Source organism: Platichthys flesus, chromosome 2 (genome assembly GCF_949316205.1).
Source record: "Platichthys flesus chromosome 2, fPlaFle2.1, whole genome shotgun sequence".
Classification (NCBI taxonomy): Eukaryota; Metazoa; Chordata; class Actinopteri; order Pleuronectiformes; family Pleuronectidae; genus Platichthys; species Platichthys flesus.
This window is the reverse complement of record NC_084946.1, coordinates 6,065,457-6,209,635: the sequence shown is the minus strand read 5'-3', so window position 1 is coordinate 6,209,635 and position 144,179 is coordinate 6,065,457. Positions and strand designations below refer to the sequence as shown.

General features: G+C 41.6%; 1 protein-coding gene across 1 annotated transcript; it reads right to left on the bottom strand.

Annotated features, from left to right (window-relative positions):
• Nucleotides 1-63,751: 63,751 nt before the first annotated feature.
• cntn3b (contactin 3b) lies at nucleotides 63,752-119,575 on the bottom strand. Its single transcript, XM_062395025.1, has 23 exons — nucleotides 119,179-119,575; nucleotides 112,497-112,632; nucleotides 109,474-109,609; nucleotides 97,350-97,525; nucleotides 92,902-93,000; nucleotides 89,855-90,058; nucleotides 86,728-86,830; nucleotides 86,214-86,398; nucleotides 85,653-85,789; nucleotides 83,665-83,794; nucleotides 82,844-82,994; nucleotides 79,328-79,455; nucleotides 77,760-77,935; nucleotides 74,488-74,605; nucleotides 73,492-73,650; nucleotides 73,212-73,361; nucleotides 71,915-71,985; nucleotides 71,282-71,516; nucleotides 70,750-70,859; nucleotides 69,258-69,444; nucleotides 68,151-68,263; nucleotides 67,889-68,054; nucleotides 63,752-67,347 (listed from the first exon to the last, which is right to left on the bottom strand). The coding sequence occupies exons 2-23, from the start codon at nucleotides 112,549-112,551 to the stop codon at nucleotides 67,256-67,258; spliced, it is 3,081 nt and encodes a 1,026-aa protein (XP_062251009.1). The 5' UTR covers nucleotides 112,552-112,632; nucleotides 119,179-119,575; the 3' UTR covers nucleotides 63,752-67,255.
• Nucleotides 119,576-144,179: the final 24,604 nt, after the last annotated feature.

Below are 144,179 nucleotides of genomic sequence, written 5' to 3'. Positions count from 1 at the left end.
CTTTCAATGCACATCACCCCAGTTCACCCTGTCCAAGCAAGGAACTATTAATGTGATTGGCCGACCCATCTCGCAGGCAGAGAAATATTGGAAAAATAATTCTTACATCTCTCAATCTTTATATATAAGCCACATGCAGTGATGCATTCTGTTCGTCATAAAGATTGGCAGAAGGGCCATCAAGTCACTTTCCTAATGTGGATCCTAATGCCCTTGAAGTCAAGGGAAAATTTTAAACACACTGTCATTCGGATTATTTATACTCGTATTACTAACATTCTAATTATGGGAAAGCGTTACTCCTCCTTCACTGATAATCAGACGCATTGAGAAACATGCAACATAAGTTGGGTTAGCAATGGTCATAATGGTTTGGGTTTCTGTTGAGGCCTCAGACTACAGCTACACCACTACTACTATTTCAATATCTGTCCATGTGAGCGTTTTTGCCCCGTATCAATTTTAATCCCCGTCCATACTAACACGCCTGAAAAGGCACATCAGGTGACCACTCACACACACTGGGCCTGCACGGTGTACACAGGAAATATTTGGTTGAATCGTCTAAGATTGTGTCTAATAGCTTGTCTCTTATACATGCAGTTGTATTATTGTAAAATACAGATCTTATCCAACATCTGTTAACAAAGACAACAGGGTCAGCAACAATTGTAATTGATTATCCATGTATCCGTTGTACACTGTTAGCTGAGGCTAATGCTGGTTGTTTTCTTACAGAAGGGTGTCATGTGATAGGAGCCTGACGAATAAGCGAAGGCTACATCATCGAAAAGACCCAAAGAGCAAGTGGTAGTGAGCGTCTTAGTTTATATATATTAATTGAAAAATAAATCAAATGTCCAAACATCTCCATTTCTGCTAATTCAGTGAAAAACAGAGCCCCAAAGTTTTCGTGTGCAGCAGCCATATCTGTTCATGCATTAAACCATTGTAGTTTGGATGTAGCCTCCCACAAAATAATTATTGGGCTCTGTGTATCACTCAGAGATCATGGCTAGAACAACAACAATTGATTGACAATGGTGCCAAGAGGATATCTGAGGGCCAATTTGCTGAAGAAAGATCTGGCGTCTGAGCAGCTGATCCCCTCAGATAAGAGCACAAATCTCATTTTCAGCTCCTTACCAAGAAATGTACCAGCCGGCCATGCAGGCTTTGTGTTTTTTCTCACACGCTCATCCTAAGGCTGGTGTGGGGAGCCATCCCCGTTCAGTTTACAACAAACAGGTTTATTGGCTAAGACAATCTAAAATCCATAGTTAGTTATGGAGAAATACGAGACAGATGAAATCCAATGTGTGCAGAGTTGTGTTTACACTCTGCCCGCTTCTCAGGGGGAGGAGAACTGAAAAAAGTTGTTTTGCAGATAGTCCAATAAATCAGGTATATTCTAGTTATCCACTGAGTTGTAAAACATCTCTTTTATGCATCTGCACATTTAGGAAAAAAAATTTTGCAGGCTGCAAATTTTAACGCATTCTCAATTTCTCTGTCATATTAAAGTAAATGAAAAAAACATAAATCCTGTAACAGCGGGATGGAATAAACTTTATTTAGCATACATCTATATCAAATCACACTGGAAACGGCTGTAGTTTTAACCTCTGCTGCAATTTTAACACACTCGCTAAAGCAGCCATGTCCTGTGATTTGATTTGTTTTGCCATGGAAAGTAACAACTTAAATAGGAGCTACTCAGTTGTATCAGCTTGAACCTCTATATTTAAAGTAGACATGCTGTAATTTGGCCAAACTGTCAAAGTTCACATCCAATTATTTTTTTTAAAGATGGTTCCTGTCATTTTAAGTAGTTCTCATCAGACTGATGTTTGTCCTTAAATAAGGGCTGAGACGTCATGAATGACAGCTGAGAATTACCCAGGATTGGTCGAGCATGTGTATCAATGGGACTTCACGAATGAGGCATCATTTCATCACTACTGTGCAGACTAATCCAAATGATGTCCTTGAAGAGATATGGCAGCCTTTGCATCTTGGATATTTTCTGGATTGTGTGAGGACGTGGGGATGCATCTTTCATCTTTCTATACAAGGTGCAGGATGTAGCCATGTGTTCAAACATACTAAGGATACGAATGAAAATACAAATCTACAAATGTCTCTTTCAAAAGGTTGATGTTTTACCCAAATCCTCTTCTCCTCAGTTTCTTCTTCTTCTTCTTCTAATCTCTTTGAAGAGACACAGGCATTTAGTTTGATTTTGGTTTGACTGTTGAAATGTGCTTCAAATACAAATTAGTGAGAGTCTGGTTTAAAAAAATTCCATGAACCCTTTTAATATTTCTTTCTGACATGAATACTCACAACTGACACTAATAGAAAGCTAATCTGTAAACAGAACTTCTCTGGTATCAACAAATCAAACCAACAAATGATCTACAATTTCACCCAGTAGGGTACATACATCCCAAATCAAAGTCAAATACATGTAAATACCTAGATCCAAATTTGGCTCTGCACCAAATTGCACACACTCCTAAAGATGTATGAATTATTTATCTGAGACTTCAACGAAAATGTTGAAAACACCATATCTTACAATGTTAAAGATAGTAAAAAATGAATTTTCTGGATCTAACCTTTGACCTGGATCTGCATGCGTCACGTGACATGCTTCCCTCCTTCACAAAATTCCATGGAAGTCGGTTTAGGAGCTTTTGCTATACAAACAACAACAAAAAAACGTAACCTCGTTAGCTTAAGTTTGCGCTCATGAACAGAATAACAAGTGATCATTTTAAAAAATCTGAAACATTATCCTTTAAGAGACCAAAAAACATCACACATTAATGCTGAATTGGCACAAGGTTGGAATAATGGGGAGAACAGGATTATATTTGTTTTCTTATTGAATTTGTGATTTTTCATGCATCATTCAAGGATATTAGCCCTTGTGGTAATTGTAGTCACTTCAGATAAATAGCTTGAATTAACTTCTTTTGTTTTGTTCTGTTTTTGTAGCAGTAAGTGAAACAAAAGACACAGTGTGTGTATCAAATATAAAATGAGCTGAATGGGTTGTATTAGTGTATTAGTGACTAGTGGCAGAAAAATTGGACTATGGGCAGGAAATCAGACTGGATGGTCTCTGGTTCGACTCCATGGAGTTACAATAAAAACATACCTGGATGGACAGCCCCTGGATCTGTTCAAAAGTCCAAGAGAACTCTCCCTACCCCACTGTCTAAGTGCCCCTGAGCAGGGCACCTTACTCCCCCAACACCTGCTCACCGGGCGCCCTGCATGGCTGCCCACTGCTCTGTGTGTCCTCCTGTGTTCACCAGATGGGTCAAAAGCAGAGGAAAAATTTCCCCCCATTTGCATGTTGTGTGTCTGTGCATGTGTGTGGGACCAATAAATGTATCTTATCTGTATCTTATCTTATCTAATACTGGATCTTATTTTGATGTGACGGCTAGTGGCGGCATATTTGCAGCCATTCTGCGACATTTGTTGGTCTGTTTATGGTTCTTTTCATCTCACTGGGAGACATTTACAGTATCCGATATCTCAGACTGGGAATTACAAGTCTGACGTGCACAGTTTTTCCCACTAGGCTGCTTGTAATTATGGCTTAAACAATATTGTGCATACGTGGCATAAACGTCACAGTTCTTGTTTGTAGCATTAGAATGCAGTAGAAGAGGGTGGAGTTACGATGGCTTTAAGTGTCCGTTCTACAGCTCTGGCATATTTTCATTGGAGCTGTAGCTTTTTCTGTGCTAATCATTTGATCATTTAAAACTTTGTCGACATCACAAAGGTTTCAGCAGCAAGCTGTGAGTGTTGTAGTTGCTGCCAGAGAACGTCGGCTCTCAATTCAAGTCAACTGCAGATAAATAGTCTGCCAAAATGCCAACTTTTTACAGCCACACATCTTTTAAGCCTACAGCTGGTGAGTATAAGACATATTCAAAAAGATAAAATCTCCTGTAAGGCAGCGTGCTTTCATCCCAGGATAGATTCTCCAACATTAGCCGTGTTCTGGCTCCATAAACATGTTTACACCTCCAGTGAGAGACCTACAGTGGATGATGTGTGCTGTCCCCTTGCTAGTTTTCCATCTTTGAAGTGCCATGCTGCATCCCCAGCACGCCCGAGAGAATACGGTGCTGAGACTGACAAAAAAGGGGGAGAAAACAAACGAGTTGTACTAAACGTTTGTACCCTGAGTGTCCCCACTGCATATGTAGATCAGGAAACAAAAACAAGACTTATCGATGGGAAACTGTGGAGCCTTGACCACCCAGAAACCCTGCTGGTGCCACCAGACGATACTGATTCACCAATGCTCTTTGAAATCACACACACACACTCTTGCAGGGAATGGCTGCACTTCCCCCTTTATGTTCCGTCTCAGATTGCTTTTAACACACTCCTGCCATCCTATCGGTCTCCTTTCTTCTTAACCCCTGGCAGTATTCGGGGCTGACTGCGAGATGAGCACAGAGGCTCAATGGAATAAGACTGAGAATTTGCATGAGGATGAGTGGGTGTGTTTGGCTACGTTCACTGCAGCGCCTCCCCCTCAGTTCTGAATCGCTGCTTGTATCTGATGTTCTTGGATCAGTGTTCCAGTCTATTCTAGGATGCATCTGATACAACTACAAGCTGACAGTAGCATCAAAAAGAGGACATGAAAAAATTGGCATGTATATAGTATACAGCACTTATACATGTACCTCTATATTCTTGTGGTGGCTACTGTCAACCTTGGACTCACCTGAGACATCCACCCAGATACCATTTTCTCTGGTGTATGTTATGGCCATTTTCTCTGGTGTATGTTTGTGTATGTGTGTGTGGTCAAGGTATTACTAATGTTGTGGGGACCTTAATCAGTTTACACACTGTCAAATTATGGGGATTTCTCGTTCTTATGAAGATGAAAGCAAGTTCCATAATGTAAATTATTCAAGTGTTTTTTAGGTTATGTTAAGGTTTAGCTAAAGGTTAGATTGAGGTTGAGGTTAAGGTAAAGGTAAGGTTGAAGTAAGGGTAGGGTTAGGGTTAGGGTTAGGGTTAGGATTAGGATTAGGATTGGGTTACGGTTAGGTTAACTTTGAGGTTAGTTTAAGGGTTAGGCAAGTAGTAACTATTAGTATAAGAAAATTAACATTCTCTGAAGTCATGGTGAAGATATACGTGTGTGTGTGTGTGTTTGTGTGTTTGTGTCTTTTTTCAAGGCTCAACCATGCCCCAGAAAATGATTTGTTGCCACATTTTATACAGATCAGAACTGCTCATTATTTTCAGGATTTATTTTTCCACATACATAAATCAGAGGATTTATTGGGAAGATTATATTAAAATGTTGAGTGTGGAAAAACAGATTAATAAAATAAACAAATAATACAAAACCCAAGCTGAAAAAAGGAATATTTTAAACATCATTTGGAGGGTTCGCACTGCCTTTGCAAGTTTGCCCAAATTTCTTATTCACTTAATATTAATGGAAGAATATTCAGAGGGGTGTTCAGACCTTGTTTACTTGTTTTCTAAGGAGATCATTAGCCAGGTTTACATCCCTGAAATTCAAGAAAATTGCAAAAAGGAGATGCAAATGAAGGCTTTTTAGACTGGTGCAGAAGAGGGCACGCTGAAACAATTTAATTAAAAGAGCATGAGTCAAGTCACAAATGGTCAAAAGGACAAAACATTGAAAACCTAATGGGAATATGCCATCGATGTTTGATTTATGTGTTCATGTGAGGAAGGTTACAACCCTTCCATTGCTCCAGACAGATGTGATGTTTAGCCAACATATTAAGTACTCTTACCCTGATTCTAACCAGGTTTTTCATGCACAAATTGAAAACATGCATAAAGACAGATGTATAAAAATGTTTAGAGTAATACATTTATAAAATTCTCCTAAACTCAATATAAACACTTGAAAAAAGTCTCAGTGTTGGGTTCATTCACCCCCAGTAGAAACCATTAGATCAGTGTCATATGTCAGGTAAATAATCTAAATAGAGGATGCTTTTTATTGCGGTGTGAAAACGCAGTGGCATGCCAACATGTGCAGGCATGTGTGGTGCAACCACTTCAGTAACAGAATGTGACTACCCTTTAGTTTACGCACGATGAAGTCCAAGCACATAAATGTAGGGCAGAGCTCATAACCCTTTGACAAGCTGAGTTAGTGCACATCAAACCAGCTGTGCCTTGGCTCAGATATTGAGAAAATGTGAGGCGGCAGCTCCTCCCCCTATCTTTTTAAAGTGCCCGAATTATGAAAGAGAAAAAAAAAAACGGTCCTAGCGGGCCTGGTCTCATAAAGCGTGATTGAAACCTTATCGATCTTTGGGTTACTTGAATTCAGATATCAAATATCCTGAGCAGAGAGGGCTCCAGCGATGCCGAGCACAGAGCCTGAGATGCTGGATTCCTTCCTGCTCTTGTCACAGCATCCTTCTGCGCCCGAGGCCTCCTATCGCCACGCACTGTGGTGCCGGCAGTTAGTGCGACAGCTGGTCTCCGTGCTTGCCTCCACTCTCTGTCCCAGAATACCCAGTGACTATGTTCTTTCATCAAGTCCTGTGAGCCAATCCAGGCTTTCATCTCCTGACATCTGACAGCTGATGCGCCTCTACAGATGCTAATTTAAATCATTCATATAGCTCTGCACCGCTGAAGATTCATGACGATCGTGGAAGGACTGACATGTCTTTTTCCACTTTTTTGGGGGCCAGTGGTAGAGTTTATGGATTGGCCCTTACCTAGTTCATTAGTAAGACAGTGGGAGTATTTTCAGAGTGGCGCAGCTGTAATGTAGATATGACACAGCGCTCATAAGCCTGATGAAGCCTTGGCTCATTGCAATAGGCTGCGAGGCTCAGGGAGATTGCCTACTGCAGAGTCACGGGGCTTTGGTAGTTTCCACTTGATTAAACCCAACTCAATGCGCTCAGCTCTCGCTGTAATTTAAAAACTGCAAGGGGAAAAAAAATGTAATGAGAAAGTCAAATTCATAGATATGATGTAATTGACTTTGCTGAACATCTAGGAATCCGAAGGAGTTTGATTAGTGGAACCTAATCAGGGTTTAATTTGTTGACTTAGACTCGATATATCTCCCACAGACGATCCTGTGGAGGAGGCGGACGAAGGAAGTGGCAACAGAGAGTGATTGAGATGTCATCTGTGTCAGCATCTCATCCTGCTGCACCTCTCCGTCTTGTCCTGCCAGATTTGATCTCCATTCTCAGATTCTCATTCACCATTGAGTTCTGTACTCTTCCCTGCTCCGCTAATAGAGTGCATTGTATCTCAAGCGGCTGCTGACAGCCGATTGAAGTGCTCAGCCTTATTTGTCGGGATTCTCCTGCACCATCTTTACCTTTTGTTGGTTAAATACCAGCCTGCCTTTCTGCGGCATCCCCTGCCGCTGCTGTCTGGCTTATTCCTGCTTTGTCTGTTTTCATCTCCTCTCTTCTATCTGCTGGTATTATCGTGAGAAGAGATAAAACGAGCCATTTATCACAAGGAGTATTTTTTATTATTTGTTTTGCCGTTTACCATGTGACAAGTTGAATTTCTACTGGGCTCTATTCTCGTGTTGTATATTAGTTTAAACGAAAATTGCAGCTTGGGTCTATGTTTTGAAAGCGTGTGTTCACTCACAGCAGAACGTGTGCAGACATGTTGTTTACAAGGCAACAGTTTGCAGATTATTAACACTTCATCTGGAGGTATAACCGAAGGTGAGTGCACATAGATGTTATCAAACTACATTGTAGCTATTTAATTAACAGACTGTGAGGACATCATTTTACCACTGCCTGTATTGTTATCTTTGAAGTACATTTATACTCCTTCTGTACGTGCACGTTAACAATTGTTCAGGGTGTAGAAGTTAGTGACATCTAATAGTGAAGTTTAATGTTGTAGCTTAATCCCCCTCATCTCAACCTCCCCTTCCAAACTTGAAACAAGTCCCTTCAGCTGTCATACAACTCAACAGGTTTTTAAGTTTGTCCAGGCGACTGTAAAAAACATTGCAGCCTCTGTATCGAAGACCCGTTCTTGATGTAAATATAAAGTGTTTAAATACTAAGGGCCTATTCTAGGGTAAAGAAAACAACAATGAATACAATTTAAATGAAACACACTAGGATTATTATTATTATTATTATTAAATTTAACAAACCAACACTTTTTCATCCTTCATGTCAATTCACTTGTAAACAATCTTAAATTGCAGTAATAATATTCGCAACCATTTCTCAAGTACCGGTGACCAACTTGCTTTTATTGTAAAAATTGTATTTCCACTAGCAGTCAAAAGAGGAATTATTGAGCCCATTCTAAGCCAAGAGTGAAAACAGACTTGAACGAAGTCAAGCAATACGATAACTAGGAATTTGGAATATTTGGAAAACCCCCACTCTCACAAATTCTTAGTTTTGTAGGGGGCGCTCAAGAAGTAATCCACTATGAATGAGAGCCTATGTAGCTGAGTCCCCGAAAAGTAGTATTCATCATTTCAATAGGAACACATAGTTCCTTTGGATCATATTTGTGCATTTCATTCTTAGTGAATGCGTTTCTGTAAGTATGTGTGGAGACATCCTCCTCATCCTCCTTCAGATGCTCATTTGTTTCATTTACTGATCTCACTTTCCTTAGACTGCGAGTGCCTTAGAAGACAAGTATCATCCTGTGTTTTCAATCAAATTCTGATATATAATGAATACCAATTTAACAAAAACGTTAATAAAATTGAGAGCTTTTGTGTAGAAGGAGTATTTTAGCAATTTAGCTTTAAACACTTCAAATAATTAAGGTTTAGAACATATCTGTCGTCTAGGGTTTGCTGCATTTTCGGTTCATTTGCATTAATAAGAAGAGAACAGGTTCTCCATAGATCAGATCACAACTCTTTGGTTTGTTCGGTAACTACATCATTGGTTTGAAGTATGTATTAAACAGTGGATTCACAATTTATACACCATGTCTGAGCGCAGCAGCAATAGTAATATTAACTCACATATTGCTCACAGTAGAAATATGGCATCCGCATTACAAAGCTATCCAATGGGAATGTTAGCTGGTGTTTATCCGACTGGCTGGAGGATGCCACGGTGAGTTCGATCCCTCTTTGTTGGCGCCGTCAAAATGCCGACAGACTGGCTCCGGTCAAATGAATATGGAGCCTGTGTTGTTTCACACAGGACTGTTGTTGATCTGAATGTAGCCTCAGTGGTTCTGGTTCAGTTTAGGTGATGAGGGAAAGATCACAGTTTCAGGGACTAAAAAGAGCTTTTTGTTATTTGTAGGTCTGACACTAGATGTGATCTCAGTCACCTGTATGAAAGTCTGACATGCTACACACACAGGCCCTGACCTCTACATACAAAGCACTCAATTTCCCCACATAATACAGAACATTGGCTCTGATCGTCTCATCCATCCATTATCTATACTTCTCTTCCCTTTGTGGGTCGCATGGGAAGCTGAAGCCAATCCCACGGGAGATTGGGCGATGGACGCCAGCGTATCGTCAGGCCAACTTAGCGAGAAAACAACCATTGACTCACATTCACATCTATGGTCAATGTGCATCCATCCATTATCTATAAATAACACTTGTCCTTTGAGGGTTGCGGGGGGGAGCTGGAGCCAATCTCAGCTGACATTATGCAAGAGGCAGGATACACCCAGGACAGGTTGTCAGTTCATCACTAAAAAGCCTGCAAAGCAAGAAGCTGTGAGGCAATGTTGCTAAGCACTGCACCACGCCCAAGCCCAACGCCAAGGTAGTATGAAAAAATCATCTCACTGCAAGTACATGATTTAAATTCTTCTTACCCCTCCTTTTATTGTGTTACAGACACCTACGTAAATTAGATTGCAGATAAGCTATCAGATGACATCAGCAGGAACTACAGGGCGGAGAGAGGGAATGACCTGTGATAAAGGTATAAAGGTCCTGATTTGGATCCATGCCCAGGATTTTGCAGTTCCATGGTTATAAAGCCTTTGAGCCTGAGACCACTGGAATACCAGAGCCCCCCCTTTGTGTGACATTTTAACTTGTGTTAATGTTGTTATCCACAGGCATGAACTGCAAAAGGTCTGCAGCTATAAAAAAACTCAACTCTGCGCCTTCACGTGATTTTTTAATTATAATACATTTTCCTCCTCGTGCAATGTTCTACTTCACATTTACTCCATGTTCAACGTCCCCACAACGTGACACTTTTTATCTGATGCCCAGCAAGAATCGATTTTTGTCTTCTTCTCTCTTTTCTCCATTGTGATTGTACACATGCCACGGACAGCTAATTCGGAGCCCAGCGAGGTGCAACAGTCCTCTGCCGCTGCTCAGTTAACAAGGTTATTGATTTTGGAAACCACCCTCTTAGTATGGCTGCTCCTCAGAAAACACACTAATTGCCATTTATTCCCTTCTTTCCATGTGGCACGGTGACTGATAATCCTCAAAAGATCCAGCAGACCACTTCAAACTTGGCACGTCCGATTGAGGAAGGAGAATATGTTATGGCGATGTGATGGTAATGCGTGAAACAAACACAGTTTACCTCTGTTCCCTTTTCAAACAGCAGACCACCTGTGTGTGCTCGAGGAGACGGAGAACACGGCGCTGCGGTGAGCAAATTCATCTCACAAACATAGCAGAGCAGCCCTGCATCTTCTATAGCTCTCTCTGCGGAGACCGAGCAAAGCAACCAACAAGCATGTCCCACATACACAGGGCTACAATATCTTATCCGCACTCCTCTAAGAAGACATCATAAATCTCAACCCTCTCGCTGCTGCACCAGACAACACCCCAGAAGAGTGGCATCCTCCCTGGAGCTCCCACCCTCCCTGCACATTAATCTACCAGTGTGCACCGTGGGTCATCCATTAACCGTCCTCGTTTCCACCCCCTCCCCATCACCAGTGCTGGCAGGCCTCTCGGCCAGTCAACATCATACTCTCCAAAAAAAAAAAAAAAACACAGGCTTGTAGGTTCCATCGGTGGAGCCGCGAGACGTGAGCGCAGGGTGTGTAATCCAGGACGGGGAATGAAGCTTCAGGTGATTAATCCACAGGCACCATGCTCCTTCCAGATGGCATTTCACTAGGGATCATGCATTAAAGTCTGCGGACCAGTGTTCTGTCGTCCCCTCTCCTGCCGCTCGCCTGCACTCGTCCTTCACCATTCACCCTCCTCCATGAGCTTGCTACTGTCCACTCCAGCCATACAGATTTACGCCCGTGCACATATGAAGTAGGTATTGACATTTAAATCAAGCATGAGGATTAGTGAAAGCTGACAGCTGCGACTTAAGATAGACACACATCCATATAGACGAGACGTGTATTACAGAGCAGTACTATTCAGTGTGCAGCCTGAACTCTGCACCTATTACAAATGCTGGCTCCAGGACCCCCTGCTGTTTGTTATAGGCCCCACATATGGCACATTTTCCTTGATACCTGTAACACACACGTGCACACAGGAAGGGATGAATGATACTGCCTGATAGAAGCCTCAATGATGAAATGTAGCACTCATATGTTATTTATTTGGGCAGCGTCTGTCATGGGAGCCACCACATTGAACCCTAATCATCAACGCTTTACATGTCGCTGGAAAAAATTGCTTTCCCCCCAGCTGAAATTACAGAGTTTATCTGGTGCATGCTTCATATAGTGCTGAAAGAAGTAGCTGGGTAACCCTATAAATCACCACAAACACACACACACATACACACACACGCACACACACACACAAACACACACTCGGGCAGCAAAAGCTCCCCATAATTTGTCTCTGTGACAAAGTTCGATTTGTGTTGGAGAGGCAAAGACCCTGAACAACCTGAAAATCTGTCCAAACCGCAGCCCTGTCCCAAAGCAATTAAAGCCGTGCTGGAAATTTGAAACGGCAAAAACACGTTATGCTGCTACATAATATATTTATCAACATAACGACAGAGCATTTTTACATCTGTAAGGTTTGTTTTCCCTGCATTATTTACTCAAGGCATCATTATGTCTATGTCTTTAAGATTCTGTTCTAAGATTAAATGGGATATTTACATCCAGACAGATGCACATTGAAGGGAGTTGAATTTAATTATAAAGCTAGGGTTGGTAATCCTTGAAAAGCTAGCCAGAGCATGCTACACTCAGTTGCAGAGAATGTGCTACTGAAAGACCCCACACCATCCCATCGGTACCTCTTAACAGAGCTACGCCCCCAAAACATATGAATGTGCACTGATTGACCGCTGCTAGAATCTTTCTATCTCTGCTTCAGCAATGTATCATTCCTGTGTTAGCACGGCCAGGGTGCACGCAGGCAGGCAGTTCAGAAAGGCATTAGGCTGGGGAATCATTTCATTCAGTCCAAATGAAATTATTGGCCCTGTTTATTGCAGTCCTGCAGTCGTTCTTTTTTTTTTTTGTTAATCAGACGACTTTATTTATGATGGCTTTCAGGACATAAGAGGATTTCAACAAACACGCTAAAAAAAAGTGTTTTTGGAATCAAATTACATACCCTACCTTTTAACTAAAATGTGTGTATCTTTGTGTTTTGTACTAATTTCTGTATTTGTTGTGATGTTGCTAATGATGCAACTGTGATGGAGGAAAATGACTCATCTGACATTAAAGCATCATGACCATGATCACTATCATCATCATGGTCATGTTTGGTGAATTCATAACACTTGGTTGCACTTATAATTCCTTGTAATAACATCATATTAAATCCAATTTTGTATATGTTAATGAAAGAGGTTCTTTTCTTCTTTTTTTTCTCTAGCCCTTAAAGACATTTACATCCATTAGCCCCCTCTTTATATCATTTTTTGCTTTGTTAGTTGCGGTTAGTCAAAGGGTCGTAGGGTTCAAATGGCTCCAACATAAGGAATTAACATACTAACAGCAATTTATAGAAAGAACACAGTGAAAGAACAACTTTGGAAATTTGCGAGTGGCTCATTTCCATCAGTTATATTCATGACAGAGTGGCTGCTCAAAGCAGCTTATTATTTCAAACATGACTCTGGGACTTTTATTATTAAGATATTCTCACTGTTACCAACACAAAATACGGGCGTGGCCCCCACAAACCTCAAATGGAATCAGATTCATCTTTATTGTAAGTGCATGGTAGAGGTAGAGGTAATCAGACTGTATTTATAAAGCGCTTCTTGTCTTGATGACCACTCAAAGCGCTTTACAGTACAGAACTCTACAGTTTGCCTTTCACCCATTCATACACACATTCATACAGTTCATCTCTAGCCAGTACTTTTTTCTATGAGGGGCTCATAATTAAACAGATTCCTACAACAAATTCAACAAATATAAACACATGCTTATTATATGTATTCAGGTAGGTGAACAATAGACGTATATAGATATACATAAAAATGACAATGAACAATAATGTGCATGTACAATAGAAGTAATCTGTTCCCATAAAGAAGAATATAACAGAACAGAAGTGGGGAACATTTTTCTGATCACAGGCAATTTTTGGTTTGTATAAAATCTAGGATTGGATGATATATCCAAAATTATATCAAGATAAAAATGTTTATATCATTCGATATCCATAATTAACCTGATGAATGTCATATTATTATTTTAAGATGTTAGCTCCTAAATGAAGGTTGTGGTTTTTAAATAAGTTTGATTAATTATGCTTTTAACCTGCAGGGGATGCAGGAAAAGAAAATCTTTCTATCACTGGTTGTGTAGGTGTACAGTGCTCAGGGGCTCCTGCCACAGGGAAGAAAATGGAACAGTGTGAGGGGTGTGAGGGTGTGGATTCGAGGATGTCAGCTCAATTTAGGTACTTTTGTCGAATGTAAAAACAGCAGGTGAACATAACCTGCTCCCTGGTGTTGATGATGATGTCATGTGCTGTAAAAGCAGCTAATAGAATAATCTAGCATCTTGACCATTACAAAAACAGTGAAAACAATCTAGCAATTATATTTCTCGATAAATAACATATTATTAGCAATGTTTTAATGTAACATATAGGAGAAAATGTTGCAACTAGTAATATCCTCAACCTGTTTTTGTGTCACACAATCAGCCAGCAAACATAGCATAGGCACAATTTGTCTTTTTCTCTCAGGGTGCAGCTATCTTAATAATGCTTATAATGAAGCCTGGCCTTCCTAATGAAACAAAAATGTATTCTCTGGCTACCCAGAATCCTTTTCTTGCTCAGAGGGCAAATCCATCGCTCTCATTTGTTGATGTTATTGCGCAGCTTGGGAGAAAACACAGGTGTGACAAAGAAGCTGAATCCAACACCACGGGGAGAGAAGAACAGCACATCTGTTGTGGGTCACGGTGTTGTCAAGCAGACCGACCATATGTGCCGCTTCCCCTCAGCACAAGTCATATCTCAGCACCACTAATCTGACAGGAATGACACCTCCGGAGAGGCTGTGAGCTATGTTTTAATGAACATTGTAGGTTATTAAACTCATTATGTCGAGCCTCTCCTTGCCACTCGTCTCCTGCAACCTGCTCCTGCGTTGTTTTCCACCACTTGCCTTGCATGCATATGAGTGAACATGCGTACGTGCGTTTTTAACCTTAAGATAACCACATGCACATCGTGTTCTGCTGTCAACAGCCTCTGTAACACTGGCTGATTGCAGAGTGTATAATGTCGGGGCACAGCCTAGCCTGGCTTTCCGGCACCTTTAGGCACCAAATGCAAATGTTGGTATTTCCAAAACGAGGCGCTGAAAAGACACAAGGCTGAGCACATTACTATTCATAGGGAATCGCACGCAAATGCATATTTTATATCTTGTACACGTGTCATGTCAACCCTGACTGCTTTATTATCACATAAATCATTTCATCAGTGTCATTAGCCCCTTGAGATGTATCTTTACATTAGAGAATCAGAGGGAGAAATAATTACCCCTGTGGATTGGTCGATTTTGGCTGTTTGCTGGCATGTATGGATTTTCAAGTGGAACCTTGTTGTAATTATCTTTGCAAATTAAAAGACATTAGCAGGCGCCTTAGTAGTTGTGTAGAGGCATATAACTTCATTAGCCCAAAAGAGGGAATCAGCACTACCAAAGATGTCATGTGGGGTGATGGATATTTCAGGAGTCATTTCAGTGCCACCTCTCGCTGGACGTGTGCTGCCTTGCAAATCAGGAGAGAGACAATTTTGTGGCCTGTGAAGAAAAAAATGTGGCGTGATAAAAATCAGAAAAACAAAGAGGGAAAATTAAGGAAAGAGAAGGAATTCATGGTACGGCTGGATAGGTTGTGCTTCTGTCGATTACTGTTGATTAACTTGGTTCTATAAAGTCTGGACATTCTGGCTGTAAAATGCAGCTCTTACCCTGATTGTTTACATAAATCCAAATAAGACATGTGGCATTTCACACTTTCACACGAGTGAGAATTAAACCCAGTCCCAGCAGCTAACTCAACTTCAAACTACACCGCTTGCTTTGATAACAAAAAAAAGAAGGTTGCAATCACTTTCTATTTTTAAAGTTATGTATTAATTAATGTGCTGGTTTTCACGATCACACATTTCATCACATTTCACACATCAAACAGGGCTGAGTTTTGGGTTGCTGAACATAAACTCCCTCAGGGGTTTCTGGTCTTCTATCTTGAAATTTTATTTTAGGTATTACATTTTTCAAGGAATGGTCTTTTCTCCTTGACTCCTTTTCAAATGAAAGAAAAACAAAAAATAGCCCAAACTGTTGCAACGTCAATGATTTACTGATCCTGAGATTATACAAGTTGACTCAAGTAATACAGGGCGACTATAATTAAATCAAGAGATATTCTTATCTTTATTGCCAGCGTTTCCCTCTTTGTTGATACATCTAGTAAAACTAGCAGCTTGCGGCGTTTCACCAGCTCCTCTGTGCTGTTGGGACTGCGGGCTCGGATCGCTTCCTCTCACACCTGTACGATAATCAAAAAGTGTCCTTGAAGTTCTTGAACTGATTGAACAAAAGCTCCTGGTACACAGCTTTAAGGCCCGAAACATACAGATCTCTGATTGAAAAAAGTACAACAGCATCTAACTGTACTAGAGCCATTTGTTAAAGCTAGCCCACTAGTAGGTTTGGCATTGTGTGTACATTTAGGCATTATCCGATTTATTTCTTCTATCTCAAAGTGGAGAGAGGATTAAACTGCTCTGTGCCTCTGGCTCTATAACCTGTTCTTAATTCTTGGAAGTCTAAGGCAGACAAATGTAAGGTAGCACAGAATAAACTTCTCTTTTAAGCTTTTAATTGTTCAGATTTCAAGTTGAAAATTTGTTAAGTGTGCTTCTGTTGTGGTTGAAAACCAGCGTGAGCTTTGCTGACTGCCCGTTGCTGATACAGGTCAGAAACAATTGCCAAGCAATGTGTTGCTGAGAGCTGGGCAGGAACTTTATATATTGTTCAAAAGCCAAGATCAAGGTGCTTTAAACTTGGACTTTCATTACTGATACATAATGTGTGGCTGTGAAAGTAATTCATAGCCGAGCAACAGCAAGTAAAAAACAGCTCCCTAATGGGCTCTGTCAATCTGATGCACTGTATCTCCAAGTTCCTTTAAGGTCACGGCTTCCAACGCTGTTTTTCCAATTTGCAATTTAATTATAATTCCTATGTAAATTATTATTATTAATCATGTGCACGTGCAGTTACATCCTTTTTTGACACAAAGTTCTGAAACAGCTTCTGCTCACAGGATTGGTATCATCAGCTCGGTCATTTTGGCTTGTTATCCCTAAAAGACAGAAATTAAACAATTTGAGAAAAACAAAACCTTTATGTACAGGTTATGTTGACGTGTGTACTTATGTGGTCAACATGGTGGCAATTTGTCTTTCTTTTCTTCAGTGATGGGACCCCCTGATGTAATTCCATTGGTTGGCTGTGTGGGTCGGCACTATTAGAGTTTACAATAAGAACAGTTCGATTCAAGTGATGGATTTGAAGGACTCCCTATGTTACAACATACAATACTTCTACTTCTCTGTTCATTATGAATTGAACCATACTCAAATATAATGTATGTCATGCTGAGGGGGCTTTGGCCTTTTCCTAGCAGCCATCACATTGTCCGTCTTTAGCCACAGTCCATGGAATTGACGCAGAGCCTATACTGGGTCCCACAACTTTGTAAGGATTTGTACTTGTTAGGTGGCTTGTCTGTGTCGATCTGAAATTACACAGTGGGGTTTCTATGCCACTGTGTGTGCTTCCATCAATGGTGACTGAAACAGACTGGATCAAGTTAGTTACTTCTACTGAAATAACTGCATCAAAGAATATATCAGAGAAGATGATGTACACAACAGACTGAGGCAAATCGTTTGTTGCTTGTTGAGCCAAAGACACACGTGGAAGAGGTGGGAGCCCAGGCAGACAAACACTTGTTGTCGCCACAACCAGTAGTTACATTTCTAGGTAGGTGCACAACATGCTAAATTGTGGGGTATGCAGCTACAATAGAAATCAGGTCAATAATAGTTTGAATACACCCCCCTTTGTTATCTTAAACTGTGCTATAATGTACTGTAAAACATGATAGCAACATGTTGTGGAGGTCTGGACACGCTCTGGATACGGCTGTTTGAGAGTGAATAGTTTGCCGAAGGACGTGCACAGAATAAAGAGAAACACAAGGCAGCTAATGAGGAACTGAATATAATCTCAAAGTCTTGTTCTCTTTGTGCCCTCAGTGCTCCCCCGACCAACTCCCTACGACATGTGCTCTACACGAACATAGCAAGTCGGGTGGAAACATTTTGCCAGCGAACATAATCCATGCAGCAATTACCTCAAAAACATACGAGGCAAAACTATTTAGTCCTTAATGAACATTTCTGTCAGGAATCAGGGGAACTCCTAACTGTGACAATAATTTATTTTCCTTAATTTATTTGAGCACTATTGAATATATTCGTGAGAGCATGGAGAGGAAAAATGATCCAGTAATATAAATGAAAAAGGGCAAAGAAAAGAAGAAAATCAGAAAAATAATGAAATCCTTATGACCGCTTGCAGGGGTTCTATGAGTCATTTATTTAGCCTGGGTATTTCACCGAGATGCAGATAGGTACAATTCTGTCCCCAGGTTCTCACCATAACAATCCTATTTGGTTGATGGTACCAGCACTTCTGCTATGCTAATACAATCTGGTTTATTGAGATCATAAAAAGACCGGCAGAAAAAATTGTTTCCTGAGGAAAAGGGAAAAGGTGGAGCAATAAAAAAACAGAGACAGAGCTGCGGAAGGGGCTGTTTCTTCAGATGGACACAGAAGGAGAGGGAGTGTGCGGCGGTAAGAGAGCAAAATGCTTCATAGCCTCAGGGGTGTGCGCCGCAGAAAGAGACAGCCTAATGGAGGGTCCCTGTGAGGAGTGTTGACAGTCTGTTTGCTCCAATCCAGTCAGCAGCTCTCCACACAACCTCTGAAAGCAGGTGCACTGTAAAATCAAGATCACAAGGGGTTTTGTCCTTGCAAACGAATACCTCCTAATTAAAGTAAATATACATATTTAATGAGCTTGAAGTGGTCTCATTTTCACCTCCTGCAGGGGTGTCTGCATAATGTCCGCGCTGCACCAATTACAGGGAGAAACACCACAGGAGAAAAACAGGGAGACAATGAGAGCATGTGTAAATCCCTCCAACATTAGCAACCCATCATGTGGTCCATGCTTTTACTAATAACACTCTGAGGTGGCGACTTCATGAGCAGCCAATTGTTTATGATTATTCCCAAAGCTCTGAGAATGCATCCAAGTTTTGACATAAGCCATTATTGTGTGAAGTGCTTAGAATGTGGGTCACATACCAGAGCAGTAACCTTGGAATCTGGGGGAAAAAAAATAAAGGCCTCTTTGATGCCGAAATTCAGTTCATGGCCATAAACAGAGGACTCATCTCTCAGACATATGCATCCATAATGCATGAAGACAGAAAGAAAGTGGACATTCAAAAAATAGATTTCCTGCAAGATTTTATGTGAATAGGGGCAAAATAAATATGCCTCTCCCCTATAAATGCTTGGAAAAATCTCTGTAAATGTATAAAGGTTCAGCGACCACATGCTGCCTGACAGGTAACCTGCTATGGCTAACCAATTAGAAATAATGGAACATTTTTGACAGTTCCATCCAAGGAACCCAAAAAGCATTTTGTCCTCCTGAGGCCGACCAGCCTCGGGAGTAAGTGTGCACAGTAAGATAGCAACTGCAGTTCCTTTAAGGACCCTGTGGCTATATTTCATGAAGAGCTTTCTATTTCAAGAAAACCACCATTGAGTTAAGCGATGTGCTAGTCCGTACTGGATGTCAGCTACGTTCCCAGCTGCGGCTACACTATGGGCTCTGCCATCACACTTTCACTATTTTTTTTCTTTACTTTGCATCTAAAAAATTATGTTTTGGAGTTTTTAAGGGAGCAAAAAACATCCAGATTCTCACAAGAAAAACATGGTTCGAGGCAAAAAACACTTCTGATGGTTGGTAAGATTGTTAAAAGATAGTTTTTTTGTTGATTTTGAAGTTATCCATCCATTTATAACTCTATTACTTCCATTCCGATAGGATGAGCGTTGGGTGGGGCAAATACCAGCTGACATTGGGTGAGAGCTGGGTTACACCGAGGACAAGTTGCCAGCAGAGCCAACATACAGAGACATTCACACCTATGGTCAATTCAGAGTCTCCAATAAACCTCACCCAAATCTGCATGTCTCTGGACTGTGAGACGGAGCTGAGTACCTGAGAAAAGGGAATGTAGACATTGGCTAAACATCCAAACTCCAAACAGGATTCGAACCGAGAACCCTCTTTCTGTGAAATGACAGTGCCAACCACTTTACAATGCCTCCAGTTATTTTAAATCAAACAGTAAAACCATTACCTGCTTACAATTGACAGGCAGGTGTCTGTTAACAGGACATATTAAACCCATCAATTCCACCATCACACTGCATCTGTGGATAAACTGTATGAACCTTACAGGTCATGAATAACGGAAAAAAAGATTGAAAGAGGATTAACAAGAGGCATCTTTTGTCTTTGCTGTGTAGGATGACACATGCAAGCATTTTCTGATTTGACAAACCTGCTAGCAAAACAGCATTACTGTCATTGCCTGTGCCTTCCTATGCTGTTTCAAATCAGCTTTATAACATGACAATGCCGCGGTTACGATCACGTCTTAATTAGAAGAATACACATTTGGTCAAAGATAGGGAAAAATGATGAATATGGTCTGTAAGAAAATGCTGACTTCCTCTGTTGCTCTGCCAGCTATACTTCACCATTTGAATCTTGAATCTTAGCTTCACAGTGAGTAGATGGATTGATTAGGTTTGAATTCGGTCCTGCGGTTTGTTTTCATGTAATTAATCAATGACAGATGTCCCCCGTGGTGAACACACCATAGGAATGTTAACATAGACCCTTTCAAATTCAACAGGACCTTACTATCAAATGTGGAAAGCAATTTAATCTGAAATTCAATTAATGTGACTAGCATTTTTTAAACTCCAACCTAAACACAAAGCTAGCCATCTCAGCTGGCTGAGCTGTTCACTCTTCAATGGGTTGAACCCTCATCCGCAGACATGTCCTGTTGTGAGATGCTAAAACATAAATGTCCACCACTGCCTTAGTAGTGTGCTTAAAGTGGTTTTAAAGAAACGTAATATCTTTGAACAGCTGAAGATTAGGTTCAGTTATTTGAGGTGTGCCTTCAGGTTTGTGTTTTCCTTTTGCTTTACAATTCTTTCGCTGCAGGGCTTTCTCCCCAGTAATAATAACTTGTTTCTTAGTGCCGTTATATCTGTTCAGATACACCTGACCCTCCCTCTCTCCATTTTACTGTGGGAGCCCTCACAGCCCTAGCATTTAGTTCTCCACATTAACTGGGTGCAGCCTAGCCCTGTTGCCATTGTATTCATGGTTGCAGTGCTAATGAAGTGAGTCACTGAGACAATGACTTGAGTGGACATCAGATCGGATTTGTTAACGTTAGTTTCATCTTTTTAACGTCTTATTTTCATCATGAGAAAATGGGAAGCTAATGAATGCATTTCGTAAATTAGATTAACATCAAAGTGGGTAAATACACCTTCAATAAGCCACATGGCCACCACATAGGTTAGAAGATAGGAAGATACATGTGGAGCTGTACATGATATCATTTAGACCTCAGATTTGAGGTATGAAAGGCATGCATGGTGTCTTGTACATTAAAATGCAAATTTTTAGCATGCAGCGTGGTAAGATCTTCTGTCTTCTAAAGACAGGAGCGACACAGATATAGAACAATGTGTATTGGAGGTAAGCCATGCTTCAGTGTTCACAGCCGGCTTGGGCAAACCTAGCCATTCAGATCGCACTCTGCCAGTCTTTTTTCATCATTTATGGCATTGACTGGGAAGACAGACTTTTGGCCTCCCACTAAAAAGTGATCCCACTAAAGAATATTGAATGCCTTTTAAAATTCCAATTAGATAACTAATCCACTCAATTACACTCCAGTTGGGATTTTAAGATTTCTTCTTTCAGATCATGAACTCCACAACCAGTGTTGCTCCCTTTGTATTGATTGCTGTGGTCACATTCACCACTGCTGGTGCTGAGATCTATCTTTTCTACATATGATAAGATTATCCAACTTAGAAAACCATCTGCTGCTCAGTGCTGTGCGGCTGATAGCCATTTTGAAAGCACTCAAGACTGCAAATGAAAAGGCCCAAACATGCATTGTTCAGCCTGCTTAGGACAAAATATAATTTCGCCGAAGTATCTGAGGAGACAAAATGTTTTCTACTTAAAGTCTGGCCGATGCATTATGTGTTTGACATGACACAAGTGGTGCTCGGGCAGCCCAAACCCAATCAATCTCAAAGCACCATGAGAGAAGGCAATTGCTAAAGTGTTCAGATATTCTGATTGGAGTCCCAGGTGACCAGCACTGTCAGTAATGAGATATAATGTGTGCGGCCCTGGGAGACTTCCATTCACACAAAGGCCTGGGGAGACCGCAGTTGTGATGGCATTTGAAATCTAATTGGTAACACTTTCGCAATGAATAAAGGAGGACACTAGGCACTGTTACCACGTGTGGGATACAATGAGGCAGAACAAAATTATTAAAAAGAGCCCCGGCATTCAGGGTTTCAGTTTTAAGTCATGCTGAAGCAAAGGGAAGCCAGCTGTTCCAAAGGAGAATTGGTATCCATGTGTGGGGGTTTCCAAGTTATACATCTTTTCACTTTAATCCATTGCATCGTGGATAATTTTCCTCTTCATTTACACCAGGAGTTTATTAGGTTTAGAGTGAAGATGTGTAATTGAGAGAATGTAATGGAGATGCCAACCAATCAGCAGTGATCTCTGACACAAATTTACATTTGTAAAGACAGTGAGTTCAGAGAGTGTTTTAGTTTTCAGCGTACTTGTGATAACAAACAGTTAGCTTTTTTTTTTGCTTATTTACCTGCATATTAAAAAAGCAACCTGCTATTTTTGGTTATATCTGTTGCCTCTGTTAGGTAGCTAACAGCTCTCCATCTTCAGTGTGCAAGAGCAAAACTTTGCTCTCAGGAGCCTCTGACCTCTATGAAGGCCTGTCTGAAGCAGACTGCTAAAACTCTTCCTCAAACACAGCGATGTGCGAGCCTGCCTAAGGATCAACCAAGAGGTGAACAAGTTATATTAAACCCCAGCAGCCATGACACACAGTCTTACTAGCTGAAGTTACAAGTAACAGGAGCCACAAAGCAGAGTTAGTGTCGAGCAGCTACCACCTGTCAGGAGGAAAAGACTCTAGCCTATAGCACATAGTATGGAACAACAAAGCTGAGCATGAGACTCTGAGTTTAAATTGATGAGTGTATGGTATAGATGTGATTCAACGTATTCATTGAATGACATTGTTATGACTGTTCACAGGTTTATTTGATGTTGGTATGTTCCATCCACATGTTTCTAGCACGTTCAGCACTAGAATTAAAAAACACTTCTCTATGAACCTGGTGCCTTGATCCGACAAAAGGTGGCCATGTGTCTGAGCGGCCATCTTGATTTCCCCATCTTAGGTTTTAATTTTCTGCCACCTTGGTTGTAGCATTGTCTTGTTTTCCCTTGACTCTGCCAACACAAACACACACGTATACATATATATATATATATATATATATATATATATATATATATGTATGTATTGTTTGGTCTCACAATTATCTTTAAAATAATTGTTTCTTAATATACTGGATGATGTGTTACATGTTATTCAAGAGTAAATATTGCCAACCTCTTCCCTTCTATCAAAACCCCTCCAATATTACTGACTAGGGTGGTTTTGATTGTAGTTATTAAATCAACTACCCAAATTAATGACTGAATCAATAAATTAGCTATCATTTTGCCCTGAGGTAACATTATTACTGATTTAAATGATTATTGTTGTGTTCCTGTTTTTAATTTATTGACCTTTTAAACTGTTGCACCTAAAAAGCTACAAACACTGAAGCTCTGGATATAGCAGTATATTCCAAGCACAATACATGATTCAGATTTCCAGAAGAGGCCATCAGGAGGAATAAGTACATAACACTTACATGGACAATTGTGTAATATGATTATAGTAAATGGTTTCTGTCACAGCAGCTTCTCTGCATCCACCATAATCCCAAGGAATAACATTTGTTTACATGATGTATAGTGGTGTGGTATGTGAGATTAAAATCACAGTATGTCTAGATTTCTGCAGTCTATGAAAGTCCATAATGATGTCTACTGTACTTCATGGTAAACATTGTATAGTCCATTACCAGTGAGGTGGCGTTTTCTATCACTGTAAGCTGTTCATTATTTCTAACACAAGTCAGGGCCAATACAAGCCGTCCTCACTTTCTTATTTGTTTTTCCCTCTCTCTGCAGTAAGAAGGCTAGCCAAACCCAGCGCTGAACAGTGGCACACTACAGATTGAATGTTCCTACACACTGAAGCTCTTTTCTCTAAAGCCTACAGCACTTCACTCTGCATCTCCACCTGTCTATAAACACCATGGAACAGTGCACTGTGGGACCTCACTTCCAATCAATTTATATTTATCTGCTACTGCTGAGCCACGAGCAAACATTTCTCACGTGTTACAGCGCCAGCAGCCTTTCCAAAGCCAGCCCTTCCACATCACATTTCATCTCTATCTATGGCTGTGTTTTTTACATCCACTCAGACTCAGCAACCACGCTCTTTCCAAGTTTATATTCATAGCTTGCATGTACGCACAACTGTCACATACCTGATTTAAATGCGTCTCAGTGGGCATAAGTGGCCAGAAAGTACTTTGGCTCTCAGTCTGACTGCTGGAGAGAGTGATGGCCAGGTAAGATGTGCATCTGCACTGCGGGATGGATCCAGTGCATGTCTGGGGCTTGTGTCGCCAGGGGAAGGCAGAGCTGCTTAGTGAAGGCACACTGGAGGAGGTAACACACAAGGCAAGGTCATGTCAGTGTTCAGGCTGCACATTACGAACCAAAGTCATCATCCAGTTGAAGCATTAGCCTGAAAGACGATTTTTTTGTCCAAAGGCCTTTACATCTAATTAACTCGCAGGCAAAAAGAGACAAGTGCTGAGGGTTTATATTTATTTTTGCCAATATTTAAGGTTTCCCTAGCACGGATCAACCCTGTTGTTTATCAAGTGTTTTGCTCCTGTGAGAGCAGGATTAATAGTCCACCCAGAATCCATGATATCAACAGATCAACAAAACTCTAGCGCCCCTTCTTCAAAATCTCCCTTTCTCTAGCCCCTTTTCCACTGAGTGAGCTTTGAGTTCCTGTTCCGATCGGCAGTGATGGAAACATGACACTCGGGTGAACGTGTCATTTTTATGCATTGTGCTCCTTTGAGAGCAATTTTATTTGTCATACTCCACATACAGCTTGCACAAACTTCTATGACCATGAAAATGATCGGTTTCATAACTTTCATAACACACTCAAAATATTAAAAAGTTGCCCCTTTTAACTATGAAGATAATAAAAGATACATTTTCATATACTTAATATTCCATCTATACTGGTGAGGCAGGTTCGATGAGCAATTGTGAGATGATCATTTATGTGCACAGGAATGAGAAGGTTGCTCAGCTCCTTTCATCAATTGATGGTCTAGTTAAACTTTACTTTAAGTGGACTGACATCAAAGCAAAATCAACCTTGACAGAGATTCATTTTTTCCTGAGATGTGCACTCTGCACGGAGACGATTTGATACACTAACCGAAGTGTGACAAATGCAAATGTTTGCTTAAGAGGCGGCACTAGGATCCTTGAGAGTGCAGTCTGGCAAGGGTTCATATCTCAAAGGCATCTCTGTGGAGTGGAAATACCATACAGAAGTGTCTGCTGATCACAACATATGACATCTACAAAATGGGATGTTTTATCTGAAAGCCCTGTGAAAGCCATTATTCCAGACGAAGCCGCACTTTCAGATCAGATTTTTTTTCCTGCTCAGTGCTGCAGAACAGATAGCACTGTCCTTGGTTATCACATGATATTTGTCTCCTCCATACATCCCAAATGGTTAAATGCCAGATCACATCATTTTGACAGCCTACTCAAGCATTTATAAACCTATTCATTCCATCTGTTAGCAGCACGCAGCAGTCTCTGCTAGCCTTGTATTTTTTGACCTGCTCAGGCCCAGAGCCCCTATAGCCATGTTCAACCCCATGCTCCCATTCAGCCATTGTTATTTTCCTGGCTTACAGAAGATCCCTTTGGACAGATAGTTGCCTTGACATCAATGGCTGGAAATGACAATGAGGCCACCGTTGACTGGGCAAGAAGAGCTGCTGGTCTGGAAAGCATTCATGGCGTTTTATCATGTGATATGATTTGACATCTCTGGTCAAACACTAAAATGTGGAAATGTGCCTTACATAATCAGTGCATCTTCGCTTAAGTACAAAAGGGTGGTGTATGACATAGACTGTGACATTCACAGTAAAAGTGTACGGGGAAGGACATGCATGCAAACATGCATTTTAAATATTGTAATGTATGTTACATGCTCATCCGCATGTTTAAGTAAACAATATGTCTTACCATGTAGTTGGAGCTTTCAGCTTATTCCTGCATGCTATTCTGTGCTCATCTTTAAAGCTAACATACTTATTCTTAGCAGGTATATTTACCAGCTTCACAATCTTAGATTGCAGTGTCGCTAATTATTACTAAAGACAAGACACTGTAAGGCCTGCAGGACATTAGAGAATTTAAAAATCTTAAATTATGAATGTAATAAATATATAAATAAAAATCCGGGAGACCACAGATATCCACAGATGTCAAGATTTTTAATCTTTATCATGAGAACACAAAACAATCCACTTGTTAGGACTAAAAAAAAGCATGATAGAACAAGACTCCAGACGACGCCCTCACGATCCTCAGGTCGGTGACTCAGGCCCGAAAGCAGGCCGATAATCCACTAGTGTGCAGCAGCCATAAGGATAAGAATGCCATTAGTTCAGCAAGTACTTGGCAGAAATTGTGGCAACTGTGGTGTTACATTAAAATTTGAGAGTCACCAATATCATTACGATTTTTCCTCTTCCACTGTGAATGTACTGTATGTACCAACAATTATCCATTCAGTACTTTTCAACACATTTTATAATTTCATTTCAGTCTACTCTTGTTGAGATATTCCAGTCAGAACCAGCATAATGCCAATGCTATTCATAAAGCAACACAGTTATCCGGGTTACACAAGCAAACAATCACAGACAAATATTAATATCCAAAGTAAATATGAATAAAAACCTGAAGCGTGAGTGAGACGGCTGTTCACTGTGGTGCACAGTTAGGTCTCTAGGCAAGGTTACGTTGGTGCGCCGGCTTAGAAATGAAATGCCACCAAGGTGCAGTATGTTTCCCAGATTAAGACGAAGAAGGAAAAACAAAAGCCAAAATGAAAATCTGAGTGATTTGCATGCAAATGCCAGCCAAAGGGTTTCAAAAGGAGCTGCAGCCTGTGACAATGTAGAATATGTATATTTAACAGCAAGATAAAGTTGAAATGGTACCAAAGGTCAGTGCAGCGAGTCTGAAGGCCAACTGGATGACATCTGACAGAATGCTAATTATACCGCCACTGCAGCAGAGACTGCAACACATCGCCAGTGCTTTAACAATACTTTACTCAAGGACTTTCAAAAATGTACCAAGCTCCACATTAAAATATGAGGATTGCATTAAGGCCAGTTTTGTAGAGACTAGAGATTTGTGAGATATTTCGTTAGACAATTAAGGGGAACTCGAATAATTTTACATATTTAGATCAGTTTGAAATATCATACTCAGCCTATTAATCTAAAAAAACTGTTTGCCAGGAGGGAAGAGCCTTGGGTGGTGCAGTAGTTAGAACTGTCACCTCTTAGCAAGAAGTTTGAAATTCAAGTTGTCTGTGTGGAGTTTGCATGTTCTCCCTGTTTTTGTTGGGGTTTTCTCTGGGTACTCTAGCTTCCTCCCTCAGTCCAAAGACATGCACATTGAGGTTAGGTTAATTGGAGACTCTACATAATACATGAGTGTAAATGTAATAGTTAATGGATTTTGTCTCTATAGGTCAGCCCTGAGATGCACTAGCAATCTGTCCAGGGATTGCTGTCAGCCCAATGTCAGCTGGGATTGGCTCCAGCTTTCCCCCCAGTATAGATAATGGATGGATGGAAGGATTTTGGGGGGCTTGAGGACCTAAATGTCAATATATCTCGGCCTTTATTGTGAAGTTTCACAGAATAATGGAACACAAGGCAGACAGTTTGTGAATTAAAATGATTTATTACACACTTAGATGGAAGGACTTTAGATTTGGAGAGTCAGGCTGGAGGAGAGCAAGGCAGTTGGACTGGTTTTCTGAAGTCTGTCGAGGAGTGGACCTGACACATTGGAAGCTGGCCAAGATGTATTACCGCTAAGGTAAACTGAACAAACTGGCGAAGACTGGAAGGTTGAGCCGGGGTATAAATACTGCAGGGCTCGATTGTGAATGGGTGGAAGGTTGGCAGTTGAAGGGTTGCAGGTGGTGTGATCGTCATCCAGGGAGATCCTCGTCGCCGCCCCCACACACGAGATCCACAAGGGAGGGGGTTACACAGTCTAAACACTAGAGAGAAGCTGTAGCCCAGAAGAGTACAACAGTATCCCCCCCATCCACAGAAGCCTTCAGGCGACCCACCAGGCTTCTCTGGATGGGCCTGGTGAAAGTCCTGCAGCATCCTGGCATCCAGAATGAAAGAGAAAGGGGAACCCAGGACCCCTCCTCTGGAATGTACCCCTCCCAATCTACAAGGTACTGGAGACCTCGGACGCGACGGTGAACATATAGGAAAATGTATGGTGCATCGAGATATTTCTACAAATATTTAATGAGTTCCTAAAACAACATTGTACAGACATTCAGGGTCCACAGAAATGGATCCGTAGTTGATATCCAACTTTTTCCCAGTTGATCTATGAATTACAACGATTGGGTGAACTGCCATGAAATTTGGAACAGTCTCTCAAAGTTTTTAAATTTGGAAATCACTCAGTAAAATATCAGAATAACTGATAACCTCATCAATCCCCTGACCTCTCAACTCTCCCTTAGTATCGCTGGATGATTTTCATGAAATTGTTATTAATCTCTCTTGTGACCCCTGACTCATCGCCTATTGCCGTAATCAGGTTATAAATTAAATTGTACATACACTATATTTAATAGCAAAACACTGAGGGCATATTGCCAGCTGGCTCAAAGCACTAAACCACAATTTCTAATTTCAGACATCAGCAGAGGTCAATCAGCAACAGTATATCGGCTGCAGCAGCTATTTGTATAAATTCAGTATTATAAAATAAACACAATTTCAACAGTGAGGCATTTTGTCTGCACAAGAACATTGTTGGGGTTCCTAGTAATAGAACTGGAATGATAAGAGCAAATAAAGGGGCTGTGAAATTGTAGTAAATCTGTTAAAACTCTCTTGTGACTCTGATAACTATAGAACAGCCATCCTACAACCTCAGAATTGCTTACTGTGATTTATTGTGGACTGGATTTTAATGCTGCCTGTAGTCGGAACTGAGGCATTTCTTTGATTATGACTAACAAAATTGAGAAATATGTTACCACCATTCTGCACGTCTTTCTAGACCCATGACCTGTAATCGCTACGCTTCTTTATCTCCACAGTCATCTTTTTCAAATCTTTTGTCCAAGTCGATGTTTTTGTGTCACATAGGCCATTCACTGGGAACCGATCGGTTATACTGCTGTGTAAGTGCGGGTAAGATGGCAAACTGTTGGAAATATAGAATAGAATAATGGAGTGTGTGGCTGAGGAGATCAAGACAGGATCAGTGTGGCAGTCAGCCATGTCTCCCTCAGGAGCCTGCTGAGGAACACAAAGTGTCTGTTAATTTTCTCCCCGCCTGACACCTCAGGTGTACAGCAACATTTGCGGAGCCTACCCTGGAAATGTGACCTTGGGCCCTGGCCTAGTACTCCGACAGGGAAGGCTGAACAGGTTTTGCATACCAAGAGAGCTCCTTGTTTTCAGTGCAGTGTGTGAGCCACATAATAGCAGACTGGAGCAGGTTGAACGATCCCCCTCCCTCCAGCTTCCCCTCTGTTTACTTTGTCCTGAACACCTGCTGTCTCTCAGCATGTAAATTAGAGGGTGCAACACAGGAGCAGTGTACTGTATATGTGGGAGTGCGGTACCAAAGGATTAATTGCCAGGGAAGAGATTAGAGCCCTCCTTCTCTCTGTTTTTTCCCTGCTGTCTCTCAGCGACTTCAGGATTCCTACTTCTAAAGCCCTTCAAACACCTTGCCACCTCTGCCAAAACAGATCCCATGTGAGTAAATGAGAAAACATCCGTGTTGAACCGAAGCCCAGCATCTCCTGCGTCCTCGCAATTTATAATATTTGTCTATTAGTTGGACATCTGCTGGTGAATGTCAGTGGGTTAACTCTGCAGGCAGGAAGGTAAGAAATAGGGAGACGGGGTTGGAAATATGATTTTCTCAATTGGACCTTTGTGGGTGTTGGAGGATTGTCGACCATGGATGTCTTTTCCATCTGTCGCAAAGCATTGTACCTGAAAACCATGAGGGGGACTGCATTGTATATTATACATCCAATAACCTGTCACTCAATTCAGTACTCATCTTGTTGAGGTCTGCATAGGTCTGACCGGGCAGCATACATCCTGTATAGGCTGCATTCTCTGAGTAGACACGTCCATGCTCATTTTCTCAAGAAATGAATACTTACATTTTACGAAAAAAAAAATTGGGGTCTCTAGCCCATCCACAAACATGGAGGAGACAGGGTTTATGACCTATACTGCAGCCAGCCACTAGGTGGCCATCAAGATGCTGTGGGATCACTTTTGAGGAGCAGTCATGCATCCATCTTGTATATGGTGTCAATATGTAAAAATTGGTGAATCACTTCGAGGAAGTATAAGTTAATCTTTGACTAAAAGCTTATTCCAAGCTAGATGAAGGGTAAATAAAAATCTCTAAGATGGCAAAACAGCAACAATTAACATGATATCTAACTTGATTTCTTTACAATGCTAGATGCTTTGAATGAATCCTTTTCATGTTTCTCACTTGAATTAAAGGAATAGGAACAGTCAAATTGAAATAAACTACAAAAAGTCAGTTTTATATATGTGACAACAACCTTGCTGCCCTGAAAATGAAGTATTTGTACAGCCCTCATTCTCCAGTCACTGTCACAAGGCCAACATCTATACAACCATTTTCAATTTCTATTTGAAAATACTGTAGGCACTTATTTGCTGTTGTGTCTAATTTGATGGAACATCCACTCCGAGTTTAATTAAATTTATTCCTGAATCTGAAAAACACACTAAACAAAGCAGGTAACACTCTTTTATATAACTTATTATATAACATAATGTGGGTTTTATTCTACCGTTTCACTTAAATGACTGCTGATTAGAGAGATCCAATTAAAACCTGTAAAGCACAGGATCAGGTAATTATGGAGCAGCAGCTCCTGTCAGATTTGTCCTTACTTCATAATAAATCCAACATTGTAATGTATGTTCTTGTAGGTCAGAAAATGTGCATCTACAGCATTAGTTTATTATGGACATGTATAGTTCAACTGGGCCTTTACCCCCCTATGTGTTAACATGTCTATAGAGGTAATACATGGGTCTCTACTCAGAACAGACTTGTCAAGTGTGTGATGGCCCCTTGGCCTCTGACCTACTTTTGTGTTTGGGTTTTGGGGAGACGGGAGTGAGTGATTGAAGTGATACTGGACCCCTGAGCTGGTGTAAATGCTTCACTCTCCCTCTCCTCCCTGGGTTGCTTGGTTGATTTGGTACTTTAGGTTCTTGGTTCGTTAAATCTGAATATATTCACCTCTCCACACACTACAAACTTTGTTGATTAACTCAAGTGCCTTAGATGCTTTAAATACACGGGCCGGCTGTGGCTGAGGGGTAGAGTGGACGTCCTCCAACCTGAAGGTCAGTGGGTCGATCCCCAGTCTGAACCATCTGCATGCCGAAGTGTCCTTGGTCAAGATGCTGAACCCTGAATGGCCTTCCATAGTATAACAAAGTGCTACAAGTAGATGCACTGTATGAATGTGTGTGTGAATGGGTCAATGAGAAACTGTAGTGTAAAGCGCTTTGAGTGGTCCTCAAGACTAGAAAAACATTATATTAATACAAATCCATTTACCAAATGTGCCTTTAACTAACCTCTTTTATAGGATCATACAATCATCGCATTTTATTCACTTATTTTGCACTTAATATTATTTAATTTTTTTTAGTTTTATTTTACCTCCTTCAATCTTTTCAACTCTTTTTCCATATTTTACTTAGCTTGAAATTTTTTTTAAACTGTGCTTTCAGATTAAAATTGTTTACTTTTAATTTTATCTCTGTTTGGCTTTTCAATGACCCTGTACAGCACCTCCAATCTACCTATGAAAGGCTCTTTATAAAATATAAAATTGCCTTGCCTTCAAAGAATTTCATTATTAATAAGGTAATGCTATGAGTCATTTTAATTGACACTTTTTAAAGACAAACCTCGATACATTCTGTTCTTGTGTTTTTTCAGTGCATCCTCGCAGTATCATGAGTCATTCTTAAATTTTCTGCAGCCTGAACCTTTGTAAGTTATTGCTTACGTGCCCCAACACAATAGCTGTAGTTCAACTTAGAAATTTGCAGCGAGGACACTGAATGTGAAGAGTTTTTCTTACGACATCACCTCCCGCTTCTTTGTGGTCGCTGACAATTTCTGTCCAATTTCATTAATTACTCCAGGTCAAAGTGTGTGTGGGTTTGTGTGTGTGGCGGGGAAGGGGGGGCTGATGGAGCGTTGCTGAGCAGAACATATTAGTGAACAGTTTCCTGACACTGTCTTTGATTTAAACCCCACTTCAAAATATTTTTATAGATTTACCTTTCTGAGTAATGGCTTTTTTCTTATTGCATAAAAGTTTTATTATTTTGTTCATCACATCCATCTGTTGGTTTTGTTTTGATATCTTTTGTACAGATTTTATGAATTTGATCGATTTTTTTCTCTGTGCAAAAGTAGTTTATGGCTTCTTTTGCTCAAAAGATGCTCCTATTATGCTTCATATCATGTGATTTCACTTTAGTGCCGATCCTCCAAATGCGTTTTTTGATATGTCATTGAAAAAACAAACACTATTGTTATTATCATTGCTTGTGACTCAAGTTTTCAACATGATAAAACTCAACATTTCTAACAAAGCAACAATCAGAAGCCATTTTTATGCTGATACACCTAGAACCGCAAGTGTGATTGAGTGGAATTTGATTTAAATGATCCAACGTAGCTTTCTTATTGATGATAATAAGGAGCATTTTCTGAGCATGATTCTTTTCCTCCGAGACCCAAAGCAGAAGAGATGGGAGCTGCATTACTCTTTGGATTTGATTAAGAGATCGTTTAGCATAGGCAGCATTACAACTTCTCCTAGAATTGATTCGACAGCCCTGAGCCTGCCTCTTATTTTGTGCCTCACACTTCCCATCTGTTTGTCACCTCTTTAATATGAACAGAGTCACTCGAGCTGAAAATGTGTTGCAAGACTAATATTTACTCAATACTGATTTTCCTAATGCATGCCAGAACTAGCAGACTAATGCCTGAACACTGGGCTTATGGTGCACTCTGCATGAAAAATATGTGCTGGTGTGTCCCGGACACATGTGACTAGAGGAGGCATGGAGGTTGCCCCCTGGACCATTATGGCGTCCTAATGGAGATGCAGTGTGCAGGGCGAAAAGACCGTGTGTGACAGTAATCATTTTAAGCAGCAGTGATGAGCTATGAAAAGTTCTGCATTATCATGGACAGTCAATTCCATTGACTAACATCATTAACAGGTCACGGCCACCTAATAGCCGCAGTCTATCTTCCTCACCATTTTAACCCTCTCATTCCTGAGTGTTGTTACAACCGCAGCAAATCCATTCTTTTCATTAATCATGTAGCAAAGTGAGATAGACGCACACTAGCTGCCCAAACAATGAGAATCAGCACTTTGCATGCTAACTTTATGTGACGCTCTCCTTTAGGTCGAGAAAAAGAGATTTTATTCCAAGTTATTTTCCCGAGTGCCCATTACTCAGTTCACTGCAGCTGGAAATGGTTCGTAGTTAATCATCTGAAGATTGATTTTGATTTTCCTCCCCCCAGACTTGCCCGCTTAAAAATCTCACTGAGCATTTTAATGTGAGCGTCATCAATGCCTGGAAAAAGCCTCGGCACAGCACACGACCAAACTGAGCCTTTCAACACTATATAGGGGGGCTATTGAGACCTGACAGGCAGACTTCAAACCCAGAAGCTTATCTCATATTGAATTATTTAGACGAAAAGAGAAATCAATTCTCAAAAGTTAATGGCAAATCCTGCCCCCTGTCCTCTGAAGTACAGTCCCAATCTTATGATCGCAGCACACTGTCAGATCCTGTTTGAAATCACATAAATATAAATCAGCGCAGGTTTTTATAAGTGAGTTATTTGTGCGCTAAGACCAGGGACAATGATGGTATTATTCTGATTCCTTCCACTAAAGTACAATCCCATTTAATGTGCTCAGAGTGCTGTCAGAACATTTTTAAAACCACAAATATATAAATTAGCAGAGGTTGCTCTAACTAACTGGAAACTGCTGAGCTGCTGCTGCTCTGATCATTTTTTTCTCATAGTTGAGGAGAAGCTCGAGAAAGCTGTACTTTTCTTGCATGTTTGTATTTACTGATGCAGGTTGCAAAAAAGCCTCTGTTCCCTCCTGGTTTTAACATGCAATCTGCATGGATACATTATCTGCATAATAATAACATCTAATAATGGGGCCTTTTTGCACGTGCACGTGGTATCAATAATCATTATGAACGCTGCACGCTTTGTGATCGGATCTCAGAATGCAAATTAGCCCGACGGAGCTGCCAGACTTGTCAACAAACAACCAAGGTGAAGGCAGAGGCCGCTTCGACCATGACCCTGTTAAGAACATCGTGGATGCAGTTCCAAGATGGCAAGCTTCCACGTTTTTGAAAATCTGATGATCTGAACCTTGTGAGTCAGTAAGGAACAATGATATAGACTCCAACCATATATACGGCCCTGCATGCATTACAAGGCTGGGCAAACTTCACCATAGCTTTGCACGTGTGCTGTTGTTAAATTTGGTCAATATTAATAAACAATTATTTATGTATATATATATATTTGAATGAACAGACAAACAGTGCTTTGTAGCAGTAAGTGGGGGCGAGGCAGTCCACAGTTATGCTCAATGTAAAATCACAATTTTTTTTTGTTGTTGTTGAAATGCTTTTGCATATATATTGAACAGCTTTATTTTATTTTGAAAAGTTGTGAACTGAAGATTTTGTTGGTTGCTTCTCAGACCTCAGAAATAGCCAAGATGCAATGTATGAATAAATAACAGCAGTCATTCAAAGCAAATTAAGTTTCATCACATGAAAAACACATAAAACATATCAAATCGTCATTGCAGATAAACCAGGTAGGACGAACGCAAAGTTATCCAACTTCTCTTTGCACCACAGACTGTTTATAAAAAGCTCTGCACACAAACAATAATAAGTAACAGCAGAAAACTGTTTGAGGAGAACTCACTAATGACGAGGAATAATTCTAAAGTAGCTCGGGAGCTTTAACACAGGCCAAGAAAACATCTGATTCCAAAGAGGCACGTGCAGAGTCCCTCATCATACCATCTTCAGAAAGGAAGCACGTGTTGATAGCAGGTGTAAATATAGGTTCTTACGCTGAGGTAGGTTTCATGTCTAGATTTCGACATTATGGAAATGTGTTTAACTTTAATTAACCACGTGTGGCCTGGTTCTTCATGTGCATCCAATCATCTCACTTGTCAAGTTTACACATGATCTCACAGTCAGCAGTGCCGCAGTCTAAGACACTGTGTCTTGTCTGAGTAAATGTTATCACTTCAGCGACAAGCAGCATATTTTTCACTTTTGTCTCTGAATTATAAATGGAGGAATGTGCCACCAATTTTATCTGCATGTGTGAGGGATCCGAGTGTTAATTAATTAAACAGCCCTGTCTCTACCCGGCTCTTTAATTACCAGCGAATGAAACAATGCCTAGTGTGAATTATGTCTAATCAGAGGAATAGATTTCACCAATTAAAGTGCCCTCCAGGCTGGAGGTGAGAGTGAAAATATGTTGCAGTCTTGCACATAAATCCAAGTATCGATTTGAACACCAGGGCGTGGTGTTTCAATAAATATATCACGGCTCTCTCTCTCTCTCTCTTTTTCTCTGCATCGCAATGTCAAGTCCGGCACACACAGAAAGAGACAATGATGGGAACCATTAAGCCGATGGCATCAGCAGCCCAGAATCCTCTTGGTAAAGTCGGAGAAGTCGCTGTGATTCTTGGTGTATAAGTTTTAACAAGACCTTGAACAGCATCTGCCTTATAGGGACATTTGTTCTATAGAATGCTTAAGAATATAGTATTGAATAGTTTTCATTTAAATTAGGTTTTACCACATGGTAAATACGATACTGAACTCAGTGACCAGGTAGTAGTGACCGTGAAAGAGTTATTAGAGGAAAAGTGTTTTTAAGGAAGGAAAATAACACAACATGCACAACAACAGGGCATACACACCTTTTTTACACAGCTTGATCGATGTCAGTTGTTGTCAGTGGACACTACTATTCCAGTAGTAAGCAGATTAACACTGTGAACAGCATTTTTCTAATTAGCTTGAATAAGGTAATATTTGTCGGAATTGTAAAGAAAAGGGCGGCCTGTCCAATTAAAAAAATAACCTCATTGATTGAAAACACAAAATAAGTAGCAGGCGCGGCTGGAAAACAAGACAGGAGAAGGAGCTTGAGCTGGTGGCGACAAATCAGACTGGACACAGACAGAACTGAGGACTTGACTTAAATCCAACCTGAACTGCAGACAAACTGGAGACAGGTGGCACAGGACAAACAGGTGAAAGAAATCAAGGCAACAAAACTGGAGGGAAACGCACAAAGGCAGGAAGTAAATGTCACAGACACATGAGGGAGATCAGAAAATCTGAAGGTCCAGGCCATGGTTTGAACCAATGTTCATGTCTTTGTAAAAGTTTGATCCAGTTTTTTTGTTTATTTAGGGAGCTGAATTAAGACTTTAGTATGACATCCTGTTTTCATCATTACTTTTAACTGAATGCAGTAGTCTTTCCATTTGAATGGTGAAATAAATTAACCTGTGACTTCATGATGGTCCTACTACCAGCAAAATGAACGTCCTCCCTCTTGACATGAAATCCTGCGAACCATATCTGCTTATGCTTTTTAATACTCGTTCTATTGATTAATGCAACTTCCTGCAAATGACAAGAGTCAGAACAAAGAGAAATTCACACTCCGAATAATTCAAACCATGGTTCTTTTGATCCGGCTCTTTCTGTGTGGACTACATTTTAGTGTGTTGATCCAGACGAGGCACCTTTCACACCTGCTACTTTAGTTCACACTAAATTTGAAAAGTCCAAAGTTCCAGATCAAACAAGACTGCTACATTAGTCACATTATAACGCCCAAATGGATTTTGCCCCGCTTTTTACCACATTGGAATACGGCAATGTATGAACTACTTGATGAAGCATGCCCTGGGTATGAGTGTAAACAAGATAGGAAAAGAAACGTGGAGTTGAAGATGTTGCAATATTAGACGGTGAACACTCAAAAAGGTATATGGTAGCACCGTGCATAAATTATTTACGGTTGCGGCTCTTCAATTCTGGCAGGAACATTACATTTACAGAATGTAATGTTGATGTGTGTCATAAACAGACTTAGCTGTTTAACATATTGCAGAGGAACATGAATGGAATTTTACATTAGGAATTCAAGTAAACACCATAATCAGAGTAACTTGTTATTGTGAGGTCAATAGTTAGATTATTAGTGTCCATGTAAACGTAAAGCAACATGAACACAGTGCCCTTGGCTTTGTAAATCTAAAAAAAAAAGAGTGTGTGCTTATTTTTGTCTTTGTGTGAGCGAGAGTGTTTACTGCTAGTCAAAAATACAATAAAGTTCAATACAACTAAAGTGCAGTGAAGTGTGGCCTCATGTGGCTCCTGTTCGATTCTATGTTGTTAATCTAGTTTATTCTGGTCAGAAAGATGGATTTCATTTGTGAAGGAGAAATCAACATTTTTTCATTGTGTTTTAGTGAAGAGCACGTCAATGTGCTCTAATGTTCTTTCATAGCATGTTACCTAGTGTTTATGTTGTTATATATTGGGGAAAGACCAGAACAAACCCATGGGGGATATCAGAGAGATGATCTGAACTCTGCAATGACCTGAGATAAAGTCCTGTGCAGCAGATAGAGAGGAAGCAGCCTAAAGCAGTGGCAGAGTTGCCAGTAAAGAGAGTAGGAGTGAATGATCATCTGTGTCAAAAGCTGCACCAAGATCAAGAAGAACTACAATAGAATTTTCCACCTTAGTTACAAGAAGCGAGTGATCCATCACCTTGAGAGGATCTGTCCTACTGCTTTGAAGGGCATAGGAGGCCGGCCGAAATACCTTCAGACTTTTACAGCTCAAAGAGTAACTAATGAGTTTGATACTTCCTTTAAGAACCTTGGGCTGGATGGCAATTCAGAGATTAGTCAGTGGGTGATTAGGAAACACGGAGCACATTTCTTCTTTGAAAGAGCCACTCACACACAGACACACAACCACATACCCTGGTTAATATCTGTGGTTATAAAAAAAAACAAGTCAACAACAAAACCTGAAAAAGATTTGCAGAGAAAAACCGATGGGAGGGATGATAATGGAATCAGTGCTTTCATCACATATGTACGTTGTTCCCGGAGGCCAAAACACATAGAAGACAGAAAGAACAGCCAGTAATCGAATTGCTGTCCAAATGCAGAACAAATAGGGAAAACACAAGCAAGGAGAACGGCTGATGGGCTTGATTTGGATAAGACGCAAAGATATATTTCCAAACAGACTTGTGGCATCTAAATGGCAATGATTGCAGTAAAAGAAAGATCTGGGCTCTATTGTTATGGTATGAATTTTGGATTTATCAACATCCAGTTTCAATAGTTTTAGCAATGAGAAAAGATGGACGGTTCGAAAGGGTTGTACTCATTTTCTCAGTTAATCATGGACGTGTTTAAAATTAAACTATCCAATGGAAAACCATCTCAGTAAGCACAATCACCATTAAGCACCACGGTTTCGGTTCAAATGCCATTTACTGTAGTCTGTCAGTATCCCTGACCCCTCCGATTACAGGTGGTGTAGTGGATTGATGGATGAGAAATAAATACAGCAAAATAATTAATAAAGAAACATATTATTATAAGCAGCACAACATTGATTCAAATGATATGGATCATTGGATGGGATACAAAATCTGTATTTTTCCGGCTGGTAAGACCGACATGATCGTTATGTTTTCAATTTCATTAAGGCATTTCATCTATTTGACCACAGAATATCAATGAAGACGCCATATGTCTGGCATATTTAGTCTAAATGGAGTTTGATATGGGAGGCGTGCCCTTGATTAGTGGTTTTCCAAGTTTTTCTGCCCAAGGCACACCGAAGGCTGAGCCAAAATTGCAATGCTCACTTGTATTCTTATTCATGCCAAAACCCTTGTTATCAACCGACGTTTCTCTCTTTTTGGGGTTAGGGTTGTTCTCTCCTTCACACTGGCTGTCAATCAAGGTCTTACATTTGCACCCACTAATAGTTACCACCCTCTGACAACTGCTCCAGTGGTGAAAATAATGGTTCCCAAGGTTTTTTTGTTTGTTATTTTTTCCAAGGTAGAAAATTTAACTCCGTGTTGAAAAAGTAATGCATACAAATAACTGATGTAATATTATAATATTTTCATACATTTTTCAATCAGGGCTCCAGATTAACTGAACATTGGTTGCAGTGGTCTGCCTAACTTTGCCATTTAGGTGCACCAGCACAGAATGTAGGCGCACCCAAAAATGTTTAAATATCTTTCAGTGTCAAATGATTTTACCTGGAAAGAAACAAATAAATCTCAGAGAACGAAAGCTATAAACTGTGTAGGAAAACCTTTAATGTAAAATTATTTGTGTGTGTGTTTGTGTGTCTGTGTGTGTGTGCTTTTCACGTTTGTAATGTGTTTCAAATATTCATTAAACAAATCCAAAGTGAGCTTCAGTGCTGTTCAGGTCCTAATAACTTGTAATACGTTGTGTGTAAAGTGAGCCCAGCTCAGGAGTGTGGAGCAGTGACACTCAGACAGACTAACCTGGTTAAACTCCTCTTCTCTCTCATTTCTGCTCTATGTGAGTGAGTGGGGGCATGGCCAGCATGGGGCCTGTGTGTTTGAGTGTGAAATCTGCAGAGGAGATGAGATGAGGAAGCATCACAACGTCAAATACAGGGACACACCAGCTAATTGCTTGGCGCACAAGTGCGACCAAGAAAAGTTTTTAGTCTCACTTCACAGATTTAAATGGTCACACTCTGGAATATTGTCCATTTCTCTAAAAATCCAACGGCACACCCTGGGAACCACTGACCTAGATAACAAAAAAATTATCGTTTCAAATCCAAATAGAGGGTAGTCTCGACTCTAAAATTGAGTGAATTAAAAAAAACTAAACTAAAACTAATTGAGTCACCTGGTATTTGAAAGGTAAAAAGATTTGCTTTCCTTCTCTCCCTGCTCTGTTACAAGGTTGTCAGACTCCATTACAGTGGCAGACAACCTTCCAACCTCACCTTAGCGAGCACTTGTGCTGCTCCACAGCACACCAGGCACCAGCCATGCCTTTGCTATCTAATGCATAATTTGGTGCCTAATGTGACAGTCCTCACTTCAGTCTGTGTTGTCTGTAGCTTCTAAGTCAGCAGAACCAGCGCTGCCTGTATTGCATGCTATTTTTGTCTGAGCACGCATCTCTTATTGATAGGTAATTGCTGAAACCCTTCATCTCATCACCATCAGAGTCTGGGGGCTTTGCATGACACCGTAACCATCTTCTCACCGAGGAGGGGATTTTTTTATTTTTGTCAAATAATGATGCGGTAAATTAAAAATAATGCCAAAACAACAAAAGTTTTTTTGAATGCGGTATAGAGAAAGGTGTCTCGAGAGAGGGAGAAAACTGAAACACAGAGAGGAACGTAGCAATGCATCAAACGTTAACCCCCTCATACTGTATTCCTGCATCTCATTCAGGAAGCCAGACCAATTACTAAACTGGAACGCTTCACAGGCAAGAGGAAGTCATGTGATTATCCCTTTATGGTCAAAAACTTAAATCCTCTGCAACCCAGAGGTTGATAACCCCTGTTAGTACTGGCTGGAGAAATATGAAAAGCAACCTGAGGAAACGGTTTCCAGTAAAGTCGCCATGCACTGACTGCCCAGTAAACACAATGCCATTATATCGGTGTGTAATGAAATCGACCATGCCAGGCTACTCCGTCTCATCTGCAGTCATTGCTGGCATCGCTCTGGAGATGGACTCCCTGTACGCATTCACTGTGTTGAGTGTTTTATCAGCAAACAATGATTCAATGCTTTGTGGTCTACCACAAGCTGTGCTTCTCACACATCAAGTGGAGTGCCATTAGAGAATACTCGTGGCGGGGAGGGCTCTGGGGTGGCTGTGGGTGTGTGTGTGTGTGTGTTTGGGGGGGGGTGCTCGGTGCCTCGGGACAAAGTCTCTTTGCGCAGCAGTAATTGTGCTGACTGAGCCGTTCTGATAGACAGCTAATGTCTGTATTCAGAGCTCAGCGAGGCTCAGGAGCGTGTGACAGCGGCAGTGTGTGCCAAGAGGCTAAAGGCCACGGTGGAGAAAAAAAAAAGGCATTTGAGTACAGTAGACCAGTCTGAGAGCGGGTTGTGTTTGTCGAAGTGCTCAGCCAATTGGTTCAAATGGGTTTAGGCATTTTTTTAGAAAGAGCCATACAATGTAGCTGCGTGGTACGCGCTGTATTTCATCTCACTTAGTTTATAATCTCATGCCTGCAAGATCCAAATTTGACTTTTGACATGTACTTGAGCACGATATATGAAATGAACCTGACAGTGTTTTGAAGTAGCACTCAGACAGCAGCACAACGCTGCTCCTCTGTGTCGGCAGCTGCCATTCAGTCTGACCTTGGAAACTCTTCTGTGAAGGAGTAAATTGACCGGCGGACACGAAAACTCAAGCTGTGCCACAGTTTAGTTCCCAGCATTGACCTGCAGATGAACTGTTTACTTTTCCAAACAAACCCTCCTGCATAACATTGAACTTTTAGCAGTTAAAAACAGAACGTGCATTCTAAAAAAATTCAACTTTCATAAAGTATTACTCAGGCTCTCTGTGGGGTTTATCAACCAAGTTCAGAGGGAAAGGTACGTTTCTCATCCAGCCTGAACATTATGCATGACAAAAGTTTAGATATTCAGATTTCCTGTTGAGTTAAGAATAGAACAGAAGCATTGGACCTGCTGACTTTGCCAACGCGTAACATTGTACATAATAATTCAGGCTGTCTGTCAGGACTCAGTGCCTCACATGTAGACAATGAGACAGTAGCCGAAAACAATGCCAGCAGTTTTGAGCTTTTGTAAAAGATTCATCTCGGCCACAGCATGCAGGCAAATTCAGTTTGATTGCCAAACTTACAGGAGGCTGGTTTCATGAGACTGTGTGTGTGTGTATGTGGTTTTTTCTTCTACGTACCTTGAATCCTTTTTTTAGGTACACAGATATTCACTGCAAGCTTTGCATCATCTCAGAGTAATGCTGTTTGATTTGCCTTCTAGGGGAAAGTGCACTTTCAGAACCATAAATTACTCAGAGGGGCAGAGAACTATGTGACTGAGGGGTTTCATTTTGTGGGACCAGCCTTTCTCTCTTCTCTCTGTCATATATTCCATTTATTTATTTTTTTTAAACCACACATGGCTTGTGATATTATTTTTGTTTGTCTAAATATGTTTATTACACTGCACGGATTTTTATTACAACTCGTTTGAAAGTAGGCTGGTACTGGGGACCAAACACGCTTCAGCTTGTGAATTAAAGATATTTTAATTAATTAAAAAGAGCCTGCATTAAAAAAATAGTTTTCATATGTCAATCAATAAATAGTTTATATAAACTGTAATGTTTGGATACCTAAGCGTCTTAATGTTCATTTAATATTCATAGAAAATACAAAACATGTATTATATTCACTTGGGAGGTAACTATTATAACAATACAACTAAGTGAGGTCCATTCACTGTTCATTAGGATGGGGCTCATTTGTCAAGTCAGACTAAAGAAAGGTTGAGAATGAACCTTGAAGCTTTATAAACTGTTTTACTCAGCAGTGAAGGATTTCTTCTTGTTGAGAACATTTGTTCACAAGTCCAGGTATAATGGAACTGCAGTAATGTTGGTGAATAAGAATAAGCTCCACATTTTCTTATGGGAACAATACACACATTATTAACAGTGTGTGTGTGAAGTCTTTAATCCTGATGTTTATGAATGAACATATATTGGTATCACTGGTAAAGCTCTTCTATGTGCATCTTAACTAAAGACTGGACTTAAATACCTGCTATACAACTCAATAAAAGTAATTGATACATCCAAGAAACTATTTTTTTATACATGAGTATAAAGAATCAGTAAAAACCTTTTCTTTAAATGTATTAAACTGGTTCTGCAACGGTCATATTTTACATTGCTGCCTCTTTATGACAGTAAATGAGACAATCATGGAGTAAATTGGCTTTTTCTATTAACTATTGTCAATGTATGTGGTCGGGATGGATTACCTGCAAAGTCAGAGCAGTGATTTACGGCAGTCAGGCTGGACAATCCAATGTTTAGGTGAGAGAGACAAAGGAAACGGAAGAGGGGGAAGCAAGGCACTTGCTTGGCTAAAGACTCTCAATCCTGAGTCTGTTTCTTGCCAACTCCATGTCTCTAAACAAGATGGATGAGATCGGAATAAGAGTCATGATATGTTACTTCAGCGCTTTGCATCCTGCAAACTGCTGTGTGTAATGGTAGGGTTTGATATTCCAGCCAACTTTGAACCCCTATTCATTAAGTGATTTAATACTTTTTGAAAATCTGTTCTAATATTGTTAGAAAATTATCTTTACCGAAGAATGGAAGTCATTCTTTTGTATATTTATTTTGGCCATCAATATGTTGAGTATTTTGATATTTTGCCCCCCTGAGAGACACAGTGATGCAGTCCTTGAGTCATGTTATTTTATAACAGTACAAACTATCCAAAGGGAGCTGCAGTGTTGCAGTGTTTTCTTAATAAAGGAAAAATAGCAATCATGTTATTCGGACCGAATGAATTGATGCCGTATCTGTTTGTCAATAATCGACCTGCCTGGCCGTGCTCTCACTGCGCATGACCAGAGTCGTCAGCCAGAGATACAAACACCAGTTACGCAGAGATGGAAAAATCTAGCAATATGTAGCCTTATTTCCCAGTTCTGCTTAGTGAGCATTACCAAACACAGCAAGACAAGTGCACATTTATGTGTTCCGGGAACGTAGCTTTGACGTTAGGGACTAGTGAAGAGAGTGGGATACATCGACTGCATGTTTTTCAGGACCCTAGCTTTAAATATCTGTAAACACAATTATTGTGTAAAAAGGGTTATGGTTATGTTTTATCATTTTGATCAACCTGACAGTGGACTGCAGGCATAAGTGACTGTGACCTATATATTAAGTGTTCCTATCTCGATTATACATGATAAATTGGGGTAGTTAAAATGTTACCTCAATTTTTTCCCCACTGTCAAACCAGGGCAGCTCACTAGCCAGACGTGTTTTCACTGCACACCCCTTGTATCTTCCTCCACCTCTGCTCCAGCGTTAATAATTAATCAGAGGTACACGTATACGGCCGGTGGCATCTATGTGACCACTGCACAACCACGTACAGCCCCGGGCAAGAGACTGCTGTCGGTGTATCATGGGCTGCAGCTGGAGAATGCTTCATATACCTCACATCCTCATATTCCCACAGAAATCAGCCTGAGATTCAGGAGCTCTCCCCTTGAATCCCATGACCCTGCACTGTGGCAGCAGTGAATTTATGAGGCAGCAGGCAGACTGACAGCAATAGAATAATCCACAGTATTTATGAGTGCAGGGGAGGACCTGCACAGCAGATAATGAAAGATGATGCTGATGTTGTGTGAAAACACTGAGTGGAAGAATTGTGACCGATACCGCAGTAATTTAATTGTGTGGAATCAAATGCATATAGTGCTGTATAAAGAGAGGAGGTTTGGCTCGCAGTAGTATGGAGCTGTCAATTCAATAACGTGTCCTTCCTGGTGCCGAACCTTATTCAATCCTGCAGAGGTTAAAACCTCTAATATGACTAGACAGTTCCCCCCAAGACATCTTATTGTTCCTGACAGTCAGGAAAGACCACTTTGAAATACGACAACACAATGAATTTTCACAGAAATATATGCTAACTTTTGCAGAATGAAATAAAAACTATGCAGAACCTTCATCTTGAACTGTTCAAGTCCAACAGAAAAACAAAAAAATAAAACCCATTAATGGACTATGTCTTGTGATGTGATTAGCTCCATACAAATTCCAGGAAACCAGAAATAGTTTTCACAAATTAACTGATTAGTGCAACAATATACATTTTGATGCTGGAACACCTCGATCCGACAGCTAGGAAAACACAGCATGCCCGGAACGTGAAATCAATCTCAACCTTCATTAGAGTCGAGCAAGGATCTGTATCGACACATGCAAATGTACTGAAAGGGAAATGGATACGTTCAACAATAACACATTCTGTGTATGTGCGAGTGTAAGTGTGTGGCTGTGTTAGTATGTGTGTGGAGGCGGGGCGGTTACCCTTAGACAACATGCCAACAGCGGAGACTGTTCTTTCTAAGTAATGACATTAGCTGACAGCGTCTGTGCAAAAGGATAGTCTCTAATGCACACCACACATTCTCCACTGGTCAGATTCGCTGTTGCAAGATGCCAATGGCACCTCAGTATTGAAATATAGTATTAATTATATTTCAAACTATCTATGAACTATGAACTATGAACTATCTATCATTGGAATAACAGACATCTCAATAGATCAGCTGGAGAGTGGTTCCAAGAATTGACGACCATCTAAACCATCTCGCTTTGTTAAATAAATCGCTTCATATAAGGCAAAATGCTTCATATAAGTTTCGCTTGTTTTGAAATATTCTTACCAATAGCTTCTGGCATATTAATCTGTCATAATGTGGTGGTTAGCGGTGGCGGATGGGAGGTATGGAGGATGCAGGGTGCACGTACGTGTGTGGGCATGGGAACCTGACAGAGGAAGGAGATGAGAAAACACACTCACTCCATTGCGGTTCAGCCTTGCTGGTGTGTTTCTAAGCTGTGCGTTGCATTTACCATCCAAAGGGAGGATTAGCGAGGAACACACAACAGGATTTGTCACTTCCCCGGAATGGCTACATTTTCAGATCTCCAACAGCAGAGGCTCAAGTTTGGGGTTCAAACAAATGGTCGGGTCACAAGATTGTTATTTCTGTGAATTCTTAAATAAATATAAAAGTGAATTATGCTGTAGAGAGCATTCAATTCTGATGTTAGGTGATAATAAAACATTTGTAGCTGGGAGTAAGTGTTGCTCATCTTTAAATGATAAAACCTAAAGAAATACCCAACTGTTCAATATTAAATAAATACCATAAAGAATAAGATAAATAAAGTATAAATATCATAACATTTGTTTTATTGTTTTTATTCCATTACTCACACCATTACTCGTTTATCCCTGTGTCACTTTTGATTTCTAAATGGCACTTGTCACAATGGGCGGTGTGACACACTACAACTTGACTTACATCTCATCATTTATCTCCTGCCTCTTCCTAACAAACAAACGTACAGCTGACACCAAATGTAGCCATTTACAACGTACATGACAAGTACTTCTGAATCAATCCACTATGGCTGGAGTCGGGAACCCTTTTCCCCAGTGACTTGTCTGCAGCATGTTCTCAAATTTGAACTAAAACACACCGTAGCTTTCTTATCTCACCAATCCTTCTATCCCTTTACTAATTGCCAGTTAAATTCAGGCTTGATTTAAAGACTTGTTTAATAACTTGAGATCGGCTGGCCTGACGTTGTCAGACTCACAATTCTAGTCAGAATGTGAGTCTGAGACCGCTCCATTGGGCTCTCATTATGGGGCGTGTTTCAACTGACCAGGAAGTAAAATTCCTCTTCGCTCAATTGGATAGACCTACAACCAATCAGAGCAACGTAGTATGTGACGTATGCTAAGCAACGCATTGTGAGTTATTTACTAACGCCGGGTTCACACCGGACGCTTCAGTGCAGCGCCAAGCCTTAAATAACAGCTGGCTCCCATCCACTCCCATGTTAAAACTTTGTGCCGGTCACACCGGAGGCTGAAGCACCGCGAGGCAGCCTTGGCGCAGCGCGGTGCTTCAGCCTCCGGTGTGACTGGCACAAAGCCGTGCAGCGATCTACTGGATCAACGGGTGATATTATTATTGCTGCCCGGCGGTTCAGCGTCGCTTCAGTGTCCGTTGTGAACAGCCAAGCGCCGGGGCGATAGGGATTAGTGTGTTGCTTTGGCGTCGCCTCCACGTTCTCTGTTCCTCTTTCAAAATGAATGCGCTGTCGATGTCTTCTAAAACAGACTCAATGGCAGCATCTACACATCTCAGCTCGCCAGCGGCAGGCATGTTTGTTGAAAACAAATTCAACCCGAGGGCACTTTGATGACGTGGTTGATTACGTTACCGTTGATCATCTGTCAATCATCATATAAAGCCCGCCCTGACAATCTGATTGGCCCGGTCGGGGCATAATTTTTTCCCAATGGAGCGGATCCAGACTGAACTGCCCGACCAAAAATGTTGTGGGCGGGGCTAAATTCGTCTGGCATCCAGGCTAGAGATCGGCCAGCCTGTGCTTGTAATCTGTCCCTAGGTCAAGGATGACTACTCAGGGTGACCATGCTTCCTCTGCCAGGGTCCTGAGGCTCTCGATATCCCTGCCTGATGAGATTAGGCTTCAAATCACGGCTCAGAACCTATTTTTATAGAAAAGAATTTTTAACATATGATTTGTAACTCTGGTACTATGGGATGTTTAAATTCCCTCATAGCTTACTTTTATTGCAACCATATTTTATGTAGTTTCTTAAATAGGACAGCTTTTGACTCTGCTGCCTATTACAGTAGGTGTTTAGTTAAAAAAAGGCCTAGAGGTATTGATGTCTGATCTACTGACACATGGCGTTCAAAGTACTGCCACAAAAGTCAGTAGCCAGTCAGATTCACCTTTAGCCTTAGCGTTCCCTCAGGTTCGGCTTTAACCTCAATGCGATTAAAAGGCCCAAACACCTGATGACGCCCGGGTACAACTGAAGATTATTTTTTAATTATAACAACCAGTCTGACAGAGATTAATTATGATGGTTACACAAGTGTTCCTGGTCTCCCTCTCCTATCTCTCCCCTCTCTCTTAGTTCTTAAATTTGTTGCCATGGATTTTATGAAGCACTTTGTAACCTTGTTTAGATAAGTGCTATACAAATAAAGTTATAATTATTAATATTTTCTATCCAGGGCAATTGCAATTTTTATTACACATCTACTAACCTCTCTAATGTGATGGCTGTAACTGCGTCTCTTTGGCAAGCTTTTTGCTGACACTTGGAAGTGATGATGATGATGCTACTCACAGCAAGTTATTCAGGTTTGGGAGAGACGCAAACTTTAATTCATGTCTCCTCAGGACGAACGTATGTTTAATTGAGCTCTAACAGAAGGGACCTGTTGTTCTTGACTTTTGGATTGTCAATGATTCACAACTCAATGACTTAGTGTCGTCGGTTGTCGGGCGCATCAGTTGTTTCCAGATTCAAGGGTAAAACTAATATTTTCAGTTTGTTTTCTTTATCTCCTGAAATCTCTCGCTAAATGCCCCCAGCATATTCAGACGTCATAGGAGGCTTTTGTTCTTACAGAGTAAAGAAAGTGCAGGGTTTCAACACAATGCTCAGTCATACTTTGTACATAGCAAGTAACTACACAGCAGCAACAAGACTCTCATTCATACAGAGTAATGTCTTCATTATCATCTTTGTCAGAGACTTAACAGATGGCAGTTTCTTAAAAGAAGTTTCTATTTTCACAAGCAAAAAAACAAAAAGAAAATAGTAATGGCATTTATACTCATAAAAGACGTCAACACAACATATCTGAGCGACAATAAAATCAACTCAAACACTGACAAAAGAACTGCACAGCACTAACTGACCTGTCAACCTGAAACATCGGGACACACACATCAAGGTCGATCAGGCCATTCAGATACACAAGGGGGACACAGCAATTTCTGACCATGATAACCACAGACATGTCAACATAGCAGTACTTAACATTAAATTGGGAAAAGTGATGAACCAACATCTATCTATCTAAAAAATAAGAATAGTATGGAGGCTGGTATGGAGGCCACCCCAGCTGTCAAAGGCTTAACAGGGCTGTGGACTAACCAGCCGACCAACACTAGGTTGTGCTGTGAACTACTAAGGATCCTGGAAGATTTGTAGAAGTAGGCCTATAGGCAGTTATCTGAGTTACCTCAGCAGCTGGGGACACAGCCACTTTGTCATAGAAGAAACTCACTCTGTGACTTGAACTAAAGTCTTTAACTCTAGATCTTCATTTTAACGCTGGGTAATAAACCAAGCTCCTGTCCAGCGAGTGAGTTGTCAAAGTAGCATATGAAGCCTTCTTAAACTATAACTAAGCATTGCTTTGGTGATGTCACCTGTGCTTATTAAATCGGTTATTTCGGAATTGGTTTGACATTGTTGCTGCTAATGGAGGTGAGATTGTTACATCTGATAGCAGTTGTTGAGCTTGTGTAAATGATGAATGATCGAGGAGGCAAGTGAAACAGGTCAATGAATTGCGACAACTCCACACACAACAGAAGCCCAATGAACAGAGTAAGCATGAAAACAAAGTCTTATAAAATACTATGCATCCCATAATTTGGATCCCATTGAAAAGGTAATCCATTTAGATGCTCAAGCAGATGACAGTGGAGCACTTGGGTCCGTTGGCTCCATCATGTTTCAGCCAGTGTTTGAGGTGCATGTGAGCTGTGGTTAGGTACATCGGGGGTCTTTTCAGTGAACCTTTGAGGGAAGGATTAATAGCAGTGGGGGTCTGCTGATGCATGCGCTTGCTCCTTCGGGTCTCCATAATTCACATTGTCAGCTGAAGAGCCGGTGCCGGGCACCAACCCGGAGCTGTCTCTCATCATCACACACAGTCAAGAGCCTGTCAGAACAGATGAAGCCACCGGCTCAGCACTGTCGAGGAACATTGAGCCGTAATTCACATTCTCCTGCCCCGACAGGCCTCACTTAATCCTGGGCCTGCCATGCAATGCTGCCGTCTGATCAAGAAAGCTCTGCACTGAAACCACAAGTGTTATGATCTAGATTATGATCGGCTCATCCTGCTCCCCCAACACATGCTATTGGCACCAATAATTGGTATGCTGCCTTCCACAGCAGTTCAGATTGTGCCTGTGCATGAATTCTAGCAATGCAAAAGAAAATATCTTCTCAGTCCATGGCTTTTTCTGAATGTAGCAGATCTGTGTGACACATATAATTACATTCTCTCTCTGTCTCAGTGATATCAAAATGGAACTCAGAGGGATTTTAAGGGACTTAATTACCGTAATGATACGCAACATCACACTGCAGTGTCCCTTTGCCACAGCCTAGAGAGGCGTGCAAGTTCATCGGAGCCAGTGCAGCTGGATCTCACAATAATGATCAGCTGCAGCAGCCTGATGTTTGTGCTGATGTACACGTCTTGGCAGATTCATACAAAAGCTTCAAAGCCCCCGTCTTCCTCCTCTTGCAAAGAAAGTCCTGTGAGTATTTGACTGAGTCCAATGGCATCAGCATACAGAATCCACGTCTGTGTTTGAGGGGCTAAATTAAGCCGTAATGAAGAAGAGAGGATGCTAGATCCAGCTCAGGGATGTCTGGTGCCCGTTGTCAAGCTTCATTTACACCACGAGGCTCCGTGATTGGCACCTCAGTCTCCAGGAAACCTCAGGGCATGAACACATGGAGCAGGCTGAAGAAACAATATTTCCCATGACTACAAGCTTCAAACAGAACAAAAAATTTAAAACAAATATGTAAAGAATCATAACAACTCATAATTTCCCTGGAAGATATTTGTCATACGATACAATGATTATTCAAGAATATATAAATAAAAAGTCTCTTGTGTAGACACGGAGTGATCTAACATAACAGCAGTTTAGAAATGTTAATCCACACACCATCCAATGCTTTTGCGTGCCACTAATACAAATGTATAATTCAAAAATAATTCAAAACACATATTAAATTTTCTCCATGGCTTGTGTGCGAGGGAACAAATTCCAGCACAGAAAAAGAACTGACATTAACATATGTCATCTGCCAGGTTTTATTTTTATGCTCGCTGCTCAATTAACTGCCTGCTCAAATTCTCCATGCACATTACCACGGGCTGTCATTCAAATCAGTTACAGAGGAGAAGGTGTTTACATGGCTTATTTGAGTGCATGAAACATATAGGGCTGTATGTACATGTGTTGTTTATATTTACCTGCCACTTAGAATCATATTATTTACCAAGTTGATCCAAAGTAGTTAATGTAGTGAAACTAAAAGGTGTGTTGTTGATGCATTTGATCCAATACATTTTAAAGTCTAGAAAAGCTGTGTATATTCCATGCGTACAGGAAGACAACAGCAAGTGGGTTGGCGCCACCGACAGAAGTTCCAGATTTTTATGTTCTCAACCAGATGGGAAGGAAGCATGAGGAGGCCGGTGAACAGAGGCAGGAGATCCTCTTCATTCATACGAGAAGGACTCAGTTTAACTATGTACGTCGGAAGTTGAGACAGGGAAGTACATCTAACTTTTTGTAGGCTCCACGAATGCTCTTTCTGTGCATTTCCATTTAACCAGTCTCAAAATTTCAAGTTTTGCACTGAAATGAAATTTGACAGTTAGTGTTAACTAAAGAACACATTGTGCAATGGAGACTTAAAATAAATAAATAATCACGAACTTGAAGTATGTGACTGTAACAATCCCTGAGGCCGATAAAAATATCCCTCTCAATGTTGAATGTGACTTATATGTTCCTTCCATGAACACAAAAATAAATATTATCATATTTCTTTGTTGTTTGACTGGGGCTCTTTGAAATAGGTCATCTTGGTGCAGCCACTTCCTCTGCAATGGTTTTATTGGCAGCCGACTCGAGGATTAGCACCACCAGCTGTGACGAGCCTACTCCTAGTACTCACAGTAGAGGATGGAAAGATACACTAATTTGCATTTCCTTTCAAATTGAGAAATGTGCATTGCATTTAGATAAAAACCTTCTTTATGAGTAGGACACACACTTTTACATTAAACCGACTTGAGGACAAACAGCCAAGGCAACTTAACCATAGCCTACTGTTATATACCAAAAACAGTACACTGCCTTTTAAAACAAGTACATGACAATCTCCTTTAGAGATTGTGCTGTCGTTAGGAGTGAACAACAGGCATGTAATTCCACCTCAAAGTTATTTTGCCCTGTACAATTATGAGCTATATACCTGAAGGATGGTGTTATGTAAATTGTATTAAAATTAGACTCTTCAAAGGAAACTTGAGTAATCCTACAAAAGGAGAAAAAGTCACGGTGTCTATAATGGTAATTGCATACACTTTTAACTTATGGTTGACAGAAACTTCAGATTCCCACTATCTGGAACTCAGTGAAGCAGATGATCAACCTTTAACTGAGCTGGTGAGTTGGAAAAAATAAAAGACAACTTAAAAAACGTATTCAGAATCAAGACACTGATCTAAAAACATGTGTCGCTATAACATTATTATTATTATTACGGACATGATGTTATCTTAACCTATGTAACTCTACTAGCGTCACAATAACCTTTTAGATTCGACCCAATTTTGTCATGATGATCCGCTTTTGCTTCAAAGCTGATGTCAGCATGAACGTCTGTTTTCTTACCAAATGAGCAGAAACATCTCTTATGCAGCACTAAACATCTGCTACAGATGCTGAGGGACGTCTCCAGCAATGGAAACCAGCACAACTGTTTTGCTGCTGTTTCATTACTTCTTTGCTAAGCACACTACCCAGCTAGTGGCTAGCTGTTACTTAAGGCCTCTGTATGCTTCTCCGAGTCCGTTGCGGACGGACGGACGGACGGAGCAGAGGGACACTTTTTGATCTATAGTTCTAAGAGCCTTTTTGTTAAAAAAACAATTCACCGCCAGAACAGTAGTTGGCGCAACGGAAGACGAGCTTAGAGAAGCCTACCTCATGAGGTATATAGACGAAGTCCCTGCTGGTTTATTTACGTCCTCCCGGCTCCTCACACACAGTGAACGATGACAACTAACAGAAAAAGGCTGTTGATGACGCAACAGTTTTTGCTGAAATAAAGTGACACCCAGCAGGTCACTATGCTTATGTTATCGTCTCTTAGCTCAGCGGTATCCCGGTCTTGTTTCCAAACTGAGTTGCTAATTCAACAGCTGCAACAGCTTGAAGCTACACGGAAGCAGCTAGCTTCCCCCCCAGCTTCCACACACAGTCAGCAGGGACACCCGATACTAACTACTACCAAGTGTTTGCTTCTAACCTGACAGTGTTTGAGAAACGGTGTCATGACAGCCGTGGGATTAAAGTCAGCGGGTTTTTGCGCTGTTCCCACCGCAGCATGGTGGCTAGCCCGCTAGCCCCGTTATGAAAAATCGTTATAACGTATGTGACCGTACACACATTCCGTAAGTGCTCTAACTAGCCACCGTCAGCTGGACAAAGCCGCTGGCTTAACACACTTGTCACATTAATCATAGAGTCGTAGTTGTGATTTAGGTTTATTGTGATTTAGGGAATGAAACAGGAAGTTTGAGGTCCGGAAATGATGTCGTCCCGAAATGCTGGAGTTAGCGGACCAATCACAGCCAAGGGCTATCCGTGGGCTCTCCGCCATGCCGACGTGTAGTTAGAAAAATCAGAGCTGCACGAAAAGCTCTGCGTGGAGCCCCGGAGAGGGCGTTCCACAGCAAAGAAGGCGGTCCTATCTGTCCGTGTCCGTCAAAACAGAGAAGCATACATTGGCCTTTAGTCAACACTAGTGAATTCCTTCCTATAAAGCCCCTTTTCTACTGGTAATAACACACCCACTAACACACATGAACATCTAGCTTTTGTCTGAATATGAATGGATACAACCGTCAGTCATTGCCAGGTCAAATATCTCTGGTCTTTATCAGCTTCGGCTCCGATGGGCAACGATAGAAATGAGACACCCAGGGGAATTTAAAACACCCGTGTGTACCTGTTCATTTTGGTGTAAGCAGGTATAAGAAACCATGTTCTGTGGCAGATAAAACTCCTATAAAGCACCTCTGATACCTTCTGGACAACATTTTAAGCTCAGGTCTTCATCACTGAGTATGATGAAAGAGAAATATAAAGTATCCAGGGTGGATCACTCTATCTATAATTTGGTTTCAGTACTATTGCTCGGATCCAGGGAATCATTAAGGTTTATTATTTGAGCTTTGGCATAGCCTAATCCTTTTAAATATCTTAAGCATAAAATTCCTCATGGTACAGGAAAAATTATAACGCGTAAAAGTTATCATCTATCACTCTCTTAATTGCCGAAGTGCATGTCCTGACATAATTTGCTGCCATGCAGTGCTCTGCAAGAAATACTGGCAGTGGAAATATTAATCAAAGAAGATTTACTGATTAGACAAGTTCAGAAAAAATACTGTATGCTATAAATGTCGGCTGTATATTTCTATCTTTGCTTTTTTCAGAAATAACATTATCTTCATGTTTTGTCTCCAGCAGAACAGAGAAACAACGCCCTGCTTTAAATCAGAGGAAAACAACTGTCAGTGACATACAGTGTAATCTGTGAGAATCCAAACGTACACCTGTTTGTCACATAGCTGCCTCGATGTTGGATTACACTATTTGAACAGTTGTAAATGACAGCTGCTTCTGTTCATCCACTGCACAGTGATAATGAATCCAGGCTCAGAGGATTAACACTTAGAGCGGCTGTGGCTCATGAAATTGATTTGCTCAATTAATTATTTTTCTAAGACTGAGAGATCTGATAGAAAAATCCAGAGCCTGACTGACCAAACGCAGCCGGGCATTCAAAAGAGTTCAAGATTATTTCCAGTCTACAAACTACGATTTCTGTATTTCTATTGGTTATCATGACCTACAGTCAAGTCAAGTCTATGTTATTTTTGCACCCAAAATCACAAATTAGCCCTGAAAAGTTTCCAGCGTATAAAACATGTAATTGGTATCTGTAAAGCCAGAGTAAACATGAGTAATAAAACAGTGAGTTTAAGTATCACCCTATCCTCTCCCCCCAAAAAGACCTAAACACAACCGACTCAACACGAGAGGCACGAATCATGGAGAGCATGAAGCAGGTAATTGAGGAGGAGGTCAGGTGGGTGGTTGGAGTCATCAGGGAAATGTGAGCTTGGCATTTAAAGGCTGCCTCCCATTAACAGTCCACATTGGTTTCTTTTAACGACAACAGCAGTCTTTAAACCTTTCCACTAACCTAGTTTTACTTGTCCAAATCTCCCAAAACCTTAAAGTTGGTAGGTTGTTTCTGAGACACTTTTTGTGTTATTTGTTGAAATCCTCTTCACCCTCTGATAACCAGAAGAAGAACGTCTCTGTGTTGTGGATATGTTTCGAGCACGACTGTCTTAAACATGTCCATTTTGAACAAATGGTGTATCTGTCTGTCAATAACCTTCCTGTCTACCTGCAGAGGCCTCAGCCAGAGAGATATCCACTGGCGAAGGAGGAACAATGCACAGAAGTTAACGAGCGAGTCACAGAAAAGTTATCATCTAATTGTTGTCAGGTAGTGATCGTTAGTGGGCTTTGGCGGCGTAGCTGTGACGAGAGAGATGATTGGAGGATGAGGGATGATTGAGTTGCATGCCATCAAAGTGTGGCTTTCTCTTGCTAGAATTTCCAGGGTAACCAGCCCAAGATTAACTTAGGGAATAAGCATCATGTGACATCTTCGTTATCATTCTTGAAGACGGTGATGAATAATATCATTTTACCAACAGAAACCTTCCGATCTGAAATAGAGCTTACTGATGAGAAACATGAACAAAATATCTGTTGTGTTCATTTTTGTTGTTGTAGAACTTGTTGATAGAATACAAAAATTCCTAGATAGTTTCTGTCTCTTCTTGCTGCACCTTTTGAAACTCGTAGATGAAGGTTAGAGACACTGCTTTTATCCCTTCAACACACAAATCCATGTACGGTCACATTCTGAGTTTGAGAGAGCGGATTTTTCTGATCTTGGTCATCCTTTGAAAATAAAACAAAAAATGTAATAAAACGCTCTTGGCATTCAGGGGCATATGCTTACCTTGTTTTCCTAGTTTGTTTTCCCTTATCTATGGAGTGAACAATGTCGTTTTCCACACTCGCTCAGCTGAATTCACAACTGAGAGCTGCCCAGCACAGTGACAGCTCCTCTGCTGTTGGCCACAGAGCGGCACTGCAAGGGCAAATGGGGGTGAAATGTCTGTATCAAGGACAGTTCAATAGAAGTTGTTGAGGGAGGGTAAGAAAAAAAACACATTCCTCAGACACTCTCCCAGATTTTCCCTGCTGGTCTGAGATTTAGAAATAAAAACCCTCTATAAACCTGACCCTGCTAGAGAAACACAGAGAAGTTCTGTCTTGAATCAATCTTGATCTTTAAAGGTTGTCATTCTTAAGCTCTGGGTTTGAAGACTAAATCCATCTCCTACTGCTCCACCAAGGTGGCTCTGTGTGTATGGAATCAGATTTGTGTCAATGTAATCTAACAATTCGTATACATCAAGAAGAAAAATACAAGTTGAGAGAATATATATCAATGAATCGCACCAGTTCTGTGTTATCAGGATAGAGCGGCCACTCCCTGCGTGACCCATGTGTCTCAGGTGCATCTCACTTGCACCACATGTAATACCACAGCAAAATAATATCGTAAAATATGTCACAAACAAATACTTGCAACTCTTTCCGTAGTTGTTTCAAACTAAAAGCATTCAAGCATTTCTGTTTACTGAATCTATAAATTTGTTTTAAAAAGGTTTTTTATTGTAAAAATATTTGCAGGACAGGAAATACTGTTAAAGTTCTGGATTTTAGTTGAGCACAAAGGTCACATTTGTCTCTCCCAGTGTGAAGTGTGAACAGCAGACGCCTGCAAGATGCCACCAATCAGTGTGACCCAGGCGTTAGTCTTCACTTTGCGGGCAGGTGCTGGCAGGTCTCTGGTAATCTCTGCCTGACTTTTTCTGTGTGGTTTATAAACAGCATGTGTGTGGCTCTACTAGACTAGCCAGTGATTATGAAGTCACCCAGCGAAACCACCAGTGCAAAGCCACTGCCTCCCAGCCCTTCACGTCTAACCAGTAGCCTCCTGGAAGAGTGGCCTTGAATTTATCGTTCAAAGCACAGTGAGATCTGAGAAGTGGCTGAGGTGGTTTGGCTGGAGCGTCCTGTGAGTCAAAACCTCCCTGTGAGTTTCCTTTTACCTCCCTGGGGAGAAAGAGAAGACCATGTTCCATTCGGTGCCCCTTGTGTGATTATTGGCTTGTCCCAATTCACCCCTGAGCCATACCACTTAGCCTTACCCCCTCTTTTTCTGCGTGATTGTGATCTGGTAGTGATTTTCCTTTTCTCTATGTGATTTAAGGGTAGTAGCCATCAAGCCCTTCAAACACCCCTTCAACTGTAGTTTTTACAGGATCCCCCTATAACACGAAGGGGTAGAAGGAACTTCCCAAAGTGAATCAACATGGGGACCACAGACTTTTTTCCCCTTTACACAAGGTGCAACTTTCTTCTTTCAGCTGAACAAATTTGTTTTGCAAAGAATCACAACAAGCCTTTTTCTTGTTTTTTATACAGGATTTGATTACAAATAGGATTGAAACCATATGGATCATATTTTCACCTTGCAATATACTTCAATGTCATCAAATAGATAACGACTGTTGTTTTAAATTATAACAGACATGTTTTTGACTATCAGCATAGACCTTAGGGAATACATTTCAGTCTCAGTCAGTCAGTTTGAACAAATTTGATAAAGGATGTTTCCAGTTTCCAGAGGATGAATACTAATTATTGTGGTGATTGCCTGACTGTTCATGCATTGCCATAAGCAGGATCCCAGGTTGAAGTATATGTTGTCATGACCTGACTTCATCTCAGGAAAAAGGGAGGCCACACCACGGAGAAAGTTTGCAGGATACTTTATTTAAACAATAAAGTGAAGAATGGGTATGAGTATATATGTTAATATGGAAAGAAAGGAGAGGAATGCTAAATGTAGAGTGTGGTGTGTCTGTGGAGAGGTACAGAGGGAAGAAGGTAAGAGCAGGTTTAAATAAGTTCAGAACATCTGGGTACACAGAGAGGAGTTCACCTGCAAGGGAGAGGCCGATTAGAGACACACCTCCAGGATGACATAACAGAAAAGACAGGAGGTGCGCTCGACTTTATGCATCTCTGTGCAGCGCTGACCTAACATGATGCTGGTCTTAACACAATGCATGCTGGTTAGAAGTTCTTGCGACTTTGTCCAGCCGAAGTGAAACGGCTGCACAGTTGCTCTCCTCTAGCTGCAGCATCTTGGGACAACACAACTCTGCTTCAATTGGCTGGAGGCGTCACTGACACACAGGCTGTCCATAATTGTACAGCCCGAAAAAAAAAAAAAAGCCAAACCCTCTCTTTGTACCTCAAAGGTTCTACAGGGACATTATCTACCTCGTATCTTGTAATTAAAAAAAATAAACATATACATATTTGGTTGTTTGGAGCTAAATAACCACTGGCAGTATGTTTCTATTAGTTTCAGTTATGCTATTTCATATGTGCCTTATTTTGTATTTCTAATGTCATGATTAATAAAGGAGAAAAAAAGTGATTCTCTGATTATTTCTCTTCTTACTTCTGATAATCACTGAGTCAGGCCATGTATGTACTCATGGTCACTACAGACACACGAGCATAGACACAGGCACTTCCAAAGCATCAGTTTTATTTGCAACGAAAAATGAAAACGCTGTGAGAGCAGCAGTTGTTCTCATCTCACTGACGCTGCGAGTGCAAGTGTGCGACTTAACGCCTGTCTTTTTTCACTGAACCTGTAAAGCCGCCGGCAGATTATGTTTGTGGATCAAGTCAGCCACAGTCAGACCATGTCCATCTCGAACGCACCTATTCCCCATATGATGACATCATTGGGTCATCACAATGGTAAAATGGACGCTCAAAGACCTACCAAATTTAGTGAAAACATTATCTACTTAACATGCCATTGTTATCAAATTTAGAATTTAACTTATTGCAGTGCGGTGCCATAAGTACAGACACAGAGCTGCTAAGATGACTGCCGACTTGTACTGTATTATATATACATAATATCTGGGAAACAACAGGCATTGTAAATAAGTCAACTTCTTCAGATTTTATATTGAAATAAATTGAAGCTCTTGCTTTTAAGTTTATTTTCATGCATTTAAAAGATTTTTTTGGGGAGATTATAAAAAAAGAAGAATAACTTCCTTATTGTTACTTTTACCATGATTGGTATCAGTCATGAAACCCTCTGTCTCATCAAAATTTAAACAATGTAAACCACTTCCTGCACCTCGTCATTATTGTCCTATTGAGTAACATTGGTCCTATATTTATTATAAGGTTCTTAAAGTAAAGCAAAAGATGACACAGGGGATATAACTTGTTATGATTCAGGCTTTGTAGTTGGAATACAAATGTCACCTGTTCTTGCACAGTTGCCGATGTGAGTGGAAAGACAAACTAAGTTCCAATCCTGCATATGAAGTATAGATAGTGGATGCATGGATGGACACCACATTATATGTAGTGTACTTCATTAAGATTTTGTGGTGATGAAAGCGGTCAAGTCACAGGTTTAATGCGGTTATGTCAACTTTTACTCAGAGTAAACAAATAAGCTGTTCTGTCATAAAAACCAGTTACCCCCTTCAGATATATATTATATGTCCCATATATGGTTTGCTTCAAGTGACCCATGACTCTACCTGATTTATCCGAAAGATCATTAATAGTAAATTCAGTCAGTGGGGGTGACAAGGCAACTTCCAGGAGCTCCTTAAACAGGAAATAAACCTGGTGCCCACCACTAACTGAATGAGTTTCCCTTTGAAACATAGCTAACATTAGTATAAGAGGCCTGTCTCAGCTCTAAATAATTATATTCTATTTGAGGTGATGATTTTCTCTTCTTCACTTGTGCACAAATATCACCACGGAAAGCTTTGCTCTGCTGGTGTCTCCACACAGTTTCTAGAGTGATGGATGGTGCTCGCCTGTGATCGCTCCTTTTCATATTGTTCTCTGGCCACACAGGGCAGATACCCCCTCATTAATAAACCTCAGTGATTAATTTCCAAACCTCCCCCCTGTGTCTCCTCCCTTGTTGTCTGTAAAAGAGGCGCCCTCCTAATTAGTGAACACTGATGGAGCATATAATGCCCGGGGACAAAGCTGCAGAGACGCAGTGCTGCTGTGAAAATAAATCTATATCTGTACCTCAAGTCTGGGCAATGTGGCCTTACATATGTATTCTTTTAGCCTGTTGACTTAACATGAGTATGTGACAGATTTATAATAATAACACATGATCAGGCTATAGGATTATTTTCCCCGAATTCTTTGTGCTCACTGCACCGACCGTTTGATGAGGCTAAAATCCCCCCCTTCATCAGTTGAAGTGTCAAAGTCACCCTCCTTAATTAGATGCCATTTGGTGCGACAACAGCGTTATGAGAGAAACGACCTGATGCAGAGACAATGTGCCAAGGCATGCTGGATTTCTCTACAAAAAAAACACCCACAAGATTCATTATTATTATTTGATGGTTTTCTCTGTCGACAGCTCTGTACAACTTCTAAATATATATCCACTGTTTCACTGCTGAAATGACCATTTACTTCTGTGACATTCTTGAACTTTCTTTCTTTATTTTATATCAGTATATCTTCTTTTGATGTAAACAAATTCTGAATAAACTTCTGATTAAATATGAAGCTGGAGCCGGCTGACAGTTAGCTTAGCCTTGCATTGAGGCTGTAAGCTGCTCGGGTCTGTCTGTAAAACCTGCAGCAGCTCCGAAGGTAGTGACCTTTAAGATTTAAAAGTATTTTGTTTAATTTGTGTATAAACTGAAGTGTAACATAATTTCAGTCTCTCTGCTTTGCTTCCAGTATGTATGCTAAGCTAAACTGTTGTATGCACAGGCAAGGGAATGATAGAGACTCTCATTTGACTCTGGCAAAAACAAATACATTGACATATTTCAAACTTTCAACTACCTCAAATTAAAGTCAAATTTTATTGTACCTTTCAGCAACCTGATTTTTTCTTCTTGTGTTAAAGCGTGATTCTTGAAATATTTCTCTTCTAACCTATTTTATTAAAGCAGAATTTACTGTTGGACGAACTCATTTGTGTGAAGAATTTCTTTGGTAAAATAAACTTATGATACCAAAAGAATTAAGGTAACCATCTTTCTGTCACTTCAGCGAATGTGTACATAAAAGGCGGTAGTCGGTTTGCTAGTATATACCTTATTCTGTATAAAGAGACAAGAAGTCCTTTGAGACCCTATCCAAAGAAAAGTTTACTTTTAACCTTGGTACCATGTCCATACACTCGTTTTTATACGATACAAGACAAGTTTTCAGCAGAATAAACAGTCAATGCCGCCGCTGAGGCCTGAAACTGCATCATTCTGTGGCCGAGACATTTCAAAGAAGTACATTAGCGGAAGTCAGGAATGCAAAAAAGCCAGTAAAACATATAAGTAAATTATTAAACTGTAGCTTTAATTCACTTAATGTTGATTATTTTATGTTTTTAATGTGCTTGTGTGACACGTCTCCGCCGCTCTAGCATCGACACCAGTGACAGTTTCCAAATAGAATTTCGAGTGTCACAGATCTATGAAACAAAACCCGTCAACTCGAGGGAGGTTGTTTTCCTTTCCTCGTAATGCTATACTGCAAAATAAGAGGTATTAAGCCAGCTGCTATTTATTAATATTTTGCAAGCTAATATTGCTAAGTCATTGGAGGTGAACATGACTTAAGTTTATCTACCATTAGTGACACATTATTAGCAGTCTGATAACATAGGTAATTCCAAAGCTCATCCTATTTATTGCTAGTAAATTTGTAATGTTGTAGAATAGGATACATAAATCACATTCTAATCTTATACATCTGCATGAAGAACTTTCTCTTCTTCATCTTGTAGTTGGCTCCAGGTTCAAAGTGAACTTTAATTTAAAAAATCTTTTACAAGTATTTGTTGGTTAGTTGACACAATTTCTCTAAATAGAAGGAAATGTAAACACTATATACATCCTGTAAAAAGAAAGAAAGAAAAGCTCTGATATATTTCTCATTACAACAGGTGGCGATCATTTCCAGGAATAATAGCTTTGCTCTCTTCAAAGATACTATAGAAACCAAAAAAGGCCAACAAGGGTGAAAGCAAATGAGCAACCTTTTCTGACATAAAAGCCCAAGTTCAAATCTCACAGCTTGTGTATGTATCACTTAAAGAGGACCTCTGGTGCGACAAAGAAACAGCTATTCTTTATAGATCCTCTGTGTGTGTGTGGCGCTAATGATGGGGAAAATGCAGTGCAGAAGGCAGTGCTAAGCCGTGCTTTGATGAATCGGGTGATTATATTCTCAAACACTCTACAAACTGCTGTGCCGTAAAGTAATCCTGTTTAGATCTCACAGACTGAAAAGACCTGCTTACCATTGAAATGTGAATCCAACAAGCAGGGGCTTTCTGAAATGCTTGCCTCAGATTATGAAAGGAGGCGCTCAGACTTGAATCAAACATTCAAGTGATGTCACCATTTATGTTGAATACATTTCTTCTACACGTCAGATTTCCCCGGATAAATTCCAGCAATTAAGGGGGAAGAATTATTTAACTGCACTATCTGTTAATCCACAGATCTGCTTTTATATCAAAATGTTGTTTGAGGTTTGTCGTTGTCGACATTGTTCTTTTTTTTTGTGAGGTTGGATTTCTACCCAGAAGCACAAAAGCAGTCGGGGATTACAAAGGTAGAAAAACTTGTACAAGTTCAAATAAATGTATTGTTCATATCAAACTCTGTAGTTTGTTTCCCTCAACACCCAGAAACTAACCTGCATACGTAGCAATACTAGTACCCAAACTTAAGCTCTGTGGTTTATGATAGTTCCATATAACTAAAATGTATTCTGAATATATACACAGTAATAAGAATATGAATAAAATTAATAAACTATTTTGACATAAGCCTTTAAGTAAAATGCAAGACTCAAGATTATCTCATAAAAAACCCTGCAATAGTTGATATTGTACATTAAAGGTTCAGTGTTTAAGATTTAAGGGAAAGGGATCTCTTTGCAGAAATTGTATACACAAAATTCCCAGTGTGCTTCATCTAAATTGTATGAATTGTTGTTTTCAATTACCCTACAATGGGCCCTTTATATTTAAATACTTTATATTGACATTGGGGGAGGGTCCTCTCTATGGAGGCCGCCATGTTTTTTACAGTAGCCCAAACTGGACAAACTAAACACCTTTTGAGTTTTTATGACAACTGAAGGCTTCCACAGATGAGAGGTATACAGCTGCAACTTGCAAGTTCACCACTAGATGTCTCTACATTCTACATACTGAACCTTTAAGGTTAAAATTGAAGGAAGAATTTGTCAAGAATAAAGTAACAAAAATCCACTGACGGACAGGAGACTGGCTGGAATAAACATTTTATTAAGATATAGTTTTAGAAAAAAATCCAACACAAACTCACAAACAATTATTAACATGCACAATTTTAGTATACAAGACAAAACAGTTACTTTTCAATATGAAAATGCCATTCTACATCGTCAGTATCTCACAGAGATCAGTGATTAATACAGCAGTATTAAGGTCAGAGAACACACTATATAAAAGCAATAAGGTTGTCTTTGATGGCCATGTTTAAAAAATATACGCAAGCTATTTACACTTCACACTCTTTTCTCGCAACAACTACCGCAGAAACCAATCTAACTGAACGGAACATGTGGATTTTAGATATGTTGTTCTGTGATCATTTCAACTACTTCAGTTGGTGGCACTTGCCTCACGTCCTCTAGATTGTACTTGTAATAATTATCAAAGCACAAGGCGAGAATCAGTAGTTATATGCTTTTCTTATGTGAGCAAGAGCAGAGGAAAGAAACATTAGGCTGAACGACAACTAGGCAATGTAAAATAAGAAAGCCTTAGGAAACCACATGTTTAAGCACGGTAAATTAATAACCTATATTAGCCTGCCGTTTGGCGGTGAGGTTACCTTATTTGGATATCAATGGGAATATTAACAACACTTGGATCAAGTATTTGCACACACACAAGCTACTTTAAGGCCCAGTCACACCAGAAAGTGGCACAGGGAAATTTATCCACACATATTTTGGAAACTAAGCTAGTTTCTGAGCTAGTTATCGAGCACGTGGCTACACGGCAGACAGCTGTAAACGTACTAGTGCTAGTCGTGCACAACAGCTTTTTATCTCTATCACCTTTTTATTTACCTATATTAATCCTTTTTTATTTGTTCTACCCTGTGCTATTAAATTTAAGTTAAACATTTTAAATTAAATAAAGAATTATTGAATGGCAACATAACTCTCCAAACTAGCTAGCTTTAGCTCAGCTTATAAAGGGATATTTAGTTCACAGTTCATTCCAAAGTTGTACTTCTACCATCAAAACATGTCTCATAACATATTCCCCTATCATGGAGCAGTGTTAACATCCATAGAGGAGGGTTCAAAGTACATGGACACCTAGGTTTTCTGTTCCCTCAACAGCACAACAGCTAGCTATGGTAATAACACGAAAAACTTCACCACCAGAGTTACAGCTCGGCACTAATTTCATCAATTCCATAATTTGGTCATGATGTCCTGGTGTGACTGGGCTGTTATGCAGTTGTAAAGAAAGATACAGGTGTACTACTGCTGGAGCCCAACAGCCCAACAGTGGTTGTGTTTGACTTGTTACTCAAAAGAATCAAGTAGCCAATCCGTTGCAGGTCACTGCTCCAATTCAAAGTCACAATCTACCACTACACTACAAAATACTGGCACAACCTGTGAAAATTTAGCAAATAGAAATGAGATTTCTGGTAAAACCAAAAATACAACAACAAAGAAAAGAATGCCTTTGAAATCTTCTTGTAGTGGAGGGCATCTGAAACATCAATGAAAGTAACACAACAGAACAAGTGCAATAGTAACACGGCCATCAGTCAATCAAGCAGCTGAATTGTGACAGCTGTAATAATGGGGCAAGAAAATCAATATCCCATTGACTGTCTGCAGCAGTCTAATCAACGAGCACAGAGCTTTATGGAACCAGTCAAGGAGCAGATAGGACAGCCTGATTATGTCGGCCGTTTGGACTTTTTACGAGGCCTCTGGGGTCGGCACACCGGTCCAGATGGCTAAGTGAGGACATCCAGTCACCTTGCATCCGTTCCTTGTGCTTGTATTCGACTTTGGGGTTGGGTTCGGGGTACGGAGTGCAAAATACAAACAGCGACGACGGCCTCCGAGCTAATGACGGTACACAGCCCCATGTTCAGCAAAGGCACAGTAATGTGTATCAGTTCAGTTGACTTTGTCCCTCCACGTCCACATGAACAATGTCAGAACCCCAGTAATCACACCTCGACTTTTACTTGGGTGGCTTTTGACAGACTCATCCACATGATAAAAGGGCGTGAGAAGTAGCTCCCTCAGCGGAGCAGCAATGTTCTATTGTTACTGTTCAGTCTGGTATGTGTCCAATAGATGATAACGATGAGGTTGGTGTAAAATGACAGCCATGCCTTTCGCTCCATTTCCAGTAAGAGCTCCATTCACCATGGTATTGGCCTCATTTATTCTGATGCCTTAATAGTCCATAAATTATGTTACGGATGGAGTCATACATTTATTATACCACAGACCATAAATACTGGGACCAAAAAAATGTCCACCATATATCTCAATGCATAGCGGCTTTGCTCAGGCTTCCAACCCATTCTCTCTTGGGTGCACGGTGTACTAGTCTCGATGAAAATGTAATCAATGTACCCTTTCCAATAATGGGCTCCCTCAACATCCTGAGTTTCCTGTCCCTTGAAACTTATTTCTATGAAAACAAAAGAAAACTATGGCGCCTCTGCAACATGTACCTTTCTGCTGTAAGTATCTGCAAAAGGGAGGAAAGAAAAAAGAATCAAGAGTGAGCTCTAGTGAAGGCACTGTTATCCTGGAGTACGTTGTGCACTCGGCCAGCTGGTCATTTGGAGCGTAGATGGTAGAGGTTCTGTGGTATAATATACGTATCTAGAACACAGGTCATCTAAATGCAGAGGAGGAACAGTACACGTGGGATCTGTTTGACATAGTAACTTCTCTGTTCTCTGCAATCCCATCTTTTTTTACTCGATGAAGAATGCAGGGTGTGATAGGCATTTATTATTTAGTGGAGCAGGAGATAGAGAGCAAAATGCCAACCGGAGTATTCTATAGTACCCTGGAGCTCAGGAGCAAGTGGCTCCCCGACAAAATTAATTTTGTTTTCCGAATGCAGAGATAAGTCAATAAGACGCAGAGTTGATCAATTTGCTATGCATCTTTCATATATTTGACAAAACCTGGTAAAACGTCAGAGTCTGTGAGGGAGGTTACTTTTGGCAAAAGCTGGTGATGTCATATAGAAATGGTTTAGTTTAAGTTTTTTTTTGAGATGACAAAATATGGATGCAACCAATTTTTTTTACATTGGGTTAAAGAAACCATAGAGCAAGCAGCCTCTGTCACCTACTTTGGTATGGACTGTATGAGTAAAATGGTTTTTTAAGGCATTAGTATCTGCAGAGATACTACGAAGATTAGTCATATAGACATCATAACTTTTGAACTTAAACCTTTAGCATGGCGGCACTTAAGAAATGACACTGTAAGAAATACCAAAAGATATCATGCACGCAAATCATCATCACATCTCTGTCCGATGGTCCTTTTAGAAGAAGTGGCGTGGTCCCTTTAAGAGTTCGGTGCAGTCCAATCCTTTCCAGTCTCTCCCAGTCTCTCCCAGTCCTGCCACTGAAGGCCGGGCCGCGTGCCAGTCCAGTGGGGGGTTAACGCAGGACAGGCTGACTGAAGGGACGGAAATGGGAGGAGAGGGTGGGGGTGGGTGCACTCTGTAAGCTCTGATTAGACATCACCAGACGGAGCAGAGCAGTGCACTGATGAGGACTGCAGGGAGGAGCAACGGGCTGAGGGGGCTCGCTCCGGAGCCTCTCGCGCCCATGCCTGCAACCAAAGCCAGAACAGCAGCTCATCAGGTACCAGAAAAAAACCTCCGATCAGAAAACATTCACCCTGCTGCGCTAGCCTCTAGATTTCTGACACGTCATCATAAATCAAAACCCATCTGTGCCATTTTTTTCCCCCCATATCTACATTATTACTTGCTTTCAACAGGAGAGGCTATTTAAGTATCCTGAGAAGATAAAGTTCCTATCACATCAAAGAGGAGAGTGGCAAACTGAGCCGCCTCGCAATTTTGCACAGCAGCAGGATGGGAGCAGAGCACTGCTTTATATGCTGCAGCGCTGTGCAGCCAGTCAACAAGGAATAATAACCCAATGGCAGAGATGGATGACACTGCACATGCATTTCTAAAAAGGTCGCTTTTTCTCCCACTTGAAATAAGTCTATTACACATGGCTGGAAAGGATGCAATGAAGCCAAATTAAATATTCGCTTTGAATTATTGAACCCTCAGTCGAGGTGTATCAGTGGTCACAAAGGAAGCGATTTGGAGAAAGGAAAGGAGGAACAGCAAACTCACTTAATTTGTGGATGTGGATGGGTTCGCTGCCCACACCTTCCCCGCCCTCGCTCGTGGCCTTGATCTGAATGAGATAGTTGTCGTTGGAGGAAAGGCTGAGCTCCACAGTGGTTTTGCTGGTCACGATGGTGCTGAGGTCGTTGTAGCGATTTCTTTTCAGCAGCACCTGAGTCAAGAGAGGGTGATGCAGGAAAAATGAGCTAATGCAAAAAGTGTCATCCTCGATTCTGAAGATAAAGCTTTGCGGCGAACCAAGACGTACCAAATATCCAGTGACCTTTGACTCTGTCTCCATGGCTACTACGGGATCCCAGTGCAGCTTGAGTGTGGAGCCAATCGTGGTCCATTGTATGTTCAGGGGAGCCCTGTCTGGGGCTAGAAAAGGAGGCAGATGTATAGATACACCACGGTAAAGGACATGAATCACAATTTTTTCTCTAGATAACACATGTTATCACAAATAAATTCTTCCTCTGTTATAAACAGCTCCAGATGGAAAGATTTTGAAAGAGAAAAAAAGAAGAACGATAAATTGTGGATTCAGCAGAAAGTGGCACTGAGAGCTTAGCGTTACTTAGAAAGCACGTTCAAAAAGACAAATCAGGAGCAAATGAAGAAAAACAATTTCACCAATCTGACTGAACAGGCCCAGGATGTAGATAGTAGTGTGGCAACGTAAGACGGCCCAAGTCAAATAGAGAAACGCTCTGTTAAAACAGATACAAACTAAAACAAATACAATAATACTGTAGTTATATAGAACTAAACCAATGTGAGCCATAAAATAACCATGGTTTAGTCCAGGTGAGTGCCCCCGTTCATGAACTCCCCCTGTTCAAATCCTGTCATCTCTCTATGATTGCATCAAAGTGAGGGCATCAAATAAAATTCTCTTTTTATTTTCTTGGTCTTTGTCTGTTTGCATGTGGTTTTTTCATCATACGGTCAGTATGACAGTAAAACTCCTGGTCACAGGAAAAGAAGCAGAGATACCTGACCCAGTCAGAAGAAGCTGAACCCTAATGCGCTTGCTGTCTTGAAACAGGGTGATCCTACGGTTATGTCTTCTAACTCATATCCACTGAAATCCCATCATTTCTGAATCACGTTTTAAATATCTAAATTGTCGCTGCTGCTGCATTCCACTCAATCCTAATTTATATGCATTTTTTCCCCATCCTTCCTTTCTTCCAAGGTAAACAGAAGGCTCTCTTGTCAGATTAGATTTTATGAGCGCGGCCGACAAATCTGGAGAAAAGCTATGCATGTCATGTTGAGGACAGCATGACGCCACCTGAGCGGGGCTGTCATGGTTCATGAACGAGGGCCGTTTAGAAATGATTTCCATGCCCCCGGGGGACGCACTCACGTGGTTTCTTTGTGGTGGTGTTGATGGGTGCCGACTGCGGCCCGGGGCCAGCTGTATTGAAAGCAGCCACAGAGAGGTAGTACACTGTGTTCGCTTTCAGCCCTGTGATGTTAACCAGCGTGTAGTTTACAGAAATGCGCACTTTGCCAACAGTGTCAGGCTTGGTGTCGTCTTCCCAGTACACAACCTGTTGGCGAGAACAAAATACAAAAGAAGACGATGGAAGAGGTCATGAACACAAACAGCCTGAATCTGGGGGTGCATTTCACTGCATTATTGAAATTCATATTTCATCACGAAATCTGAAATGCTGTTTGTATAACAGAAGGAGAGGGAAGGAGCGACGATGCATAATAAATGTTTCACAAGTGGAGTCTCAATTACTGAAGCACATCCTCTCAGCCACTCCGGTTATATAAACAAGACATTAGTGGGTCATAGGCAAAGTGACCCAGGAAGAACAAATTCATGACTCTCGCTCATTTTGTTCAATAAAACCAGCTCAGCTCTTAATTTTGTCTGAGGAAAGCGAGACGAGTGTGGATAAATATTTTCGAAATGCTTTATCGGGACGAACAAATCCTCACTTTCTGCAGTGAAGACGGATCGTGTGCCGCTCTGTAAAACAAGATGCAGAGTTTGCTTTCCTACGGGCTGTTAGCATCCAATTAAGGGCGCAGGTGAAGTCATATTCGATAACGCAAACGCACTAATTCACCACTCGCTTTGGGTCATTGTCAATATTCATGTGTGTGGTATTCAGTGACACAAGAATTAAGTCTGTATAATTCTAATAATTAAATTCGAATGTGAAGTCTACCCTCGAGGATACTCCTCTGCTTTTCCATCTCCCATAAATGACTGTATTTTTAATTTGTTATCAATTAACGCTGTGTGTGATGAGTAAAGTTAACAGTCATGCAATCTTTCTACAAGTAATCAGTGATTACATTAGACTCTGACTGGAATGGATTCGCAGTCCCACCGACGTCTAATGACAGGCTCTGGACATCTACTGTTGGTGGCCTATTGAGATTCAGCAGCTTAAATCCACTTGAGAACGCCGTTTGGAGAAACGAGCCCTGCACTGAAAGGACAACGGAGACAGCGCTATGGCAACTGGAGAGCTTTGTGCCCAGGGCCAGAGGTGACAGATATTGAAAGAGCACCGGGGGGGGGGGGGGGAGACAGCAAAGCCCTCTTTGCGTTCTTGAAAGGATGAGGGATTTTTTTTCCTCTTGTGGGTTTGCTGCAGAGTATTAAGGTCATTTCATGATATTATAGCGCTTAAAATACAATTTCTGCATAGATACTTGAGAAGATATGGACGAATATTAGAAGTTTAAAGAAAACTACTCAAAATAACAATGAAAGGAAGGTTATGAGCGGATAACCCAGCCACAGGGAGAAGCTCAATTATCATGTTATAAAAAAAAAAAAATGGAGAAATGAAAGAAAGAAGAGAATGATTATCTCCTCAGTTTTAACGTACCTCGTATCCAAGCACTCTTTCAGGGACGGCAGGCAGTGCTTCCCAGATCACTTCAATTTGTGCTGCAGACACACTTCTCGCCCTAACCCTCTTCGGAGCTACACTGGGGACTGCAGAAATAGAGCACTGGTGAGAATCCCAAAGACTCATCCAACACCATCACACACACTCTAATAGCAATAAGAGGAAAAGCACAGAATAGACCTGTAGTTTCACTGAAAAGCTATTTCCCCCGCTCTATTAATGGGATCTTTGACTGACATAAGGGAAGACTATCTGCCCAGCAAATTCAATTAACAGGATACCTCCCTGACAGCACGGTGTGGTAAGTGTCTGCTAGGATTTCCTGTAATCTACCAGCATGATAACTAATATCCAGTTGACATTCCCAGCTTGAGAGCAGAGGGAAATAACAGCACTGGAGGTACAAAACTCATTTCCTCATTACTATTCAAGGTCACAGTCGTAAGGAGAGAGATTACAGCTTTCTTTCTAAGCATCGCTCTCTGCTGCGGGGCGGTGGAGTCTGTACCTTCCTCCGCTGAGTACACGGCGCCAATCGAGCTGAAGGGCCCCTCCCCTCGGTTGTTGTATGCCCCCACTTTCACATCGAAAGGCGAGAAGGGCGGGATGGTGTCGTTGCGGAAGACGTAGCGTGCCACGCCCGTCACGGAGATGGCCGCTCGGGTCCACGTGACCGTGCCCACCGGCCGGAAGGCGATGATGTAGCCAAAGCCCTCTCCATTTTGCAGTTCCTCTGACACAGGCTGGGAGCGAAACACAAAACTATAGTGATATTAAAACACATACAGGCAGAGACACAGACGGGCCCGTCTCTGCACTGTACCTCCGCGAGGGCTTCTGTGATTAGTCACAGCCTCTTTCTTTTTTCACTGTTATCACCCAGAAACACTCCGCAATCATCTTTTACCCTATCTTTTTGCTCTCGCTTGGCTATGTAATTGTGGCTAAAGTGCAAAACTCTTCAAAGGAAGTGCTCTCTGCCCCAGCGACTGGAGCAAGCAATGGCACTCGGAGGCTGAGCCGGAGAAGAGGTGCCTCTGTCTAATGTGGGTCATAAAATTGCACCGTTCAATTCTGCACAATTAAGCAAATCCATTACCCCGGCGATGGAGAGAACAGTAAAATGTGACAGATGACTTACCTCCCATGTTATCACTAATTCAGACTTTGTGCCGCCTCCACCTCCAACATCAGTGGGAGCTGTATCAGGAACTGAGAGGTAAAGCCCAGAGGGGAGCAATTAGAACACAGTTTACAAAGCTCAGCGACAAGCCTCCACTGTACTTGCAGCGGACAAGGCTGCCTGCTGGAGATACTGTCGTCTGTTTGACACCCAACAAATCCCTCACCGTGTGTAAACACCAACACGTCAGAGCGCAGTGAACTACCGATTTTGCCCAAATGTCACTGTACATGAAGATTTTAAATTTTTTTGCAAACGACATTTGACTCAACCCACGTCCCTCCTGCTCCCACTCAGCTATTTGTGCACGGCAGTGTGATGGTGAAGCTGATAGTGTAGGTGGAGGAGCAGCTGTGCATGTCCTAATAGACACATTCAAGGTGTCATATCAGCGAATGGGTGAAGCAGCGTTTAGCAGGGTTCAATCCTGAGAACAGAGATCCAGCTTTTCCTCCACTCTCACCTAAATATGCTCAAATTTCCTGGCAAAAAATACCTATATAGGAACCTGTGAGTTTTAGCATGGGTCTATGCACCTGTGTGCTTGTGTAATGTAGGCAATGAAACAAACCCACTGAACCCATCTCATGGAGGCATGTATTCTGACCTAAGCTATGTCACACAATATCAGGATTTACTGCACATCTTTGCTTTGACACAAATTTACTAACATAAAATTAAAAAATACTTCCAATGTGTCTGGGACTTTTCTGGGACATCATAAAACCCTGTGAATGCACACTTTTCCCCTCTGACTTCATTTAACACATTCAGCTTCTCTGCCACACGTGTGAATCTCTAAATCGAGAGAAGATGCCGCGTGCGTTTTTTTAGGCGTCTAATGCTGCGTTCACACTAAACCTGAAACAAAGTTTTCGCACAATGAGATTACATTGAAAGTCAATGGAAAGATGCAAATAGACACATAGTCTCTTGTGTAGCGACGTGATAGACATGAAGGCGAAATACAGCGAAATACATACTTGAGTTGCTATGTAGCGCACGTAACACAACAATTATGCCATGGTAAATTTGTGTTTGGTGTGACTGAAATGGTCACAGAATCAGTATAATCAGTATTCACTTAAGCCAATATAGTTGACATAAATTTACCTCCAGTGTATGTGGACGGGACCAAAAACAATCTAGCTATCCATGAAGACATAAACTTTGATTTGATCATCCGTAGTTCTAGTAAATTCATGGCAAGAAATCCTGGTAAAACCTGGGAAGTAAATTCAAAAGTTTGACATACTGGCATCCTCAGTCCTGGTCTTGGCCGAGGCCGGGCTGGGCTCCCCCAGGCCCACAGCGTTGCGAGCCACCACCCTGAACTCGTACTCCACCCAGGCATTCAGACCCACCACTGTGGCCGTCAGCATGTTCCCATTGACTACCTCCGGCACTGCAACAGGGAAATGAGATCCTCAGAAAATCAGGCTGCCAAACAACTGGACTCAAATTGAATGATGAATAAATAAAAGGATCCCCCATGAATAATAACAGAGAGCGACAGGAGGAGAATTGCGGGCTACCTGTGTCAACAGCCTGCCAGCCCACTGTGAAAGGCGTCCAGGCCTGGAGGATGTAGCCTGTGATGGGGCTGCCGTTGTCTCGACCAGGAGTCCAGGAAAGCTGGGCCGTGCTGTCTGTGATCTCCTCCACCGACACCTTGTCCGGGGGACCTGGTGGACCTAAATCAATTAGGCAACAAGGGGGGGGGGTGAACATTAGGTGAGCACTAACTCCAAGAAGCTGAACATATAAAGATTCCTGCACCATGCAGCATATCAAGGCCATCGGACTCCCTTTAATTAAGGGCTACGTCCTTGTTCTGTGCCTACTTCATTCACTGTGTGTGTGATGTGTGGGGCTACAGAGTGATTACTGAACACGGATCTCTCGCAGTGGAAAGATAACCTGGAGAGGCTCATTCTTGAGGAAAGGCCAAAAAGTGAAGAATCAAAACAAGTCAATTCACAGAGACAAAGAAATAAGCAAATGTTTGTAACTGGCTTTACAATGCTGTTTGCTCCACTGTTCCATTATTCAGATGTTATCCATGATATTTCGCCGATGTGTAAATGAGCCAATTATAGTCATTTTCTGTGATAAACATTGCCTCCTCAAAGCACCTGGGACAGCTCTTACAGTTTGTTAAGGGCATGAATACCAATGGAACTCACCAGGGAAGAGCCCGCATGCTGAGCCGGATACACAGAGCACATACAAACAAAGCTGCCTCAGCTGAGCCCCACGAGTCACACACCGCCCATGAGCACGCACTGCAACACTCACTGGATGTAATGCAAACACGAGCCGACATACCTCTGACTGAGGTAGCATCCAGCTTTACTCCCCTTCACTTACACAGAAGCCTCGGGGGCTGTTCGCATCTCACTCTGTCAAACTTCTGACTCCTTTCATACTTCCGCAGATGCTTCAGCGTCGCATTACTCTACAGTGTCGATTTTGATATTTGTATGTGAGCAAACTCAAACAAGCCTTTGAATAGAAATCGCTTCTCTTACCTTTGACAACTAAGATTGCAGAGGTGGACAGGCTCTCCACGTCAGTGTCTATGGCGCAGACGTACTTCCCACCGTGGCTGAGCTGGATGTTACGAATCATCAGATCCCCTGATATACTCTAGAGAAGAACATTATTGAGAAAAGCACAGTGAAGTAAACAATTTTGTTTTGTTTCATTGTTCCGCTGTTGGCTCTGGGATCCTTTAACATTTATAATATGCTTTGCACCATCCCTCCGACTCACGGCCGCTGTGTGTTGTGTGCATCTCTTCAAACACCAACAACAGACATAGCAGATGTACTTTGCACAAAAAGTGCCATTGGCTGTCCTTCAGGCGCTACCCGACCAACCAGCCCCCCACCCGTCCCCCCACAGCCCCCCTACAAACAGCTACCAGCTAAACAGAGGACACGCAGAGCAAACAAGGTCTGGTTAATTGGCAAGAAAATCCTAATTATTTTGTAATTACATAACTCATGCAAGTGTATAGAGTATAACTCTGAGTGTAAAGAGCAAATATTATTTTACACAGGCTGCATGCTTGCGATGGCCATGAGGGGACAAAACAAAACACCAGAACAAATATTATTAACTTTGTAAGGACAGGTTGTATTATAAATGGCCCCACGAAGGACAGTTTTTAAAGGGAAAGGCCAGTTCTGGCACTACGAATGAATAATACAGTATTTTTTTTTTTTAAATATAAGAGCAAAACCAACAATGCATTAGTCAGTTCCTCAATTTTTTACATCTTCCCTGTAAAAAAGCCCGTTGATTCAAAGTGAAAGACATGCATATTTGAGAATTTAAATGGGAAAATATTGCTAAATAATGTCCTATAATAACTGGGCAATGTAGTTTTAACCAAATGGCACTCAGAAAGGAAAAAAAAAAGTTCATTGGCTGAGGACTATTATCTTCCATGGAGTAATTCACATTTAATCACATTGTGGTAGTGCATTCACAGTACAGATGGTGTGCGAGGGGGTGGACTCAGAATAAGCAACAGCGTCCATGTTCATTGTAATTCAGTAACATGTCATCCAGTACAACAGAGTGACTCGCTGGCGTCTTCTTATCGTCGGACAACAATAGAGCGCAACGCTACAGAGGAATAAGCTGTGTCAAGCTCTGAATAGAAAGACGACACAGAGGCTTGAGTCCTCCTGCAGGGGCCGCGGGTTCGGTTCCGACCCGGCCTTGTGCTGTGTTTCTCCCACTGTTCTCTGGCTTCTCGTTTCACGCTTACTGTCGGAAAAATACAGTTTTAACGAAAAAGAAAGACAATACGTGTCATGCCGCGTTTACGCTGCAATTTGGAGCTTTTCCAAGACAAAACTTGACGACTACCGGGGACATGTGGGAATTATTTGTTCATCTTTGCAAAACGGTGGTCCTCATTTATAGAGGTTTGGTCACCAAAGACGACTTTTGGGTTGATCTAACATGCCTGAAATTTTTGTTTACAGCACAGTATTTTCCGTGGCAACTGACAAAATCAAATGCCAAAGATGGCTACAGCCATAAAAAGTTCTGTGCGCAACTTCGAACTCCTTCAAAAAGAAAAAGAAACAAAGTTGAGTGCAAACTCTGCCTCTGAATCTAATCATGAGTCTAACACAGCTAAGCAAAGACCTTTAAGGGTTTTCTCTCTACATCTGTGTGCCTCTGTTTGTATTTCCGGACTTAGTATAATAGTCAAATAGTTCCTAGTAGTTAACAAGTAGTAGTAATAGTGTTTTTTCATTAAACATACATCCTCCTCACCAGCTTTGCCCTTGAAAATGACACGTGTGCAATGTACAAAGGTAAACATCGATTTCAAAAGATGCATTAACCTCTTCATTCAAACAGAATTATTCTGATCTCATTTTGACTGAGCTTAGGGATCCACCTCCGGAAAGTCACCCCTGGAGTGGGCCTGTCACTAAGCATGTCAGCTGGTGACAAGGAGTGAGTTGCTTTATAAAGGAGTCACCTGAGGGGTGAGCCAGGACTCACTGCAGTCAAGGCAGATTTCATCTCCCCCTCAGTGGCAAGTGGCTCAGAGCTTCACTCCACAGCAACTGGACAAGAACGCCCGTGGATCTCCAACTCTCTGAAGCTTCTGACAATGCAGAGGGGAGCTGAATGGCACTTCTATGGAGCCGTGGGCTAAAGAGACTCTACTGCTCTCTCTTCTCTCCCCCCCCCCACCACCCCCCCACCCCTTTCATCTGCTCTCCTGTCACCTGACATTTTTTTACGCAGTGTTCGCCATGTCAGATTTTTCCCTCCAGTGTCAGCAGCCACCTGGCCGACCTGAGAGCTCGCATCTGAAAGCAAGGCGTTGTGCCTTGGCAAGCAGGAAGTGATGGGGCATATTTGCTTTCATTATGCTAATTCATTCATCAGAGGCTGTTGAGCAGGGGGCTGTTAATCTCTGTGGACAGGGGGAACAGTTTCTGTGAAAACTATATCTCATCGTATATCCAAGCACAGTACAGTGTCGTTTGTCATTTGCATTCAGATATTATGCCAACCTTTAACATGTGAATGGCAGTGATCGGACTAATGACCTTGGATATGATAAAATACATTATAATATGCAAATATAAAAGACAAGCTATGAACAAATGGCTTTGCCCTTCATCAAAAGGTATAAATACTCAACAAAGAGTCACCACTTATCATTATTTCAAGAAATAAGCATTTCAAATGAACATTTACGGTTGGCGGGCCTGCCCTTGGTGAATGCCAGCCCGCTCATTACTTAATTATTTTGGGGGCTCAAGATTCATAAATAGGTATGCAAATTGAATTATGGCAGAGGGAGATGATAAGAAAATGTTCTCCCTTGAGGTACGGGAATTAGAAGTTGAAGGGATGAAAAGTGTAAAGACTCCATCAATGAGGACCCTCCGTATGAATGAAATGGCATTTCGCTAATAGATTTCTAGAAGTGTAAAACACTGAAGCTCACACAGCTAATTCAAAAACTAAAGATCCCGAGTACTGACCTGATAGTGCCATTCATTGAGGGTTTCACAGCATAGAAATGGAAGAATGGAAGAGATTCCTAATAGAATTTTTTGATATAACATTCTGCAGTGAACACAGGGAAACTTTCAAATGGATAAGTCTTGGCATAAATTTCTCTGCTTCGGTATTATTGGTGTGTAAGAAGCCCTCTGCAGGGCAGTAGAGCATACCCTTGCACACCACACAGTATGTCCCAATTAATCCCAGAATAGCCAGAAAGTAGCTGAGTTGAACGCTTGAGATGACTCACCCCGCCCACTCTTTCAAAATGATCGCTGTCTCGCTGGAAGTCGATGAGCTGGCCGTTGAATGCCCACGAGAAAGAGACATCCAGAGCTGGATCGCAGGCAATCTGGCAGGGTAGCACGATGCTCTCGCCAACAATAATCTCCATGTTAGTGGGCCTCATGGTGATTCTGGTGGGCTCTGGCCAGACAACAGACGATAGCATGCATGTTAATATCACTGCCACAGGAACCTTTAACACCGCTGTGACCTCTGCTGCCGCCATCTCACTGGGACTCACGTCCAAATCAAGTCACCATCATTAAAAAAAAACATGGATGTGTGCTTTCCCTGTTTTTTAACAAGCATTTAAATTCCAATCCTGTCCATTAGAAACAATTAATGACATCTCGTCTTCGCAGTTTGTGTTCCAGGATCGACTTGGGAGAAAATGTTGAAAACAGTATTACAGAGATGCGAGCGCGTTCCCACTCTGTGATGGTGGTGGATTGGAGGCCTCACAGTATGTTGAGTAAAGGTCAAAGTAATTAAATTCTATGACATTAAATGGTTCAGCTGTCAGTGTACGAGAAGAAGAAATGCTAATGAGAAAAATAAGTCAGGTGGCTACACACACACACACAAACACACACACTGTAACAGAGAAACCAGAGGGCTGCACGAACATGTTATGTCACTGAATCCACAAATAATGACCTTTAACTAAATCAAGGATAATGTTATGTTACTGTGCTGCTATTTTGCATAACATATACCAGCCTTTTTAATGTGATTATAAACTGGGTTATAAATGTTTTTTTTTATGAAGTATACACTGAAGAGCCACAGCATTAATGCTGTTTCTGCAGATCTGTGTATATGTTTGTTTCAAACAAGTTTTTTTCTGGAACATCAGCAATGGGATTTACCTTCCAACATCAACCCCAGTTACCTGCTTCAATAGTGATTGGATGGCCGATTGGTTTAACTGAAAGTAAATTGGTAATTTTCCCATTTTCCAGTCTTCTTCTGCTAAGCTACATAACAAACAACACATCTTAATTAATCCCAAAGGCAAAAGCCCCCTGAAGAAAAACACAATAAAACATCATTAAAGACTTGCTCAGTTGCATCCAACCTAAAAGTGGAATTTCTGAAAAAAAGAAAACATATAACTATACTGACATATATATAAGTTAACGTAAGTAAACAAATGTATTAAATTGTAGTGTGTGTGTGTGTTATTTAGCTAAGCTCAGTTCGCCCTCTGCCGATGGTCGCGTCACATTTAACATACAGATGAAAGTGGAATCTTCTCATTTGCATCTGTAAAATGAATGCATATCTCAGTGAGTTTCTTATAATCTGTGTCCAAGGTTCTCATTTTTAATACCTGGAAAAACATGAGGCACCTAGGAAAATCAGGAGTGAACAGTTCACAGGCAGCTGGGGAAATTAAAGTCAGAGCAGTTCTACCATCATTCTCAGTAAATACAGTGGAAGAAGACTGAAGAGCTCTGATGGTGTAATGTAGAGAGGTTAGTGGGATGTGATATGCTTTAGTAGAAGTAGATGAAGAAGAGCGCCCCTCACCAGTGATGAGCAGCTGCCCAGTGGTGCTTGCTGTCCCAAACTGGTTCTTAGCGATGCAGGTGTAGCTGGCTGCGTCCCGTCTGGTGACATTGGTGATCTTTAATGTTCCGTTGGGAAGCAGAGTAATCCTGGGGGAAGCAGAACACCTTTTAACTGAACTGAGTATTAAACAAAAGGGCTGAGCTTCGCACGCATCCCTCTGCTTTCTTTGTTTTGCTGTAATATTCAATATCCTTACATTGACCTGCACCGAGGAGGTTTTGTTTTGATCTGTGTTTGTTTATGTGTTGCTAGTTAGCAGTATTACGCAAACACCACAGGACTAATTTGTATAAGTCAGGAAAAGACCCCATTGCATTTTGGTGCAGATCTGGATCAGTGGGTGGATCCCCACATTTGTTTTCACTTTCTTCAACATTGAAAGATGAGTGCATTTTTTTATTTTTTCGTTAATTAATCAGAGAATAATTCGTGGATGGGAAAAAAAATCTTTGGAATTAGGCGTTTTTAGAGAAATTATTTTTATGACAATTTGCCATTTGTTGCATATACAAATAATAACATCAGGATTTAGTGAATTTAAATGTAGTTTCATAAAGGGACGGTTTGGCCTTGGCGGAGGTATGTGCTCTACTGAGTGCCATCTCTAGTTTTTATTATTCTCCATGATGCACTAAGTTTGCAGAGTGGAGTTTCTACCAGATTCATGTTCTTCCCAAAAATGTAAAAGCCTCTGAAAAAGCACTTTGACCCGGGTGCTATAAAGCTTTCCTTTAAATCCCAGTAAAAATGGGATTCTTTGGTGCAGGGCAGCAGCGGGCAGCATGACCCATCACCCCAACTCAGTGGTGAGCTAAACTCACCAACACATTTCTAAGTATTTTACACACAGCGTCACTGAGCAACTCAATGAATAAATGAAATGTGCCGTACAGGCTTTATGTGCTGAAGTCAGAGAGGAACCACTGTCATGCTGGGAGGTCACTGACTGACGGGAGATCTAATAAAAGCCCAACGCGTGCTATGATACATAATATAATACAGCTCTTCATAAGAACATAACCCTGTGGCAATATCCTACACCGTCAAAATTTGATGGAAAATAATAATATCTTGGAATAAACATAATTATAGCTGAATATAATTAAACGAAAAATGAACCGACCCTGTGTAATGCGGTTGTCTGTACGTGTGTTTTATTTGAAAAATAGCCATCTTCAGTGAAGAGCATCAGAGTGTGACACACTGATGGTAGGTTGCCCAAGGCAGCTGCACTGCTGCGGCCAAAAGTGACAAAAGAAGGCAGTGAATCAGAGGAGGCTCTGAGGTACGCTTCACCAATGCCTGCTTCAAAGCAGACATATTCTTGACTCTTGCATTGCTTTAACTCTCAGTCTTCTTCTTCACAAATACATGTGTTGCCCAGTGCAGCAGCCGTAGAGTTGATTGTAAGGCCTAGTGACATCATGAGGCTTACTCCTCCCCTGTAGATCTCTCTGTGCTGACTTTAACGGTTTCTTCATCATAACGATCAAGTTGCCTTTCAGGAACCTATCGCATTTAGACTGTAATACAATGATTCACAATTAATTACAGCTTCCGTATAGGATCTAATAATTTATCTTTATTAGCCTTATTCATACATACACACCAGCTTTAAAGGTTGCAGTAATTAAATCTCGACCCAGATGTTTTAGCTAATTATGAGCTTTCCTCATCATTCAATTTTTGCAAAAAAAATGCTTAGAAAAATCTGTTGAAAAACCAGTTGTGTAACAAGAAGGGCACTTGGAGAGCAAATACCTCCACTAAGGCTGACTGGCCACTTTATCTCTATATGCATTTCCATAAATGTTGATCTGGATCATTATCTGGATCTACAGCAAACTGGGTCTGTTTATAGCTAGTAGCACCCTAAGTAGTGTAAGTAAACCCAAAGTCATCCTTTTGGTAATTCAGGATTTGAAGCCATCAATCATAACATGTTGTTAAACTGATGACTGGAACATGTCATGACTCTAAAGTAACAGCACTAGGGCTGCTTCAGTAATTGTATTTAGGTCAAACACTGCGAACACTGTTTTCATTGGAGCCACTTTCTGTCACAGAAGTAGTCCAGATTAAAAAAACTGCTGACCGCGAGCTCAGTAGATTATCCAGGGTAACAAGGGACAAGGGGGTGGAGGCGGATATTTCCGAGATTGATATCTAATTACTAAGCTAAAGCCCTGAGCATGGATAGACACCACGAAGGGTAATTAGGAACTAGGCCTTTCATCATTTAGGTGAAACTACCTTTAAATGATGTGATATTTAGTGACTCAAAATGTGAATTCAATTCATTTCCGCAGCACTGCTCCAATTTACAGCGTGACTCCATATATGAGAAAACATTCCCCTGCCAGTGTCCCTGTACATCCAGCATTATGCACCTTGAAAGGGTATGTGGGCTTCACATGCACTGTGCTAAATGTCATTCAGCTTGGGAATTTGAGCAATTTTCTGCTGCTGCAGCTGCAGCTCCCTGTCCTCAGCCGACTAAACAGAGCCGGTGCTGTTTTGACAAGATGCTTGGCTCGTATTGTTCCCTTTCAGACTTCCTTTTGAATTAGCAGCACGGGAATAATTCAAAAAGCACAAAGTTAAGCATTTCTTCAGAACTGGCATGTGAGCGTTTGACTTGTTTTTGTTCAGTCTGTCCCGTGGGTGCGTGTGTGTGTGTGTGTGTGCAACAAATTCTAAATGCGTGTGCTTGGACTTGCAGCAAGGTTTATTCACCAGCCCAGCTTTTCATCGCTCTCCAATCACGTTGATGAAAAGAGTGCAGATGGATTGCTTAAAAGTGTCACTTCTTGTCACTGATTTTCTTTTAGATTTCTCCACCATGAATTAGAAGCTTTGTATTTTATGGAGTCTGTTCAGTAGCTCAAATTCAGCTCCTGGTGTATTCAACAAGAAGTCAGACCTGCAAGGACAACAAACCAAATCAAGCACCACTTTCTGCCACAGTAAGTGGTGCTTGAGGTTTTGCTCATTATCTGACTCATGTCTGTGTTTGGAGTTTTGTGTCTGGTGAGACGTCTCCGCTTGCAAATATGGAAAAAGGCTTTTGTCTTGAATCTTCAGTGATTACGTGAATCACATTAAATGTCAAGATAAAGTCGAACATTTAACCTCAGGTTATTACAAGTGCAGCAGTCTCAGTTTTACTGCTTTCTAAAACTAAATCGACTCATCTTCAACAGGGGCTTCAGTTGCAAATCTTGTATCTTTGCAAATATTTAATGCATGCAGCGACGAGTAAGCATCTGGATTCCTCACACTGAGCGTTTTGCACATGAAGGAGCACATTTTAGTGAGTATTTTAGCCATGTGCAGTTTCCATGATGGCCTTGCTGCCCTTAATTATCCTCATTAAACCTCCACTCTATGCATCTGCACAAATGTCAAATACACTATTCAAACAATTCCGCTCGCAGTGAATGTGAATAAAAGCTGCTTGGACCTTTATCCTACCTTTCGCTTCTCTGCAGGATCTCGTTCCCTTTCTTCCACAGGCTATTTGCTGGGGGGGAGGCCTGAGGCCTGCATTCGAGAGTGACTTCGCTGCCTGAGCGAGCTTTAAGCAAGGCCCTCAGCGGACTTTTGGAGAAGCTGGGCGGTGAGGCTGTTTGTTGGGGGGGCAGAGAAATGGTGCGCGATTAAAAAAATATATAGGCAACATAAAACTGTTCAGATCAGACCTGCTTTTCGGAGATGGTCTCCTCTTCAGTGCTCAGTCAAATTTTAGCAGAAATGCCCATCGGACCTACCTGCTACCCTTAAACAAAATACACACACTCAGACACTCAAAAAAGTAGAAACACACACACACACACACACACACACACACACACTCACACACACACATACACACACACACAACCTGCAGTGGCGGCAGCCATTATCCATACTCATCATTACATTTTGTCAGCCACCATTTGGACCTAAGTGACATCGGCTGAATCAAGACAGCATTGAATTTCGCATCGAGTCAGTCAGATGGAAGTCATCAAAGCTTTGCAAATAAATCAATACCCCATCTACACGAGAAAGCATGCACAATGCCACAAAGCAGGGTGTTTGTAGTTTCCAAATCAATACGATGAAACGACTGCGAGTAAAATGAGACACTCCATCAGATTCATATTTTTGCTAACAGAGCCCACGGTGACATCAAATGAGGCTGCAGACTGATTGCTGAGGAGCAGGCTCTAGGTTTTTATCTTATCTGAGGAGATGATCAAATGCACAGACGGATAAGCAGCATAAAAGCACAGAGATGGAGGCCATCTTACCTAACACCATTAGTTGGGCACTGGAATAAATAATGCCATGTTTGTTTTCAGCCACACACTGATACATCCCAGAGTCTGACACGTTTAGCGCTGCTATAGAAAGGGCCCCGTTTTCGATTTGCACCCGGCCCTGAGGAGGAAAAGAGAAACAGTTATGCATATCCATTGCATGGCCAGTCTATTATGTCCAAAGGCACAGCAGCAATTACTGGTGCACCATGACGGGAGGAGGACAGCAGGAGAGAGAAAAGAAAAAAAGGAAAGGAGCCAAGTGGCATTGTGCCGTATGTTCAGCTTGGAATGGGGCAAGAGATGAGGGGTGAGTGCGAGCGGCAAAAACTGCTAACCTGCATCTTAGATACACAGAGAAGAAGCAATGTTGACAATGGGACCAGTAGCAAAAAAAGGGATTTATTCTCAGGGGGTTCAGTTGAAAATATAATATAATAAATGGCTTCGATAATGACGTTTTCTGATGATTTTGACCCATTGAGCTAGTTTGAGATCATTAGTGCTGCAGGGTGAGTGGCTATTTATAGGGCAATCTTAATTATAGGTGCATATAGCGGGTGTGGGCTCATCAAAATGTAGTACACAGGTGAAGTAAAGACTATACATGACTCAGAGTAAAGCATCAGAGTAAAGCATATCCATCAAATGACATGTATCTCCCTTTGTTTTGTGGTATTTAATGGGCAATCCACCATCTTTCCATCTATAGTTCTGTTTAGCTCCAATGAGGGGTGAAACCAGGCATATACGCTGCTCTCTGTGTGGCCCTGTTCACACCTGGCATAAACATCTGTCCTGAGGCCGATCTAAAGTGGACAGCAATAACTATGTGTGTATTAAAATGCAGTGTTGGCGTGAGAAAGAGAGAGAGAGAGATAGAAAGCTTTGATCAATTTAAAAGTATTAATCATTAGTGGTGGTGGTGGTCAGTATTCGATATTTTTCGCTGTGGCCCCCAGCAAATAATTGTAAGGACACAGAGAAGCGTAAAAAATGCATTTGATTCATTTTGACACTGTAGCGGGTCAAAGGGATGTTAGCTGAGTAGGCGGTCCTTCATATACTGCATGGACGAGGACATATTTATGTTCACACAGCAAAAGGAATGTGGCCACGTGCCCCAGACCACCTCTGACTGTGGTTTCTGTGATAGGATCTCAGGACATATTCAGAACACATTGGAGTGCGTTTAGACCTGAGCTTAGCACATGTGATCAAATCAGGACAGATGTTACTACCAGGGTCAGCATGATGGAGAAAAAGACGAGTTCTTGTGACCTTTTGTCATTCGCACGAAGGACAGCGGAAATTAGATAGAAATTAGAATGAGAGTGTGTGTGTGTGTGTGTGTGTGTCTGTGACTGAACTGTCTCTCTGCATTTATGAAATAGATTAAAAACGGATTGGGAGTCATATTAATATAGTTCTCAAGTTTAAACATTTATAGCTCAGAGAGTTTCCACAGACTTTGTGAACAATACATGCTGCCTCTAAAATGTGTCCAAACATTTTTTTGTATTTGGATATATAACCTAGATAGGAACAATGTGCACGAAAAACCCATCAGGTCGGCCAGATCACATCTGGAGGTAGACTTGCTTGCACTGTGACTGGATCTCAACCAGGTTTTAAAAACCATCTGTACAATTGTTCTTGAGGCAAAAAAATAAATCCGCCCATCTGTCTCTTCCTGCAAGCTTAAGCAAATCTGGCATAAGCTACAAGTTGAATCAGAGGCTGGTCAGTTCCTTGCAAAAGTGATTTAAGAATGACTGCAGATTACAATGGTGTGGAGAAGGAACCAAGATAATGTGGCAGATGATTGGCTGTCATCAATCAGATAAGGTTTTCCATTGGGGTGAGATAATGTGGAAAATACACACATTCATCTTTACTCATTATGTTTCTCCCCACCTACAGTTTATGCATGTGGGGACAGTTTGTACAACAACCAGGAGCTGAACAGGTCTTCTTACCTCACCCATCACCTGCTCCCCATTCTTCAACCAGCTGTAGGAGGGTTTAGGCTTTCCATTGGCCTTACACTCCCAGAAGAGGCTTTCCTCGATGGACAGAGCCGTGTCCGTCATTGTCTGGAGCCAGTGAGGTTTAGCTTGACGGAAATAAAAGGAGATTACCTTTTTAATTACACAGGCAGTGGATTAGTTAAAGAGCAGTATCAGAAATCATAAAGCTGTTAAAGCAGCCTCGCATTGAATCACCGAAGTTTAAACTTAACAAGTGGATTAGAAACATAATGAAAAACCAAGGATTGTAAACAGAATTATGAATTGACGGGGAGTTAATTTGAAAAACTATTAACTCTTTACTTTACACAGCCATCATCCATGGCCCATCCTGCAATTTCATGGATTATTATATCTCTCACATTATAGACAAATAGGTTTTCTGTCCAACAATTGAGATTCAACAAACTGCTGGTCATATGCACGTTTCCCATCCAAATGTGGAAATCTGTTACAGGAACACATTCATTTCTGCATTCACTCTCCTTCAATTTGAAACGCCTCACTAACCATGGAATGAAATACGGCCCCGCGCCGCATTTTTGCCTCGCCGATTCTCTGCCATGCACTCGTACGTCCCCGCGTCTTCCTGCTGGAAATTAGGGATTTCAAGGATGGCGTTTGAGTTCTTCATCTTGACTTTGCTGGGGAAAGGGACGCCGCTGGTTCTTCTCCAGCTTATTTCTGGGACGGGGCTACAAAAGGGGAGCAAAAAGTTCCCACGATGGCAACTGTCAGTCGTTGTTTTCAAAGTGTGATTAAGCACAGAACAAAAAAGTTTTTGATGCAAAAGCCCGGGGAATTATTGTTCCCTACGAATCAAACTGCTATTGCTCAGACTTCAGACGCTCTTAAAGGAACTTTGATTTCTGCTCCCTTGTCTTTCCTTGCCCGAGTATGGATTGATGAATCAAAAAATGAGTAATGTTACGCTTTTGCATCCTTAAATCATCTTGAGTAGCACTAATTCATGCATGAATGAGCCTCCCGATTATGTCACATGCACACAATAGGGCCGACTTACTTTCCCAGAGCGAAGCATTCCAGTTTCACTACCGATTCCTTCGCAGCTGGAACTGAGTCAGGAAAGTGAACTTCTATTTTCGGTTCGTATTCACCCATTACTCCTGCAAAAAGGAGACAATAGATTGCAAGCTTGTAACATCAATGATTAACAGCACACAATACACATGCATTGGATCAAAGAGAGAGAGAGAGAGCAGTAATGCAATGGGACAGCTTTCACAAAAGTCTTGTACGATGCAAAAGTGACCACTGAAGGGCTGGGAGGGGAAATCCGAGGTGGCTTATAAATGATGCAGAGAACACATCAGGGTAAAGTCTTACTGAGCAGAGATTTATCACCTGTGGCAATGTGACTTCATTTATGACTTTATTTATATTCACATCAGTAGAAGGGGTCAAAGACGTTGTGAGATATATTAATATGCCCTTTACTATTACCAACCCAAAGTCTGGCAGCAAGAGCTGACCCGGTGTCCTGTGCATGTTTTCAGATTTAGAAGTCACGGAAGACTTCGATAAGCTGTGATCAGTCTGAGCATCAGTGAGTGTGGGAAACGGGCAGAATATGAAATTGCATCTCCTTCAACGAAATATGTCATCTAAATGCTTTGGTCGGACATTTTTGTGACATTTTCCGTAGGCATGTTTCCAGGGGCGGACTGGGGGAAAAAAGTGGCCCGGGAGTTTCTGTCAGACCGGCCCACTCAATACACGGCGCGCGGCCCACTAAGTAGCCGCGTTGCCCACTCAATGGATCGCGCGTATCGAACAGTCAGTGGCCTTCTGGGAAAAATACCCATACACTTAACATTATTTTGGATGATTACAAAGAAATTACATCATATATGTATGTTTGTTTTTTAATAACATTTGGATCCACCAATTTGCCTGGATGGACACATGCCTGGCTCTTATCTTGGCTCTCATGCCCCTGGCTGCTGCTTCCAGCAGCTGAATCATCAATCTAGATAACATATTAACATTTTGTTTAATATGTTGTGAAATGCATGCTATACTTGGCCAAGTCAACGCCTCTACATAACATATTAACAATCTAGATAACATATAAACATTATTTATAATTTTAGATTTTAGCATAACAAACTAGCTGGTTAACTTATTTGTCACAGGTTAATAGAAATTATAAGATTGTCCTATTTACAACTACCACCATGGATAGCTTGCTCATCAATTGTAAGCCAGTGACTACGGCTAACATGTTAAAATAGATAATCTAGATGTTGACAACAACACCAGCTTGCTTATTTTACCAGATCATAACGGTCTATGGGGTTAGGGTTATCTTACCTTTTCACTGTCACCAGTCGGTGGTTTTCCAAAGAAATTTGATATTTTTAAATGTTTTGAGGCACCTTTCTCCAGACATTTTTTCTTTTTATCTCTTAGCTTTTCAGCTCCACCTTTTCGTTTTGGTGCCGACGGCATGCTCTCGCACTCTCCAAAACAACGAAGGCAACGAAGAGCTGGGCCTCATGGGTTGTGCGCATGCGTATAACTGGGTGCCGCGTTGCGTGTATGTATGCAAATCCAAATTCTCTACACTTCGGCTGTGTAAGAACCAATTTAGAGGTGTTTATTAATAAGGTGGAGATCTTTTCTTACTTTGGACTTCCGAAGTCTGTAAAACACATATTAAAAGACACTTAAAAAAAAATCGAAAAATAGTCACCATGAGTGTGAAGACCGATTGCGAGTAGCAGTATAAAAGCAGTCAGTGCGAATAGATAGGTATAGCTCTTGGAGAAAATTACGCTTGTGCCGCTGTTTCAACCATTGTAGGGCTGATGCGATGATGGGCGTGGGCCGGTACATCATAGTGATGGGCCGTTGGATTTATATTTTCGGCCATCGGCCCACCGGGGATGTCCCCGGTATTCCCGATGGCCAGTCCGCCCCTGCATGTTTCTGATTCACTGATACATCTCAATTCAAACTCTCACCTCACTCATGAAAGAGCAGACATTTTTACGTTTTATGCTACTTTGCCGGAAGATGGACAAAAGGGATTATTCACAACCTGGTGACCCCCAAAGGTGCTCTGAGGAATATGATGGGACACATGGACGACGTCCCCGCAAATTTTAAATCCCAATTTTTTTAGGGTATATTTAAGAAAGAGAAAAAGTGGGTTTAAAAAGTTGATTTTCAATCTTATTCTTTAACAGAATTTTAAAGATGGGAGACGGACTCTACCCTCTTGTTGAAATATAATCAGTGAAACTCTGTTCAAAGAACTGTGATAAATATCAATTATTTTTGATTTGAGGTTGATTTTGAAGAGAGAGAGCAATTTTCAGATTGGAGCAGCAAAATGATTTGTGCAGAATATTTCAATAATTAGTCATATTTCTTTGAAATGACCAAAAAAAAACGAAAGACTGATTCTCAAACGTTCTGTCAAAATGTCTGAAAGCATAAACCCTACAGAGTGAAGACCTTTTTGTAAAGTGAGGACATTTTGGCCAGTCCTCACATCCTCCAAGGTCTGTTTGAAGGTTAAGACTTGGTTTTAGGGTGTTTTGTTTGGATGCTTAGGGTTAGGGGCTAGGGAATGCATTATGCCAATGAGTGTCCCAACTAAGACAGAAGTATACAAACTTGTGTGTGTGTGTGTGTATGTGTGTTTCTGTGTGTGTGCAAATAAGAGAAAGAGAGCGGTAGGAGTAAGGAGGGGCTGAATGAATCAATGAGTTGTGCACGGATCCACTATGAATAAAGATTTTACCCAAATTAGAAATCAATGTGTTGTGGTCAGTGTTTATGTTGTGGCCATAAACAAATCAACCTATTGTCACCGAGAGGCATGAAAAGACGATTGATTATGACATCAGCTGGGTAGGCGACCCCTTCATATGTGGCCCAGGATGGATTTGTGTTTACACAATTAAAATATTGTGGCCACATTCGTCCCAAACCAACTCTCAATGTGTTTCGAGGATTATTTTCAATACCCCTCTATTTATTTCTTAAAAAGAGTAATGGTGAATGATATTAAGCTAAAACACAGCATAGGTAACTGTTGACTCTACAATCAAAGCCAACACATTAGTGGATAGTAGGATGAACCAGTTGGTAATGGTGTAAAGATTCCCTGTGGCACTTACCATCACTTCTGAGGACCAGGGGTGTTGGAGAGCTGAGCACCTTCTCCCTCGTGACGGTGTTGTTCACCACACAGGTGTAGTTCCCGACATCTGAGGGCTCCACTTTAGTGATGTACAGACTCCCAGTCTCCTGAGAGATGAACCGGCGACTGTCTTGTTGGACAAAGAACGGGTATTCGTTGAAGATCCATGCAAATGCCAGCTCTGGAAAGGATAACAGAACAATATTACTGCAGTGCTGATCTACCATCACTACTTGTTCACTGACTGATTCCATTTACTTCAGACTTGAACCCTGTAACCCTGTAACCCTGTAAGGTCAAGACCTTACAGGGTTACAGGGAGAAACCCAACAGACAATTCCACACAAACCTGGCTTTGTCTGTGTCGTGCCTGTGGCTCGGATAGCTGGACCAAAAAGAAACAGACTCATGTGTGGCCTAAAAATGTTAGCATGCCATTTTCCTTCACTTATCTCAGTCTCCTTGGTAAGTGATACCAGGACATGGCAAGTGCAATAGTTATCAGTGCAGAATAAAAGGGAGACTTAAGGAAAGGGAGCAAAGCAAAATGGATTACAGTGCGTCAGTGGCCCTCCCCTGACACATGGCCTCCTTTTTCCTGGGTCCCTGAGTGACTTAGTTCACGGGAGGCCCGAGTGGAGGAAGGGACAGACAGATTGATGTACGGAAGTAGGAATATATTGTCATGCACTTTTGCAAGTAGCAGGTCTACCACAAGAAAGGAGAGACCTGCCATGATGAATTACCATGTCATTTTGAGAAGTGCAGGCTTCGCAGACTTTCGAGACTGAGGAGATGCGCCGTATAATCTCCCACTTTGGTGGTGAGGGGCTCGGAGTCAAAAGGTGTATGCAGTCACTGTCAAGCTTATCCGATGCCCCCCAAGGGAGCAAGCCTCTCTGCCTCGGCTGGGATCAAGCGTCCGAGCCCGGTGCAGCGACGCAGATACAAAGCTCGTTCTGATTAGGCAAGCAGGAGCTACACAGTTCAGACTCAGCATAACCTCTCTCTCAACTGTAATGTGAACCGCTAGAATTATTGTAAATTAATGGCTTTTATGAAAAACACAAAGGGACTGACGTGGCACAAAAAGGCCCTTTGAGTAAACAAATCTCTTTGTCGGAGAACAAAAGTCACACAAGAACAATTTACTATGACAATATTATATTTTATGAGTCGTAGCTGAGAGATGTGACCATGAATGCGGTTGTGGAGGGGGAACAAATCTGCTCAGTCTAGTTCAAGGTAATGTAGCACATCAGTGTTTTCTAAATTCAAGAGGGGAAGAGAGAAGAGGAAAGGGGAGAATAAAAGAGAGAAACGAAGACGAAGAATGGGACAGCAGACTCACACTGCATCACCTTCAGTCACTTGAGAAAATGTTAGAAAACACAATGGTGCTAAGGCTACAGCAGCCAACCGCGTATAAGCCCGTGTCGGAGAGGCAAGCTGTCAAACTGCATTTCACACAGAGTACTCTGACCCATTATCCCATAGACCAGCTGTACACTGCACTGTTCTACAAACGCCTCGCTTGTGAAGGAAATTGGTCGTGCAAGCGACGGTATCGGGGGGGGACAAGTGAGGCAGCAGCCATTGTCCATATGTTCTCAGTTTTCTGCAGGGTGGTGTGGCTGAGCAGGCGGCACCTTTATCTCCTGGTCATAGAGTCTCAGTTGTAATGTACTTTTTTTGGGCCATTAAAACAACTGAGGCAATTTTTTTGAACGTGTGACTCACGCAATTATAAGGCGACTGTCAGCAGCTGGTTGTCAGCCTCCAAAATCAGCCTATTAGAGCACAGTATGTAACCCCCTGTAAGACTTGTTTCCTATTACATATTCTATGACATATACCATATTAATCAGAGATTTAATCTAGGCATAGACTGTGAGACTTAAAAAATGTTGTAATTAAATTCCACCTAACTCTGTAAAAAGTAAATCGTCTTAGATGTGAAGCCAGAGCTCCAGATTAATGTGCTCACACTGCACGGTCAGATTGTCTGACACATCCTGACTGCTCACACTGTGTGTTGCTGTCAGCTCCTCCTGACCAGCTCCAGGCCAATGTTTGTGTCAAAGAAGTAGAAGGCAAAGTTTGTTTGCTAACAATACTAACAAGGAAGAAAGGCGCCGGCTTGACCATATGTGCTGAACGGTGCAACAAAGAAGCGTCGCCCCATGGACACGCACGTAGCTTGGAAGACGTGAGTATTTTGGTTTGGCTATTTTACAGAAAGACATCAAAATGTTTCAGAATACTAATTGACCACTAGCTAAACCCTCTTTTTCCTACTCCCTGTGCAATTGCTTCCAGCCAGACGCAATGAGGGAAAAGATGCTGGGTTTGGGGAATAGAAGCGTGACTATGCTTTAACTGCGCAAGACCTTGAAGATGGCTGACCAACATTTCTGTCATGCAGCGTCTGATCGCTCATCCCACCCCCCTCTATACTGCATGATGTATGATGCACAACAAAGCGGAAAAACTCTAAAATAAGTTGCGCGTCTCATAATGCTGAAATGCTATGCCCCGATTTAGAGAAGTAACGTGCAAATAACGTCACCCATCTTTTTAGAGAGCCTGCAGTTTTCCCACCTGGCTGTCACACTTTATGCTAAGCTCAGTTAAGCTGCTGATAATTGTAGAGTAGCGTCATATCTAATCGACAGCTCTGAGAGTGGTGTCGATCTCCTCAGGTGAATCTCAGCAAGAAAGGAAATAATCATATTTCCCAAAATATCAAACTATCCCTATTAGACAAATTTGATAGACACATTGCCTTCATTACAAAAACTTTCAAGATAAGAGGGTAAAACACCCAACTGAGGATCCAAATAGTAACATTCTGTACAAACAACATAAGGCGAGAATTATCTGCGCACATCAATGGGTGTAAAGGCAGATTAATTTGGAGTAAAGGAGTAATCCCTTATCTAAGGTTGCCATGTGGAATGGGTAGAGGTAATTACTCTGAGTCAGGTGGAAACAGGAAACGATGGGCGCAGGCACAAAACTTACCTCCAGAATACGCCGGCGGTCCACAAAGCAGCACCACTCCCTGGCCCTCGCGGACGTTGACCGCACTCCTGACAGCTTGGGTTTTGAACTGATCAAGATCTGATGAGTCAAGTAAGGTGAGAGTAGAAGTTAGACCAAACAGTATAGAACTGAATATCAGACATTCTTATTTTGATATCGTCTGCCTTAGAAAAAGATATCTGTATCTCTATCTATCTGTACACGGGAGACAAATGTTTCCACAAACTCTTTCCACGTGTTTATAATGTTATATCTTGAGCAGTGGGAATTTAATAGGGCACCATTGATTGTCCTAGAACACCTCCTGATAGACCCTGAGACTTTGAAAGGCATCTGGGGGGGTGATGAAATAGATGGACCCGACTTGGCGATGTTTTCCCCGCAACACAACACTTAACACAAGGAAGAGATTAGGCAAAAATTGGATAAAATGAGTATGTGTGTGGGGGGAGGAACGCTGCGCGCGGACTGAACAAACACGGGGGAGGGTGCATGACAAATGACAGTTTTCAGTGCCAGCAGCAATAAGTAACATCATTATTAAATGTGGTGTAATCTTGCACTTAAAAGCATTAGCCTCCCCATCAATACTCTCAGCACAATCTATCCCGCTGCAAATGAATGAACAGTTGCTGGCAGACGGAAAAAACGGAACCTGGGATGATAAACCATCCCTGGCTTCATGACTGATGGAGGGAAGCTGCCGCAGTCCGCTCTGTACTCTGTCTGCACCCTCTGGCTAACAGCCTAGAGTAAGCCTTCCAAACACAAACAAAAGAAAGTCAGTGTGACCGATAAGGGAAATTAGGAGGAGGAAGATTATGGAGAGAAGTGGGACAGAGCGCTGGTAAGATTAATGAGCAGCTCTCTGATGACCGCAGCGGAATCAAACCCAGCCAAGTCACGGCAGGACACCAAGGAGGTCCACAGGAGAAGATGGCTGACTTGAAGTACAGACAGGGGCGATGTCCTTCTGATCTCCCCAGGCTGCTTTGGTAAATACAGAGTCCATCTCTTCAAGACGTTTACTTACGAGAGTGGGGAGCGAGATTCGCACACGTGGTCGATGAAAAAAAGCCTGGCATAACAGCAGTTGATAATTATAACGGCAGTGGTTCTGGAAACAGTGGGAGGTGAAACAGGGAGCTACTAATAATGACTTAGTAAACGAGGACAGGATAACTCCCTTTGCCCAGATCCCGGAGCAAAAGGCACATAGAAGGTTAGAGCTGTAGCTGGGCTCGGTGCTGGAGGGGATACACTTCTGCTTTCTCCGGCTTCTGTGCAGAAGAATAATGGGCTTCACTGGAGTGAACTGACCACACACTGTAACTCTGAGAGCTAGAGGCCAAACCCACTGTAGCTGCAGTGATTCCTTTGTAGGCAGAATCCGTCTCTGCCATATAAAAATAGGCGGCCTGGCGATTACAGAGAATGACCATTACAGCTCGAAGATGATTGGTCTGAGCAGAGACGCCACCACAGAGATATTTCTATTATATATTGCGTGCTGTGTTCCAGATTAAAACTGCGTTTACCTGCTTCAGCAGGATATTGACAAATCCTTCTCAATGCAGCTATTTTCAATAAATCAATCAATTAATCAATCAGATTATATTTGTGTAGCCCATATTCACAAATCACAATTGGCATGATAGGGCTTTACAAGCTAGGACACCCTTAACTCTTGACAGGAGGAAGGAAAACCTCAAAAATAAATCTGTAAATAAATAACATAAAACTGTTATCACCACAGGGGGAACATAATGACCTGACTACAGATTCCAACAGGGATCAAACTGGTGATGCGGTTGATGTAGTTATAATAAATTATAACCATTAAACCACATCGAAAATATAATTATATGTCCCTTGATTATGTCAGTAATGTAGAATGTAGCAACACATGCATTCATTTAGCAAAGTTTCAAGTCAAATATTAAACCCCTCCATATAGTTGTATATGTGCATCTACCAGCTGTTTCAAAGCGCTCCACTACATTCACCAGCTATTCGCTAACTTTGTTTGTCAGCTGTTTCCTGCTGAGCAGCTAGTGCACTTTGGGTTTGACAGACTTTTTACACTGAGAACAGTTGCCTGCTGCAGCTGGAAACAAGGCAGATGAAAGTGGTGGGAAGGAAAAAAAACATTAGCATTGTGGTCTGTAGAAAAAAGAAAAACAAAGAGTTGAAAGAAAAACTTTCTGTAGAGTCAAAGAGAACTGCAGAGCACGGTGACACATTGTTCTCTTTCCACTACAAGCAGACGTTTGACCCCAGTGTAAAAAATATTGATGTCTGGAACTTTAAATCAGAAAAGAATATATCGTTATTTGTCCACCAGGGTGGGAGTTTGTCTTAGACTGACCAAACGCTTCTCATTCGCTTTGTTTAGGGTGGCGCCATGTGCTACCAAACTGTAATGGTCTTATAGCACTACCGCAATGTGTGTGTGGGAGTCCAATGTGAATGACTCGTTACTGCACAGATAAATGGACACATGCAACACTACAGTAAGAATGGTATATCAAAGCTGAATTTCTTCTTTATTTTCAGTTCAGATACTGATGCTGGATTTTTTTCTGCAGGAAGTTTTGATGTGAACTTTCAGCCATTGGGGTGTAAATTGCCATGACTGTTTGTGTTGTCTCGAGACAGGTAGGTGACAGAGCCTACTGTTTCCAGCGTATTTGTGACATTGAACACGACAAACTCCACTACTGGCAATGGGCAAGTAGTCAATCGCCTCTATTTTACTGGGATTACCTGAAACTTGAATGTGTGTCAAAAAATATTCCCCCAAACCATGACACCACCACCAGTAATCTGAACTGTTGACACAAGGCATGATAGGTCCATTGATTCATGCTGTTGAGAGCCAGGCTACATTTTTAATGCTTCATCGTGCGATATTTATGAATCTGCGTCCACAGCACTCTCACATTGCTGTTCCCGTACTTCAGGAGCTGAAACTGATGTGGTCCTCTGCTGTTGTAGACCATCCACCTCACGTCTAACATGTGAGATGATTTTCTGCTCACCCCTATGGGCGTTGGAACATGGTATGCAGGGTAGGCAATTGCAGAGAACAACTAATTATGTCCACGGCAATGACAACTGTGTAGGGTCTCCCAGCTCCATTTGCCTGGAGCCCCCAAAGTCCCTGCTCACCACAGCTATAAGAAGTAGTCAGCTCCAACCTGTCTGTTTGCCTCTGACCTCAATCATCAACCAGACTTCTCTGTCATTTTTGTGGCACCATTCTGATTAACCTCTAGAGACTGTTGTGTGTGAAAGTCCCAGGAGATCAGTAGTTTCAGAAAATCTCAAACCAACTCCACCACTTTCGCTGAGATCATGCTTTTCTCTCGAAGAACATTAACTGAAGCTCCTGACCTGTATCTACTTGAATTTGCACATTTCACTGCTGGCACATGATTGGACAAACAGTCCTTGACAAGTTAACAATGCTGCACATTCTTATTTATTTCACACATTATTTTGGTTGTTTATACTTCACATATGAACTTTGTGAGGACACGTTGGCTTATAGTGGGTGTAGCTGAATTCTGGAGGCTAAGCAGCAAAGAAGCATGCTATGTCTATCTTCGGGCAGTGGCCTCATTACACATACAAACAGAGATTCAGGCCTGCTGATCTCCTGGACCTTCCTCACTGTGCAGTAGGCAAGACAATAAATGTCAAGCAGCTCTGCTCCTCACCCGGTCCCCACGAGTGAGATTCATTGCTCAGCTATGGGGATAATGGCAGCCCATCTCCTGAGAGGAAGTGAAAGGCTCTCAATCCTTGGACATGATCAATAGTCAGCGGGCTTGATCGAAAGAGGAGAGGTGGCTCTGCAGTGCCTGTAAGGGAGGTAGGAGGACCCCAACCTGCCTTCTGTCTCCTATGCACCCGGGTGCTGCATGACAGCCTATCACTGTCTGGTGTGACCACAATCTGCTGTGATATACATAAACAGGTAGCTGGTGATTAAAAAGATACAAACACCTCTTAAGCATTATTCATGCTCTTGTGCTTTAAAGTCTGGATCACAGGGCTGAAAAAATATGAGTCAATTTAAACCCAGCGTAGTTGCTGTCAGAGTTGGAACCACTAATGAGAATCAATGGAGTTGTAAGGCAGTCAGAAGCCGCCTCGCCCACTGTGTATGCTGCATTTGACATTTCATTTGATTACCATTTCCCTTCTACTCCCCTCTTAATCTATTCCCAGGCAATTTAGATGAGGAATATTCATACATATATATATTTATTTAAATAAAAAAAAAATAATAATAAAAAGGTTTGGTCCACATGCCTGTTCTGACAACAGGCTGAGACACAACAGATACAAAGAGATGCCAGGATGTCATAACTGTGTCAGGGCAGTGCCAAAAAGCTGTTCGCAATTGTAGGATCACTTACATGCAAATTGGAGGCTGGCTCTGCGGCTGAGGATGGAGCCCCATGTGTTGAAGGCCGTGCACTGGTACAGCCCGGTGTCTTGGTCCTTGTCCAGTTTGCTAATGATCAGGCTGCCCCCAGACATGTGACGCCGGTAGTCATTCCTCAGATCAATGAGTGTTCCGTTTAGTGACCATCTGGAAAAACGCAAACACAATCAGTAGCTGAACCTCACCTCCCCCCTGGAGATGCACGCCTGCAGTGTTTTTTTTACAAAGATCAATTTGATTGGGCTGTCCGGATCCTGCTGAGAAGATAAAAGGTACCTACTGGTGAGCAAAAGGTGAGTATTATTAACAGAGACAAGTTAGGAAGGCCTAAAACACTACACAGCTCCCAGTTATCATCAGTTTGATTACATTTTAGTATTATTGCTTTTTTGCCATTAATTTAGGCCAGACTCCAAAACTTGAGCAAATCCACTGTGGTGAACATTGATTTTCTCCTGCTTACATTGTGACATGGATTTTATCTCATCTCATATTTTATAATTTAAGCTAAGGAGAACGAGTTATTTCTTTTCTGTAAGGCTGCCATTTCTGAACAAACACATTAAGAGATTCTGTTGCAGTTGGGAGGAAATGGTAAAACGATATATAAAAAAATAAATAAACTGCTGACAGATTTCAATTACATTTGGAGGAAATTTAGACCACGAGCGAAGGAGCAAGTGCTTTTGTGCAGATAAGAATGCAGGAAATTAGGCTTCATGCTAACACTGAGCTGCGGGAAACAATAATTAACAAGTGTTACTAAGTATTGTTGGAGAAAATGTAATTAAAGTGTCATCAAAGTTTATGTCAATCAGTGTCACATTATTGCCTATGCCAAAGAACTCTGTACAGAAAACAGTTTTCTTGAAACCTGGTGGTGGGATGGTGTATGATCCAAGGTAGAAATAATAAAGCTTTCGGATAGGATTTTGCAATATCTGTGTAAATTTCTCAAAAACAATGCAGAGATCTTTATAAAAAACATCAGGCATATGTAGAGTGTAGACTTTTGGTGCAGATCCGTATAATGATCTTGGTTTTCTGAATCAAAATGAGTATTGTAGGAGGGTCATCTGTATTCAGTTACTGTACAGTGACAAAAAAGAGTACATTTTGGTTTTGAAATTCTTCATATTGATATGCGGCTATTGTATCTGTGTTTAGTGTAAGCTGTTGTAAGCATTAAGCAGAAGGAATGTGTGTAGACAGTGATAAAGGGGCCTTTGTGACTGTAAGCTTTCTCCAAGTGCCCTTCTAGTTAAATACCATACTGTTTTTTGGATTATTATTATGGATGCAAAAATATTAAAGCTGTATTTTAATGTGCTACTTTTACTAATTTGATATACTATTGTTTTTTTTTTATTGACTGTACAATACGCTATATTGATATGCCTATATATATATATATATATGTACAGCTCTTGAGTCCCTGTTCAGGACTAGTAAGGCACTAAACTAAGAAAGTGAACACAGTCAACACGATTTCGGGTAAATGTTAGCATCTTAGCTCAAAATACTACTGCTGGTGTCGATTCACGGTCTTTTTTACATTTTTTCAACATTCCTTTTACTGACTGCATGTGCATGTGAATCCCGAGTGCAGATTAAAAATGTCTTAACCTTTTGTGTTATTACCATTGCAAACATAAAGGAGTGTGCAGCCTTGGCAGAGTTATGCTCTCTGTGAGTGATTTCTAATTAGTTTATGCCATGTGCGTTTGCGTTTCTGAATTATTGCTTTGACACCTTCATATTGCATTGTCTACAGACCATTTCCCACTAGGAAAAGGTCACGAGATAGTCGGTCATGCAAGCTGGGTTCAGGAAGCGACAGCTATTAATCACGGCTACCAACAGAAACACTGAGCAATGTTCACGCTACACAATGCAAACACTTTATGTCTCCCTCTCTGAAATCTGGAGTGTGTCAGGCTGATGGCAGCTCACAGCACTTGAAGGAGATGCAAAATGAGTGATACCTATGGGAGCAGGCAGGGTAGCAGAACTTTATCTCACAACATTAACGCAGGTGAAAAATTACTTTTCCTCCTAGAATCTGAAAGACAAAGCGTTATTGTTTTGCCATGTTTAAGTCTGCCGCAGCGATAAGACCGTGAAATGACAATGCCAATGATAAGGAGGGGGGAAAAAAATCAATATCATTTTTTTTTTTATTTCCACTCCCAGGTAAAGTAATAGGCAGTTAGAATGATGCTTCATGCAGTCTTAAAGCCAGTCACGGCTCTCCCTGGTTTCCTGCCTGACAGGCCAGAAAAGACAAAGCTGTGTTTCATCTTGTATCCTCCATTATTCATGTAACATTCTGCTCTGTGCCACTCTCTTAATCTGACTGATTTTGTCACACTTCAAGCAATAACATTACATTTGGACGCTCTATACCACATCATGACAAACTAGGGCTGACCAATATGACTTCAAATCAATACCTTGATTTTGATTAATGAACGATTATTTTACAACCCCCACTATGGCCTGCATCACTCGGTGCACTACTCAGTGTCGGGCAACAAGAGAATCTGCTCCTCTGCTCATTTCTAATCACTCACATGTAGAGTTGATCTTTATAAGATCCTGCTGAATGCTCCATCCCTGTCCAACTTCATGCAAACTGACAATCACATTTATTTATTGAGTAATTGATCGACGATGGCGAATCATGAATCCGGAATGTTCGGTTACTCTAGCTCTGGTGTCCTGGTTGTGCACGTCACGTTACGTCATGCCTTGTGTGTAGCGATTCACCTGAGTGTGCACAAAATGATTGAGTTTTTTTCAATGTGTCTTAATACGTGACTCCTAAAGTTAAGTGCAAATCAAACAAACACAAAGGAAACTTCACGTCCTCAAGTGTAACCTGAGTGCAGCTCAGCGGGGGGTTGGGGAGGGTGCACATGCAGCAGAGTGATACTGAATGTAGCGGACACCCGACAGTTTGTGAATGCTCACATTGGGGAAAGTATTTGTCGGATAGAGGTTATATATATTGGTTTCGACACATTTTCAATTAATTGCCCAGCCCTATGACAAACCTCATGCGTATGCGACCATTTCATTAATACTCTCCCAAGTGCTTCCTCATGAGGTACCTGTATATCTCCAACTGAATTCTGAATCTCCTGAATATCTCCTCCTATTGTGCAAAAGGAAGGATGAATATATATGTTCAAGAGTGATGATGAGAAGCTAGTTACACTTGCAGCCCCCCAGCATGAGGGGAGGGGAGGCAGGTGGGTTGCTCGGGGAGATCACAACCCCCCCCAGGGCAGGCAGCTGGACCTGTGCAATGGTGTCTGTGCGCCGTCAATACAATCAGCAAAGCCGCCTACCGCTGGCTGCTTTGAGACACTGATATTAGAGGACACGGAGGAGGCTGTCACTGCAGGTTCACAGAGATCAACAGGAGCAAATAGACTGCTGTCACAATGTCACAAGGGGTGAAATGCACAGCCTGAAGATCCATAATGACGCCATCCGAACATCCAGATGTAGGCAAAATAATAAAACTACGCTGGCAATTTCATCCAGAGTTACACTGAGGGTTAAGGAAAAGCAAATACCTACTAATTCCACAAACATCTGTCTGTCTATATTGGGAATGCATATCTCGCAAACCTTTCATCCTGTCGGCCCCACATTTGGCATGTGTATTTTTAAATTGCCAGTGGAAGTGCAGTGCTTAGTTTGGAGCGATGAAGTCGTGTATATGTTCAATATTAATGGTATTTTGAATAAACAGGTGACTCTGTAGCAGTCAGCGGTGGGGCGGGGTTGTGGGCCTTCAGTCAGCAGTGGTCGACAACTTGGTCAAACTGCACGATCTGAATGTTATATGAAGATATTCACAGCAGTCACTGGTGTTGTTCTATGTCCTGGCAACAACATTCACAAGATCACTTACTCTCTAGCAAGATTTCTTCAATGTAAAAGCGCAAAATTGTTGTTTTTGCTTTAATGCTAACGGTGAATTCAAGAGCTTTTATTCAGAAGAGTTGTTAACTTGTCTGAAGATTTTGTCAAGTGCTTAACGGACCTCTGAAAAAGTACTTACTAATGATAAGGAATGATTCTGAAGTAGCTCCAGAGCTTTAACACAGGACAAGAGATCAGTTGATTCCAAACAGGCAGGTTTAGAACAAGCACTGGAAGACTATTCCAGTATTTCTAGCAATGAAAACGATCAGAATGTCTTCAGGACAAAGGGCAGTGAAAATATGATTGTTTTTTAAAAAAATGGTCTTGTGTCTCACTTTACCCCTAAGCTGGGGTAAAGTGAGACAGACCAGATAAATCGAGGGGGTAAAGTGATCCACTTACTTTTTGCACTTTTTGCACTTAAAATCTACCATAATAACACATAGATAGTTAAAATCATGACTGCTAGAATGACAACCACACATTTCACTGCACTTAACTTGAGCAAGGCCATGGAACTGGTCAGCTAGTTGTTTCAAGTGTTTGGAAAGCTCCTCCTCCATCTCATCTGTGAATATTCTCTTTACCTCAGCTACTGTACCCCAGGCTACTGATTTTACTTTTACTTTACTTCTTTATGAATCTTTTGAGGGTTGTCTTATCAATATTTCTATCCCTTCCAGCTTTTCTTAAGGACTTCTTTCCTTGCATGACCTCAGCGGCTGCACTCTCCATCACTGCGAGGGCTGTTTGGCCCCAGGTTGTCTTCCTGGTGTAGTTTCTTGGCATGATGGCTTTTCTGCAATGTTTATGACATTAAAAATAAAACATATGTAATGTAATATTACACTTAAATATGTTTAAGATTAAACTTAACTTGTGCTTCATGTCTCACTTTACCCCACAGCCACTATTTTAGAAAAAACAACATCTCTTAGCAATTCAGGCTAATCTTCAGCTAGCATCAATCACATGGTTTTATATGTTGGAAGTTCAACATGTATGATTTAAGTTTTTCCACCGGAATCAATTTGTTTTGACACAACAGTTAATTAAGTTCAAAGCAAGAAAATTAATTTTACATGCAAAAGACACTTTTTTGTGAAAAAACATACTTAACACAGCACCAGCACCAACTTCTCCTTCATAGCAACGAGGGGATGGGAGGGGCTTGAAAACATAATGGTCACATGATCACAAATGTGTTCCGTTGCCTAGATACAGGGGGTGTCTCTAACGCCTATCACACCCAATCAAACTCTAACTTGTTCATCAAAGCTACATTATTCCTCATTTCATGACTGGAACCCGTCAGGTTGGAGTTTGGTCATGTTTGCTGGGCTATCAAGTTGATGTTCCAACAGTGCATGCGGCTGTTATCACAAAAAAACATAACGATTGGGTCGGATGCCTTTCAGGTTCAGGTCGAGCTCGGTCAGGCGATTTCAGAACAATTTCAGGACGAGCTGAACTAGAGTCGGAGCTCTCACCAGGTACCGAGCCCCACCCACAAGTAAACTGGATGTTTTCTTCAGCTCTCACTTGCACAGCCTGGAAGTGGAAGGGAGGCTCACTCTTTACATATGTGGGACTAAGCCCTTACAGTGGAAATACTTACTGAGACTATTTCTTGTGCTCAAAGTGTATCTATTATAATATAAAAGGCGCAAGGGGGACATGTTAACGTGATTTTCAAAACGGGGGTATATTTTACACAAGCAACTTATTTATAACCACTGATAATGCCATTAGCTACAATGTATAACCTATTTACAAGATGTACCTTACTGGAAATTGGTACCAATAAGTCTTCATTAATAACTATTGATTTTACACCACTTTTTGAAAACATTAGAATCCGGTACACAGGGTATAATAATTCTTACAAGGCATACTGTCTTGTCAGACACATGATATGAATGTTTCTCTTCTCAATACAGTAAATTATTTATAACCAACCACCAGCCGCACTGGTATAGTGCGGTACCTTCTTTCCTGTTCTATAGCCCGGGGGTTCACATCCAGCATGTCAGGACACCCTGAGGGGTCCCAAGACAAATCTGGGAGGTGACAAAATAAGTCCAATGATAAGAAATGAGAAATATAATCTTTTTAGCCCCCCCCCACACTATTCCTCCTAAACTCAGCCCACTTCAGTAAAACTGGGGAATCAGGCAGGGCAAGGGGTCTCAATGTTAGCACAGCCCAAACTGAAACACACTGGATATAACAGCACATCTCAGGCATGAGAGCAGCTCACAGTAAGTCTGATATGCCGAGTCCAGGAGCACGGCCCTGTTTGCTGTGCTGTGCTGCAGGCGCGTGCTGATCTGAGCATGCTCCGAATGAACTCCCTGTGACCTTGAGGTCCACATCAATTTTGCATGAGGTCTCCTCATCAAATAGACTGGGGATTGTACTGCAGCAGCGGCTCACCTGGCTTTGCTTGAGGCCAGACACCCACAGAGAGAGCAGTGACCACACACACACACCTACACACAAGCACCGGCAGAGCTTTAGAGCTGATAATGGAAATTCAACTGCTGACCAGGGTACCATCTACAATTATGTTTAGTAGGTTATTGCCGCTGCTTTTTAATAAATTGATGTTCATTTGGCTTGAAAGCCCAATGTGACACAATAAATATTCTCTAAACTACCCTGTGTCAGGGTTAGTGCTTTTGCGTGCCTGTGTGTGTTTGTGTGTGTGTGTGCGTGTGTGTCACCTTTAAAATCCCTGTGGATATAGGCCTTTTAACAAATACAGTACAGTATCTACACACTACACATGCGCAAATCTGCTCGGATGACATCAGAAACCGCATGTATGCTTGACTCATCCGCCCCTCACCCAACCAGTGAATATAATTTACTAATGTAGAGACCAGCGCCCTCATGAACATTCCACCCCACCTCTACTGGTGATAATATGGTAACATATTACACCTAAGAAGGCTGGTTTTAATTAAATTCACATTTATTTAAAGTAAAGTTCTAGTTTTTTGAAGAAAAATAGAAATGGTAACAGGTATTTGCATATTTATTGAGCCCCTCTGATGACTTCCATTATCCTTCCCTTTAAGGAGAGTGGGCCCCGTGCAGCACAGCAGTGTCGTTTCGGTGAGGGCTGAATTTGCAAGTCTCAGAGAGAGAGAGAGGGGAGAGGAAGAGGGAGGCTTTCACATGGTAAATCTGTAAACTATCTCCCTTTGCATTGTTTATTTTTTCAAAGGATAAACGTGCTTCAAGGGGAGAATAAAAGTAAGAAAACAATATATGTTTATTCCGCAGCTAACACAACCAGTGCATTTCAATCTCTCCACGTTATCAGATACGCCACTAAAACGCCAGATGCGCACAGACACGCTCCCTGCCCACAAGACTTTTGAATGCACTTTGAATGGTGTAATAAATAGGGTCCTATGTTTTCATTTACTAGTATTCTACACATTATTGATGGATGATGCCTATTTCACCAACCGAACCCATCCTCTATTAACCAGAAATGTTAATTTTTAAGACCAGTGGATCAAGCGCAAGTCTGCGACGCACAGTCACTTGCATTTGTCAACAGACTCTAGACACAAATTATAATCTCATCTATACTGTGTATATAATGTTTTGTATCAAATTAAAAGTAGAGGAATTAATGTATATTCATCAACAACCAGCAAAGAAGAGAATTTTCTATATCTGCCTTCTAGAAAAGCTGTTAATTCAGACCACAGACATAGAATAATTATATTAATTATAATTATTTGTATTACTATGATTATTATTGTAATAATCCTTGTATTTGCCATGTATACAGGGATATGAATTGCTAGATTTCTCAATGTTCCATGTAAACACGATGCTCAGAATATGATCGTTACGGGGATTAGCCTCACAACCGGGATACTGGTGAAATAAAGATCAGCTGTTTTTCTTTCTGTTCCATGAGCACAGACACCAACCGGAGAACTTTTTTCCTTTCCTCCATTCCAATCACCGCAGTGCCCTTGATCCTGTGTTACAGCAGATTCATAGTAAACACAGTGACAGGTGTATTCATAAAGCTGGGCTCTGAGCCCTGCAGTGCGCTCTGGCGCTCCAACGGACTATTTGTCAACCGCAGAACTGTCAGGGTTCCCGAGCGTACATCTGCCGTGTCACCGAGTGGGCGCCGTGAAGGTGAAGAGGAGCATCAGAGGGTTGAACACAACAGCATACGGTATGGTGCTAACGAGGGACCTGAACTCACAGAGGTTATTATAAGCATGAAGACATGAAGTGGTCTGAGCTCTCATTTCATTACATCTGCTGTCTGTGCTGTAAAAATGAAATCATCTACAAATCATTCTCAGACGACTAATACAGATATTCTCCACTTTTGTATCCCTTTTAAATTTCAGTAATCAAATCGGGATGTTTCACTTAATTACAGACGCAATTATGTGAGAAGGATTTTTCATTTAGTTTTTAGTTTGAACTTTCCATCTTCCTTGCTTTCTCCATTTAGTGGCTAATGAGATTTTTCCTAGTGGGATCACTGTGAAGTCTGTAAAGCTGTGACTCTTTTATTTGATGATCCGACATCGACACAGCTACTCATAATGATTAAAGCCAATTAAAGGACAAGGATTTTGATACTGTATAATTTTTTCTAATGTCAATAAATTCCATGAAAAGAACAATGGACTGCTCTGTGTTGCTAAACTCGAATATATCTTATTCTTCTGAGCTATTGAGTTCCATAGTTGTCCAAAACTATTAAAAACACATCAGCGGGCTACAATGTGGCACTGGCTGACATGTTTCTTTATTTCCATTAACACGGCCTCTGTCATTTGTTCTAAATCGATCCCAAATTTGCCGTCCTGCTGCTGCAAATAGCCACTAGCTCACTGAATGTATATTACTCCAGACCAGAAAATAGTCAGTAATGGATCCACTATTTCATCACATCTGAGTTACAGCTGATAAAAACTGCAGCCGCTGCAATGTTTTTAGGAAACTACAGAGCCACTTTTTAACAAATGAAGTTATATATTCGGGAACTGGTTCTGAAGATTCACATCTTCAGTAAAAACCAATAGGAGAAATAAGATCGTATTTAGAGATGGACTGGTGCTTTATTAGTTTCAAAATATTTGCTGATAGAGATGTGAAATATTTTTTACAAATAGTAGTTTAGCATTTAATAACAAACTATGTCTCACAAAACACCAAACCTCATTGTATCCGGTATAACTTCACATTCAACTGTGCTCCACTAAACAGCACCAGACTATGACATTGTATTTATTTGGCCACACTGACAAACTGCTCCATATAATATGATGGTCATATCATCGCTAATAATATAAACCTTGCAAAATATAATGATTTATTAATGTTGTGATTTCAACACTGTTCGATATGGAGAGAAGCTGAAGCACCCAGTTCTACGTGAACTGACAGCCTCAGCTTGAGAGTGGTCACATATTTGCTGTTAGTAACAAACTATAGAATAATGAGCCTTATCCCTGAGGCTGTTTATGTACTTTTTCTATTCTTATATTTTATGTATTCATCACTATAAAGATACAATACACTCAACATAATGGTACAGTAAAGATTTCTCACAGAAATGTTTGACATGGGCATACTTGAACTATCTCAAATTTTAATTTAGTATAAAGGAGTATTGTAGAGTAATACATATCTATATTCTGCTATATTGCAGCTGTACTGGAAATCTATGACAATGTATTTATTTGGCCATACTCATTGAGAAAACTACTCTTATAAAAGATAATGGAACATTTGTAATAATAATATTTTAAACCATGTAAAACATAAGATGTTTGAATGTTGTTATTTCCACACTGTAGGATAAGGAGAGTAGTTGAAACCCTCAGTTCTAAGTGAACTGCCATCCTCACTGCTATAAGAATATCTGCCTCCTCCCTCTGGAGGGTTAGAATCATATTTTCTGACAAATTTAATATTGGGTGTCCCAATTCTCTGTATGGTTATAAAACCAACTAAAAGATTTTTTTCTCAATTGCAGCAGTAACTAAAGAAATTAAATGGGCAGCTCTGAATGTAATACACTCTCGCTTGGCATTTCTAATTAAACAAACTGTTCGTTGCAGGGTGGAGGCCTGTGCATGGTTTGCAGACTCTGGAAACTCACAGCATGACCACTTCCTAAAGGCATTTTTTTTTTCTGGTCTGCTCAGGACATTTTGAGGTTCTAATTACAGTGTTAGTGAAAGGAACTGCCATGAATTTATGCTCTTTATTTTATCACCAGGACAAAAAAAAATGTCTCCTTGCCTGAAGGGAAAGGAGACAATTCAAGGACGATCAGTGTCAGAAAAACTGATGCAGCCCAAAAAAAGCATAAAAAAAATAACTCCTTGCTCAAAGTGAAATTAGGGACAAAAATCGAGTGTCTTTTAAAAGCAATGTCAAGCCACAGTGTTAAGCGACTGCTCTCTCAAACATCAGTTCTTCCTTTTAAACCTGGTTTCATATTGTTTTCATTATTCATAGCACTGATTCCAAAACAACACTGACCTAAATGACCATCACCAATGGGAAATACAGCAGAATACTGCTGTGAAGCTGAATGCTCAAAAACTACATTAGTAAAGCACTTTAAAAAAAAACATTCAGAATAAGAAAGCAACCACACAAGGCTCACAAGAAAAGCAGGATGAAACAGAAGGGGCAGTCATTTTACAGTCAAAAAGGCATACTTATATGTGTCTAACATAACTATACAGTTTATATTTGTCACTGGGTTTTACAATCATCTAATGTTTATAGTGTTGTAATTCGTTTATTGTAGTGAGTTCTTTATTTATTTAAATGTCCTTTATTTAAACCTCTATGACATTGCTCTTATATAATGGCCTAGCTGGACTGACCTGTCCTTTTTGTCCAACATGACAAATAAAACTTGTAGTACGTTGAAATACTGTCCATTTATGAGTCGTCTTGTTTCCGTTATGAACAACTGCCCTCTGCTGTCGGACACTCAGTTGATTGAAAGTGGTGAAACTAAACCAAAGCACTTAAGTGCATGTTACTGGATATAAAACCAAAAGCATTCTATTTGATCCATCGATCAATTATTTATGTAACATATTAATAAGTGTATATTTAATATGAGGATACCACGTTACACTCTAATAGCAATGATCTCTACATAGCTGCTCTTGTAAGATTACGTCAGACCTGTGCTCACTTGGGTCAGGAAAAAGTTGCAGATCCTCCGAACAACAACACCATGTCTCACCACTGCTTTAACACCAGAAGGAGCCGGAAAGAGAAAACCTCCCCCGCAACACAAGTGAATGTCAGAATGCTCTAAGTTGCAGATGAAATAATACAAGTGATGGTTTTTGCCTTAATCCTAGGATAGCTCGGGTTGCACAACAAGTACAACGATACCCCCCGCTGCTGGGCCTGGACCATGTTGTTCAGCGCAGACTCATTATGGGAAATGTAAGCATTTAGCAGAATGTCACTCACAAGGTTATGCTTCTCTCCCCTGCTTGCTGTGCATCTACACGGTGCTGACCAAGCTCCGAAACACAATCTACCACAAAAAAAACACAGCAAGCTGCCATTTGCAGGCAGGCTCCCTGCACCGCCAGGGAATTGCCAAGAAGATATCAAAGGATCTGTGGTGCAAATTAGTTGCTGGAATCTCCTTTTCTCCAGCTAATGATTTCTTAAGCCGTGCACCATATTATAAATCACCAGCTTCATCCGTACAGTGGCTTAAATCTTATCATTAATAAAGTTAACCTCGCTCATGTTGGCATATTTATCAACCACAGTGGCAGCTCCGTGACTCTTACCCTACATCATAGCTGGGGCTGAAAATAGATAGGCTTTTTTCAGTTAGAAATGGATGCTCAATTAAGTAGTAGCTCTTTGAAGTAGCTCTTTTTGTTGAATGGTGCATAACTGATGCCCCCAAAAATGCGTTCTTTAGCAAATCAATGGCAATCAACGTTATCGGTACCCTCTTTGATTTTCGCAGGAGCAGCAATCAAGATTCCAAAGCAATTAAGCAGCTATGGATTTTCACCATGTGATGGGAATATGGAGCCAAAGCAGAAAGACAGTTGAGCTTATGGACGTGGGGGTAATGTAACATAACTGTGGTCATTTACCTGTACTGCAGAGGAGGTCTCCCTTCAGCCTCACACATGATTGTAGCCTGCTGGTCTGGGGAGTTGATTGGTAAAATGAGGTCACTTGGATCCGTCCTCCATCTTGGCCCTTGGAATATGACATCCTCTGTGCAGACTAGAGAAAGGGGAGAAAATCTATTGCAGTACAAGACAGAAAAATTGTCTCTTTGACCTTAAGAGAAAACAGTGGATGGATTTGGCGAAAGCATAGATACTGTGTGGACAAATAGTTAATCTTGCTGAAATAGTGGAACTTTCTCACAGTCTATATTACTTTTTCAATATACAGTATGTTGTCTCCTATTCCCTGCACACTGTGGATTTTTCCCCAAAAAAAATCAAAGGAATACATTTCCCATGATGTGTTGTGTTCATTATTTGCTTACCTTTCTTTAAGGTGAAGTACACTCCATTTATCAGTGTTAGGCTGCTAACAGTTAATGCTGACATATTTGGCATCATTTCTACTGTATGCTGGTGTATTTTTCTGATGAACCAACACAAAAGAAAAAACTCTGACCATTACAGTTGAGTGCATTTAGTCCAAATGTTGTAATAGAAAATTGAAAGTTTATCTAAAATACTGATAATTTATGCACTGCTTTTGTTATTTTATAATTTGGAGGTGTGACCCTTGCAGTAGATTTTAAAATGTCTGAATGCTAATGTTAATTGATTAAATAGGCTATCAAGCCACATTTGATGGGAGATTTTGGCTGGATACTCAGGGTAAGAGCAACCTTCAAAGTTATCTTTACAAGCTAACGTTTGCTAACATAAAACAGATATCTAATAAAAGTATACCATATTAAATTGCTGTGAGCTGTCGATTCACCACTTCTAAGCAGAGGGCACAAGATACTGTGAGCCTGACCACGTAATCTTCCTCTCTTCCTCTGGGCAGCTGCCTCTGTCTCATTCCGACTCACCTGGATCCCGGGGTGCAGCTGCCCATACCTGTCGCAAACATCTTCACCAACGACTTGACGTAGTGGAATGACTTTACCCCAGAGAGCAACGTGAAAGCTAGGAGTGCTCACTCAGCAGCTACTTCTGGGGATTGAAACGTCCCCTGAAGTACACTGCAGTGACCAAAACAACAACAAACAAAACGGATACAAGAATCTCAGTCGAGTGAGGGTCACTGACTGATGGTTTAAATCTGAGGCTTCTTAAGGGCCACAGTGTAAATATTAAGCTTCGGGTTTCTCTATTTCCCAACCTGTTAGCGGACAGTGGTGGCGGAACAGCTACTTTGCGCTTTGGCTGCTGCTGTTAGCTGTTCACACCAGCTACGGTCAAGCCGCGGTTCTGCAGAGGAACTGCTTCTGCCAGTGCTTTGTTTTTACAAAGGGTTTGCCTCTAAAATGGCTGTAACCCCAACCCCAAGCATGCTAACTTCAGAAGAAGCAAAGAAAAAAAGCTAAACAGCAAAAGGATTGTATTTCTCACAGTGTTTCTTCTAGACTGAGTAATTAATGTTAATTTAAGAAAATAGCTCCTTTAAAGTAAGTCTGGCATATCAAGACAAGGGTGGTCTTCAGTAATAATTACTTGCCAGGATCACGATCATAATGATAGATATTAACACTTCTGCCGAGCTGACAACTGATGTAACAAAAAGGCCGTTTTCACATATTTCCTCCACAAGTAACGCTTCCCTATAAGTGCCAGGATTGATAAATAGAGCACAGTGCTCTATTTCCAGAGCATCTATGTCATACTTCACATGCACCGGTTAATTGATGCCATACGGATGTGCTCATCTGCCGGCAGCTTAAAAGGAAAGGATGCGTAACACAATCTGGTACTAAATGAAAGCAGAGTCAACAGACGGCCAGAGTAGGCCTAATTAATATCCTACTGCTAACAGATTGCAGCATGTGGCTAGCAGCTCTACACGTGGGTTTAACCAGTAAAACATGTCAACAAATTAGCCTTTACTTCACTTTGACAGGTCGAGAAAAAAAATATTAGCAGCTCTTAGTGTTTCTTTGGGGACACTGAGAAGTTTAACTATGCTTTAACCTAAACCACAGCAAAGGTGACATTTAGGAAACAACAGTCCCATTTTAAAAGACTGGTGCAGAATGGTCTATTAATAAATGGTCACACAGCTGCTACCACATCAAACTCATTCACCTTCCCCTTTGGTTTAAAAGCCTCTCCCTAATGTGAATTTAAATAAAATGTCATGCAAGCTGACATCTGAGGTGTCAGCTTACTTTGTGCAGGTCCCAGAATATAGAGTCAGACAAGATGTCTCTTCAGATATCATAATGATTGCTATCAGCTGAAGTGAATAACAATGAGCACCTATAGGCAGCGACCAAGGCCCTGTTAAAAACACTTGTCTGCTCGGAAGGTGAGCCTGCTTGGATCTCGCTCCCACGAGCGCCAGGCGTGAATTACCCATGAGCCAATTTGAATAACATTCATTGGGATTTACAATGTCATTCGAACAAGAGTTGACATTCTGGTGCAGTGTCAGTGCTTCTCTTGCTCAAATCCCAGGTGGTCACACAAGGGCAGAGTGAGACACGGTGGCAAGTAGATTGTGCTAAAATGCAGGGCTGGTTTCATTGCATGGATCCTGATAATGATCTGGACCGGTCATAAACAGGAATAGGATTGGACTCCCGGTCAGTGTACTGGCAACGTGCTGCAGGACTCTCGGGAGCGGTGAAGGACATCACGCTGGAACGCTGTACATGTAATGACTGCAACTTAATCAGTGTAACCTTTCTGGTCAGGGAGATTATCTGAGGTTATTAACATCTGTTCTGATTAAGTCTCCTCGTCACTAATAGATAAAGCTCTGTGTATAAACACTGCTCATTGACAAAGCTACTTCCAACCTCTAACCTTAGAGAGATGCTAGTTAGTCTAAGAGTGTGGAATAACACATTAATATGCATTGAAAAGCAAATGTATCAGGAGATATGGTGTTTTGACATAAAGTGCAGTGAAACTCAAATGAAGTATTTGTTAAAATATCTTACCTGCAAGGCATCCAGTGATTGATAGCAGAACAATTTGTTTCCATGGTAACATCATCTTTAGTTGCCAGGGGCTAATAGGACTCTCATCCAGTGGCTTGTGATTGGGTTGCTCTCGCTTGGATTCAAGAATTTTAATCTGAAAGGAAAGAAATTATGGATGTGATTAAAATACGACATTTTGATCAAAATATGACAAGCATTCAACAGGAAAAAACATTATTATAGCCCTGCTAAGTTACATAATTGGTTCTTATTATTTTGAAGTAACTACAAGAGGAGGAAGTGAGAAATGACGGGGGGTAAAAAACAGCAGCAGACAAAAACCTGGGGATACAAGCCGGCGGTGTGACGTTCAGGTGGCACAGAAGAAGAAACAGCTGCTAAATGGGTGTTTTCTTTTACTGCGTGTGCTGCTCACCCTGCCTAACAAGCTCCATTCGGCAGCTTTAAAGAGAAGAGAGGAAGGAAATGATTGACCTCAAAAGAAACTTCTCTCTCCCTCTTTGACTATTAATAGGAGCTGGCAGAGAGTGTACCACCACTCCACAAAATGCCACTTCATACTTTAACAAAGGGTTTGGTGGATGACTGATGAATGTTGGAGAACTGACTGTTTTCATTTTTCTATACATCTTTCATATTCTCTTAGATCAGCGAGAAGGCCACGAACTAAAACAATAATAATGCCAGATTTCACTTTCAGCTATTAGTGTTGAATGAGAATACACACTGTAAGAGAGTAGAAATCTGCCAACTTCCATTTCCACTGAGGTAGTTATCCATATAAAGGGGCAACCAACAATTTGTCACATTAAGATTAAGTTTACATTCCGTGGAGAGTAACTACTCAGCCTGTGAAATCAGCTGGAAGTTTGTCAAACCTGTGACAATGACTCTGACTGTGTCATTAGCATTAATGCCACCAGCAGAATACTGTGTGTAAGGCATGACAGTACTGTGATTAAAAAGGGTGTAGACGGCCCCATTTTGAATTTTACTAATTACACTGCAGCTACTTAACTTAGTAATGCCCTGACTTTGACACTTTTGGGGTGTGCTTGTGTAACCAGGCATTGGACAGTTGATGTCATTTTGTGATGCTGTTCAAGGCCATGCAGGGGGGGGGGGGTGCATGAACTTTCAACAAATGCTACATGCAGTGCTCAGAAGAGTCGGTAATCATCAGTAAACATTTAGGATGTCTCTTTTAATTCAAAGGTCAAACTGGCATTGAATCTGATCAAACAAATCTTAGTTTAGACACAAAGACGAAAAGCTGGACAACCTGTCTCCAGCTCCTCCCACTTTTCAGAAGTGAATGTATCTATCATATTTTTTTTGTATAGCCGATTTTCAAAAATCACAATTTGCCACATAGGTCTCACCATCCTCTGCTCTTTACCCTCAACCAGAGTCAGGAGAAACCTGTATTTTAGAAAATTGCTATAATAGAGTGTGAAATGTGAAGTAAAATGACAAAAATATCTTGGTAAATTTCTGTAATATTTCAGGTTAATTTTAACATTTTATTTAGGTCCATTTCCCATCCACTTACATGGTGGAGACAACGTTTATGAATCATACTTCAGCAAGCCACCAGGAGGCACTCAAAATGCTTTGGCTCCACTTTAGAGAGCTGCCATTTCATCCATCTTTATATACTCTAGAGTCTCTAGAGACTGTGAATGAATTATTCTATTCTTCTGAAAAGAAGAATTGTGTGTGGTGGTGAGGATGTTAGCATACTTTATAAAATGCAACTAACTGACAGTTTTAATGTTAGCTTGCCACCAAAGAGAGGCAGATCAGGCACTGCAAATACATAGAACAAATATAACATGAAGAAGTTCAAATTATTTCAACAAATTTAAATATTGAGAAAGTGCCGACAGCCCTGTTAAATACTTCTGAACTATAGACTGGCTTCTTTCTATATGTTAGATATAGAGAGTGCAGGAATGTGGAGGAAGGCACAGAGCTGTTGATCGAGCTGTAGTCAGGTTATGAATAAAGAGTCTTAATTACTTAAGCAGATGAGTGATTAGTGGGGAATCGAACTCCATCAGTGATGCTTATTAGAAACACATCTTAATGCATCGCCAACCATCCAACAATCAACTGAAGATACATCTGTAGCTCCTACCAAATAGATAGGATATAATTCATCTATATTGTGATGCGAATGTGATTTGACACCATTTCATTCAACAAATATAATTTTACCATGATAAGATTGAAAATAATCTTTTTTCTTCAGATATTTATTTCTTGACTACTGCAGATCTGTAAGCTTCACATTTGTGCAGTTTCTCTGTTACTTCTAAACAACTCTTGGCCCTTTCATAAACCTTTTCACAATGTCTTTGTTGTGCCAAAAAACAAAAAGTAGCCCTGGACTTTGACAAAACCAAAGCAGCCCTGGACTTTGGCTTTGACAGCTCATACTTTCCTTCAAACCATAGGGAAATGTGAAATAATACGTAATGAGTAGTTAATTAAACATTTAAAGGACCTATTAATGGTTATGATAGAAATAATGTGTTACAGTTGAAAAGCATTATTGGAATTGTGTAACACAGCGATTTAGGATTCAGACCTAAAAAAGGAACTACAAGTCAGGACGTCTCAAACTCTGTTTCATGGATTTGATCCTTAAAAATCTCATTATCACATAACATGTAATTTCCATATAATTCCTTCATTATCTCTCTCTGTCATAAATCAGTATTAGCAATGCATTGGCCTATGGCGACCAGCGAAAGAAAACTATGAAACTTTTGTCTGGCATTTTGCTCAACATTCTTCATATCAAAACATAATGATCATACGCTTGATAGACTTGATCTACATCACTCACTTCACTTACCTGTCATTATCACAGGGAATGATTTGCTCCATCAGATATCCCATCTACCCACTGATCAATGACCTAAATGGCCATTAAAACTTTTCTACTCTGGAAGTGGAACCGAGAGCTTTAAGACTGTAATTGCAGTATCAGTGGCACAGGAGGAGCTTTGCTCAAGCTATGACCTACATCACAGTAAGTGGAAAGTGATACGCCTCTCAGGATTAAGAATTCAACCCAGCCCCTCATCCTTACAAGTCAACCCTGTTGTGCGGATTAACCCAAGGGCTATCTTTGGCATTCTTGAAACGGTCCTAAATACTAACCACTCACTTGTTTCGCTAACATGTAACTAGAGGATCATGGTGGTGATTTCCAAAGCATTGGCTACATAATCTGGGAAGCGCAGGGAGGAAATCATCCCATTGGCCTGATCGTAACTTATTGGCCCGTGTTGACTCGACTGTGCCGGTGCCAGTAATTGTTCCTCATCTCGTGCAGTTGCCGACGCAGTGAGATTCGGAGTGGATTTCCTTGTGTCTTTCAAAATGTAGGGGATGCTTTGTCACTCTAAAAACCCATCACGTTGGATTACACAGTGTGAGGTTCTGGTAGAGCCCCCAAAATATTGTGTGCTGCATTTTTCACTGTGAGTAAAGTATTAACTTCCATCCTCTTTCCGGAGGATCCCACTTCGTGATCTCAACCCATCGGTCCGAAAAGCCTCAAGATTGCGAGAGGAAAAGCTCCACGAAAAAAAAAGACTTTCTTTGCAAGTTGAGTTTTACGCAGCTCACGGAACAGTGTCTCTGCTGAAATGATGGATGTTTGTCCCTGAGCACAGCTTCATTCTGCAGCCTGTAAAAACCTGCAGTGACATTTTCATTCCAGATTGTTTCTTTGTGTATTTATTTCCGAATTAATGGTTCATTAAAAGGCGCAGTATTTGCCAGTATTCCCAGCCATTTTGCATGGAGGATGCATCACCATGACTTGAGAAATCTCATTTTCAGAGGCCCTCTGAGGAGAGCTTAAGGGTCTTGTGGTGCTCCAATAGCCATTTCATACAGTTAACACGTATACTTCTTGGCAATACGCAGAGCAGATGTGTTCTAAAGTTTTGACCTTCAAGGAGCTGCCATTGTCGAACCGTGCAAATCCAAAAGACAAAGTTTTCCCTGGACACAGAAAAGACAGGGCTTTTTTTTGCCATCAAGGTGAGGAGGCATTTTCTGTCTTGGACTTTCGCAACTGAGCAAAAGATTGCTCTGGCAAATGTAATGAGGCATCACTCTCCCCTCTCCTCCACAGAAGCTGAGCCTAATGGAAATCATTGGCTAAACACATTCCAGAGTAAATGAGATGACTTCTTGGTTAGTGGGGCTGTTGTTTGGCACATAATTGATAGGAAAGGTGGTTAAAGGCATCCATTTCCCCCCCGAGGGCAGCATAATTGCAAAAAAGAATCTGATAAAGGGGGGAGGTAAGGAGAGAGCTGCTATCGTAAGGGTGTTCCTGCTCACGGTCTTTATTCAGATCACACACGGGACATCAGCAACACAGGGCTTGGAGATCCACCTCCCAGATAATGCCAAGAAAGAAAAAAATCCAGTGGCACAGCAGGTATGAATTTACTACAGTCTGTGATGCATTCATTTCCATTTAGTGATTGTCTTTATGACTATCTGCAGCCATATCCATTAAGTCATTCAGAGAGAGAACCTGGGAGACAAGGATCCGCCACCAGGGACAGACTCAATCTCAATGAACAGCTGCTCTGCGCTTTTGTCAGTGAACAAGGAATTCACAATCAACTATGCACTGATACCTCCTGATTTACTCCGAATGACTGAAGACCTGCACAAGTCAGTTTTGCACGGGGCAGGGAGAGTAAAAATAAATTAAATAAACGAATAAGGTGAGTAGCAAATGAACACAGAGCTTAACTGCGTCTGTGATTCACAGCTTTGGTCGCAGCAGACAGACTTGCAAAATGAAACGCGAGGAAGCAAAGAATGAGGAGTAATTGTTTGGCACTGATTGTGCCATAACACTGCATTAGGCCTCTCTGAAGGTGAGTGAATGAGCAATGCTTCCCATGGCAAATAATGCATTACGGTTGCGAGAAAAAAAAGGCATTTCATGTAATTGCCCCGCTTCAAACCCAATCCTGGCAGCTGCTACTCTAACATTCATGAGAGAATTGGTTAAATGCATCTTGTCTCTCGAGATGTTTCTTCCATTTCATTCTGAGCAAGAGCCTTGCAGGCTAGAAAAAATACGAAGTGGCCACATAACCTGCGGAAGACGTGTCACGCTGTGCAGGTCTGAATAAGACAGAATGATTAGAGCAGTGACTAAGGGTCAGGTTTGGATGCTGGAAGACAAAATATGAGAGGGAGCGGCACACATGCGTAAAATACAGTATATCTACTCAGGAAAAGCACAGACAGCACAATTAATTAGCTTTTGACACAAAATACATAAAAACTGTAATTTCACATTTTGTCAAATTTAACTATTTACCACAGTCTATGGCCAAACATCTGGGCAGGACGTCTCTGCAGACATCATACAGCTGTGTATTTTCATGCGAAAAATCAATGAATCCCTGGAAGACAGCAGGACGCCCCCAGTGACTCCCTCTGCGATGTTAAACACGGCTGCATCCCTCAGCTGCTGCCTAACGCAGGGGTAGGAGAGTAAGTGCACTTAAAAGAGCGGGGGAGCAGCGATCCATTTCTCTACCCCCATCATCGGCCACGCACATCCCCGGACCCACATCCCAGATACAGCAGCAAACACATGACTGGAGGTCAAGGATGAGGAGCAGCAGACACTCAGGAAGCCTCTTTACATTTTTTTTCTTTTCCTCCCCTCTGCCATTCAATCCAAGTCCGGGGTTTTCAACAGTACAAACTCATCCACATGCTGGTTGTTGCTTTGTTATAGGATAATTCACTGCCTGACTTCAAAAGATGTGTTCCACCGCTCATTTGGCTAATATGTGCAAAGGATCTATAAATAAGCATGAATAAAAGGAGGGGGGGTGGAGACCATTGAAATCCCAGATGAATACCAGGATACTTTGTAGATGGAGCAGTCTGAGCATTTCTCGTTGTTCTATCTTTTTACGGTCTGTGTGGAAGGAAGAAAAAAGAGAAGAGACCACTGGTGGCCAAATATTTGGCTTTCCAGAAAAAAAAAGTGAGCTGTTAATTTATTTTAATAACACTCCCCAGTAGGCTGCCACTGTCATAATCCGGTGAGGGTCTTTAGTGAGGGGGGGGGGGGGGGGGTGACAAATATCAGAATGGTATAAGGTTAGAGGTCATTTAGACACAATTAAATGACCATTAAGAAAATCCACATGAGCTCAGGCCTTTGCTCCCTCTGCAGAGACTCTGATAATTGCCCTAAAACAATTTGGAGGGGTGGGGGGGTCCTGATGCTGTTGCTCTGTGTGGCTGAGCAGCGCAGCAACATATGGACCTCGTCCCAGATGAGGGAAATGAGCCCCAACAGTAGAAATCCCAGTAGGACCGTGCAAACCATTTGGGGCTCGACCAGAAACGCACTCATCAGCATCGTGAATGTGTGACCACTGGCACGACGCACACTGTGCCTCTGTGCACCCTTTGAGAGAATACGATAAAGACATCTCCCCACGGGGATGAGGCTTATACAAATGTATTTTTATTTCATCCTGTGTTAAATTAAGTCCTAGTTTTCCTCTTCGCAAAGCACATGCAGCAAACTTAACGGAACACACATGAAAAACCAAGGAAATAACGCGCAGGAGTGCGTGTGACCGTTGGCTGAGCGGACACTTACTTGTTCTACGGGATGCGCTGTTTTTTCCTCTCCATGAAACTGCTCTGATAGTAAATCCCACTCTCCTCGGCAGACGGGTTGTTCCTGGATCTAGTGAGCGGGTGACATCTCTCACCGCAACTCTTGCCTTGTCGGGAGCCAGAGGAGAGGAAGTGGAGATTGGCTCTGTGCTCCGGCTCCAGCGTTCGCGCTCCTCGGGCACTTAATTTCTGCTCCTTCCAAGTGCGCCTTCTTTTAAAAAATACAAAAAGAAAAGATTGCCTCGGTAAATTCCACAATGAGAGAGAGCACTGTGCTGTGCTGGTTCTGCGGGGGCGACGAGGCGCGCTCACACCGGGACGTTTCCTCGACCTCCTCGGACTGCTCTCCTCCACCAAGACGCTGCCAAGACGCGCGGAGAGGACGAGCACAGCGGCGCCTCTGAGCGGAGACTCAACATTGTGCGCATCCCCGGGCTCTTTTCTCTTTGTGCGCAGGAAAGAAGCGCCCACTGGTGACGCGTGAAAACACCCCTCGCATGCACAGTAATGCGCCACCAGCCTATGGGCACCAGCCATTCCTCCGCTTTGAGAGCGTGCACGTTTGCTCGCGAGGATGAGCAGAGATCAAGAAGACATTTCTCACATTTTGGGGATGTAAATACCCCCTGTTGGATTAGGAAACTGAGCCTTGGTTCAACATTCAAAGCAAAATGCACATAATTTCCATGACACAACATATGTCAGTGAGAGGCTTTTCAAGAGTATTTGTTTAGGGAATTTGCTGTAGATTTGGGGAATTTAGGCAGAAAAGAAGATGGATTCTTTAAAAAAAAAATTATAAAGAGAGAAAAAGTGATATGCATTAGTGAAACTAGAGAGTTTTTTTATGAGGCTTTCATTCACACCCAATCAGATCCTCAAGAATCCTCTCCATCCTAGTACAGAGCCCACACACACAGACAGAGGCTTTTTACCAGTGTGAGAGGTTGTCATGCTGAAACCCTGCTGCACTAAGTGGCCTGTAGTGCTGTGCTGTGGAGGACCACACAGACACACAGGTGCTTCAGTGCTTTTTGCTCTATAAGTACGGTGTCACCTAATTTCGATTTCATTGTTTTCATGATGCAACCCTCTGAAATCATGCAGCGTTTTGGTGGAGTTCATTTCTTCTTCAGTCTAAACTCTGTAAGGGGATTCCATCACATGCTTATTATAAACCCAGTTTCTCGTTTCTACCGTCACCTGGAGACTGGATCGCTGTCATGGACGCGCGAATGAGATGAGATGCCCCGAGAATGACCCGTGAGCGTAGAACTTTGTTTAAAGCTGCACCAACATATGTTTTGTGTGAGCAGTGCATGGAATTTCTGTAAACTGAGTAGTGAAAAAGAGCCAAGAGAAAACCCACCTGCTCTGCTTGCTTTCACTGCTACACACCATTTTAGCATCTTTCAGCATTGTTTTTGTGTTTTGATTAACTCCGCAGGATGATGTGCGCCATAGGACGATGTGTGCTGATGTGCGCCGATTTGCGCCCCAACATGATGTGTGCCGCAGGATGATGTGCGCTGTATAATGATGTGCAGTACATGAGGATATGACGGATGTGCGCCCCAGGATGATGTGTGCAGCAGGATGATCTGCGCTGCAGGATGATGTGCGCTGCAGGAAGATGTGCGCCGCAGGACGATGTGCTCTGCAGGCCTACGTGCGCCGCAGGACGATGTGCGCTGTAGGACAATGTGCACCGCAAGATGATGTGTGCTGCAGGATGTCTGCTGCATGACGATGTGCGGTGATGATGTGAGGCGCAGGATGATGTGCAGTGATGATGCGCGCCCCAGGATGATGTGCGCCGATGTCTGCAGCAGGATCATGTGTGCAGCAGGCTGATGTGCGCTGCAGGATGATGTGCAGTGATGATGAAATGCGCCGCAGGATGATGTGTGCTGCAGGATGATGTGCAGTGATGATGAAATGCACCGCAGAAATGATGTGCGCAGATGTGCGCTGATTTGCGCCCCAGGATGATGTGTGCAGCAGGATGATGTGCGCTGCAGGATGATGTGCGCCGCAGGATGATGTGCGCTGCAGGATGATGTGCACTGCAGGATGATGTGCGCCGCAGGATGATGTGCGCCGCACGATGATGTGCGCTGCAGGACGATGTGCCCCGCAGGACGATGTGCGCCGCAGGACGATGTGCATAGCAGGACGATGTGCGCAGAAGGATGATGTGCGCTGCAGGATGATGTGCGCCCCAGGATGATGTGTGCAGCAGGATGATGTGCGCTGCAGGATGATGTGCGCCGCAGGATGATGTGCGCTGCAGTGATGATGTGCACTGCAGGATGATGTGCGCCGCACGATGATGTGTGCTGCAGGACGATGTGCCCCGCAGGACGATGTGCGCCGCAGGATGATGTGCATAGCAGGACGATGTGCGCAGAAGGATGATGTGCGCTGCAGGATGATGTGCGCTGCAGGACGATGTGTGCCGCAGGATGATGTGTGCTGCATGATGATGTGCGCCACATGATGATGTACAGTGATGATGTGCGCTGCATGATGATGTGCGCTGCACAGTGATGTACGCCGCACTATGATGTGTACTGCAGGATGTGCGCTGCAGAATGATGTGCGCAGCAGGATGATGTGCACTGCAGGACTATGTGCGCCAGATGATGTCTGCTTCACGCTGATGCAGTGATTATGTGAGCCCCAGGATGATATGCTGTGCAGCAGGCTGATGTGCGCCGCAGGATGATGTGTGCAGCAGGATGATGTGCGCCGCCTGATGATGTGCGGTGATGATGTGCGCTGCACCATGAGGTGCGTTGCAGGATGATGTGCACCACACGATGATGTGCGCTGCAGGACGATGTGCGCAGATGTGAGCCCCAGGATGATGTGCGCCGCACGATGAGGTGCGCTGCAGGATGAAGTGCGCCACAGGATGATGTGCGTCACAGGATGATGTGCACCACACGATTATGTGCGCTGCAGGACGATGTCAGCCGCAGGACGATGTGCGCAGATGTGAGCCCCAGGATGATGTGCGCCACACGATTATGTGCGCTGCAGGACGATGTCAGCCGCAGGACGATGTGCGCAGATGTGAGCCCCAGGATGATGTGCGCCGCAGGATGAGGTGCGCCGCAGGATCATGTGCGCCACACTGTTAAGTGGGGCGGCATTGCTAGCTCTACGTCCAACCCTCCTCCTTTATCCAGGCTCGGGACCAGCAAAATGAGCCAAAAGAGACACTCTGGCAGAGCAAGTTTTCTATTTTTTATTCAGGGTCCTGACAGGGTTTCAGTTTCACCACGTTACACACTAGAGATCTGGAAATGTCTTGATTCTTAGATGCATCACGATGTGGACTCTGCATCGATGAAGAGACTGAACTGAATGACTCATGAGGTGCTGTCATTTGCTGGCACCTCCGCACACAAAACACACTGAGGACGTTGATCAGTCGTGCCAGTGACGGTGAAACCAAACTGCAATTAGCTCTCATCATATTTGCAAAGAGTGTGATTGTATGTGTGGCTGGAAGCGACTTGCACACGAATAATGAATAAGGCTGTGTCTCTGAGCGAGTGAGCGGGGCGGGGGGCGGAGCCCCAGGACCGGTGAGCTATCTGGGAGCACACACACATACACACACACACACACACACACACACACACACACACACTCACTCACTCACTCACTCACTCACTCACTCACTCACTCACTCACTCACTCACTTGCACGCTCCCAGTACTTCATGACGGCCTTATATATACGATGATGTTCAAAAAAATTATTGTGACTTAGTCAACCACCAACATTCTTGTCTCGTCTTGTCAACGAAGGTTAAAATAGATTTAGCTTCTACTTTTGAGTAGCACTTAATCCAGCAAAATGATGTGTAACTTTCAGTTCTAAAGTTCAGTAATACTGACACATCTTTCTCAGCAGAGGATTCCACCACTGTCTCATTGGTATCAGTGGCTTCAGCCCATATTATCCACAGCAATCTTTTTGATGGCAGCACACTTGTAATTTTGATGTTGTCAGCCAGTGCGAGAGGGTCTGTGTTACTTTTTTTGTTAAAAATGGAAATCTAATTTTCCCAAACTCTTCACAAGCTGTGCCAGCGATTCTCTTTCAAGTTGAAGGAAGCATCGATGCTGTGTTATCAAGAAAAAAAAAAAATGAAATAAAATAAAAAGGCAAAGAGGAGAGCTAGTGGCAGCCACACGTTTCAGCAGTTGTCACTCATCACATAAACAAATCTCCCTATCACATAGATAATTGCTGTTAGTTTTATCTGCTGCCATCCATTTGATTGAGTAAAATATATTAAAATGATGGAGTTATGAATATTTAATGTTCCTGGGCGCACGAGAAAGTCCTGGGGGTGTTCAGAGGGAGACTGATGGGAAATACAGAGGAGGTGAAATGCCATTAATTAAGGTCATTTGGTATCTTATTGGCTTAGCAGAGGTGTGTCGGAGTGGGGGTTTGTCTCGGGTAAAATGACAGATCAAGGTCAGCAGAGATTTGGAGCAGCTGCATACATTGGGACTGCAGAGAATCCACCACCTTCATCCACAGGCAACCAGGGGGATGAAATAAATGATTTAAATAATAGTAACTATCATGTGTCCTCGGGCAAGCATCCATTTCAGAGGGCACAGGTCCCGCTAAATCTTCCTGTATCGAGATGCTGCAGGTCGAGCAGGTCTAGTGCTCCTTTCCAGCGAATCTGAACTCTGACCCTCATGTGGAGGAGGCCAAGAGAAGACAACGGCCAGTTCACAATTCAATGTTGATATTATTTTGCAACTAGTGTAGTGCCTGTTGCAAACCTTCCTGTTTGGAATCAATAACATCAGAATTATTCCTTGGTGTCAGAGAGTGCTCCACAATATACTGTCCCTTTCTATTGTATGTGTCGATGGGGCCGAATGAAGTTAGAAAACGGTGTGCTCATGCTACCTGGTTTATTTACAATGACATTTTTATGTTAATGTTTTTCCTAAAAGGGAACAAGACATGTCGGCTATTTAACGGGGTGTTAAGTAATAGACCTATATATACAGTCTACGTAATTGAAACAATCTTTCAAAATAAAAGCTTAATGATTCCACCTGATAAGAAGCAAAGCAGCAAAAAACAGAACATAGTGCTTTTACTATGAAGACAAAGCAGAAAGTGATTGTGTTGAATGAGGTTTCCATGACAGTGATCAGCACCTTTGCAGTGTGTAAATTATCAAAACATATTACCCGCCCCCACTGACTGCCTGTTTATACATATTTGATCAATAAAGATTTTGTTCTACCCTCAACTTCCCAGGACGTCTAAGAATACATATGCCAAGTGTGAAGCAACTATGTTGTATAAGTAGGTACATTTTCCATTGCATCTCAACTGCAAATTATTAATATTATTATTATTAATTACTAAAATTGACATTGTCTCCATATTATCTGCATGTGGCCACATTATACAAAGTATGACTTGCATCGAATTTCACATTTGGAAGACGACAGCTTGCTATTCTCTCCATTATTTACAGGCCTATGGCTTTTCCACATGCCATGTATAATCATTTTCAGAATAATATAGAGTGTGGCTACTCTAAAATAACATCAGTTGGTTTTACAGCATACAAGATCTGTGCTGGTCAAAACTTCAAAGTGAATGCTGAAGGGTCCAGTCCGCTCGGTCCACACTGAGACTGATGTTTGCTGAGCAGTCTGACCAGCTGTCCTGTCCAGCAGCACAGACCCTGAGAGCCACTGTTTTCAACAGACTTACTGATGTCAGAATTTTACTGGACAAAAATATTTTTCCGTCAGCCTCCATGAGGACTAAACACGAGAGAAAGTGTATTTCTTTTCATGCATTGATGCATCGATTTTACCTTCCCTGCCATTTGTTGCCGGTGTGAAAATCCATATGGTGTATTGAGAAAGCTCACCGCCACACTGGGGGCCCTTATCAATCATTATACAGCATACTGTTGATAGGTTCACAACATACAGTGTAAACAGCAGGAGGATTTTGTCATTGGATCAACAGACCTGGAGCATATAAGATATGTTCTCGAGTTCAAAGAAAGATGTTGAGCATAAAGCAAACAAACCAAAAAGAAACAGCTGAAATGTATTGATTTCTATTGCTACCCCACCGGGGTTCCCATCATGCTTTGTGTTCCTCCAAGTAGCAAATGTGTCACACGTCTTAAAAAGGGCGCATTATACACACAGTGTACTTCAGCCCCCTTGTGATACTTGTCCTAATAATGTGTTAAAGCCAATAGGTGACTTATCCTTATCTTCCTTTCCCGACTCAATTATGTTTTAATATCTGTGTATTTAGGTAACATGTAAAAGCTTTCAGCCAACTATCCTTATTAAGGCAGGGTTTTCTCATGTTTCTAATTACATGACTGCTTGGAACATTTTACAGTCTAAATTATGAAAATGAACATGGTGCGATATAGAAAGAGAACAGAGCCTTAAGTAGTCAGTCAGTCAATTAGATGTCTATAGATTGCTGCTGTGTATAGATTGATTTTTAAACTTGGAGAATTGTTTGTTCATTTTAAATGGTTCTCATTAATACCTCATTACCCAGCAAACAGTATTGGTTTTCACCACTCTGGCTCTATGTATTTGTGTGTGTGTGTTTGCGTGTGTGTAGTTGTGTGTGCTTGTTTCATGTCCTGTGGAGGAATCGGGTCAGGACTTTCTCTTCGCAGTTTGCCTTTCACACATGATAGTGGCAGCGGGATGTTCTCTGCTCAGACACGTTCACAACAACAAATTCTCCGCAGGATTCAGGTGAGGGCTGGGTCAGTGAAGGCAGGAAGTAGCATATTAATTCCACTGCGGAGATCACATGACTTTGTTTACAGCTCATCGACAACGACATAGGCTCTTCACACCAAAAAGCATCTTGACTTCTTTGTCTGTGTTTTCAACGTGCGTGGCACCATTTTTTCATCCTGAAATATTTATATTCTATTAATTTTGTTTGTCGCGAAAAAATGTCATTATTACATACTTACTTCATACATACTTCATACTTGCTCTCAGTCCAGAAGGGGAGCCCGTGCCGTGTGCTTACAATGACTTTTGCAGACGTTATACTAGGGGGCCAGAAAGGCCTGGAGAAACTAAGGAGGCCCTCACCCGGACCTTTGCATTCGCACATACACCTCATGCAGAGAAAATGTATCGAGGATCTCCACAGTTCAGCGCATGGCGAAAGCAGTTTTGGTGTGAATATTAAATGGGACTTATCTCCAGATGCTAGATTTTTGGAGATGAGCTGCCAGGGCTGAGGGAGACGAGTGACTGTGCACAGCAAAGCATTGTCACAGAGTTTATTCAAAAATCAAGCCTGCCTGCTGAAGATGGTAAACAAGGGAGGCGGTGGTCTAGTGGCAGAAACTTGGACTATGGGCAGAGAAGTTCTCTGGTTCGTCTCTGGTTTGACTCCACCGAGAAACATCAAAGACGAACCTGGATTGATCTGTCCAAAAATCCAACAAGATTCTCCCTACCCTGTCTAGTGCCCCTGAGCAAGGCACCTTACTCCCCCAACATCTGCTCCCCGGGCGCCGTACATGATCGCTCACTGTTCTGTGTGTCCTGCACCAGATGGGTCAAAAGCAGAGGTTAAATTTCCCTACCTGCATGAGTGTGCCTGTGCATGTCTGTGCATGTGTTTGGGACTAATAAATGCATCTTAATCTTAATCTTAATTTGATGGATGGCCACCAGCCACTGACATGGGTAGGATTTCTCTGGGTGCTTTTGTTGGTCACTCTGACTGTGACAGACTTTTAGTGTGTTTTGTGTGGGAGAGAGGGAGAGTGAGACAATGAAAGCTGTCTTCCTTCTCTATTCAATGCTATTAAGTTTCAACTTGAGTTTGTTAAAGGTGATGGCCTCCCTCTCATCGCAGTACTCAGAGCTACTGTACTACACATCACAATTCACTACACCAACTTATAGATGTATTCACAGTAACACATATCTAAGTATGAAAATAACCTACTCACATGAAGAGGAAGACATGCATGGATTAGTATCATCAAGAATGTACAAAAAAGAACAATTATAGCACAGCCTACGCACAAGGTTTCTATCAAATATTAAAATCTATCTTTCTTAATGAGACTGTTGAGAACAAAAGTGAACATGTGAGGATTTCATTAGATATTATATTGCAGTTTAATCAGTGTAAATGAAAAACACTTATTTCCTAATTGTTACCGGAGACAGGAACATTTCAAAATAATACAATATACAACACAATATAATGTAGTTGCTTAATTAATGTATAACTCCCAGCAGCTCCTTAATGTTCTTTTGTTTGTTGCTGTCATTAACTGTATTTCTGTATAATTTATTCAACATATTTTCTATGAATGTTAAAATATAAAAAATCAAGAGCGCATTTAAGCTTGAGTGAGACATATAATTACATTTGGATGAGTGGCAGGAAGTCTTCATTAACCCCCTGTGCTTCAATGATCCCCTTGCATCTGGTGCCTGTGCAAACATCACACAAGTCACACTTGATTCTTGCAGGCAGTATCAGAACCCATTCTTTCAACCGTATGATGAATCGTGTTATATAGATCCTTGGCAAAGGCTATGCTCAATGATTCTAATGCCAGACTATAAGTTATAAGCAGAATGTATCGAGTGATTTCTAAGAGGGTTTATCCTGAGTCGGCTTTGGAGAAAAAGGGATCAGTGGAAATCATTGAAGATGATAAGATGGGGTGTGATGTCGGAGCCATGTTGCTTGGATCTGGTGTCTACTTAGTGCACTGCCAAGTCTTTCTCTGTGTTTCTAACTGCTGAAGTGTCGACAGGAGCTGTTGCACTAAACAAAAAAATCTTTAAAAGCCATATGGTGGCATAAACTTATGCAAATCAGTGTAAGAAAATAGAAATAACTCCTAAAAAAAAGTCACAAGGCTGGGAAGCTTTAGGCTTGCTACCACAGCTCTGAATGTTGAGCTGCTCTGTGGCTGAATGGCTTCACTGACCCCCATCCCCCTGAGCAGGGAGTGTGCATGGAAAGGAAATTGTTGTCTAATTATCAGAGACTCATACTACTTTGCACTTTCTCACTCTTTTCGTACTTGGGCTTTAACTTGTTCCTCTGAAAGGACAATGTGTGCAGAGAGAGGTCAGAGAAAAAGAAAACCAAGTGGAAAGTGATCAGAGAGATGAGAAGCACCTAGAGGTGCACAGTGCTTCCCAAGGAGATGTACAGCTTAGACTGAGAGACTGGTGATTGTTTTTTTAAGCTCCGGGCTTGGCAGCACACAGCACACTGCTCCCATTGTTGTTACTGCCAGTTCTCTAAATTTGGAGGTATAACAACATCCACTGGCGAGAATAACACTTTGTTTCATTGGTGCACTTTTGGTCCGGGCTGCAAAGACCAACCAAGAGATGTGGGTAACACCTCAGTGTAAACTTGTACAGGCTTAACATTTTTTTATATGAACCAAAAACAAAGTTGTGTTTTTACATGTTGTATGGTGTTTCCTATTCAATGCAAAAGATACAAAAATGTATGCATGTCTTTGCCTTTATGTTTTTATTTTAAGAATGCATTTTAATACACAAAAACCATGACAATAATGAATGATTAATAAAAATGAATTGGTGTATGACGTGTCAGGTAAATGCAATAAACAATAGGTTAAATATCTACATTAGGTGCACTTAAATTTAACACTTCATGATAAACAGAAAGACAAACAAAACGGAGAAGATTTGACTTATTGCAGATCAGGAAGTAGGGGACAGCTGAACTTTAGTGGCTGTGGACACTTTAAATGCTTAAATTGGGGCATATCCATTCTTGGTGACATAATGACATTTCAAATTGGGCTTTAACGTCAAAACCCCCATATTTGACAGAGCAAACAAAACACTGACACTTAAAAGTCTATAACAGCAACAAAAACAAGGAATTGAAAACATTTTAGTTTATAATGTGCAACAATGTCCCAAGTATACCCTGCTGCCTGTTCACAGCATCAGAAATATTATGGAGGACCATACATGACATAAGTAAAAATAAATAAATAAATAAATGTATAAATAAATACAGAAATAAATAAATAAATGAATAAATAAAAATGGAAATAAATAAATAAATACAGAAATAAATAAATAAATATGTTAATACCAAAAGAAATGTCAAAAGAAATGTCTTAAATATATTTTAACATTTATTTTTTCCCTGATACATTTCCTTTGCATTTGCAGTGTCCTTATGCTAATGAGAAAGGCGGGCCTAACCGCAGTCTCATGCAGGATTGGTCACAGGAGTGTAATGATCCAGCCCTACTACTTCTGCCTTTCAATGCTGGTGTCCAGTAGCTGTTTGCAGCGTTGAGCCAGTTCACACTTAAAATGAACTAGTTCAAGTTCAGAGGGTTAGTTAAGGTTATTTTTTATTGGGATGATTTAGGTGTCAGTAGTCCTGACTGTGAGCGTCACGTCTCGTGTTGTACTGAGCACAAGGAGCGAGCCGAGAGGAGGAGGAAACAGAAACTCCAGCTCGGTACAAACCACCTGCAGCTTCTGCTGTGATCATGAAGCCGCTGATCTCTGAGCAGATGTGACCAGAGAAACTCTGTGTTTCCACTGTTTCCACTGTTCCACAGAGTCACTAACTGGCTGTTGCACGGTGAAGAGCTCAAGTCTCAGTCACTGCCCGTGTCTCTGAGCGAGTGTGTGGCACAGCGCAGGGGCTGTGTGTGTGTGTAGCTCAGTTGACCAATCCTGCTCGAGACTGAGGTTAGGCCCGCCTTTCTCATTCGCTTCACCCACAACTACACCACCATGCCATGCCACTTCGACTGGTACACCACGCCAACCTTTATGACCATTGGAGAAATATTCTATGACTGAATCCTGTGAAGTCCCTGCAAACCCTAATTATAACTTTCATTTTACTTTGACTTCTTGTCTCAGCTCATAACACACAGCTGTCTAATAAAGTAGCCCTTTCATCTGAATTGGACAAAGCCAGAGAAGCCAGTTATATAGATTAAGGGTGACCAGTGGGGGGCCATAAGGGGTATTGGTGGGTGATTGAACAGTTGAAGCTGCAGTAAAGCAACCTACCAAGACACCTCTACATCTACAGACACACTGAGTGTTTGCAGTTCTACAGATTCTACAGATGAATTACTTGTAATAAATAAATAACAAACCATGTGGGAAACTCAATGTGTAATACAACACTGACAACTAGTTCAGTGGGATCATACTACCCATAACTACATAGTAGATACTAGTACATTAATACATGAGTACTCAGTAATGATGGGTCAGACAGCCCCCATCTTCCAACTTGGCCTTCATTTTATTCCAAACACACCTGTATCAGCATCTGGCACAGCTATGTGATAACATCTCTCCACTGACAGACAGACAGAGAGACAGTAGCTGTACTCAAAAATACCTCTATATTAGTTCCCACTAGAGCAGGTGTCTCCTGGACCCCATTTTGCCATGATTTGCCACTCGCCAAACACACACACACACACACACACACAAGGTGAAACAATACCTGTCACGGCCGGTAATAAATAAAATAAAATGGGGAGCTGGCACTGTTTTGATTTTTCACTTATGTGAGAAACATTGTTATTGATTTGACAGCTTGGGGTTTTAAATCATTTAGTGAGTGTTTGTGTGACCTTTCTTTTGTTCAGACCAGCACAGTCCTGAAAGTTAAAACAGTAGCCTGGTATGAATGTTGGCCCCTGCAGTGCCCACCTGTATGGAATCGATCTATCTCTGCTGCACTTGTCTGCACTCTGCTCCAGTGTTTTTCTTTTCTTTTTCAGTTTACTTCTCCATCTCCATGTGCAGAGCAGATTATTCGAGGAAGAGCCACAATGTTTTGTATTTATATGTACTGATTAAGAGACAGTTGGTCCCTGGGTATCTACAGACACATACAAGCTGCCCACTTCTCCCACATTAGATCAAGACCCACAGGTAGAAACACAGGTCATTATGTGTTTCTTAGTGGCTGCTTTGTGTCCCATCACATTCGATTTGTGTCTCTTGGTAGTTCTGATATATTCGATTGAAATCTTTTTTTTTATCTTTGTCTCTTTTTGGTATTTCTTTAATATCTTGTCAAATTCTGCTCATTGTGTTTATCTCTTTAGTGTTTTTGCATCCAGCTTCGAAAGAGACTTGAAAAGCTGTTCTAGAGTCCCCTCGTCCCTTTCTCATTTTTCTCTTCTAATCACTCGAGGTCGTGTCTAGGAGAGTTCAATTACAAACCCTCATGTACAGACAGTCCTGGTCTGTAACATCATGCAAAGGTTCAGGCCCACTTGGGCTCCGGGGTGTTTGCCCTCTAGGAATGATCAATAATCTGTCCATGTTTGTCTAACACAGATAGACTGTAAGTGCATCAGCTCTATCGGCTCTGACTGATGCACCGTGATTTACTATTGTAATTAGGCCACAGTGAACCTGAAACCCACCGGGATTTGTCCTATTCATCATTACCAATCCACCACTGGCAAGACACTGCAAGCTATTTCACTAGCTGCTGCTTTGCAACATATTGTGTAAGGTTTCAGCATTAGCATTGTCCACGCTGTGATGTCTTCTCAACAAGTACCCTGATAAACAGAAAGCGACTGTCAGGATGTGAACTTAATACTGGAATGTTCGTGAGTGATGGGATGTGAGTGTCCTGTTTCAGGCTGAGACAAGAGTTTGACAGCTGTTTCGTCACATTCTGCAGTGCCTCTTTTTGGGACATGTCTCAAGAAAACCCAGTTTGGTGTTGCACCATCCTCAACGCTCACATCGAGTTTCTACACACAACATTCACTAGCCACTGCTTTCAGTGGTTTGAGAATCTGTTGATATTCAATTTGTATAATTACAGTTTGCATAATTTTTTAGTGGCATCTAGTGCTTGAGGGATTGTGCCACTTCTTAAACCCTGTTTGTTTTACTGTTCTTTCAAGTGCAGCTGAATAATTTTGTCTGTGCATTTGATGTTGTTAGTCACCTCCACCTCACCTAAATTGTCCGTTGTCATTTTCTTAAGTGAATACAATTGAAAGCTTTATATTTTGGGCTGCCCACGGATCCTGGTGACGTTTATCATTTCAAAAGCAAGCAGGGGTATTTCTGTAATACTTAATGAGAAGGCTCCAGACCTAATTGGTTTGACATGGCCGTTTGCGTTCTTGCACCGAGTTAGATGAAAAGACTGATTCCAGCCAGAATTTCAATGTGCTAAATATCAAACAGCCACATGCAGACAATAAGCTTAGCTGCAAGCCAGAACATCCGAAGTTCACTCGAATGACCCTTTGTCGCCTTTATTACATCTGTACAATTATACAAGTAAGAAAACCTATTTGTGGTGTTGCGAGGGAGTTGAATTCAGAATTTCTCCCTGGCGGTAAGGCACTACCTGCAAGCATCATAATCACCTGTCCTTTCCAGCTGGGACTCATCCAATTTTCTGCCATTAAAAGAAAGCCAATTTTAAGTCTTTGAATGCGTTCACAATGCAACAGGTAGCACATGGTTGTGATTGTTATAACAGTTATAACAAGTTGCACTCAGTCTGATTGGTCACCATTACTGGCTAAACAACCTATTTTATATCCATATTTGTAATGAATGGTGGCAGAGGAAGCTGTGGCTGGTGTTCTGATAATTGCACACAAGTAGATAATGGCTAGCTCTATAGCTCTCTAACTTGTGCATGCCCAAGAAAAGCAGAGCAAGGCCCAATGGCAGGTATTCAGTTTTTGTGTCAGAACTAGTAAATGTGTACAATTTTTTCTTTCTCTTCACCACAATACTATTGTCAAACAGAAGCTCTTAGCTTGTTGAATGGGTTAATTAACTAGTCTGTAAATATTTTAGTAATGTTCTGAATTTCTTTTTGGTTAATGCACAGAACTTTATTTGAGACACTACCCAGTCCAAATTCATGAACATCACTAGCAAATATTTGTGTAGTAAGAGTCGAATTAAAAAGAGACCGTGTGAATATATGTAGTTACATGAATCCACTTTGTGAGAAAAAAGGACCACACTTAGTAAATGTAATTCCAGTCCTTTTAAATAGAATGAACTGGGATATCTAGAACACAACACATTTGATCATGTGATTATTGCCACCTATTTTGACCTCTCTCAAAGGTCACATATAAGATATGTACTACCAATAGATGTTGCATGAGCACATCCATTGTGTTTTCAGCAAAAGCCTAATAAATGAAACCCCTAAACATGCAGATGCTTAGATGAATAAAGTCAGCATGTGTACAGGAGGGCCAACAAATCCAAAAGATAAAAGGAATGATTTGGTCAGTGAACTTTATTTTACGGCTGCAGGATCGGTCTTGCATTACAATCAAGCCATCATGGTGGCTAGCAGCTAGTTTGCATGGCTAGTATTTTAGTCATGTAGCATTGTGCCAGCCCATATATAATGATATATGTTATTGTGATGTAGACAAGGCGCTGTGTTTCTGGTTTAACAGCACCGTGGTGGGCAGGCCGGACCATTTCGCTTTACAAACATGTCAAAAGTGTCACTGGAAGGACCCGACATGAAATTGGGCCTGCACCAAGATGGAGAGACAGTGGAATAACAACACGGAAGAACTGGGACTTCACTCTCTGCTCAGGAAGCCATTCCTCCACTTTATCTTTCCAGAGGAAACACTACTGCTGCATTATTAATGCTCAAAGTCCTCTAGGCTATGTGGGCTAACCTTAAAAAATGTAATCAAGTCTAAAGAACATGAGGCACATGTGAGTCGCTACCCTATTTTTAATCATTCAGAAAAATATGCCCTGCCAAACTGTAAAATCACGCTACACAGTACAAACAGCTTAATTGCCATTAATTATTCATCACTACTAAGCCAACAATTGCCCACAGTAGATGCTGGAACATGTCCTAGTCATGCAAATTTAATAAACTAACATGTGCACAAGGAAGTGGTGGCTTTAGAAACCTGATCCAGAACCTCTAAGAACAATAAAAAGGAGAAAGTGGATCAATGTCTATGAAGACACACTGTCTGTCAATGAAAGACGTAAACTCTTTGGCTGATTTAGCTGCACCCGCTGATAAGGCTTTTAGAAGCTGCACAGGCAGAGTGAATTCCTATCGGTTCTTTGATGCCCCCAGGAAGCATGGATATATTAATTAGTTTAATTACACATTAAAATTACTCATTATTTTTTATGACATGACAGTATCTTTGGGAGCACAAGGGAAAACGCTGCATCAAACTAAATGTGTCCTTGCGCACTTTCTCAAAGTATCCAAAACAAAAGCGAGCCTACTCATCACTGAGGCATGAACGTGTACATCACTTTAATGTTGCAGCTGGTGAAGGTGGGGCTGATCTTAACTACCATCTATACTGCTGAGTATATAGCAAGTGACTTTACGCCCACTGATCTTGTCTTACTGAATCATCTCCTGCAAGTTTATTGAAGCTTTTAACAGTTTTTTAAAATCTTTTTGTCCTTATAGTGACACATGTCAAGCGTCCTTGGGTCTCTTGAAAGGCGCTATATAAATTATTATTATGAAACAGTCTTATTTTAATATTGCTTCCTCTTTATGACATAAATACAGAAAATAGACGACGAGGGAGGGAATTGTGTCCAGTCGATGGTGCAGAGTGAAGTTAGAAAACTTTGTGTTCAACCCACCTGGTTTAATTGTGATGACGATTTTAATACCAATGTTTATCATAAAATGACTCTGAATTTGCTTTGTTACCGTTCTTGCTGTTTTCATGACTTACTGCTTAAATGTTTTTAATTTCAGAGCTCTTTTAAAAAAGCGACACAATCTTTGGACCGGAACTCTTACTATACAAACAAATTGCTAAAAGGAATGATCCTTCTTTTCACTTACACTAAATTTGACACTGCACTATCCTGGGCCATATAGAATACACATGCCAAATGTGAAGATGACCAGATGAACGCTTCTCCAGATATGCGTTCCACACGCAGACAGACAGACTAATAATGGATGGATTCTTACATACCAAATTGATACTATATCTTTATTTGTGGGGAATAAACTTTAAATATTTTTGTTTTCCAACAACTGTAGTTTACAGCACGTACACAGCAGAGACAGGTGGAGAGTATTCTCAGCTTTTAGACTGGAAATTGAGTAAAGGTTCAGCTTTTATTCAGTATAAACTGCTTCTTTCACTGACCTGAGCGTGAACTTCTGCAACACTTTATGACCACGGAATTCACGAAGTGCCGCAGAGCCATGCTGATCAACAGCCACATCCCCATTCCATGCAAAAGACAGGAAGAATAGGCAGAAAGGAGGCTAGGAGGTTATATAAGGAGGAACGGGATGCATAAAGATGCAGATAAAAAGATGAACAAATTAGACTGACTGGTAAACATTAGCCATTGTGCACTTCCAAGCAGCCTCGGACAATCTAATTCACTGCAGGCAGACACCGGGCCGGGGAAATTTCAAAGATGGAATGGTGAGAGAACACATTTCAGAAAAGTTTGAGCAAAAAGCCTTTAACTCAGAAAGTTGGAGATTTAAAATCCGACATGTCAAATTAGATCATTATGGGCAGCACATTGAATTTCTGTAGAGACAGTTTTCACTTTATCTGGGATAGAGGTGTCATTTCGTAGTGGCTCATTTCATCTGCTGCCTCTCCCCCGGGTTACGCTCTTTCTGCACACATGCATATTTTAATATATAGACAGACGTTTTTTATCCCATTTGGGAGGTAATCTTTTCATTTCCTGCACCCTGACATCAATAAATGAGTGAATTTGATAAGTGTCTTGTTTTGGCTGCTTTAATTTTTTTTAAGAGGCACGAATAAACAGACTGGGAAACTTGGTGAAAACAGCCAATATGTTTACTGGTGGGAGTAAGTCTTTAAGGGGCCAGGGTGGTGGTGAGGAAAGCTAATGCTGCTCACTCCTGCACCGGCAGCCCCTGGGCACCAATTTAAGCGTTGATACAGAACTAAAAAGAAAGTTGCAGTCGTCCAGAATTTTTAACATGCAGGGATGTGGATTCCTGTGCTTGTTTTAAGTATGTGGTATTTTACATTAATGAGTGATGAACAAGTCTTTTTTTACGTTGCTGACTCATATTTGGTCCTTTTTTATTATTTACAGTGTGGTTTTTTTATGCTCACGTGTGCTGTAAAAGTTTGGACCCACTTTGCAGGAAATTGAAGTCTCATTATACCAGCACAGCCTTGTCAAATGTTAATCAAACTGGTGTTCAAGCAATGATGGATCACGTTTAAATCATGACTATTGCATAGAAAAAGTACCACAGTGAAATGGATGTTTATTTCAATGAATGGAAGGGAAGCGCAGAGACCACTTAAGGACTAATATCAATACTGCATGAAGCTGCAAGCCTCTGTCCCCACACATGGCCCTTCTCTGCAGATGTTGATACACTGATGTTCAGAGACTGCACTGTGAAAGATTCTGAGAGAGAACCAGCGCTGCAATTCATCCTAATTCACCAGGAAGGAAGGATCCCGAGGACATTAATTGGTATGATTCCCTCCTGCGACAAGCACAGTAAGCAGCTGTGTTTCCACACGGGGAGTGCGACTGCGGCCGTGCGCGGCTGTTTGTCTTCACCTGCACAAGTTTTGAAGGTTGAGCCGCGACTATGAAGCTGTTCCCCGTTGTTCGGTCACACGGGCCCGCCGAGCTGGGGCCTTTGTTCCCTGGCAGCACGCCACCCCAACAAACCGCTGCCGGAGAACTGTGTCATGCCCGTCTCAGTTTGGTCTGTAGACATGCGAACGCAGCGAATAATCCATTCCATTTGATAGCTTCCTGGCATGAGTTTGACTGGCTGTCACGGCAACTTAAGAACAGATTTGCTGTCAAAACTGAAGTATTATATCACCACCCATCTATTAGGGCACATGCGCACCCCCCGGGCCGTACAGCTCTCAGTAAGCTCAGAATAGCTATTTATCCACGATCTCTGCCTGGATCGTTATGTGTAGCTTCAGCAAAAAGAAAGTTGGAAAAACAAGAATTCAAAGGGTAACTTTCGAGAAGCCAATGAATCACTCTCCTGTACAGAGAAGAAGTCGGCAGCCTTCGAACACAATGGCAATTAAATTACCTTGTTTTTAATCAGTCACTGACAAATCCCTATAAAAGGTACGATTCGGGTGTCCCACCGTGGGAGGAGGGAATGAGAAAAACTGATCAGAAAGTCATTAAAACATTTTCCTCTAGCAAAGCTGATCAAGGCCAAAGTCAGCCAAGACAATATTGCACAGGGGAGCACAAAGGACCATTCTAATTAATTATTCCTTCTGCCGCTGGGTTTGTAAGTGATGTAGAAACCTGGCTACCATTGTTAGAAGACACAGGGGCGACCGTCGGGGTTAACACGTGATCAGCACCAGTCTCCGAACACCCACCACAGCCTGCACAGGAGCATTCCTCACAAGACTGGACCTCCAGCCCGATCCACTCTCAACCCGTAACACAGGTACAGGTTATAACAATCACAACAACATTAATCTCAGTAACAGTCGGCTAATGGAATGGCTGACCCTGCTGGTTACGGCACATTTGTCAGCCAAGAAACCACATGGAACTAACAAGTACCGAAAGCCATGGGATCAACTGCTAAATGGTTTGGGCTCAGCAGTGATTACTGAGGTATTCAATTAAGCACTTCATCAAGAGATAATCAGAGGCTCTGACAGACGACAGTGTGAAAATGCTCAAATAACAGCCCCAACCAAACTTGTGTTACAATAACATCAAAACACTCCATCAATACACAAACAAATAAAGTACATTCAACTAAAGCTCCCTAAAACTGTGCTGTGGCAATCAAACCTCCACAGCTCTTCGGTTGAGGTAGCAGCCCTCGTCCATGACTCCTCGCTCCGAGGCCTCTGGAGCCTCCACTGCTGCTAGTTCAAATCAGAACGAGCTTCTCAGCACGACGCTGGCACGGCCTCAGTCGTCCTCGATTAGCTGCCACACAACTCGTCTCCTCTGTGGTTTCTGAGGTTACAGAGTCTCCGAGAAATACAGTGAGTCAGGAGACAGTGAACACGCTGTCATCGTTGAGTTCTCACAGCAGGCGTCTTCACTCCTTTGTCCTTGTCACTGCCTCTCATGGCACACGATGCTCTGATGAGGGAACACATTTATCAGGATTAGTCAGATGTTTATTGCTCAAAATCCTATCAACCAGATGGCATTGACTCAACTAGGTTAACTAGTCTTGTTTTACCGGCTGTGGTTTATCAATTTTACATTACATTACATTACATTACATGTCATTTGGCTGACACTTTTGTCCAAAGCGACTTACAATTAGTATACTCAACATTTAGGAAGGGTCATATAGGGGTTCAGTATCTTGCTAAGGACACTTCGGCATGCAGATGGGAGAGAGTGGGGTTTGAACCGGCAACCCTTCTTGTTGGTGAGCCACCACTCTTACCACTAGGCCACACCGCCTAAATCTCTAATTTACAGTTGGAATAATAATAATATCAACATCTCAGCAAAAAATGTTACATTATAAAGCCAATTGAAGTTCAATTTAAAACCTAAAACAGAATCAAATTGAGTGGTAACATAGAAATACAACAAAAAGAGTTGTTGATGTTCAGCACAATTTAGCACAACACCGTTTATATACAGCTACTTACTGCTGCTCATTCCGTACCCATCATCCATTCCTCAGAATTCCATTCACTTGTAAGAAAAAACATTTACATTTGATGGTCTCTCTGTACTTAGGCGGAAGAAATGTGTGTGATGCTATCATAACATCTAGGAAAGAAGGATGAGCCTACTCCAACACATCTGATGCTGCTGTAGTAAAGTTCCATGAAATGAATGTAGATTAGTAATTATATTACTGCGTTCTACCTTCACCATCTCAATGAGCAGTTTGTGTAACTGGTAGTTGCTCTATGCAAATAGTTGTATGAGTATCTCAGTATTACACCCCTATGCTGTGGTCTCAGAGACATCCGCTCTTGGCCAGTTTTAGGTTTGCATTTGCAGCAAACCACCGATACACACACACTCTAAATACAAATAAGCACAATATTCAACTATGAACAGCAGGATAGTTTGACAGATTACAGTGTGAGCCATCTGTGAGGATTCCATGGTAGCAGGTACAATAAAGCATGGTGCACATTATTCAGTTGGATATTGCACTCACAGGATGAGGATTTAAGTTTCATGCTATAGACAGTTAAGTGTTAAAATCCTTCAGACCTACATTCACAAAGCACAACTTCAATACCAGGTTATTCAGTTACTTTGTGTTATTACTGTCCTTTAATGCCGTTGTTTGCTAATGAATCATTCAATGTTGATAGATGACAGCCAAGAAATGATTGGTAAATTGTAGGAAGAAAAAAGGTTCAGTTTACAGTATATTTTTGGTCTATGGGGGAAGGCTTAGAGAATCTAATGTAAGCCCTAAGAAACTTTACTCCACATCACCTTTCTCTTTACTACACTACATAGAAAACAGATTCTTTAGACTATTGCTGGTCAAACTTTTACTGTGTACTTAAATGTTTTGTTTCTTCCCTGAGTTCCTGATCCACCAGAGGACCTGGAGGAGTTTACGACCGAGGGGTTAACAGGTCAAAGAGGATCTTGCCCCGCGGCAAAACAATAAAATTTGCGGATGAACAGCAATTTGCAACAAATAGTTTGCAGGCTGATGACTGAGCTGAACCAGCGCATGTGCAGATACACCACTGTTTCCGCCACAGGTTGATTTTATCCTTCAGCTACAGGAGATCTGTGTTTGCCTCCTTTTAAGGCACCTGATTGTAGTTCACAGCGGGTCCAGCTACACAGTGAAATCACTGAGGCGACTTCGGAAAAGGTTTAGTGCACTAATAGCATTTAAAGTGCAGACTGCAGGTTAGGCAGTAGCAACCACAAATATACATGCTGCTGATATGCAGTGAGGCCTGCAGTCATGACAACGTATGCAACAAGCCAGGCATGTAGGTGACAATTGCACACACAAAAAAAACATGCACAACCCATTTCTCGTACAGTCAAACATATGATTCTAAACTTACTCTCTTCTTATTATCTCTTCTCAATAAAAGTTAGCAACTGCCAGATAGTGAGTCCAACATGTATGCAGGAACCAGTCGGATTATAGTGAGCCAGCAAAGTTCTATTTGTCAAGGATGAGGTGGCATCTGTTACATTGTTTGAAATTTTTGTTGTTTATCATTTTTGCCATCTTTTTGTGCCACAGACTTCAAGAATGAAGACGAACTGGTCGGTTTGGCAAACGCTGAGCCTTTCTATTGATCCATCCAGATTGTGTCCCCATGCTGTGGCAGAGACAGTCCAAGAAGGAACAAGAGATTGGATACCATGAGTGAAAACACAGGAGGTTTATAATGTCCTTTATTTATAATGTTTCACTTGTTTTACTTAGTCAAATCTGACCAATTTTCTTTAACTGTGAAAAAAATATCTATGCAAAATGCAGGGACATAGAGGTAAGACTTGCAAGAAAGGGTTCTAGGAAGAAATTAAATCGGAGATATTGTGTTTTTTTTCTTAAATGCATCTGAACTTCTCAGCTGCCAGATTACCTCACAGCAGTGTTGCATTTGTAAGCCAATGGTGTTGCTGCTATAATTTACAAAAGATCTAACATAATTTAGAATTAATTCTCAAGATCATATTAGAGCCATATTCATTCCGAACCTAGAACGTAAACGAATATAAAATAAGACCGTACAAATAGTGACCATCTGTAGGTTTTCTTTGTCTTCGTTTGAGCCTTGAGGTGAATCAGACAGATAAGGGACAGCAAGCAGAAGGTAAGTTTACAGCACCACAGGAAGTATTGTAACATGGGCACGTAGGTGAATTTGTTGTGAACTAGCTCAAATCAATATCTTTTGGAATAACGTTGGTCTCTTGCACTGTTATGTTGGGGGTCATGAGCTGTGAAGTTTGGCAACCTATGTTTTCGACCCCTGGATCATTGCACATCTCTGACTTGCTCAATAATTCATAGTGTTGTTTGCTTGCTGGCTACTTCGGCCATTTAGAGAAACAGTGCAATTAGAGATTCATATTTGCAGTGAGGATAAGAGACGCAATTTTTTTTTCCAAAGCTTCTAAAATCCATGAGCAAATGGATTGAATGTAATTAACACGTTGTGCATGGAGTCTGATTATTAAGCCACTGATGCCTTAAGATACACTTGAGTCTATTTAAAAACAACCATCCCACATGCCAGGACATATTTTTGGTGTGATTCATGTGTAGTCAACCATGTAGAGCCAGTAGAACTCATACATCCATGTAACTGTGCAGGAATTACAAGAAACTGTTAATGTCAATTGGACTTACATTAGCTGCCGCTTAGCAATGGAGAATGTACATAGCTGGAGATCTTTTATGTACATATTTTTGATATTTACAACATATTAACTGATAAGACTTCCAAACTCTCCCTTTAAAAAGCAGTTAGATAACACTGACCATTGGCCAGTTAGGTCAACTGTGGCAATTTCCCTCCAGAGCAAAAATTCAAGAGCTATAAGGTGCAGTCCCTCAACACTTTCCATTATAAAACACATGAAAGTAAATGGTGCAGTAGCTAAGACCACTTACAGACAAAGTAATGAAGTTAGACATTCATCCATGGTCCAGTTTTTATTTCTAATCAGTGCCGTGCTGTTGATGAAATATGTAAGGTGCATTCCCGACTCCATGTCTAAAGCTAACTTTCAAGTTCAAGTGTTTAATCTCACCTTTGCAGCTTTATATATGTGTCTCACTTCAAGGAAGTGTTGCAACCACTGCTAATGCCTAGAGACGCCGAGTTATAAACATATCAGGCTCTCAGATGTATCCTCTCAATACAGATTTACTGAGGTGAGACTGCCGATGCTTTGAGGTGTAAATCCTGTCTCTTAAAACCTGGTGCCTTCCTTTTGAAGAAGTGTACTGCGTCACTGGCCCCTATAGTAAAGACTCTCCAGCACCTTATCCCCGGGACTCAACCATCCATCCTGCCTGAAAGATGTCACAATGCAGGCAGTGCATCATTAGTCCAGAAGAGAGGAGGTGGATAAAACTTATCATCAATGCCCCATTAACCTTTAATGAACTGGTGCTACGTTTTCAAGACAAAGCTGTTCCGAGACTCCCCTTCCCAGGAGGTCGATTGTCCTCTTGCCAGGCTGTGCTTGTCAACAGGAGTTTCATCTGACACCGCATCAGTAAAGAGCCGGTTTAGGACGCGGGGGAAGAAAATGGACCTGAGATCACACTGTTTGTTAAGTTGTGTTCATATCCACGCTGTGTTGTCGGAAATAAGAGGGTGATTCAAACCTCGGAGGTATCATATGGTTATTTATGGCATGCTCCATGCTGGGCTGCACTCATCAGTAGCGGCATTCTGTCTTGTTGTAATAGCGGTGGTTGATGTTGATGAGGTATTATTTTTCGCACAAAACACTCCCACCTGCTGACTATCTCTATCCTAATTGTGTATGGCTCATTTTCGATGTCCCTGTCGCAGTGGGTCGGCTCCGCTCACGGTGCCACTGTGAAAGCAGAACCTGAGCACTTCCCCTCCACCCCCCCCCCCCCCCCCCCCTTCTCCTCACAGCACGAGGTGACCCGCACCTCGAGTTCGCCCCACGGGAACGGTGAAAAGCCACAGACACGCTTTGTCATGCTTGGAAGGTAACGTGCAGTACCTGGCTTGAATGTGCATATGTTGGGGAAACTCGGTAAAGTCATCTCCCACGATACAAAGGATGTGGTGTGAACACGCTGTAATTAGATCGGCGCTGCTGCTGTTGAATTTGAAAAGTGCTATAAAACCGACTCATGTGTCATTAGTGAGCGAGTAGCACACTGGCATTTGGCCTTTGGAAATTAGCGACAAGCTGAGGAGAAACTGTAATGCGTTAATCTTATTTACCCACAACACTAGGGATTCTCATTGGCTCTAATAAACAGGACTTGGGGATCCAATATTAGTTTCAGCCATTATTTGTTATTGCTTCTGCCTACATACAGTGATAAATACTGTGTAATGACACAATGAGTTTCCCCTAATTTCCCAAGATTCTCTTAACTCAGTTTCTGTGAGGCCAAGTCAGACAGACGTCCACAGGGATGTGGGGCTCCATTTTGAGAGCCTCGCTAAAAGGGCTGATGTCACTGCAACCAGGTAATTTGTAAAGAAGCTGGCTACAGGTGTTGCTGTCTTGGCTAACCTTGACCTAGTGACTCTTGTCTTGCACTAGTGGTCCCTTGAGAGGATGACTATAACAAGCAGGAGACGACATGACTGTCAGGTCTCATGTGGTCCTGTTTGTCTGGATGGTTATTGACATGCTAAAGCATTTGGCGGCTCGTGGTGCAGTGAGCTCCCGGTACAGATCCTGGGTCTCTCTGTGGGGAGTTTAGGTTTTCTCTGGGTACTCGGGCTTCTTCCCACAATTCAAAGATATTCGAAATGGGTTTGGTTAATTGGAGCCTCTAATTAGACCAATGGTTGTTTGTCTCAGGATGCTGGGCCTGTGATACACTGGTGACATGTCCAGGTTGTACCCTGCCAGTTACACCCAATGTCAGCTGGGATGAGCTCCAGCTCCCCACCACTATCCTCAAAGGATCAGCAAAATAGAGTGTGGATGGCTGGATAATACAGCATTACAGTGGTGCAAGTACAGTGCAAGTATAAAGTCAGCAAACTGGTTGACACAAGGTTTTTCTGACAATAGCATTAGCATTAACGTATAAACTTTTTCTTTTCCACCTGCCATGCTGTTTTGATCCCCGAAAACTGTGGTGTCAGGAAATGCTACGCTACACAAGATACTAGACAATAGCAGTTCTCTCCTCAGAGCTATTTGCAGTATG

Excerpts from the sequence above, each read along its gene's own strand:
- cntn3b (XM_062395025.1), bottom strand. The coding sequence starts at position 112,551 with ATGATGTTACCATGGAAACAAATTGTTCTGCTATCAATCACTGGATGC. Across the intron at positions 79,456-82,843 it reads ATCCTGCAGAGAAGCGAAAG|GATTACTCTGCTTCCCAACG; the intron begins GTAGGATAAAGG and ends TGCTTCCCCCAG. Across the intron at positions 68,264-69,257 it reads CACCACCACAAAGAAACCAC|CCCCAGACAGGGCTCCCCTG; the intron begins GTGAGTGCGTCC and ends CTCCTTTTCTAG.